Source organism: Strigops habroptila, chromosome 19, assembly GCF_004027225.2.
Source record: "Strigops habroptila isolate Jane chromosome 19, bStrHab1.2.pri, whole genome shotgun sequence".
Lineage (NCBI taxonomy): Eukaryota > Metazoa > Chordata > Aves > Psittaciformes > Psittacidae > Strigops > Strigops habroptila.
Window position 1 is genome coordinate 5,291,159 of NC_044295.2, and position 119,805 is coordinate 5,410,963.

The 119,805-nt window shown below is 48.8% G+C and overlaps 8 protein-coding genes and 1 long non-coding RNA gene across 34 annotated transcripts; 4 read left to right on the top strand and 5 right to left on the bottom strand.

Moving 5' to 3' along the window:
• Window positions 1–3,687: 3,687 nt before the first annotated feature.
• Window positions 3,688–15,121, bottom strand: LIMD2 (LIM domain containing 2). Of its 2 annotated transcripts, none has more exons than XM_030508947.1 (5): window positions 14,567–15,121; window positions 7,409–7,539; window positions 5,692–5,736; window positions 4,941–5,080; window positions 3,688–4,374 (listed from the first exon to the last, which is right to left on the bottom strand). In XM_030508947.1, the coding sequence occupies exons 2-5, from the start codon at window positions 7,448–7,450 to the stop codon at window positions 4,215–4,217; spliced, it is 387 nt and encodes a 128-aa protein (XP_030364807.1). In that variant the 5' UTR covers window positions 7,451–7,539; window positions 14,567–15,121; the 3' UTR covers window positions 3,688–4,214. The 2 variants fall into 2 exon arrangements, with proteins under 2 accessions (XP_030364807.1, XP_030364808.1); XM_030508948.2 differs by lacking the exon at window positions 14,567–15,121 and adding an exon at window positions 9,229–9,396 and having other exon boundaries at window positions 3,692–4,374.
• A 1,569-nt stretch (window positions 15,122–16,690) lies between these two features.
• Window positions 16,691–22,276, top strand: LOC115617903 (E3 ubiquitin-protein ligase RNF113A-like). The gene is made up of 10 exons (XM_030508946.1): window positions 16,691–16,843; window positions 17,001–17,077; window positions 17,194–17,298; window positions 18,653–18,760; window positions 18,979–19,088; window positions 19,290–19,396; window positions 19,578–19,667; window positions 20,860–20,953; window positions 21,556–21,662; window positions 22,138–22,276. The coding sequence occupies exons 1-10, from the start codon at window positions 16,744–16,746 to the stop codon at window positions 22,221–22,223; spliced, it is 984 nt and encodes a 327-aa protein (XP_030364806.1). The 5' UTR covers window positions 16,691–16,743; the 3' UTR covers window positions 22,224–22,276.
• Window positions 22,277–23,605: 1,329 nt separating this feature from the next.
• On the bottom strand, window positions 23,606–36,005 carry STRADA (STE20 related adaptor alpha). 14 transcript variants are annotated; one of them, XM_030508951.1, is made up of 12 exons: window positions 35,945–35,999; window positions 35,751–35,811; window positions 34,433–34,490; window positions 33,490–33,518; window positions 29,418–29,520; window positions 28,770–28,891; window positions 28,536–28,644; window positions 28,325–28,448; window positions 27,280–27,451; window positions 26,511–26,615; window positions 26,125–26,366; window positions 23,606–24,979 (listed from the first exon to the last, which is right to left on the bottom strand). In XM_030508951.1, exons 2-12 carry the CDS (start codon window positions 35,760–35,762, stop codon window positions 24,778–24,780), a joined length of 1,278 nt encoding a protein of 425 aa, XP_030364811.1. In that variant the 5' UTR covers window positions 35,763–35,811; window positions 35,945–35,999; the 3' UTR covers window positions 23,606–24,777. The 14 variants fall into 14 exon arrangements, with proteins under 14 accessions (XP_030364811.1, XP_030364809.1, XP_030364812.1 ...); XM_030508949.1 differs by having other exon boundaries at window positions 35,727–35,811; XM_030508952.1 differs by having other exon boundaries at window positions 35,974–35,991.
• Window positions 36,006–37,239: 1,234 nt separating this feature from the next.
• CCDC47 (coiled-coil domain containing 47) lies at window positions 37,240–48,349 on the bottom strand. 3 transcript variants are annotated; one of them, XM_030508967.1, is made up of 13 exons: window positions 47,595–47,614; window positions 46,205–46,470; window positions 45,971–46,078; window positions 45,632–45,806; window positions 45,211–45,332; window positions 44,538–44,603; window positions 43,787–43,888; window positions 42,837–42,947; window positions 42,087–42,172; window positions 40,593–40,651; window positions 39,434–39,543; window positions 39,092–39,259; window positions 37,240–38,797 (listed from the first exon to the last, which is right to left on the bottom strand). In XM_030508967.1, exons 2-13 carry the CDS (start codon window positions 46,463–46,465, stop codon window positions 38,717–38,719), a joined length of 1,449 nt encoding a protein of 482 aa, XP_030364827.1. In that variant the 5' UTR covers window positions 46,466–46,470; window positions 47,595–47,614; the 3' UTR covers window positions 37,240–38,716. The 3 variants fall into 3 exon arrangements, with proteins under 3 accessions (XP_030364827.1, XP_030364828.1, XP_030364829.1); XM_030508969.1 differs by lacking the exon at window positions 47,595–47,614 and adding an exon at window positions 48,078–48,349 and having other exon boundaries at window positions 38,464–38,797; XM_030508968.1 differs by lacking the exon at window positions 45,971–46,078 and having other exon boundaries at window positions 38,270–38,797; window positions 47,595–47,615.
• A 7-nt stretch (window positions 48,350–48,356) lies between these two features.
• Window positions 48,357–65,535, top strand: DDX42 (DEAD-box helicase 42). 3 transcript variants are annotated; one of them, XM_030508963.1, is made up of 18 exons: window positions 48,357–48,494; window positions 50,191–50,427; window positions 51,216–51,366; window positions 51,898–51,959; window positions 52,978–53,014; window positions 54,435–54,584; window positions 54,835–54,939; window positions 55,482–55,601; window positions 56,100–56,276; window positions 56,932–57,060; window positions 57,600–57,699; window positions 58,048–58,095; window positions 58,644–58,741; window positions 60,006–60,282; window positions 60,946–61,172; window positions 61,779–61,889; window positions 62,806–62,907; window positions 63,560–65,535. In XM_030508963.1, the coding sequence occupies exons 2-18, from the start codon at window positions 50,207–50,209 to the stop codon at window positions 64,250–64,252; spliced, it is 2,808 nt and encodes a 935-aa protein (XP_030364823.1). In that variant the 5' UTR covers window positions 48,357–48,494; window positions 50,191–50,206; the 3' UTR covers window positions 64,253–65,535. The 3 variants fall into 3 exon arrangements, with proteins under 3 accessions (XP_030364823.1, XP_030364825.1, XP_030364826.1); XM_030508965.1 differs by lacking the exons at window positions 48,357–48,494; window positions 50,191–50,427; window positions 51,216–51,366 and having other exon boundaries at window positions 51,896–51,959; window positions 52,603–53,014; window positions 63,560–65,525; XM_030508966.1 differs by lacking the exons at window positions 48,357–48,494; window positions 50,191–50,427; window positions 51,216–51,366; window positions 52,978–53,014 and having other exon boundaries at window positions 51,896–51,959; window positions 63,560–65,525.
• A 1,914-nt stretch (window positions 65,536–67,449) lies between these two features.
• LOC115617983 (parathyroid hormone/parathyroid hormone-related peptide receptor-like) lies at window positions 67,450–74,058 on the bottom strand. Its single transcript, XM_030509076.1, has 13 exons — window positions 73,981–74,058; window positions 72,884–72,989; window positions 72,110–72,220; window positions 71,868–71,992; window positions 71,591–71,685; window positions 71,093–71,279; window positions 70,555–70,708; window positions 70,337–70,397; window positions 69,753–69,819; window positions 69,358–69,456; window positions 68,931–69,068; window positions 68,797–68,838; window positions 67,450–68,468 (listed from the first exon to the last, which is right to left on the bottom strand). Exons 1-13 carry the CDS (start codon window positions 74,056–74,058, stop codon window positions 68,106–68,108), a joined length of 1,626 nt encoding a protein of 541 aa, XP_030364936.1. The 3' UTR covers window positions 67,450–68,105.
• A 3,334-nt stretch (window positions 74,059–77,392) lies between these two features.
• MYL4 (myosin light chain 4) lies at window positions 77,393–83,313 on the top strand. Of its 2 annotated transcripts, none has more exons than XM_030508970.1 (7): window positions 77,393–77,658; window positions 78,266–78,293; window positions 80,146–80,295; window positions 80,841–81,014; window positions 81,407–81,484; window positions 82,120–82,163; window positions 83,086–83,313. In XM_030508970.1, the coding sequence occupies exons 1-6, from the start codon at window positions 77,560–77,562 to the stop codon at window positions 82,146–82,148; spliced, it is 558 nt and encodes a 185-aa protein (XP_030364830.1). In that variant the 5' UTR covers window positions 77,393–77,559; the 3' UTR covers window positions 82,149–82,163; window positions 83,086–83,313. The 2 variants fall into 2 exon arrangements, with proteins under 2 accessions (XP_030364830.1, XP_030364831.1); XM_030508971.1 differs by lacking the exon at window positions 83,086–83,313 and adding an exon at window positions 82,370–82,514.
• Window positions 83,314–86,214: 2,901 nt separating this feature from the next.
• Window positions 86,215–116,053, top strand: CDC27 (cell division cycle 27). 7 transcript variants are annotated; one of them, XM_030508974.1, is made up of 19 exons: window positions 86,219–86,511; window positions 92,500–92,575; window positions 95,101–95,248; window positions 96,217–96,342; window positions 96,767–96,864; window positions 97,385–97,539; window positions 97,653–97,867; window positions 98,527–98,641; window positions 101,847–101,980; window positions 102,126–102,225; window positions 102,856–103,063; window positions 103,877–104,046; window positions 104,813–104,965; window positions 106,157–106,365; window positions 106,920–107,037; window positions 108,064–108,192; window positions 109,323–109,397; window positions 111,172–111,352; window positions 113,478–114,770. In XM_030508974.1, the coding sequence occupies exons 1-19, from the start codon at window positions 86,485–86,487 to the stop codon at window positions 113,558–113,560; spliced, it is 2,520 nt and encodes an 839-aa protein (XP_030364834.1). In that variant the 5' UTR covers window positions 86,219–86,484; the 3' UTR covers window positions 113,561–114,770. The 7 variants fall into 7 exon arrangements, with proteins under 7 accessions (XP_030364839.1, XP_030364837.1, XP_030364834.1 ...); XM_030508973.1 differs by having other exon boundaries at window positions 86,220–86,511; window positions 103,874–104,046; XM_030508975.1 differs by having other exon boundaries at window positions 86,275–86,511; window positions 101,865–101,980; window positions 103,874–104,046.
• LOC115617913 lies at window positions 111,330–113,520 on the bottom strand. Its single transcript, XR_003994700.2, has 2 exons — window positions 112,010–113,520; window positions 111,330–111,494 (listed from the first exon to the last, which is right to left on the bottom strand). It is a non-coding gene; the product is annotated as an uncharacterized LOC115617913 (long non-coding RNA).
• Window positions 116,054–119,805: the final 3,752 nt, after the last annotated feature.

Genomic DNA, 119,805 nt, shown 5'->3' on the forward strand with positions numbered 1-119,805 from the left:
GAGCTCCCTTCCAGCAGTGAAGCCTCCTGGATAGTCTTGCATTGAGTGTACTAAGGATGTGGGACAGGATGAGCTCTGCTGTCCCAGAGTAGGGCAAGAGAATGGGTAACCACATTTCCAAGTATTTTCAGGCTGCATTTCTTTTTTCCAGCAATACTATCTTAGGAAAGGACAGAAATAGTGCTGCTCTAAAATTCATCCACATCACTTGCTGAAATGCTCATTTTTCCCTTGTGCTGGTCCCAGTCTTGGTGTCACAGTCACTTCAGCAGTGGTTTGAATGCCACCGTGGACCCTCGAGATGCGGTCCCTTGGGCCCTAACCACAGCCTTCCCTCTGCTCCTTTCCCAGGCCATGGTAGAGCTCGTTGCTATGCCAGTTAAACACTGAAATGTTGGTGTAAAACATGCTCCAGTGAGAAGAAATGGGTTAGCAACCTGATGCAATAGAGCCCCCTGCATATGAAATGAGCAGATGCGTGGCGCTTGTGGGCTGGTCCAGAACAGATGAGAACCAGACAAGTGAACTTGTTGCAGACCAAAAATGTCTTGTGGAACCAGAAATAACCACCTCCTGCTGCTTCCTGCCACCCTCCTTGTGTGTTAGAACCTGACAATCCTGCCTTTGCTGAAGGAGGAACTTGGAGACTTGCAGTTGCCTTCACTTGAGGAGGTGCTTCCCAAAGCTGATGCCTTCATTCTCCTTTCCACTCAGTATGTTCAGTGCTTAACGTTTCCTTTATGAACACAAGATTCACACCTTAGGCTTGTATCATGGCATGTTTTCTCCTGGACTCCCCTCCTACTCACCCGCCTCTAAAGTAAGTAACTCTATAGTAATTCTGCTTTCCACAGATACCAAGTGTGTAGTCCTTACTTTAATCTTCACCATACCTGGCCATGGGTGGTGATTGAACAGGGGTTGGGAGAGGAAAACATCTGGAGGCTTGGGTTGAAGGTAGAAATGATCAGCCACAAAGCACTGACCAACACACAAAAGAAATGCAGCTTAAAAACCTCTTCTGCCTTTCTTTATTCCTGGTGATGTGTGTTCTATGCAGAGTGTGGCTCAGGGCAAGGTGACATGAGGTACGTTTCCTCTCTAAATCCACTCCTGAAGCAAATATAGTTTCAAATCTCTATAGAGGTTGGCTAATACGACACTACAGCGGCTCGAGGAGAGTGAAGTCTAAACTAGGAATAATATCTTCTGGATTTAATATTGCCTGGGTGGGGGTGTCTTGCATTATATCCAGGAAATGCTGGCACGGTGAGTTCTCATGTCACTTGTTCTTCTGCTGTTGATCTCTGCCTGGTGCTCTGTGTCTTGGCCAGAACTGGACATCTGGATGGTATGGATGTAGATGGATTCTTACTGATTTATTGTTTTCCAAAAGAGTTTTTATTACATGAATCTGTTGGCTTGAGTTTTTAGGCTCTGGAAAATGTCCTTTCCTGAGCTCAAAGGCAGGTTGGTAACAGAAGCCTCGTGTTTGTGTGGGAATGCAAAAGGTTATGGTGGTTATTCAGTGGCCATCAGTTGTATTGTCTATTCAGTGGCAAGATGAGGTCTGCTCTTTGGAGGTGCAGGCAGCAGAGGGCCTTTTTCTGTGCTTCACATTCAGGGTGGGTTGAGGAGTTTTCAATACCCCCGGAGCAGCCCTTGTGCTGCTGTTAAATCCACTCCTCTTGGGCTCTTGCTGCACCACCCTGGAGCCCAGAGACCTGCAGCATCCTCTGCTTTGCCTCCAGCTTTTGCTGCTTCTCTGCTGAGGATATTTTCCTGTGGAGCTGCTGCACTGCTTTTGCTGTGCTGGCGCAGCACAAAGAAGCCCCAGCAGGGACCAGGTCATGGCTTGAAAGGAAGCTTAAGACATAGAATCATAGAATGGGTTGGGTTGGAAGGAACCTTAAAGACCGTCTAGTTCTGCCCCCAGCACAAGAGGGACTTGGAGCTGTGGGAGCGAGGCCAGAGGAGGCAAGAGCAGCAGGCAGCCGAGGCGAGGGACGGGGAAGTGAGGCCAGCAAGGAACAGGAAGCGAAACCCAGGAGCCTGCTTTCATTTTCTAAGCCAACCTTCGGCAGGAGGAGGCCACAACCCGCCCGGCACCAAAGAGCAGCGGGTCCTGGTTCATCACAACAACGATGCTGTGATGGGCAGGAAGCAGCTTCTGTCACGGTGTCAAACTGCGCGTTGGTGTGAGGAGCCCACAGCAGCACCTGCACCATGGGGGCAGTTAAAGCACTTGGTGAGGCTGAAGCTCAGCAGAGCCTTGCCAGGATCTCTGTGTGTGTGTGTGCAGTCCTGCTGAGCTCACAGGCCTGGCCTTTGTCCACCACGAGGGACATGGGGCTCCTGGGGTCACCCAACACGTCTCTGAGATCGATGCCCACCCAGAGCCCCAGAGGACTTGTCACCTGGGTTAAGAGTCTCTCCATGTACCATCTCTTCCTCCTGGACTCCTGTGCACCACCCGTATCCATCTGGTTCCCTCTACCAACCCTTAGCTCCTGTTGTCATGGCTGTCTCTGGGTTCTCCCAGACAGGATGTGCTCAGTGGGTGCTGATGTTATCGGCAGGTGATGGAACAGGGGCTCTTGCTGTGATACCAAAGGCTGTTGCTCTGCTGTGTGGGCTCTGAAAAGCCTAATTCTTGTAGCATTTGAAAGATGTGGGGTTCCTGAATGCCTGCTCCTCCAAGCAAGGCTTACAGATCATGTGTGGAGGAAGGAGGTAAATACAGACCTGTTGGAGAGGGTCCAGAGGGATGGAGCACCTCTCCTGTGAGGGAAGAGCTGGGGTTGTTCAGCTGGAGAAGAGAAGACTCTGGGGAGACCTTATTGTGGCCTTTCAGTACTTAAAAGGGGACTGTAAGAGAGATGGGGAGAGGGTTTTTATCAGGGCCTGTTGTGACAGGACAAGGGGTGATGGGTTTAAACTAAAAGAGGGAGGATTCAGGACGTGAGAAAGAAATGTTTTACAATGAGGGAGGTAAAACCATGGCACAGGTTGTCCAGAGAGGTGGTGGATGCCCCATCCCTGGAGACATTCCAGGCCAGGCTGGATGTGGTTCTGGGCAACGTGGTCTGGTTGAAGATGTCCTTGCTCACTGCAGGGGGTTGAACTGGATGAGCTTTGAAGGTCCCTTCCAACCCAAACCATTCTGTGAATGATTGAGACCAGACTCACCTGCTTTCCCTGGGCTCCTGCATTACGGTCTCCAATGGCAGGTCCTGTTGGACTCATTAACTTGGCTGGACTGTTCTATCACAGCTCAGCAGATGGCCTTGATCCAAACCAGGGCTCATCTTGCACCAGTCAGCCCCGAGGGAATGGAGGCAGCGTGTGCTTGCAGAGGCCGGGCACATTGATATTGATATGGGGAGGGAGCCACAAAATGTGTGCAGGGCAAAGGGGGGATCTAATTCATGGGATGGAGAATTCCCTTTGGGAGTCATCTGGGCTCCATGCGGAAGCAGGGCAGGAATGCTGGTGTGGAGGTTGAAATCCAGAGTTCAGGCCCCAAAGGGCCGCTCTGCCTCAGTCCTCGCACTGCACACACGTAGCCAGGAATACCTGTTGATCCTGCATGGACAGAGGCTCTTTCCACAGTTCCTGGGCAGTAAGAGGCAGCCCTGACCACTATTCCCACCTCCCCAAACCCCCAGGAACACAGGACAGCACAGGGAAGGCTCAGAAACCTTGTATTACAAAAATAAGAGAGCGCCTGGCGCAGGACCTACCAAAGGCAGATAGAAAAAGGACAGACACTGTGAAACAGTCGCAGGGCAACATCCTTAAGGCTGAACATTCCCAGCTGAACTGAGCTGATGTAAACCAAGGACCCTCCTTATCCAGAGCCCCAGCAAGGCAGGATTGGTGTGGCAGGAGCTGGGAGCTCTGCTCTGACTTATAGGCTGGGTTAAGCCTCCCTCCCCAGATCATCTCTTTATCCATGGTGGCAAACCTGAAACGTGTGTGGAGTGCTGGGCATCGCGTCTGATCTCAGGAATTGGGGCTTGGAGGCTGTCCCCTGGTCACCTCTGCCCTTGTGGCCTGTAGAACCATCCTCCAGAGAGGGCTGTGCTGCCTCCCCCCCTCACCACCCACTGCCCTTGGCTCCCCTTTGCTTTACATCAGCTCAGTTAGCCCCCGGCTCAGCACCGTTCCGGGCTGTCTCTGCTGGGCTCCAGGGAAGGCTGAGCCGGCCCCGCTCACGCTGACTTGGTCCCACTCTCCACCTCCTTGTGCACCCACAGCTCCTTGTGCTGCTTGCGCCCGAAGCCCTCGTCGTAGTTGCCTTTACTCTTGAAGAGCTGCTGGAAGTGGGGCTTGCAGTAGAATTCCCCATGGAGAGCCGCGTAGCTGCCCAGGCTGGGGAAGGAGAACAGGGTTAGCTGGGCTCTGGGGAGGCTTTAGAGCAGCTCCAGCGCCTAAAGGGGCTACAGGAAACCTGGAGAGGGGCTTTGGACAAGGGCCTGGAGGGGCGGGACAAGGAGAATGGCTTTAACCTGCCAGAGGGGAGATTGAGATGAGCTCTGAGGCAGAAGCTCTTCCCTGTGAGGGTGCTGAGGCGCTGGCACAGGGTGCCCAGAGAAGCTGTGGCTGCCCCATCCCTGGCAGTGTTCAAGGCCAGGTTGGACACAGGGGCTTGGAGCAACCCGCTCTAGCGTGAGATGTCCCTGCCTGTGGATGAGCTTTAAAGTCACTTCCACCCCAAACCAGGCTGGGATTCTATGATCCAGCTGATACTTGGGACCAGTTGGGCACATAAGCCCTGGTTTTGCTGTGATGGATGTGCTGGGGGTCTTTAGCTGCCTGCAAGAGGAGGGGCTGTGGTGGGTGAGCTATTTGGGAAGGCTTCCCCCGTCCATGGGTACCACATTGCCATCCATCCACCTTGGGCACAGCGAGCACCACGGCTGCCGGTGCCGGCTCACCTGAGCTTGGTGTGGCAGTGCTTGCAGCAGAAGCAGGCGTTGTGGAAGACGAACTTGTCGGCCACCAGCCGCTCCATGGGGTAGACGGTTTTCTGGCAGGCAGTGCACATCTCCTTCACTTGTGCCTTCAGGCTGAAGGACTGCACAAGGGGAGAGCGAAGGGAGAGAGGATGAGGAAGGAATTTGGGGTATCCTGAGCCTGGCTTCCCCCACAGCCTCTTCCCTCATATCCACGCTGCCATTGGATGAAGCATTGGGTATGGTATTGGGCTGGTTCAGCCTGGAGAAGAGAAGGCTCCTGAAGGGGAGACCTTAGAGCAGCTCCAGTGCCTAAAGGGGCTCCAGGAAACCTGGAGAGGGGCTTTGGACAAGGGATGTAGGGACAGGCCAAGGGGAATGGCTTTAACCTGCCAGAGGGGAGACTGAGATGAGCTCTGAGGCAGAAGCTCTTCCCTGTGAGGGTGCTGAGGCGCTGGCACAGGGTTGCCCAGAGAAGCTGTGGCTGCCCCATCCCTGGCAGTGTTCAAGGCCAGGTTGGACACAGGGGCTTGGAGCAACCTGCTCTAGTGGAAGGTGTCCCTGCCCGTGGCAGGGGGTTGGAACTGGATGAGCTTTAAGGCCCCTTCCAACACAAACCTATGTGAGGCATCCCCATCTCCCCTCACCCTCCCTGTGCCGCACGACTGCTGAATGATAGGATGGGTTTTGGTCCTTCCCTCCTTGCCGTGAGGGATGTGGTAACTGCAGGTACCTTGGAGCGCTGCACCGTGCTGCCTCCTGAGCTGCTCTTTGCCTCCTAAGAAGGGAAGGAGAAGAGAAATCAGAATGAAAGCCTGGACTGACAAGCCCGGTGCTGAGCTGTGCTGAAGGAGGAGCACAGAGGATGGGAACAGGCAGCTGCAGGACCTTGGGGCACACCAGCAGCCTCGGCCTGGCTGTCACTGCATGTTGACTGTCTCTGAACTCACTTGCCAAGGCCATGACCTCCTCATGCACAACTGGGCTGCCCCTCGCTCTCATGGAGCTGTTGTGCTGGTTCCCCTCAGCAGATGTTTTATTTCTGTGCCCCGTTATCAGCCCATCACACACAACATCCTGCGCCACGGCTGAGATGGAAAAGCCTCTGGAGTCCCTGCAGGCTCCGCGTCCATCTGTGTCCATGGGGGATGCAGGAGGGATGGGGGGCACGGATGCAGTTGCTGCAGTGCTCCATGGCATTGTGCAGCTTGGTGGGGGCAGATGTTACTTGGAGCCTGCAGCTGCTGGAGGAGCAACAGGGCAGAGCTCCAAGTGCTGAGGTTCCCTCAGGGTCTCAGAGCAGGGCCTCAGCGCGTGTTCTCCCATCTGCAGCTGCAACAACTCACCCCAAATCACCTCCTGCTCCTGCCCTTCACTTTCCCCACAGTCCTGCACCCTCCCAAGCTGTTTGCACAAGCACTCACTGGGTCCCTGCCAGCCGTCTGCATGTATTGAACCTGCCTTTGCACTGGTGAGGATGCTCCCTTCTTCTTTCAAACAGGAGCAAAGGAGCAAACCCATTTCTAGCAAGGTGGACCAGCCAGGAACTGTTCTACCACATTCTGGCTCCCCCTCTGCACTGTTTGTTCCCAAGGCGATCCCAGAACATCACCCCACTGCCTCCTCGTCCTTCCTCTTGCTCTGCTTGGCTCCCAGGCTGATTTTCCCTCTTGCTTCGTCCTTCCCCATTGTTTCTCCTCTGTATTTTTGGGAATAGCTCGTGAGGAGCGCACAGGAAGCTCTCACTTCACTGGGCTGCCTCCTCTGACGTTTCCCAGCTGCTCTCATTGACTGAGGTCAGGGACGCTGATTTCCCTCTCCTTCCCTCAAGGAAGAATGAGCCAAAGTCAACAAGAGGGACATGGGCAGTGAGGAGGCTCAGGCCGTGTAAAACCAGTTGCATCCCTTGGCACTGGTAAAGCAACCGCAGGTGCTCTCCTGGGGTTAGGGTTTCATGTACTGCTTCCAGAGCTAAGGAAAGCGCTGCCTCTTTGGAGCTGGATACATCCGTTCCCAAGGCTACAGCAATCCACCGCTGCTCATCACTTCTCGGCAGCCTTCTGGCTCTGAGCAGGCAACGCTATCTACTTCATATCTGATCTATCCTCCCTCGGGAAGGGCCGTATCCTGTCCCAGCAGGACATGTTCTTGAGCCTTTATGTTTTTCCATCTCCAAGCCCGAGCAGCTTCGCATGCTCCTGATTGTGCTCGCGGAAAGCCATGGAAACACAAACAAACAGACAGCAGTGAGAGCGGGGTGAACAGCTCCGTACGGAGCAGAGCATTGGGATGTGCTCAGCAAACAGCACCTTCTGCTGGAACATTCCTGGCCCCAGTTCTGGTGGTTGAGAAGCAGCAACTGTGCCTTTGATCACCTCAAAACAGTTTCTATCCACAGCCCTCCCCAAGAACCAAACCCAGGGGAAAGACCCATACAAACCACTACATACAAGAGCTGGGGAGGGGCTGGCAGGTCCCGAGGCCTGGAACATGGTTCCTTCTCCTCCTCTGTCTGTTTAATCCTGAGGTCCGTGGGGCGATGTTCCCTGGGGAGGTGTCTGAGACCAACCTCTTGCAACACCTGGAAAGGAAATGTCAACAGGAGCAGGGCTGGTTTCATCACCCCAAACCCAGCCCTGCAAGAGCTGGTGCGCGATGGCGATGTGCTCAAAGCTTCCCCCATGGGGCCGGTGCAGCCTCTTGGGTCTGGGGGTTGCTGGAGGGAGCCAAAAATTTGAGGCACATCAGCCTGGATGGTGGGCAGGAGGTGCAGGTCTGGAACACTGCTCATGGGAAACTGGAAGGTGACCTGGGCACTGAGCTCAGTAGCTCTAGTCCTAGAATCATGGAATGGTTTGGGTTGGAAGGGACCTTCAAAGCTCATCCAGTCCAACCCCCCTGCAATGAGCAGGGATGTCTTTAACTAGGTCAGAACCGCATCCAGCCTGTCCTTGAATGTCTCCACCACCTCTCTGGGCAACCTGTGCTGGTGTTTTACCACCCTCATTGTAAAACATTTCTTCCCCACGGCCAGCCTGAATGTGCCTCTTTCAGTTTAAACCCACCGCCCTCCTCTAATCCCATACAAAGATATTGAATTAAGGCAGAAGGGGGCTGCTGGAAACACGAGCAGAAGGTGATGTGATGGCTTCTGCTCACATGTGGAAGGTGATTGGTCCTGGAGCAGTGTTAACACAGCACAGGAAAGATAAAAGGGAAACAAAACCCCAACCACCAGCATCGCAAATAACCCCTTTTGGTAATAACTGGTTGAAAAGGCACCTCAGGGGTTTTCCCCCGTTGCCCTCACCTTCAAAACACCCAGAAAAGATGAGGCTTGAGGAGCCTTGTTTTGCATGTGCGAGAGCTGGGGGGTTGAGCAAATGATGCTGAGGGAAGAACAGAGCAAGGAATGGGAAGGTGAAGGAATGATGAGGATGTGCTGGAGCTGCAAACCAGCACCTCCTGCTCCTGTTCTCTACTTCTGAACCCTCTCATCCTCACATCACCCCAATGTCCACAGTGCCAACCTCATGGTGACTTCTGCCAACATTCCCTGGGATTTGGGTGCTCTTTGGCTGCCTAAAGAGTCCCAACATCCACCAGCTGACACCAGGCTTGCACCCAGCAATGAGAGTCCTTTGCTCCAGGTGCTTTGCAGTGGTGCTGGGCTGGGGGCTGCACAAGCCTTGTCACAACCATCTCACAGCCTCAGCTGAGAGCACAGCTGCGGTTGGGTTGTTGTTTCCTGTGTGCTGCAGGGAGGTGGCAGACACAGCGTGTGCTGGGGCTCAGGGCAGAGCTGGCCCAGGAGCAGACCCCCCCATCCCATGGGACTCCTGCCTCCAGGCTCTGTCTGGTGCCAGCAGCCCAGCACCAGTCCCAAAGGGAGCTTGAAGCACCCAGAATACTTGGTGTCCCACCTCAAACGCTCTAATGTGGATGCACAACCCTCTCCTTTTGCCCCTGCCTTTGCCATGAGCGCTTCTTTAACCCAATTTCCCTTCCTCTTCCCTCGCAGCTCATCTTCCTCCCCTACCCCAGCCCCCTTCTTCCCCTCAGTCTCTCCATCAGCCCCTCTTCCCTTCCCCATCAGCACACACACCCCCAGGCTCCTTCCACCTATTTGTTCCTTTGTTTCTCTTGCCCCAGCCCCTGTTCCCTTCAACACCATCCCACTTTTCCTACCCCATGGCTTGGTGTTCTCCATCCAGCCCCATCCTCCAGGTCTCCTTTCTCTTAACACCCCTCTGCCCTTCTCTGCACATACCCTGTGTGCTCTCCCAGCCTTCGTTTCAAGTGAGAGGTCCCCTCCGTGTAGCTGCATGTGAGTAGAAGTTGCTAAATGTCCTTCCTGCCAAAGGGCATGAGGAAGGAGTAGAAATCTCAAGGGGGAAGGCTGTGCTGAAGCGATAAGGGGAAACAACAAGTTAGAAACCACACGAGGGTTTCTAGGAGGCTCTCAGCTGCTCTCATCGCTCTTCCAAGGAGGCATTAGTGTGCTCAGGGTGGGATTTGAGCCCAAGGCAGTCACCATAAGCCTCCATGAGCAGAGGAACCCCAGTGGCACAGGCTGTGCTTAAGGACGTGGTGCCACGTTGATGTTATGAAGCCTTCACAAGTGCCAGGGCAACCCTCAGGGATGCAGAGAGCACCTGTGGCAAAGGCAAAAAGCCAAGTCCAGGTCTCCATGGTGGAGGTTGGCACCGTAACTGCTACATCTGACTTCTCCAAACCTCTGTTCCTTGCAAGGCTCTTGGCCATCTACACAGCCTGGGGAGAGTAGGACTGAGTGTCCTCTCCTGGTCATGCAGCCAGCAACTCCAGGTATGTGCGAGATCCCCTTTGCCTTACACATTGTTCCTGCCCCTCCTGGGAGCATCTGGTGGCTTGTGCGGACCAAAAGACCCCTTTTTCCAAGGGGATCTGGGTTTGGTCCAGTGGAAGGAGGTTGGAGTGAGATGATCTTTAGATTGTCCCTTCCAACCCAACCCATTCTGTGATTCTATGATGATTCTATGACTCAGGACTTAGGGGTTGGAGCTTGTCTGGCATTGGCAGGGGATGTGTGCCCGCTGCCGTGTGAGAGCAGCTACAGCTATTAGCTGTAGCTATTAGCTGCACCCAGCGGGGGCAGATTGGGCTGAGGAAGGCAATATTCACCCCAGAAGCTGCTCAGACGCAGAGCTCCAGCCTGCTCCAGCCCCACGGCCCCTCGGAAAGCCGATGGGTTTCCGGCACAGGAAAGCAGCGTGACTGCAGAGGGAGAGAGGCCCCTTTCTGCCATCTGGTTCCCATTAGCAGCCCTGTGAAGTGTATGTTTACTGCTGGGATCACTGCACCATTGCAAGAGGCTTTCCCAAAGGCAAAGCACGGTGGGGGGATCTGGGCCCCTTCCTCCTCCATCCCAGGAGCACAGAGAGGCACTCGGAGAGGCTGTCGAGCTGTGGGTTAAGCTGATGGCTGTGGGGACTGATCATAGAATCCCAGCCTGGTTTGGGTTGAAGGGACCTTAAAGCTCACCCAGTTCCAACCCCTGCCACAGGCAGGGACACCTTCCACTAGAGCAGGTTCCTCCAAGCCCCTGTGTCCAACCTGGCCTTGAACACTGCCAGGGATGGAGCATTCACCACCTCTTTGGGCAGGATTATGTGCAGGATCAGTGAAGCCCACACATATGGGACAGCCACTGGCCCTCCAGCTCCATGGCCAGCTCAGCCCATGGTCTCTCTCAGCACAGCAAGGAGGAGCTGGAAGAGCTCCTGAGCCTGGGAGTCTCCCAGCTCACTGCCCCTGTTTCTGCAGCCTTGGGGCCTCATGGCCAATCCACACCATGGACAAAGCTTTGGTGTCAAATGGGCCAGCACCAGAACCAAGCAGAGCACCAGCAGGGAAGGAGCAGTGTAGCTACGGAAAGAGTCAGCAAGATGCAGTTTGAGGAGGGATGATGGAACAAGCCCTGTGGTCATGACTCCCACTTTAGCCATAGAAGACCTTAACTCAGCTTCAGATCTTGGCTTCTTGTGTGTTTTTGGGCTACCCACTTGATCTCGCCAGTATTTGGGAGCCAGGGCAGGTCCCTACTGGCTTGACCATGTTCATCAGGTTTCTGGAGAGCATCCCCACCAGATAGACCTGTCCCCACACCCCACGGCACAGAGATACCTTCCACCATCCTGCCCCACTGAGCCACTTTACATCCACGTTCTGTGCCTGTTGAAAAGCTGCCAGTGGGACAGCCAAAATGCTGAGGGATGCTGACAAGGAACAGTTGTGGGCAGGAGCAGGGCTGCCTTTGTCAGGGCAACAATGGAAGACCCACACAAGCAAAGAGGGAGCCTGAGGGAAGCCCCTGCTCACCCCCTCTGCTCTCCCACCTTTGTCCCTGCCGTCTCTTGCCTCTCCTGAGGCAAACAGTTCATGCTGCTTCCCTTCCCTTTTCAGGTTTTCCATAGTCTCTTCCATAAACCATGCTCTACCTGGAAACATCACCTTCTGGTTTCCTACACCAATGTATTTCCATTGACCATTATACTGGCATTATGTTCCTGTTCTTCTCCCACCATAATATTTGCCTCTTAAGGGGATTCATAAAGAGGAATCGCATTCTTTATCAGTCTTTTTTTTAGCAGGAGAAGCCAATTCCTTTTCATCTGTTCTCATAAGGTTCCTACAGCCACCTGCAGGTAGGTGAGCTGGTCTGGATGCACCACACTGAAGGAGGAGATATCAGACCTTTGTGTTATGGTCTGAATAGGTCTCTGGCACCCCTGAAAACATCTGGCCTGATGTGATCCTCCTTTGTCACCTCTGCCAGAGATCCTCGCTGGCCTGTCTTATCCAGTGCCCTCCACTTGCTGAGGTCCCTCCAGGCTCCAGCAGCTCCATGTTGCAGCTCCCCATGTGCCTGCTCTGGCACAACTCTTCTTCAGCCTTTTCTCCCACCTTCCAAAGGGATTGTTAACAAGCTCAGCCCTTAAATCTCCCCTTCGGGAAGGATCCAAGTGTCCTCCTTCTGTTTTGCTGCCTCTTTCTTTTCTCTGCCTAAACCAATCATTTCCTTGGGGCACTACACCAAGTGCTTGTCTTAAATCCAGATTCACAAGGCCCTGTTGTTTCAGAATTCAGTTATCACACACAAGGAAGATACTGAGCCAGCTTGACATGATCCATGTTAAAGCCTTTTATTTTGCTTCCCAACACCATGTCTTTGATTGCTCTTTCAAATCCTATTCCAGAAACTCACCATTAATTGCACTCCAATTAATGGACCTGTAATTGCCTACAATTCCCTCTTTTCCCAAACATAACCTGTGCATGTTCTGTTGGCTCATCTCCTCCCGTGGAATATCACCTTGAACCACCAGGCTTTGGACTGGCACTTCCCATATGGATTAGCTGTGAGAGCTTCTGCTGCTTCACCATCTGCAGCCACAGCAGGAGCAGGAGTGATTCCTGTCCCAGGCACCCCAAAACACAGCACAACCACATCCCATGGTCCCTGCGGAGCTGCTGTGTCCAAGTGTCCAAAAAAGCCACCAAAGTCATGTTCTAGGTTAAATCTCTCAGAAGATTGTTCTTTTTGAGCTGCTCTGCCTATTCTCAGCCTTCACCTCCAACCTCCCTTTTAGGATCCAAGATGCCATACAGCCCAGAATGGGATCTGGTGCTCTGCAAGGCCACGGGATTTCAGTGGAGCAGTAGGAAACACCAGCCCTGGAGGTTGCAGAGGCTCCTTGTGCCCAGGGCCTTGAGCTGGCCATTGGAAAGGTTTATGGGCACATCAGGAGTGAGGGATGTGTCTAAAGTGTGCTTCATATTCATTTCAATCATCCCTTCACCCAGATTTCATGTTTTCTACCCCAGAGCTCCTGCTGACAGCAAAGCAAGCTCTGCAACACCCCCAGATGGCACATAGGAATGACTCAAATGGAAAGCAAAAGGCAGCCACCTCTGGGGGAACATGGCAGCGGCCTGACAACGGGCAACATCCTCCCAAAGCTGAGGATGGGCAGAAAGGAAAAGAATAACTCCATCACTGTGTAGGACCAGGGGGTAGCTGTAGGTTCGCGGGACTGAAGGAAACCAGAAGAGGAGCTCCCTTCTCTAATGAGAAGTCTCTTGACCAAAAAAAGGTCAGGAACCTGGTTTTTGAGCTGTGTGAAGGAGAAGATGCACCCGGTCAGTTTGCAAAGCTCCTTCAGACAGACCCTTACTTCTTAACTGGGAATTGGCTTCTTGCAGGGCTCCCATTTAGACCGGAGCTGTTTCAGACTAAGCTTGATGGGTTGCACTGCAAGGATGTTGTAATCTATGTGAATAATGCTGCAGATGTGCTACTCCTGGCCTTAAAAGCACAACAGCTCGTCTGGGGCACCAGATGTCTTCCCTGTGCATCCCTCACACGATGTCTTTGGTGGACAAAGCCCATTGCCAAGGGATGATCCAGGCTGCTGAATTAGCATGTTCTGGCAGAACTGATGCTCCCTCCCCATGAACAAAAATCAACAGATAGGACCTACAAGGTGGCTGAGCTGGTTTCAAGTGATCCAGAAGGATTAGACAGATCAGACTGGCTCAAAACAGGGTAGTGACGGCAGCAGGCTGGGACTTGGGAGACCTGGGCTTGATTCCCAACTCTGCTGCTGGTGACAGAGGGTGTTCCCTTCCCCTCACTGATGAGAACGGAGCTGCTCTCCTTTGTGAGCCCTGCGAGAGCCCTGGCTCTTAAGGGTTGTGTCAGAGCTCAGGGTATTCGTGTTGTTATTAAACCTCACAGTCGTGCAACAGCCTCCCCAGGGAAGCAATGAAAGCCCTGGAGCTCTCTCTGGCAAGGTTGAAAGCCAGGGTGAGGCAGTAGGAGACTCAGCACTGAGAATGAGCAGGCAGTAGCGGAGGGGGATAAGGAAGTCAGGATCTAACAGGTTTTCTTCCATCTCTGCTCTTTCTGAGCAGCTTAGTTTTATAATGGATCTGTCCAGCCCCCCTCCAGCGTGTACTGCAGCACACAAAGAGTGGATTACAGCCCAAACGGGGAGCATGAGCCTCAAAACCCTGCACCCCCGATGCCCGTTGCAGCAGATCCAGCAACCACAAGGCCTCCACTTGCTCTTGCCACCCCAATAGGCTGGATGAAGCCTCTCACCCGCAGCTCACACAGGGCACGGGGTGCTCCCCCCCCCCCCCCAGCAGCATCGCTCCTGGAGCTCAGACAGCATCTCCTTGCCCCTGCCTGACCTCAGCGAGGCCACCCAGGGCCCACAACAGCCCCTCTTGTGTTCCCCCCACCCCAAATCCGCTTCCCTCGACCACCTCTGCCGAGCTCCCTCCCCAAGCCGAGAAGTTCCCGGTGCATCAGGGTGGGATGTGCAGGGGGTGAACCCCCATCTGCTGGGTGGCTCCTGGCCAGCGGTGCCGCTACCCAGGGCTCTCCCTGCCTTTGCATTCCTGCTCCCTCCTCTCCATCCCTTTCCCCCGACTCGGTCTCTCTTTCTCCCCCCTCAGAGCCGAGCCGGGGGTGGATGATCCCCTCGCTCCCCGCACCTCGGGGACCATCATTGTCTCCCGCCGCCTCCCAGCCCCGTTGTTCTCCGCGGGCGCAGCCTCACCATATGCGTGCGCTGCTCCCGGCGCTGCCGAGCGGGAGGGAGGGTTTCGCCCCGGCCGGGGGTGGCTCTGCCGGGCGCTGGGTCTGTCCTGGTGGGGCCGGGTGTCCCCACTGCCTTCCCCCCCGTTGCAGGGGCCGGGCTGTGGGAGCAGGAGCCGTTTCCTGCGAGCTCCCACGGCTCCTCGCCACCCCTTTTATCGCCGGGCTGCCGCCGTGATTGGCTCTCGGCGTCGAACCGTCTTCCAGCCGCTTGCTCCTTTGTGTGAAGCCAACCTCTAACCCCAAACCTTCCCCAGCCCCTCTCTGTCCCGATCCCTGCCCCCGGACTCCCGCAGCCTTCCCGACCCCGCTGCCAACACCACCGACCTCAAGAACCCTTCCTCCGTGTCCCTCCCTGCCAGCACCGTGTGTGCAATTACCCCCCGGTGTAATTAGCTCTTGCCCAGCATCTCCCCCCTTGTTCTACATGTACAGAAGGGTTTTGATCAACACTTGAGACATGGCCTTGTGCTCTCTCTGCATGGCGCTAACCCACTCCTGTGTATTCCTGCAGCATCCTGGAGGATCCACCCTCCCAACTCACCCCTCTCCAGCCTCAGCAAACTGTTTGCAGAGGAAGGATGCTATCAGGCAGCAGTAGGAAAGGGGGATCCCCATGCCCCCAGCTCCTCACCCCCCAGGGGGAAAAACAGAGGTTTTGGAAAGCTGGATTTACTGCACAGGGAGTGGGGCTGCATCAAGCAGTGCATAGATCTGCCACGGGTGGTTCTCATGGCGTGAGCAAAATCCCTGCCTGGATGGTAAAGGCAGCTCCTGGGCTTTGGGTCTTGGTGGCTGAGGTGTGGAGGGCTGGGATCTCCCCAGGAGCAGGGCGTAATGTGAGGAATAAATAGGTTAAAACCTGAGGGGGACTCGGAGGCTGTTTGGTACCAGCGAAGGGAGCAGCATGGCCATGGGCAGCAGAAAGGCAGAGGGACACTAGCTTGGAGGACTTCATCTTAACCTCCCAAACTCCTCCAGTGGGAGAGAAATGGAGGTAAAATGTGCAATGGAGAGATAGGAAGAGCTTTGATAGTGTTGATGCAAGAAGAAATAGTCTTGTCTGGGCTCTTTGGTGCATCGTGGCACCGCTGGGAAGAGCCAAACGCCACTGAAGATGGCCCCAGGTCTGAGCCCAGTGGCAGAGGAATTACAGACAAATTCCTTGTATATGGAATTTGTCTGTAATTCCCTGTGCAAAACTACGAGTAAGGAATTTATGGCAGCGTTTACTGGACAAGGAGACAGCGGGGATAGGATTTATCACCTCTGTCACTCCGCATTGCCCAAATAGCATCTGTGATGAAAAGGCTCGCTGCCACCCAGAGCAAATACAAGAGGAATTTGACTTGATAAAATTAGCTGTTGCCAAGCAGATCCATGCCTAGCGATGGGAATGGTCACACGTATCACGCAGCAGGAGACCAGCAGGGCTGCAAAAGCCAGTGGCCATCTGGGCACAGGGAAGAGCATCCAAGGCATCGCCACGGTGCCCTGAAATGAGGGCAGGCAGAGAGGGAAGCCTGCAGGAAGGAGTTAGCTGGGCTCTGGGGAGGCTTTAGAGCAGCTCCAGCGCCTAAAGGGCTCCAGGAAAGCTGGAGAGGGGCTTTGGACAAGGGCCTGTTGGGACAGGCCAAGGGGGAATGGCTTTAACCTGCCAGAGGGGAGACTGAGATGAGCTCTGAGGCAGAAGCTCTTCCCTGTGAGGGTGCTGAGGCGCTGGCACAGGGTGCCCAGAGAAGCTGTGGCTGCCCCATCCCTGGCAGTGTTCAAGGCCAGGTTGGACACAGGGGCTTGGAGCAACCTGCTCTAGTGGAAGGTGTCCCTGCCCGTGGCAGGGGGTTGGAGCTGGATGGCTGGAAGGTCCCAGGGGTGCCGGGAGCTCACCCCAGCACCCGCTTTGGGGTGCAGGATGGGTGGGTTCAGAGCTGGGGCTCCCGTTGCCACGGCGACGCCGGACATCCCCGGAGAAGGAGGAGAGTAACGGGGATGGGGCCGCGGCCCCCCCGGCCCCGCTCTGCTGCGGGACGCGGGACAGGAGCCGCGGGGCAGCGCTGCGGGAGCCCGGTCCTCCCGTCCCGCAGGGGGCGCTGCGCCGTGTGCGTGCCGTGCGCCCACGAAGCTGGTCGGCGGCGCAAGATGGCGGAGGAGGCCGCTGTGTGCAGCTTCGTGTTCAAGAAGCGGGGCCCGGCCGCGGGCAGGGGCCGGCGCAAGAGGCCCAGCAGCGACCAGGAGCGGGGTGAGCCCTGGCGGGGACCCCGGGAGGCGAAGCGGGGCCTGGCGCCACCCCGGAGTGCCGGTGTCCGGCGGGTGAAGGGAGTGAAGGGCTCTTCCCCCGGGCTCTGAGGCCGCCCGCAGCGCCCCGCGGGCAGGTTTGACCCCGGCTCTACCCGCAGAGAGCAGCGGCGAGGAGGGCAGCACGGTGGTGCGGAAGGAGCGGCGGCGGGAGCTCCCCAACCCCATGATCCAGAAGGTGAGGCAGCCACGGCAGGGCACTGCTCCATCCGAGTGCATCAGCCAGGCGGAGGCTCAGGCGAGGCGCTGCCGGAGCTTTCTGCCCTTCATCCCCGCTCTGTTCTTGCCCCTCAGACCAGGAGGGGCACGAAGGAGAGGCCGGAGTATGCGCTGAGCAGCAGCGACGAAGAGGATCCAGCAAAGGAGATCGGAGTCACTTATAAATCCACAAGATCGGCGGTAAGGATGTGGTTCTGGGGTGTGAGGGAGTGGGACTGGGAGATCCCACGCTTGATGTGGAGAATGTGCCTCCGCCAATGTGGGATCAGCCATTCCTTCTTTTCTACCTATAGATGCGCCTCCCTGTCCCTTCCCTCTTAATAGACAGGGGTTGGGTTTACTCTCCCAGTCCCCCCTGCATCCTCAGGAGGCCATGGAAGGTTGGCCTTTCTGTCTTAGAGGGGGGAATTAAAGCCCCAAGATGCCGCTGGACTTGCCCAACATGGCACAGGAGGGGGAGCTCTTGAATCAGGTTTCCCTCACTGCTGGGTTTGTGGGTTTAGACCATCTTCCTTCACAGAGGATTCAGGGTGACTTAGGGGGTGCACCCATCTTTATCCTTGTGACTAGTGGTGCAGTAAGAGCTACAGAGAGAGGGCATTGTTTCCTTGGGATTGATGGCTGTGGGTGTCCTGTTAACATCTGGAGTGCAATCAGCTCTGTAGGTTTGGGCATAGCTCAAATTGCTGTTCCCACTGGATTTTCCTCTTGATCCAGTGAAGTTTTGCCCATTAATATGAGCCTGGGCAGGAAATAAGCAGGATGAAAAGCAGGTATCAACACACATTCGTCTTCAGACCTATCTGCTTCTGTGCCTCTATGTAAAGTGGTAGTAATGTCCCCAGTCAAAGCTGCAGGGTCAGACCAAGATCTCCTTGTCACATTAGAGATGAATATGAATAAAACCTTGTGCTTTGCTGCCAAGGGGGGCAGTGTGTTGTCAGCCCTCCTTGCTGTAGGGCATGAGAAGGGAACAGGAGGAGGTAACAGCTTTGGGGCTCCAGGAGCTTTTGGCACCTCAGTTGGATTTGGTTTTAGTTGAGGGTGGCTGTAACTCTGCTTCAGTTTCTGTGCAGCTGTTCCTGAAGATAAAACCTGGGAATAGGTGTCTGGTCCATTAAGGAGGAATCTAAACCGGATTTAAAGTGTATTAAAGCTGAGTGTAAGCCACCCACAGCTGGGCTAAAAGGTCACAGGACATCCTGTGTATAGGTGGGGTGGTCTCATGATGGAAGTGTTGGACATCGGAGACCTGAGTTCAGCTTCCAGCTGAGGGTGAAGGAGTAAAGTAAGGCCAAGTGTTTCCTGACTCTGCTGGCTAAAACTTGGGAGCAGTGGGGAATTAGCACTGGCCTCTGCAAGCACAAGGCTGGATCCAGCTCACGTGGGATGCTCTCTCTAAGGGACTGTAGAAGCTGGTGGAAGGCAGAGCAGGCCATGCACAGTACCTCCTCTGTGACCAGGTAGCCAAGGAGCTCTCTGTCTTGTACAGGTTTTCTCTTCACTCTTGTCACAAGTTCTTCTTGCTTTGCAGAAACCTGTTGGCCCAGAAGACATGGGAGCCACAGCAGTGTATGAACTGGACACAGAGAAGGAGAAAGATGCCCAGGCCATCTTCGAGCGCAGCCAGAAAATCCAGGAGGTGAGTGAGCCTTCCTCTGTGAAGCGCTGGTGCTCTGCAGCAGGGGTACATCCCTCATTTCCTCTTCCTCTCTGGAAATATGAGAAGCCAAGAGTGCAAAGAATTTGCTATTAAGGATGGCAGGGCTGGGAAGGGAGATCTGGTGTCAGAGTGGTGAAAGCTAATCCATGTTATGAAGCTTTCCTGATCTTTAATCACCTTTCTTCTTGTTTTCTTAGGAGCTGAGAGGAAAGGAAGATGATAAAATTTACCGTGGTATTAACAACTACCAGAAATATGTGAAGCCCAAGGACACATCCATGGGAAATGCCTCTTCAGGAATGGTCAGGTAGGTTGGGGTGAGCCTCAAGAGGACTGGGACCACAGAGGGGCTCAGGCACCATCCCTAAAAGCACCCATGTGGGGCCTGAACTTCACCGTTACTGCCAGCTTCTCTCTAACGAGTTTGGTGTCTGGTTCTGACCAGGCCCCCAGGGGCCTTCTCCACTGCAGCTGCAGAGCCGGCCTGAGCCTTCTCCCACCCTTTCAGAAAAGGACCCATCCGAGCTCCAGAGCACTTGAGGGCCACGGTGCGATGGGACTATCAGCCCGACATCTGCAAGGACTACAAAGAGACTGGCTTCTGTGGCTTTGGAGGTGAGCAGATCCTACACGTGCTGCTCCAGGCCTGATCCAAGCAGTCCACTGGGATCTGATCCAAGCAACCAGGTGTCCCCTTCTGCTGGGCAGAGCTCAGGCTGTCCTGCAGGAGGTGTCCTGGTCCCCCTGCCCTGCACAGCCTGACTGCTCATCATTGCTCTTTCTTTGTGCTCCTCAGACAGCTGCAAGTTCCTCCACGACCGCTCAGACTACAAGCACGGTTGGCAGATCGAGCGGGAGCTGGACGAGGGCCGCTATGGAGTCAATGGTACAGCACCAGCCCCTGCTCACCCTGAGCTCACGAGGGAAGAGGTTCCCGGGTCCTGCCTTTCATCACACCCTGCGCGTGTTTTGGGGATGCTGGATCACTAAGAATTAGATCTTAGGCAGAAGCTCTTCCCTGTGAGGGTGCTGAGGCGCTGGCACAGGGTGCCCAGAGAAGCTGTGGCTGCCCCATCCCTGGCAGTGTTCAAGGCCAGGTTGGACACAGGGGCTTGGAGCAACCTGCTCTAGTGGAAGGTGTCCCTGCCTGTGGCAGGGGGTTGGAGCTGGAGGAGCTTTAAGGTCCCTTCCAACACAAACCAGTCTGGGATTCTATGAAATGGGTCCTTTGCTGTCTCAAACTGCATGGGCCATGGGTTGAATTAATATTAGACAGAAAGGATTCTTTATTCCAAAGCTGTGGAACTCCCTGCTGCAGGATAACCTTTAGTGCCAGTACCCAGGGACAGTGCTGAGCAAATCTGTTGCTTTCAGATAATCACTAAGTGCCACCGGAGAGAATTATTTCCTCTGGCTCTCTCTAAAAGGACAGTGCTGCTGTTGCATGGGTCCCAGCAGTGAGCGCTGGGGAGATGGGACCATCTCCTGCCCCTCCAGGTGCCCAGGAGGTGGGATGCTGTTGTTATTTCTTACAGGGAAACAGGAATGTTGGCTGTTTGCTGCCCTTCTTCCTGACTTCTCATGGGTTAGTGGTGGTCTTGGCAGTCCTGGGGCAATGGTTGGACTGGATGATCTTAAAGGTCCTTTTCCAACCTGGTTGATTCTATGATTCAGTGTCCATAGCTGTGGCCCAAAGCTCATAAACCACTGTGCAGTGGTGGGGGAAAGGGTGTTCTCTGCTCAGTTGGTGACAGAGTTTGGTGGCAGCTGCTTTGGAAGAAAATCTAAGTTAAAAAGGAGGAGGCTGGAGGATATTGCTCCTTATAGCAGTGAGTGGGTGAGGGAGAAAAGAATTTGCTCCTGTGAGATGAGCAACAAGCAAGCTGGCTCATTAGACCCAATTATATCTCAGTCCCACGTGTGTTACTGACATCAGCAGCACCCAGATGCCAGAGCTCCAGCACAGATTTAATCCCACCGGCTGCACTCTCCCTGCAGTTAATATTTCATGCCCCACGCATGGGCTGCTCTGGCTGCCTCTGCTCTTGCTCCAGTCTGGTTAACTCTGTCTTCTGCAGATGAGGAAAACTATGAGGTGAGCAGCGATGAGGAGGATATGCCTTTCAAATGCTTCATCTGCAGAAGTTCCTTCAAGAACCCCGTGGTCACCAAGTGAGTGGTGGGTTTGGCAGGAGGAGCAGTGTGTCTGCTGTCGAGCCACTTCATGAGTCATTCACTGTCGAGGCAAATACAAACAGTGGCACAGGCTGGTGGGTGGAACCTGCTGCTTGTCTGCCAGGGCTTTCTGTGGGTGGGAATCCTCTGGTAACCAGGAAGTCTGCAAGTGGAGCATCTCCTTGGAAGGGACCTCAAGCCTTTGTTGTCCAGGCACCAGATGCTTCCATCTTTCTCCTTTTGTTTTCCTGCCTTCATTCCTCCTGGACACAGTGGCACACTGCATTGTGTGAGCAGAGACACAGAAGCATGGGGAGGCTGAGAGCTTGTGAGGATGAGGAGCAGGCTGCACTGCCAGCCCTCTCCCATGCTGCTGGCTCTCTTGCTGGGTACCTGGTGTCTGGAGGAGCTCACTGGTGGTTCTGTGCCATCACATCAGTGGAACAGCACCACAACATCTTTCCTGGGGACCATGATGCAGCGGGAGCTCTACATGCAGCTGGTTTTGCATTCCCTGGGCTGTGTAGTCAATAATGTCTAACTCCTGGGCACAGTGATCGTCTGTGGTGACTTGCAGTGGCTTCTGTGTCTCCTCCCAGGTGCAGGCACTACTTCTGTGAGAGCTGTGCCCTCCAACACTACCGCAAATCCCAGCGCTGCTACGTGTGTGACAAGCAAACCAATGGAGTCTTCAACCCAGCAAAAGGTAACCCATGGGGGGAGAGTGGCAGCTTCCAGGGAAGCAGCCAGAGCAGCAGCACCAGCTTCTGGTGGATCATCTTGGGATTGGGCCTGGAGCTCCCAGCCCTTGGCTGCCAGCAGAGCTTGCCTGAGTGCCAGGGGATACTAAATCATGGTCTGGGTGGCTCCGTAGGTGCAAAATGAGCATCTGCACTTGCCCAGATGGGGAACCTGGGAAGCAGGACCCCTGGTGAGGGATGTGCTGTGAGAGCAGCAGCTCGCCTGGTCAGGCGTGCACCACTGGATGCTCAGACTGTAACCTCTGATGCTGGGGCTGCAGGAGCCAGTGGCAGCTCCCAGCTGAGCCGCTCTGTCTGTGAGTGGTTGTAGGAAGCTGGCCTGGTTCGTGTGGAGATGGGTGTTGCCAGGACCTGGGCACCCATCCTGGCATGGGACAGCCCCTGCTCCTGAGTCTCATCCTGCCCATTCGTGTTTTTCAGAGCTCATGGCAAAATTGGAAAAACACAAAGCAGAGGAGGAAGAGGAAGAGCAGCAGCATTCAGAGCATGGCGAGGATCCTCAATAGCAGAGCCCCCTGTTTTGTATCTACCTGAATAAAGCTTTCATGGGACACAAAAACCAGCTCACAGCAATTGCCTTGGGGCCAGCAGCAGGCAGTGCTTGTGTATCAAGCAGCAGGTAGCTACTCCAAGTGTCCTCACATCCTCACTGTGCTGGACTCCTGGCTTGCTGCTCTGTGAAGGTATGAAAAGGACCAGGTAAGGTGAGGGGCTGAGTACCACTGGCTGTGGTGGCCCAGGGGCAGGAGGTGGTAAAGGCAGCATCCAGTCTCTTTTTGACCCAGGTGCTGCTGGTTCACTCCTAACTTTGCACTGATCCTGCTTGTTTCCTGCTGCTGTTTAAGCATCAAACTCCTCTCAGTTAACTGAAGTCTGTAATCTTTGAGCATGGAGCAAGCTGAAAGCATGGAAAGGGATGAGAAAGAGCAGCTTGTTCATCCTTCACCCTAAAAATGCAAACCCAGGACAGCAGAGTGGAGTGCTGCAGTTATTTGGGATTGAAGACAGGCTGAGAGAGCTGGGCTGGGGCAGCCTGGAGAAGGCTCTGGGGAGACTTTGGAGCAGCTCCAGTGCCTAAAGGGGCTGCAGGAAACCTGGAGAGGGGCTTTGGACAAGGGCCTGTAGGGACAGGACAAGGGGGAATGGCTTTAACCTGCCAGAGGGGAGACTGAGATGAGCTCTGAGGCAGAAGCTCTTCCCTGTGAGGGTGCTGAGGCGCTGGCACAGGGTGCCCAGAGAAGCTGTGGCTGCCCCATCCCTGGCAGTGTTCAAGGCCAGGTTGGACACAGGGGCTTGGAGCAACCTGCTCTAGTGGAAGGTGTCCCTGCCCGTGGCAGGGGTTGGGACTGGATGAGGTTAAAGACCCTTCAAGCCAAATCAGGCTGGGATTCTGTGCTTTACTCCAGCTCAGTGTTTTCCTCTTGGTTCCTAAGAGCATTCAGGGGAGGCTTTGAACTCCACTGCGCAACACACCTCTTCAATCGTGAGCCATCTCTCCTCCCTGAGGAAAGCCCATGTCCCCCAGCCCATCACTCCTTCAGGCTGCAGGGTTTTATACGGAGCCATCATGTGCAGTTCAGTCCCTGACCAGGCTTGGGAGAGAGGGATAAGGATTTTCAGAAGCTATAATAAATCGGGAGCCAAAGCTGATCAGGGGGAGGAAGGAGGAGGGGCCTGGCCTGTCTCTTGTAACCTGCTCTTACAAATGCCCCAGCTCTGGGAGAATGAACTCAACTGTTAAGAGCAGCTTCTTGCTTTACTTGAAACACATTTCTGAACCGTGGAGGCAGTTGGAACTCCCTGGGTTGAGCTGTATGAAATGAAGGGCACAAGAAGAGCCTGTGCCATCATTTGTGATCCCCTCCATCATCTTCCAGAGACAGCAGACTTAAAAAACAACTTCAGAAATAGTTTATTTGTTTTGGCAAAAAACTAGAGTAACAAACTTTATCTGGGTTCAAGTACAGGTTATAAACACAAGAAGGACCCGTGGCCAGCACCACTGCTCCACCTCCAACACCCATGGTCCTTGGAAAGGTCAAACTAAAAGCCTTAACTACACCTCCAAAACCCAACTCCATGGAAGGGGAAGCGCTGCTGCAAGAGCAGGGCAGAGTCACACAGCCATGAATCAAGGGGAGCCACGCTTTTACCTGTCAGTCAGTCAGGGAGGGCAGAACAGCAATGGTAATGGAAGGCTGAAGAGAATTCTGTACATTATGTTCAAAGAGTTGTGAGCAGGAGAATTCTGCATGAAAATCAACTTAGTTTTCCTGTGTGCCAGGGTCAGTCACTGAGAACAAGCTGGTGCGAGTGGCTGGTGCTGTGAAACCAGCCCAGCTAACGGGAGGCTCAGCTGGATGTGCTGGGGGTTAAGAAAGCTGGTGCATTGTAAAGGGGTACACTTGGGCTGGTGACCCAGGCAGCCCTGGGAGGAGAGGCTGGAACACCCCGTCTGGCACTCAGAGTGCTTGGGATCAAGTAAGAGGAGCCTCAAAAGCGCACTCCAGAACTGGAAGAGAAGAATGCAGTGCTGCAGAGAACACCCAGTGCAGTGCCTGTGCCTGGACATCTTCCACCTCAAAGCAGGAACTAAATTTAAGAACATCATCCCTTTTTTTCCCCCCACTGTCAAAACTTACCCTGTGACAACTCTGAGGAGCTCTAAGAATGCCTCCAACTAAGAGCTGCCCACCTCCCTGTAACTCTAAGGCACCTTAAAGGAGAAAGAACCAAAGAGGGTAGGGACGTGCAGCCTTCAACTGTGATATGAGGAAGCCAGTGATTTTTAGAAACACATCAACAGAGACCATAACTACAGAGACCCACTCAACCCACTCGCGTGATCTACCAGTGCTCAGCTGTAACAACTGGAGCTCTGGGCACAGCACCATCCGGAGGACTCCACAGCTCCTTGGGGCTGATCCTTTTCCAGCTCGGGTCTGTCCATTTGTTTCCAGGCTACTTCGTAAGTAAACAGGCAGCTGAAGTTCCTTCCCAAGGACCTGTAAACTCTTCTGTGTGTAACATTCATCACCTTTTATGAGCACAACCAATAAATTACAATGTCCAGAAAGCTCCTCCAGAACCAGGCGTAGTCCCTGTTTCTCTAGAATTCCCAGTCATCCACATCCAGCTGCTCCAGGTTTGATACCAGCCCAAAAATGCCACTGGGATCCTGAGGCCTTGTTCCTTCCAAGTTGGTGATTGGGGTGACAGGGCGCAGAAGTTCGGGGAGTGCTTCGGAAGCGCGGCGCTTGATCTGCACACACAGGAGAGAACTGAGGTGCTGAGCTGCCTCCCCACGCTGCCACATCACACCCCAGCACCAACGTGGGTATAGGCAGAAGCAAGGCCCAGGTCACCTCAGTCTGGTCTCATTAAGGACCAAGGTTAGGACTGCCCTAACCCTCAGGGTGACAACTGTTCCGGTGTACAGGACAGGCAGGTTTACATCCTCTGGTCAGGTAAGGACTTTGAGAACAGCCCATCCACCTCCCAGGAGAATGGGAGGATCAAACTGCACTACAGTTACTCACCTAACTAATCTAATCCTTTCAGATCACAGGAAACTCAGCAACTCGACTTTACCCCCTTGCTCAGGTTCAGTGACAGCAAAACAACTACAGAAAAGGCACTGTTCTTTATCTGCCAGGTGAACAAGTTCCTTACCTGCTTGAAAAAGGGGTGGTTCAGCAGAGTGCCAGCGCTCGGCCTGTGGAAGGGAGTGAGGATCAAGTAAGTACACAAGAAAACATGTCAGTATTGAAAGTTAGGGAGTGGTAGTGGGAGAAGAGAGCAGGGTCCTTCCTGCCCTGCCTCTCTCACTTCTCAGCTATAGATGTTTCCCTTTTGTAACAAGCACTGTTTATGCTGACATGTTTCATGCCAGCACCTGCACAAGTTACTGACGTGCACACCCCAACATTTGGTCAAGTTTCTGAACAGGGAGGTGTGCTGGAGAGGTTTGTCATGGAGAAGGGCAGCTTCAGGCTCACTACAGATGAAAATACAGTCCTTGATCACCTCCCCTTGTCACCTCTGCTGGCTGAACAGCAGACATTGGCAGTGACAGAAACCAGCTAAACAGTCCCACAGGGACCAGAAATTCAAGTTGTTCAGTTTATTTTCCTGCCATCTAGCACCACTCTACCCCTCACAGCAGGCTGCGAAGTAGTTCTTCAGGTTCTCTTATAGAATCTTGAATCATGGGCACTTATAGAAAGTGCTCGAAGTATTAACACTGCTCTTGTTTTACATGCTTGGACTGCTCCTCTCAATGTACAGAGCACATCCTCACTCCATTCCACTTTGGGAATGAAAACCTCAAACCACCTCTGCTGGCTCTCATGGTTTAAGCAGCCCTGGAATAGCGCAGTCTGTGAAGCTGCTTTCCCCTGGCTTTACCTGAAGTCGGGGTTCCGCTGGAGGCACTGCTCTACGAAGTTATGGAAGCAGGTGGAGAAGGTCCGAAGATAAGGGTGCAGGGTTGGCTCTCCATTGGCTGCTCTCACGTTGCTGACAGCCATGTTCTCACCCATCCCATAATTAGCACTCGAACGGGAGGTCTTCATGGTCAGCTCATCAGCAGGAATTGTGGTGGTGTCGAGCAGGCAGGGAACAGTTCCATTCAGCTTCTCCAACAGCATCTGGAACAGCAGGGACAGAAACAACATCATATGCAGTAGGATTTCCCATTCAGACAACACCTGTGTGTCTTCACATCCCAGTGCAGCAAAGCAGTTCCATGTGCCAGGAAGAAGGATGAGAAAGGAACAGCTTTTAAACCTTACCTGAGTAGAAGGCATGTCTTTAAATGGTACATGGCCATTTGCCAGCTCACAGGCTGTTATCCCTATGCTGTAGATGTCAGATTTTGCATCGTACCCCTGGAGATTCTAGATGGAAAAGGAAAATTAGCCTTGTGTGATTGCACCGGCAATATCCATGATTCCATATGCAGAAGAGCAAACCCAGAGGCTTGGAGCAGGAACAGTACAACCCCCACCTAAGCTTGTTTATTGTGGTGGTGGGTTGGTGTTTGTTAAAACACAGTCAAAAGCAACATGTATTTAACTGAAATCACCTAGTAGCTGATGGGGATGGCATGTACCTAAGGGTAGCTGCCATCTAATGTAATACTTTGATGGGAAATTCCCACAGATAATGGGATTCCCATAGCTAGTGGGGAAAATCTGCAGAGGTACCTACAGGAAAACTCTGGTCAAATAGATCAGATAAAATTCTACCCACTCACCCTGTGCCCACCCCAAATCTGTTTCCTGTAGCCTCTCCCTTTTCCTTGTATTTGCACACCTTCCCCTGGAGGGAGAGGAAAGACAATGTTCTAACATGGGCTTCTCCTCAGCAATTGCCCCTTTTGACAGGAATACAGGTTTCCCCTTCCCAGGGTCACAGGTTTTAAAGTAAAAAGGGTGGAGCTCATCATGAGGAAAAGTAGCTTTTGTCACATCCCCCCCTCCAAACATGCCACAAGCACTCAGAAAATCACTCAGAAATACTATATATCACTAAAAAAGTAGTATTTTCTTTTAAACACACCTGCTGCAAGACTTCAGGGCTGAGCCAAGGCAGGACTTTGATGCTGTACTTGGGGAAGTCATGAACAACTTTGAGTCGCTGCCCATGGTTGATCATACTGAGATTACTGCGCAGGCCAGAGAGGTAAACCTTCCCATCCACAGAGATCAGGATATGGCTGGCTTTGACACTCCTGGAAAAGAGTAAAAGCAGTCAGCTTCTCTGGCTTCAGAGGAGTGATGTTCCTTACAGGAATATCGTCCTTCCTTTCTAGAAGACTTAGTGCAGAAGGGCACTGCAGAGGATTTAAGACAGGTGTAAGTAAGCTGGATTTCTTTTGCAGTACATACAATAGAAGTAGCAACCAGTAATAACCTACAACTTTCAGCATCTGAAACGTACAAAAGAGGGATGTATAAGAGGAGAACTATGCCGAGATAGTGATCTAGAAAGAGATTGTTGTAGTACTAAACAGAAATTCATCCTAGGTGAGCACCTAGGGAAAGGCTAAAAGCCTATTTCACTGCACCGCACAGGACAGTACACGGACTCCCAATGACCACCCTGAATGCTGCTCAAAACCACTTCTACAACCATTAACACGACTCTATTCACCCACTTTGGGACCTGCAGGATCCCAAAGAATGTTTTTGTGGTAAAGAGAAATGCAAGGCTAAAGGTTACAGACCCAGGACCTTCCACAGTAAGAGGGCAAATCCCCCCTACCACTGTGAGTCTCAATTTGGAGACTACCAGTAGCAGCCAAACAGAGCCTTAACAAGTCAAGCTGCAAAAAGGAGCTGCAGTGTGATTTTAGATACTCAGCTTATCATATATAACAAACTTATCTTTGGGATAAGCTTGTTCTACAGTGACACTTTCATGCAGTTTAGTAAGATCAAGGATGCAATTTCCCATATGACACTGACTTGCTCCAACAGCAAAGTGATACAGAACTTGGTAATGCATCCAGCATCTCTTCAACTACCCACTCTGCTCTAACAATGAGGAGTGCTTCTGAGAACTTCCAACAGAAGGAAAATGGATCCCCCCTATTTTTAAATACCTATGTACATAGCCCATATGGTGGATGTAGTCAAGTGCTTTCAATACGCCTTGGAGGATATATGCGATGGCCAGTTCACTCATCCCATCCATAAAATGGGTACAGATTAAATCTTTTGCAGAACCTAAAAAGAAACAAAACACCTCTTAATTGGTCAGAAAAAAGCCCCAAAGATATGATGATCAGACAAAGGTAGTCCCTCTTCACCTACCATAGGCCATGAAAGACGTCACCACCCACAGCTCATTGTCAGCTATGAAAGTTGCTTTGTATGGCACGATGTTAGGGTGGTTGAAGAGCTTGGAAACATGAAGTTCCCCCTAAAATGAACATATTTTAACTCCATTTAGTAAATGCAGAAATACAAATACAGCACTGATAAGCACTGCTCTTGCTGTCTGTCCTCTCCCAAACTTGCATTATGGTATTCGTGGATTCATGTTACCTGCAAGAATGTGACCATTTCATTTGTGCAGGCCTCCAAGTTCACTCTTCTGACTGTGACATACTCTCCTGTGGGTTTATACTTGGCCAGGTTCACAACCATCAAGTCTTCAAACCCTCTGCCTGAAAGAGAAGGCATTAAAGTTTCAGCAGTACTTCTGGAGCTGCATACTTCTGGAGAACTCCTCCAGTCCTTGACCCTTAAATAATCTTTACACTCATTTACTGGAACTATTTTTTGCCTTGTGAAAAAGAGTAACTGTTCCAAAAGATACTACCTTCCTTGGCATGTATCCCAGTGAGGGAAATTGTCCTAACCTGCAATATCACCCTGTCTTTCAAGTTCAGAACTGAGGTAGTAATGAAATGATTAGGCTACAGCCCTACCAAGGACAGGGACAAGTTTCAGGCTGCTTCTGCTGACTCTGTACTTTACATTCAGTGTCATTAACCCATCACTTGCCTCTTCCAGCTGAAAGCCTTTAGGATTGGCAGCTCATCTTTTATCAAAACGATTTTACAATCAAAGATGACAAGTATCTAATGTCAAAAAATAAGCAACTGATCAAGAAAAGGCCAAAAAATTTGCCGAAGTTCTGTTCTTTGTAAGCAGAGTTGTGATCCTCCAGCCCAGGAGTAGCAGTATTACCTATGATAGTGAGCAACTCGTAACAGCTGCTGTCTGGTTGGAAGTTGTTCATGGTGTCCCTTTTAGGGGAAGGAGCTATCGACTCGGAGCTCGCCTCATTTGTCTGGGGAAAGAAACCATGAAGTCGGGTCAAGAGGAGTGAAGATCACACGCTGGAAAAACCATCTGCTCCTTAGATTACCACACACTTCAAAATAGTAAGGTACTACTGAATACAGAAGGAAATTTAACAGCTGTTCAAATCATTGTAAGCAGTTATTTATCAATTGAAATCCAGGAGATGCCTCATTTCAGAAGATCCAGACATCTGTGTTTTAAAATATGTAACCATACAATTTCTTAAGGAACATTTGGATAAAGCCAATTATTACTCCCCAAGACTGCTTATAGTAACTACCTTTCTGCCATCAATTACAAGTTTCTGTGCCACCCTCCTGCTGCCTGAGCAAAGGCCAAAGGAAAGCTTGTTTACAGCACTGCTCTGCACCATGGCAGAGGATTCCTGGCTGCAGGAACAGGCTTCTGCTGTCCAGCTGCTCATCGGTGGTAAGAGCAGTGCAGGTGAAGCTGCTCAGCTGAACAGCAGAAGGGATGAACCAACTTAGCTCAAGATATGAAGATCACACATGAAGAGAGAAGCACCAAATGAAAGAGAAACCAACTTAACTGCGAAGCATTAGTGCTTACAGGAGAAAAGAACAAAAGAGAAGACCCCACACCACGTGGGGAAGCAGCCTCCAAGCTGCCACCTTTCCTCACTACAGCTGACATCAAGCTCCCTCCTGTATTTATATGCACATAAATCTTTCCAAGCAGGATTCTGCAGAAGACAAACTTCAGTGTTCTTGCAAGTTCCATGATCACTTCCAACTCCCTCAAATTTCCAAAGTCACAAGAAGAGCATCCTAATGGAGATCCAAATTTTTTCAGTGCCTAAAATCAGATACAGTTATCTCCAATTTCCAGCACATTAACTCCTCCTGACATTTGGAACTCCAGCTCATTTCTTCCACCTCATTCTTCTTCAACTGCAGATGCCCTTTATCAGACCTTTTCTCAAGGTACATGAAGCAGAAAAGGCTTGTGCATTTTCCTACAGTGACAGCAAATGCTCTTTTTTTCCATCACTGAAAGATGGAAACATCACAGCTGAAAAACAGGGAACTTGCTGTTCTACACTTGGTCGAGGGTAAATGGAGTGTGATGAGCACAGATATGAATTTGCCATAAACTACCTTTGTGTCCCCAAGTATACTTTGGGAGTAAACTAACAGTGACACCTCCCAAGTTCCACCTTTTCAACTGACATTGAACAGCAACATTTTACCCCTCTCTGCCTACCTTTAAAATGGGTATTTTTCAGTTAAGGGATTTGTGAACAGAGCTATTGTGTAACTTCAGCTCAAACAACTCCAGCACAGCAACTCAGTCCTGCTCCAGGGTAGCTAACCCCAGAGATCTCAGCAGTCCCAAATCCTTCATGCTAGCTCTAATGCTTCCCAAGTGCTGTTCCTTGGCTGAGAACAGGCAGCAGCAACTTTCCATTCAGGATTTCAAACTTGTGTTAAAGCAGCCTGTCAATTCTGATCTCAACTGTAGCATTCATTACTTCTTCCACACAGTCCTGTCAACAGCAAGATTGCCAGGAGAGACACACAGGCAGATGGAAACCTCTGAAGCAGAAAGGCACCACCAAAGAAATGAAAGCAGGAGGCTCTGCTAAGCAGCGTGATGGAGCAGTGACAGCTGGTGAAACACGCAGTGATATGTAAGTGGCTTCCTTTAGTAAAGTCCACTCCAGATAGAGCATAAGCCAACAAAACAGATGCAAAATAACTTAAATTTAATACTATTAATGGTGTAATTTCAGCAGTAATGGAAAAATACCATAAACTCCCTTTTTAAGTGCCTTCCAGTACATCAGAGGTCATCACTCACCTCTCTTCATGTTAGCAGTGACCAAGAACTGAGAGTTAATGCAAAAGGAGCTCTACCAGCAATTTATCAACATCATACAAGAGTTTAAAAACACACAAAACAAGTTAAACTGAAATGTCATTTATGAAATACTGCAAAAAAGCTCCTTGGTGGTTTCACACAGGACAACTTTTGGTGTATGGTCAAAAGCAAAAGCAGCTGCAAAATGAAGTCGCGAATGAGTAGCTCTATGGGCTGACATTCATTAAGGGCTTTCCAGCTTGTTGATCTGATTTTAATTTGAGATAGATTGAAGGAAATTGATCTTTGAAAGACAACTCTTGCCCTAAATGCCATAAGACAATCGATTAGCTGATGCCAGCAAGGATCTGCATTTGCCAAATGCCATTCATCTGAGTTAGGAACAGGGAACATTGGTTTTGTTCTGCTGCCTTCCTGTCCACCTCCCTCATTCCCTCACTCACTTCCAGCATAAGCAACAAAACTTTTCCTCCCACCCCTCTTCCCAAATGCTCTACCTTTTTCTACAGCCCTGCTGGAGAAAAACAAGCTTTTATTTAAAGTAAAAATCAAACTGAGAGTCAGCAATACCACTGCAAAAGTGTCCAAACCCCAAGTGAATACTTGAACAAAAGCAGAACAGATGCTAATCAAAATTTGCTTCCAGCCCAGCATATGTCTAATGCTCAGCAATTTGATACAAGGTGTGAATTTACTTGACTTTATACAAAACACTCCATATACATCTCACATTTTCTGCTTTCTTTGTGCCCGCAAATGACAGCCACTGGCACAAAAATCAATTGTAAGCAGCTTGAACTGACAGAATCGAATCCTACTTAATTTGTGTTTGTAATTAGCTTGCGCTAGAGCAACACCTGCACACAGAAGTGTTTCTATATGCTGTGGGGAGGTGGGAAATCATTTAGACAAATCCATTCCATCAGAAGTTGTGTTATTCCATGAGCATTGCTCACTATGAACCAGACTGCGTGTGATCAGGGCCTGCGGAACAAAAAGCATCCAGGTGAAGTTTCCACCTGCCCTTTTTGAACAAACATTCCATGTTTGCTGGTGATTTTAGTTTTTAAGAGGCAAAACTCTCTATGTGTGCATGGAATTGGCTCTGAAGACAAGCAGACAACAGGAGGTAAAGTCAACCTCAAACTTGTGTGGTGTTTGGTTTTGATGTCGGAGCCTGTGTTGTGGCTGCTCTACAGGGAACAGAAAGGAAATCGGGATCAGTGTGTTCAGAAGGGAACACTGGCTTTGAATGGCCAACAAACTTTCTTGGGCCTAGTTTTCAGAATCGTAAAATCATGGAATGGTTTGGGTTGGAAGGGACCTTAAAGCTCACCCAGTTCCAACCCCCTGCCACAGGCAGGGACACCTTCCACTAGAGCAGGTTGCTCCAAGCCCCTGTGTCCAACCTGGCCTTGAACACTGCCAGGGATGGGGCAGCCACAGCTTCTCTGGGAAAAGTCTGTGCCAGCGCCTCAGCACCCTCACAGGGAAGAGCTTCTGCCTCAGAGCTCATCTCAATCTCCCCTCTGGCAGGTTAAAGCCATTCCCCTTGGCCTGTCCCTACAGGCCCTTGTCCAAAGCCCCTCTCCAGGTTTCCTGTAGCCCCTTTAGGCGCTGGAGCTGCTCTAAGGTCTCCCCTTCAGGAGCCTTCTCTTCTCCAGGCTGCCCCAGCCCAGCTCTCTCAGCCTGGATCCAGAGCAGAGCTGCTCCAGCCCTCGCAGCAGCTCCGGGGCCTCCTCTGGCCTCGCTCCAACACAGAAGTCCCGTAAATTAACCTCTTCCTTTTATTCTAAAACAGAGATATAAGCATCTCTGAAGAATGAGATCTAAATAACTCAAACCCTCGGGGCGCTGAGGGGAAGGGAAACAATGACACCAATACAAATCCAAGACATAAAGTTTAAAGTTTTGACCTGTCACATATAGTTTGAAAACCACACACCAAAATCTCCACTCCAGGGTGAAACCTGTTTCCACACTTGTAGAGCTAAATATAGAGATGAAATATTTAACTAAGAGAAAAAGAAAAACAAAACATAAAATCAAACTTCCACAAGGAATAATCTCCATGCAATGAACCACAGCACCACAGCCTGCAAAAGTCACTTACTTTTCTCCGAGAGTCACCCGGAGGCTGCTCTGGAGTAAAGAAATTAATTGTTCACCATGTTGTGTTCAACAGATACCCATTCAAAATATAGCTGGAAAAGTGAGTAAATAACCCTGCATGATACTCCTTGATACCAAATATATACAGGGGTGGGTTGGACAGAGACATTTAATTCACACATAAGGTTGCAGCACTGAAACTAATCATAGAATAGAATCAACTAGCTTGGAAAAGACCTTGAGGAATCAAATTATAGTACAAGTATGGGAATTAAAGGGATTCCAGTAGTGCTACTGCTCATGCACCCAACATAAGTTGGTATATGAAGCGCTACTGTTCATATACCCAACATAAATGTGACAATTGTTTTCTCATACCTCTAAACACATTCAAAAATTACATATCTGCTTTGCTTAAATACAGAACTATCCAAACTTTATTTAAAGTAGTGAAAATTCTTCCACTCCACCTGGAAGCTCAAGATCCAGACACCCTTCCCATGCTCTGACCTCCTTCCATGTCATGAGTCGGGAATTCTGCAGCCTAGTGGGCAGTCTGGTTTGTTATGCACAAAGTAGAACAGGAACCTACCAGCTCCCTGTGGGCACACTGGGGAGTTGTTATCAGAATCCATTTTCACCCTGAAAACGATCATTAACCTTCCCAACCCCCAAATCTATCCTTTGCATAGGAAAAGGTTGTGTAGGTTATGCTAAGAAATGCAGACTGCAGGGTCTGACAACAGTGCTGCCACCCGCATGAGGCTGGATCTTGGACACTTCCATATTAACTTTACGTGCTTCCCCTGCTCAAATAACCACCTCTGGTGCTACAACAAGAGTTACTCATTATTCTACTGTTAAGATACATATTTACAATGAAATTAACAGACCTTGCAGCCAAAATACTACTAACAATGTCAGTTAATGCGAGGAAAACTTACCTCCAAACAGTTCAAACTCTCTTAAGCCCTCAACAATGAACTTTTCAGACACCCACCGCTGAAAGAAGAAAAGCCAAAGCAGTTCATTAGTTAATCCATATAGAAACAAGTTTCTTTTCCACCTCCCCAACAAAAAAAAGAGAATCACTACACTTTCAGGATTCTACTGTGGTCTCAAACCGACTAGCTGCAACATCAGAGTTCCAGCCTTACTTTAGACAAGGATATTCTCTTCTTGTGCCACTTCGATGGCATGCACCCAACAACTAACAACTACTGCTCTTCCTGACCAACATGCACTTACAACAACAGGTAACATCATTTATAATGTTCAAACAGGAACCTTTATACATGCACACACAGCAAAACCAATAAGCATGCTGCAACTCGCTTAAATAGCCACATAGAAGCTGGTTGGTTTCAACAGATGTAAAAAATGCTTCAATTATTTACAGTGAGGTGATGTCTTAGATGTTTTTTGGTTATATATCTTATTGACTGAATGCAAAATTAGAAGAGAAATATGTTAAAGTTGTTTTTCTGCAGAATTCATGCTTTAAATTGGCAGCAAGCATTAGGTCATGCAGAGGAATGTTTCTACCACTCTATTCAGCTCTGTGATTCAAAGGGAAATAGACATACATACAGACGTAACACGCTACAGAAGATGCAATTTTAGGCTTGCAGAGTGCTGACCATTTAGCATTAAATAAGCAATTGCAAACACTGCCATGTTAGAGGTTGTCTAACTGGTAAAATAACTGAAGAAATCCAGCTCATGCTGTTCAGTGCGAGGGAAGCCAGTCCTAGAAAGCACCAACAAGTCTTTACGTGACAATGACTCAAACCTTAGATCTAACACCACCATTTGAAGGCGTTAAGACCAGTTCTCTCACATGAAACTTCCTCGCTTAAAAACGCAGGATTAAACGCAGTTGTCGTGTTTAGTTAAGGGTTAAGTTTAGGCTAAAAACCAGAAGCTGTCGCTGGGGGACACGGAGAGGTGGTAACTTCTTATAGCAAGGCAGGAAGCAACCAGCATCACCGCACTTTCTCTTCATCACAACGCCCGTTACAAGCCCCTCGCACGGAATACAGAGGAGATCATGTATGAATCCCTCAGCACAGGGTTTTTAACCAGCACGCAGCTGCCCCACCGATACCGGGCACGTTTTAACGCCGTTTTAAGGTGCTTTCCAGGAGGGCGGCCCCGCCGCAGCCCCTCCGCACAAGCGCAAGGCTCTGTCCCGACACGCCGGCGCCAGAGGGAAGCTGGAAGATGTTCAACACTCACCCTAATCCGTTCGGGTTTACTTACAAGAAAAGACATGGAATCCGCGTTACTGTTACCACACGCAGCTCGGGAAAGGACGGGCAACCTGCGGGCACAACAGCGCGTCACCCCGAGCGCCGACCCTCACCCCCCCGCTTCCCGGCGGCCCCGCACCCCCGGCTAGGCCCAGCGGGGCGCGGACCGGGGCCCGCAGCGGGACACCCCCCCCGCCGCCTCACCCGCGCCTCAGGCTGCGGCCGCCGCTCACCGGCAGGAGACGCCGCGCGTGTGACGCCAGCACGCCGCCACGTGACGCGAGGCGCGGCGCGCGCGTGACGTCGCCTGCTGAGGCTCCCTGAGGCGGCGGGAAGGGGCCGGCGCCATGTTGGGTCGCTGAGAGAGCAGGCGGGGCTGAGCCCGCGGCGCTGCGGCTGCACCGGCTCCAGCACGGGCGGGGAGTGCTCCATGGCCGCCCGTCCTCTATGTTTGATAGCTTCGTTGATGATCTGGGTGAGGGCATCTTCAGTGAACTTGGCTGGGAGAGTTGATCTGCTGGAGGATAGAAAGGCTCTGCAGAGGGATCTGGACAGGCTGGATCCATGGGCTGCGGCCAGTGGGATGAGGTTCAACAAGGCAAAGTGCTGGGTCCTGCATTTGGGTCACAACAACCCCCTGCAACGCTCCAGGCTTGGGGCAGAGGCTGGAAACTGCTCCTGGGAAAGGACCTGGGGGTGCTGATTGACGGAGCTGAACATGAGCAGCTTGTGCCCAGGCAGCCAAGCAGCCACCAGCATCCTGGCCTGTATCAGCACCAGTGTGGCAGCAGGATCAGGGCAGTGACTGTCCCCCTGTGCTGGACACTGGTGAGGCTGCACCTCGAATCCTGTGTTCAGTTCTGGGCCCCTCACTACAAGAGGGGTAGTGAGGTGCTGCAGCAGGGCCAGAGAAGGGCAACAGAGCTGGTGCAGGGCCTGGAGCACAAGTGTGATGGGGAACGGCTGAGGGACCTGGGGGGTTTAGTTGGGAGAAGAGAAGGCTGAGGGGGGACCTGATCCCTCTCTGCAACTGCCTGACAGGAGGATGGAGCCAGGAGGGGGCTGGTCTCTGCTCCCAAGGAACAAGGGATGGGACAAGAGGAAACGGCCTCAAGCTGCCCCAGGGGAGGTTTAGATGGAGCTGAGGAACAATTCCTTACCCAAAGGGTGCTCAGGCATTGGAACAGGCTGCCCAGGGCAGGGCTGGAGTCACCGTCCCTGCAAGTGTTCACACCCCGTGCAGCCGAGGCCTCAGTGCCATGGGTTAGTGGTGGCCTTGGCAGTGCTGGGGAGCAGGTGGACTTGATGGTCTTGAAGGTCTTTTCCCACCTGGTTAATTCTATGATCTGGCCTGCACGGGCTCTGTGCCCTGCCCCAGCACCCACCACCCTCACAGGGAGCAGCTCCCAGGTGGACAGAACCACCAGCCAAGGAAAAATAGGGCTTTGAGATCCTGTGGGATGGAAGGAACACAGAGTCCAGCCAAGCAGAGCAGGCAGGAGTGTTTCAATTCTCTTTTTACTCTTCATTAGATTGTTCATTTGAATGTCTGTAGTACAAAATTAGCTGCCACAGCCCACAAACATGGGACTTCAGGAAAGCTGTCCACTTAAAGAGCACAAACCAGCATTACCTTTCCAAGACCTTTGTGGAACAATACTGTAGTCATCTTTAAAGCTAAATAGTGCTAAAATTTCACATCATCTACATTAGTTTTGGTTTTAAATAATTTTACCAACCATTATAAAATTAATGTATTTGCATGTATCAGGTTACAGACATTTGCATTTAAATCAGTGTGAAGCAGCCCATGCTGGAAGAAGTTGAAGCAATTGCTGTTTCAACAGCAGCTCATTCTTATTGCCTCTGAACCAAGTTTGCACAAAGTATTAAACAAGAAAATGCAAGATCCTGTTTCCCCACAAAACTGTTAAAAGTCTGTTACAAGCAACAATAAAACACCTTCTAGACAGGAAGCATTTATAAAATGCAGGGCTCTCAGCAAAGTGCTTGCACCGGGGCATTCACTTCATGCTCCCCATTTAGTTTCAAAACCTGAAGTGATTCATTTACCAGATGAAGAGGATTCACGTCCCCCCAGAACGGTTTTACTTGCTTGGGGCAATTGGCAGTTGCAGATAGTTCCCTGAATCTAGCTCTGGCTGAAGGGAAGTAGGCAGCAGCTGCTGAAATCAGAAGGTTTTGAGGCAAACTTGTACAGTTAAAAATACTCAAGGAAAGCTTGTTGAAGCTGCTAACTCACCACATGCTCCTGTAGAAACACCACGCTGACTGACACACTTCACATCGTACTCAGCTTGTGGCGTTCAAAGCCACAAATAGGAAACTCTTCACACAGCCCATTCCCTTCTCTCTAACCCAGCTGCTTTACACATCATGCCCACAGGTGATCTAATACTGTTTCAGTCCCTTGGTTGTAAAAAAGAAAAGAAAACAAAAAGCACTTCTGTTCTACTGGGCTGAAATCCCTGAAGAATCCATACTGTGTATGGAAGGCTCTAAGTTTTGTGCCTTTACAAGCTGGATGCAAATAAACGCACAGTAAATGTTTCTTGTGCAGTTTTCCTCCCCTAAAGTTCCCTCCCTCTCCCTTCCCTCCCAATAACTAAACCCAAAGTTTAAAACCAAAGCATGAGGATGGTACCAGCACATGTGGATGGTTTTACAGTCTTCTGGTTTTAAAGAACAAATGACAAAGAGCATTCAAGACTATTGCAATTTTTTTTCTTCAACAGACAAGTAGCAAATGTACCACCTGGAGTAAAACTGCCGAGCCAAAGATCTCTACATACACCTGCATGTTGCTGTAATACTTAAATAAGTAACACCAATGCAAGGAACATTTCTCTTAATGGCTACTAGTGTTCAAAGTGTAGGATTATGGAGTTAAATAGATCTTTGTACCCTGTGAATTCAAACTCCGCAGGTGGCACTGAGACATTGCTCACGATGGAGTCACATCGCTTTCACTTTGATTTGCTTCATCTTCATCTGCTTCTTCTCCAGCTTCTTCTGCTCACGCCGCAAAGCTGCTTCCTGCAGGCGAGGACAAAGAGATCTCAATGAACATCAGCAATCCAAGAGCAAGCTGATCAGTTCAGGAGAGCCAAACAGCACGTGGGTTCACACCTCTAACCATGTGAGCTGGCTCCTCACCCGGAGCCTTCGCATGTTTCCGAAAGCACCAGCACATACCCTGGAAGTTCTCTGCCTTTCCAGAAAGATCCTACAGGATCAAAGCTGGGTATTGCTGGTGTAACTACTGGCAGCCCTGGAGATACCCAGGATACATCTACCTGGAGCTTGTAACAACCTGAAAATCCATCTCACCTCCAGCCGCCGCTGCTTTTCAGGATCCTCTTCGTTCATGATTCGCTCCTTCTCTGCCCGTTTCTTCTCCTCTCGCCGGGACTGGGCAGCCTCCTGCCTTTGCACGTGAGTCAGTTTGAGGAAGTTCTCTTCCACACGAGCCCTGTTCTTGTCAGCTTTTTGTTTACCCTTTTCACAGAGAGAAGCAAATGCAGTTCATATGGATTTCCCCATGAGCAGGATGCAGTATCTCTGGTAGTCACATTAGAAATAGAAAGCTCCCCATCTTAAGATTAGGGATCCAATGGTAATAGTGGCAATTTCATACAATATTCAGAAGACAGGAAAATAGATACCACTTACTTCTCTGTTCAGACGGAACTTCTTTGCTTTGTCAATAGAGTAGATAACCATGCTCATCAGAGGCAGCAAAGACTCCATGTCCTTTGGGGAAGTGTTGCCTGAACCAGGCACTGAAATAAAGAGTTTCTTGTTAATTCAAAGAGATTGGCAGGATTTTTCTACTTGCTATAATGCTCTTTCCTTATTGCTCACACCATTCATGAAAGATGTTCTTATACTCCTCTTTAGGAAGGACAACAAGGCTGAGTGCTGGGTCCTGTGCTTGGGTCACAACAACCCTATGTAATACTCCAGGCTTTGGGAAGAGTTAATGGGGTTGGGTTAATGGGGGTTAATGGGGGTAAGGGCTGGGTTAATGGTTGGACTCTATCATAAAGGTCTTTTCCAACCTAAATGATTCTATGAAATAACTAAAAGAGTTTTTAGAGATCAAACTTAGATTCCTCACACAGTGACAGGCACATTTACCCCACGCAATCCTCCTTAGTTTTATTAGCACAGAATACAAAATAAGGATTGAATTCAGGCTCTGACATGAGCTTTGCTTTGAGTTATGGCCTTGAATTGTGCAGAGAACTATGGGCCTTCGAGAACAGACTCCCACCAGGCTGGTTTTATTTCAAACTAGGGGCCATCAAGTAGCTCTGTGCAAGCTCAAACTGCAAGGCACATGGCTTAAGAGCACTGATGACCTGATACAACCACCAGGGTGTTAGGAACAACTCCTTCCCCAAAGGGTGCTCAGGCATTGGAACAGGCTGCCCAGGGCAGGGCTGGAGTCACCGTCCCTGCAAGTGTTCACACCCCGTGTAGCCGAGGCCTCAGTGCCATGGGTTAGTGGTGGCCTTGGCAGTGCTGGGGAACGGTTGGACCTGATGATCTTAAAGGTCTTTTCCAACCTGGTTGATTCTGTGAATCTAAGATCAGTAATAGCAAGATTCCACTTATGTATCCTATTATGACAATGTGCTGCTCACTCCCCAGTGTTATCACTGCCTTCTGTTTACTGGTGAATCAATCAATGATCCTGTTACATGCACTGAAGTCACAGATCATGTATGTTGTCTTCCAGAGATGCCAGAACTGAGTGTGTGACTTGCACAGATAAAGCCCAGCACCCCCCAGGTACACATACACACTTGGACACCAGTTCTCTTACCATTAAATGTAAACAGAAGTGTCTTCTTGGTTTCGGGCAGTTTTGTAAGCTGCCCCTCCCTGGCAGAAAAGAAACAAGTGACAGAAATGAGTGAAGAAAAATAGGGGCATACAAAATACCTGCCACTGATAGGGAAAACCTTGTTAGGAACCAAGAGAAACTTGCAAACTACTTGTTGGAGCAAGTCCAGAGGAGGCCATGAGGATGCTCAGGGGCTGGAGCAGCTCCCGTATGGAGACAGGCTGAGAACATTGGCGCTGGAGAGGAGAAGCTGCGTGGAGACCTCAGAGCAGCCTCCAGCGTCTGAAGGGGGCTACAAGGGTGCTGGAGAGGGACCTTCATCAGGGACTGGAGTGATAGGACAAGGGGTGATTAGTTCAAACTGAAACAGGGGAAGTTCAGGTTAGAGATAAGGAAGAAGTTCTTCCCTGTGAGGGTGGTGACGTGCTGGCACAGGGTGCCAAAAGAAATGGTAAATGCTCCACCCCTGGCAGTGTTCAAGGCCAGGCTGGACAGAGCCTTGGGTGGCATAGTCTAGGGTGAGGTGTCCCTGCCCATTGCCCTGTTATTTATATTCCTACATATCTTCTATAAATAACAGTTAGGGAAAAAAATCCACGTTTTCTAAAGAATTGAAGCCTTCACTTCCCAAAACCCCACAGGATTCTAATCTAAGAAAAGTCAGAACTACGTTTCCAGAACCTTCAAAGCCCAGAAATTTCATACAAGGTACACGTAATGCTGTCTTGGAATTACATCAAAGCATGTTCCTTTTTTTTGGACTACAATTTCAAGTCTTTGATATGGATCATGTATTTATTTATATGCCTGTGAGGATAACACATCCTTACAAAAAACCTACATGGTAATTCAGGTGAGACAAATCACCCACCGCTTGGCAATACTGAAGCAGCAGCTAAATGCGCCCAGGACTAGGAGAAACAGAAGAGGTAACTGCATCTGTGTATGCCTGAAGCATAGCTCAGAATCAGCCTGAAGAGTGATGGATCCAGCAGCAGAACACTTAGCCACATCAGGCAGGGAAGGACAAGCAGCCTTGACGGTTTGGGTTTTTTACACTGCTTACACCTAACTTCTCAATGCATTCAAATAGCATCTGAGGTAATGTGTCAAGCTCTCCTCCTGCAGTGCTCTTTCTCGGCCCCTGTACTCCAACAGGCTGTGTACCTTTAGTGGGGTTACTCAGTTGTTTTCCTTGTGTACACTGGAGCTGCCAAGTGTTAGCTGGAATTTGGAGCTGCCTAAACTACAGCAGAACCAGCACACAAAAATCAATATTAAGGCAATACAGCACCTTTATCTTCTAAACTAGTGCAGCATTTGGAAGCATTGGGAGTGCTGTTTATTCACCTGTTTCACCTTTGCTCCCAATTGCTCTTTCTGTGCATTCCAGCAGGCTTCACAGTGCAAATAAGTTTGTCAGCCTCTATTTTGCTCAGTGCTACAGTAGCTACTGGGAGGAGAGATACGTACTCTTGCATAAGTTTTGGACCGGAGAACTGGTCCGAGAATTGGACGGACTCGATCTTGTCAGCATAGTGCGTGAGGAAATGTATCATCTAAAAGAGAAAGTGGGGTTAGTTCTTCCCAACAGCAATCCATCTGCAGCCTCCCTGCTCCAGATGGGTTTGCCAAAGTGTCTATATATCACTCAGAGAATTGCTGTGCTCAGCTTGCCACAATGACACTGAAATGTAAACTGTCATTTATTTATTTATAGCTTTTGCTACAATGGGCCCCAATGCATGGAATTAATGTGAGCAACCTAAATATTGGATATCTAACTCCTATTTGGGATTTTCCAGTCCATTTGGTAACAGGTCAGCTCTGAGGACCTGCAGACACACCATGAACACCCTCCTTCGAACGGGCTGTTGGAGCTGATTTCCAGGCTTTGAAAGGCAGATTTAAGTCTGCAGTTCAGATTAGGCTAACAGTTGCTATGTAAAATGGATAAAGAAGTGAGAATTACATCCCTCTTCCAGCCCTCAAGCTTCCTTAGGGTCTGGATTTCTCTACATCCCACTAGGGTCATTTGGCTCTCCTGTTGTGGTCTTTACAGGAGATTCCATGATTCTACAAAGATTGGAACTGTTCTGCACAGGCCATAAGTGCCAGGGCTTCCAAGGAAGGTTTGTACTAATTAAAGGGGCTGGAACTGCATGATCTTTAAGGTCCCTTCCAACCCAAACCATTCTATGACTCTAATTCATTCAGGCTTACCTTGGCGTCCATCATTCCCTCTGTGACCTCCCCCATCTCCGACAGGATGGCCAGTGAATCTGGAAGCCCATATTTTGCACCAGACTTGGGTTTATCACTGCAGAACTCGCTCTGTTTCAAAGAGAACAAGGGGGAAGAAATAAACACAGGCTTGTAAGTATCTTCTCAGACTGACCTGTTCCAGCACAGTGGGACAGGTCAGTGCCTAAAGAATATGCTAACTCTGTCACTCAGTCCTCCTGGGGACATTTCAAGCATGCAGCATCAATAGTCTTTAAGTTAGTATTTCTCTTCAATAGTCACTACTTTAAGGAAAAAAGTAAAACGATTTAACACTCAAACATTTTACTTCTGTGACATTTGCTTTTGTAAGACATTTTGCTTACCCTGTTCGATAACAAAACCCACTGGCATCCTACCAGCCACACTTTAGTGCTCTTACTTGAGTTATGAGGGAATAGATTAGCAAACCACTGCTTGTTATCACTGGATTCTTTGCAAGCTTCAGGGCTTGGACATATGGCAAGTTTTAATTTCAGATCACATAAAAAAGCACATGACTTGGCCCCAAACTTTCCACATCACCTATCACCAATTAAGTTTGCTTTTCAATCATTGAAAAGTCATTTGTGCAAATTAAATGAGGTGAAGTGACACTTGTGTGGATCCTGACAATATACTTCAGCCTCCTCCTAAATGAGCACCAGAAGGGACATGTAAGGTGCTTTCAATTGCCTCTTTTCCTGCAGTTCTGACAGCAGCTGGCGAGCACAGATGTCTGATGGCATTGCTTTCACCCATTACTTGAAAAAATCTTTTCCCCATACACTAAATCCAACAGGTCAGTCACAAGTTTTCAGCTGTTCCCAAGAAAACAAACACTCTACAGCTCAGAGGTTCTTATATCCTATTATTTATCGCATGCATATTCCCAACATGAACATACATACCAGGTCCTGCATTTCCTTCTGAAGTCGCACCAGCGCTTTTCTTGTCCCAACTGCAAACACGTAGGTGTCCATATCTTCATCATTCATGGTTACTTTTATTTGCTGTGGGACAGAATGTGATTATCCCTGAGCAGATTTATACCATGCACTCTGCCTTCAGACTACTGGCCAAATGGAGACCTACATCTTCTGTGACTTCAGCGTTTGACACTTTGATTCATGAGAGCAAAGACCAAGTGAGGCCATACACAGCTAAAGTTGCTGATTTAAAGCCTCTCAGTGTGTCTTACAATAAAGTAGCTTTTTAATCACACTGAGTGCTCATAGTGTTGTGTATAATGCTACAGTGTAATGACAGTGACTAGAACAGCAGAGTTTTAAGACTCATTTGCAGTGCAGATATCAACTGCTGTGAGCTACTGCCCACATCTAAATTAAGCATTTTTAATAGAGCTCAGTAAAAACAATTACAGATACACAGAAAAAGTATTCACAGTGCACACAGCCACTGCTCTGCCAAGTGTAACCTCTCTTGGTATTTACACAGTTAGAGATCACCCTCATCTTCTAGAGCAAGGGGCAAGGCAAAAAGTAACATTTCAGGATATAATATCCAGTTACTGAACTGGAAGATATGAAATTACCACAGAAAGATACCCAACAGGTCACTTTTGTGTCCCAAGAACAATCCAAAGCAGCAGCTCAGAGCCAAAGAATGCAGTGTGTCACAGGTAAAGGTTTGAGCACGTACCACTTGGTCAGAAGCTGGCCTCATCATGCGTGCAAGAACGTTCAGGAGGTCTTGTCTCTTGAGAAACTGAAAGCACAAGTTACAAACACAGAAGATAGCTGAATACACCTGGAGTGCAGCACTTCATCAGCTGGGGGCTCATGGAAAAACAGGACAGTTACAAATGGATGTTTTTCAGAGAATAATTTAGCTTTGAAGGGCCCTTTGCAAGTCACCTCTCCTGCTCAAAGGCAGGCCAATTGCGATGTTAGATACATTTCTCAAGTCAGGAGCTGAACCAGCACGTGGGGCTGTTCCATCCCAGGTGCAGGACTTTGTCTTTGTTGTACCTTCTCAGAATTCCTGTTGGGTCATTCCTCCAACACACTCAAGTCCCTCTAAATGGACTGGCTGGGCTCTGCAGCCTACAGTTCCCTCTGTTTATGCTATAGTTCTGGTTTCTATACTCCTGTAAGCACCCACTCTTACCTGCTTTGGTGGGCAGAATGCAGGCCTGTACGGCTCTTTAGCCTGACCAGTCTCCCCTTCACATGTGCTTATTCAGAACCCTGTATCTGAATGTGAGCCAAAGGGTAGAGCTGAGACTCCTCGTTGCTCACACTGGAATGGAAAAGCCTCTAGAGCCTAAAAACTGGTGACAGGTAAAGAGTACCACAAAGTCCCCCAGCCCTACCTTTAACTGGATGAGCATTCCTTCACAGCACACCCTTCCAGAGCACCACAAGTTATAGATGTGTTCATTTTCCTGATTTAGTTTCCCAGTGCTTGTCGCTTCTTTATTAGTGCCATCGTCCCCTGAAGAAAACAGTGTAAGAGAACTGCACTCTACAAATCGTTAAACAGCAAAGCTCCTCGGTAGGCTCAGAGCTCAGTTCTTGCTGCATTATCACCATGGTGTTCAGAATATACTACACCACCAGAACTCATTTCAGCACTGGGAGTGTGGTACATTATCTGTCTGCACACAGAGCTGTCACCAGTGCCATCATGCATCCGCACAGGAAACGATACTCTTCTCTACAGCCTACATGCCAGTCTAAACCCAGCTTTATTCAAAGAAACTAAAACCAGATCCTAGCCATTATGGAACTCACCAACAAGAGCAAAGTTACTTTCTAGCAGCTCCCTGTGAGTATTGAACCATGCATGAGCCAAACGGTTGTTTTTGTTCTTCCCAATGATGTAATTCATGATGTAAGCCAGAAGACCTGTTACCATCAGGATCTCCATATAGTAACTCTCCCAGCTGTTTTGAAGGTGAGCAGGAACCTATAGTAAGTGAATGGAGATGGCTTTTAAACACTGAATAAGCACATTCCTTATACACACTCTCTTACATGCCCATTTGTGCAGCAGTGACATTACTGGCATACTGCCTTAGCAAAATAAATGATGAAACACCAAACAGAAAGTGGATCAACATTTATACCTACGTTAACTATTGTTATTGGGTCTTTATTTTTGCTATGGGACGCATCTGGTTTTTCTTCATAGCCTTCAAACTCCTCATCATCATACGGTTCGCTCTCGGTATCACCTTCCTAAAGGACAAAATCACAACCAGCATGAAAATCCAAGGCCCAGTGACTGAAATCCAAAAAAGATAAAGTGAGAAAGAAAGGTGTAGAGATACTTTTAGGAAACAGAAGGAGGAGATGAGGCATTACCTGTGCGTCTGCATCATCAAAGTCTTCCTGATTCTCATCCTGACCTTCCAGCTCCACAGTGGCTTCTTCTTCATCATCTTCTGTAGTGATGATCCTCTGAGGAGACTCTGTGACTGCATCTTCGTTAACATCTTCAAATTCAGCAAAGTCATTATCATCATATTCCATAATGTCGTCTCCATCCTCAAACTCATTGTATTTTGCCACAGAAAAACGCCATGGGATGACCAGGAGAGCGACAAAAATATAGAAATTCTTCATTTTCACTGAAAAATAAATAAAAAGAAATCAAACACTGTAATAAATCCTTATTAATTCTACTACATCACACCTCCAGTAATGTCCAACTTCCCATCCATGACCATGCATCCCAGCATGACTTCTATTTAGAGACTGAGACCTTTTGTTTTAAGCTGTACCAAAAAACAGCAGCAGGAAGAGGACAGATACTGCACTGGTCCCCAAAACAACAGTAGACACTGGGGCTCCCCACACCAGTGCTCTCTCACCAGATCTGCCAGAAACCTGCACAGAGTTTCTCAGCTCATCTTTTTTTGCCCTCAGCTTCCTGGTTTTTCTGCTTGATCTCAAAACAGTCCTGATCTCCTACTGTGGGTACCATCACCAAGGTCCAAACCAGAGCCTGAAAATCAAAGAATCATGGAATGGTTTGTGCTGGAAGGGGCCTTAAAGCTCATCCAGTTCCAACACCTTCCACTAGAGCAGGTTGCTCCAAGCCCCTGTGTCCAACCTGGCCTTGAACACTGCCAGGGATGGGGCAGCCACAGCTTCTCTGGGCACCCTGTGCCAGCGCCTCAGCACCCTCACAGAGAAGAGCTTCTGCCTCAGAGCTCATCTCAATCTCCCCTCGGGCAGGTTAAAGCCATTCTCCTTGTCCCGTCCCTACAGGCCCTTGTCCAAAGTCCATCTTCAGGTTTCCTGTAGTCCCTTTAGGCACTGGAGCTGCTCTAAGGTCTCCCCTTCAGGAGCCTTCTCTTCTCCAGGCTGCCCCAGCCCAGCTCTCTCAGCCTGGCTCCAGAGCAGAGGGGCTGCAGTTCACAAAGAGCTGCGGAGGATCGGCTGTGTCAGACCTGCAGCAAGGCTCATTTCACTCCCTCCCGCAACCAGATCCGAGTGGGAACTTGAATGTTAATGAGATCGTTCTCTTCAAAAACCCCTTGAAATAGAAACGATTTGTTTCTAAGTCGGAGCAGCAGGGAACCCCCGCTCTGCATGACAAGGACACTTAAAATAAACGCCTTTGCCAAAGACTTCTAGCAAAAACCGGAGCAGAACACGTCCACACATTAACCAAGCTGGAAACCACCACGAGGCAGAGCCCAGGCGTTAGCACATTGGTTGGGTATGTCCCAATTTTACATGAATTTGAGCAGGAAAAACACTATTTCCGTACTCCAGAAGTTGCATTTGGAGGTTAAAGCCACCAGGACAACGGAGCCACCAGCCCAGGTGCTCCACATGAAGGATTTTGAGCCCATCTGCACGCACCCACCTCGGGAAGACCCTGCAGCTCCATAAAGCCTTGTGGAAAACAAACTTCCCCGGGAGTCAGCACCGTGACACCCCGAACCCGCCCCATGTCCCGGGCCCCAAGCACCACACGACAGCCCCTGACCACCCACCGACCCGAAGCGGGACCCCCATCGCCGGTCCCCTCCAGGGACACAAGCCAAGGTAAGCGAGGCCGGAGCCAGCACCCCGCCGCCCCCGGGCCCCACAGCCCCGCTCCGCCGCCTCCCGCCGCGGCGGGGCACCGCACAGGCGCCGCACGACCGGTGCCCTCACGGCCGGTAGCGAGGAGCGGAGGCTGCCGCGACCGGCCCGTCCCCGGCGGGACCCGCGGCCGCGTTACCTGAGTCACGCGGCGCCGCCGCCGCTCGGGCCCGTCCCTCGCCCTGCGCTCAGCGCCCGCAAGCGGCGCAGCCTGCGCGCTTTGCTCCCTGCGCGCACGGCGGGGTGCGGGCGCACACGCGCGGACGCGGCCGGGGACACCCTCAGCCCCGCGGCGGAGACGCGGACCGGTCCCGCAGCACCCCTTGCGCGGCCCCGGGGCTAGCTCCGCGCCGCGGCTCGGGGCGCGCCCGTCCTCGCCCGATTCCACCGCCCGCCTCCCGCGGCTTCCCCCGCTGCCACCGCGCATGTTCCGCCGGCGTGCGCGCTGAGCTCAGCGCGCCACGCACGTACGTACGTTGATACGTCGCGTCTCCCCCCCCTCCCCTCTTCCCCCCGCCCCGGTAACCGGGGAAGCGGCGGCTGCGGTGCCCGAAGGGTGAGTGGGGGCCGCGGGGCCGGGCCGGGCGGGGCGGCCGCTCCTTCCCCGCCGGACCCCCCCCCCGCGGCCGGGAGCGGGCGGGACCGCGGCCTAGTCCGGGCTCGGGCGGGCTCGGCCTGGCCCGCACAAAGGGCCCGCCCCCGTGCCGGGGCCCCGCGGGCGGGAAGGGCCGTGAGGGGCCGCGGCCAGGCCCGCGGTGTGAGGAGAGAGCCCCGCGGGGAGGGCGAGCGGCGGCCCCTGGGGCGCCGGGCCCCCGGCCCCTTCCCTGCTGTGCTTGGGGACGGGCGGTGTCGGTGCGGGGGGTCCCGTCTCCTCGGAGCAGCCGGGACGCGCTGCTGCGTGCCCGCAGAGCCGCGGGGTCTGCAGGAAGGGTCTGTACCTCGGAGCCGCGCTCGGCAGAGCCTGCGGTTCCTCCTTGTCCCGTAGGAGCCCGCTCCGGGGGCAAACAGAGCAAACTTTGTCCTTTGGCAGCTGTGTGACAGCGTGAAAGAGTCGTTCTTTCTGTTTTCTGGGGTGGTGGGAGGGGAAAACTCGATAACTACAGTGAGGAAGGGTGCTTAAAATCAGGTATTGGATCTAAAAAGCTTGCCTGACGTGCTGCCAGCACCTCTCATGCGGTTGTTGTACGTTTTGCTCTCTTACCTGCCACATCTGCAGGTGGGGAAGCCGTAAGTGTGTCAGTGCAAGTGGGAGAGCAGGACACCAGTGCAAGCTGCTGCCATGGAGAACTGAGCAGCAGCTTCCCCCGAGTCTTCTAGTGAGCTCTGCTCTGGACTTGGAGGTTTACTGGGCAAGTCATAAGCTGGTAAATGTTCTGCGCACGGAGGAGCAGCAGTGTTTCTTCTCGGGTTATTTGTTTCTCTTGCTGGTGGATTTTGATCTCATTGGAGGATTCTGGCTGAATGTGAGAATTTGTTTAATAAGACTCATAGCCTTTGGGCAATCTAATTATAATGCACTTGAAAGCTTTGCGTGTCGTACTCTCTGTGGCTGCCTTGAAGCGAGGGATGACTTGACCATGCAGGTGTGATGATTAAATTGCTTGGAATGGGAAGGGTACATCTTAGTCTATCAGTTCAGCCTTCTCTTCATCCAACGTAGAAAACTAAGTGCTGGGCAGGCAGGTAATGTGGAGTATTGAAAGTGTGGTTTCAAAAATGTAGGTTGGAGAACATATTTGTGGCTAAAGATGCTTTCCTGGGGAGGGGAAGGTGACTTTGGCAGGAACATGCCCTGCCTCAGAGCACTGGGCTGCTTTGGGCTCATTTTCTAGAGCTGTTGGGTTGCAGTAGTGTGGTGTTTAGGAAGCCATGAAACACTTGAGGACAGGACTGTATGGACATGCAAAATATGTCCTGAGCTGCTTTTTCATGTCTTGTCTCTCCTGATGTTCAAAGTCCTGGCCTTGGGTTTGTTTGTCTTAGGTTGCAAAACAGGGAAGACAGGCAACATCTTAAATATGCTGAAGTAATCACTGAGGGACACGATCTGTTTTGGAAGACGATTGTGGATACATTTATACCTACAAGAAAAAAACAAAGCCTAATGCTTTTTGGGAAATAGATCAAACTCATCAGTCACATTTCCACAAGTGGCTGTCATGCCTGAAGTAATCCAAGAAAAATGGTGACAATTAGATATAGAACTGCCTAAAGCAGAAGGAGAATTAAGTTGTCTTTTCTGGTTTTAACAGATACACTGGGGACATCATGAATTGGAATAAAGGTGGACCTGGTACTAAGAGAGGCTTTGGATTTGGTGGCTTTGCCATAACACCTGGGAAGAAGGAGGAGCCGAAGCTCTCTCAGCAGTCTCACAGTGCTTTTGGAACAGCCGGTTCTTCTGCTGCATTTGCAAAATCAGGACCTCCTCAGCTGCCTTCTTTCTACAAAATTGGGTCAAAGCGAGCAAATTTTGATGAGGAGAATGCGTAAGTGCCATCATTGCTGTGTTTATCCAGCTCTAGATTGTAGTGTTTGAAAGTTTCCAGAGTCAGGGAATGTCGCTGGGACATTTATGAGGTTTATGGTGTAACAGCACCCTGGTAGCTTTACAACAGCAATATCAAGAAAAGTTGAGCTGGTCACAGGCACAAACTCCCATCCCTGCTCTGCAGCAGACTTTTGGCATCACCTTGAGCCAATGACTTACCCTTTACATCATCTGTAAAATGAGAATAATAGCACATCCTTGCCTCTAAATAGATTTAGAAGACTCCATGATACTGCAGCAGCCCACAGAGAGCTCCTCTCTCTAAGAACATACCTCAGCTCAATCTTATTCACACTCTGGTATGTTCAGAATTGGGGCCAAGAGGGATAAATTTGGGTGTCTTTTGCACAGAGAAACATTCAACTCCACAACTCTTTACTGACCCTTCTGTTAACTGCATAAATGTGTTGAATAGGAGGGAGATCAGAAGAACCCGTATTCACCAGCCTGGGAGAGCCACTCAAGGAGATCAGTTTCATAATCTCTCATTGCCCTGCCACCACTTTTAGCCTCTAACATGAATAACTGTAAATAAAGCAAGCTCAACGCCTTTTGCTGTGTACATACTGACTGGTGTTATCCACCTCTGTGTAGGAAACTTGACTTGGAAACCATGAGAGGCAGGACAGTGCCATAGAATCATAGACTAGTTTGGGCTCAGACCTTCAAAGGCCACCTACTCTAACCCACCATGTGCTGACTGGGCCGTTGTTCATTTCTTTTCAGGTACTTTGAGGATGAAGAGGAAGATTCCAGCAATGTGGAATTGCCGTACATTCCCGCAGAGAATTCCCCCACTCGCCAGCAGTTTCATTCCAAATCAGCAGACTCTGACAGCGATGATGATCCTCTGGAGGCATTCATGGCTGAAGTGGAGGCAAGACCTGGCTCCTGAAATGTTTATTCATTTATGTGGCTGTACTTCTCCCCAGTCAGGAGCAGCAAATGTCACTCCTGCTTTTGGCAGCTGTGTTCAGGATGTCACTTACCTTTTGGTGCCATGTCAATTAGAGCACATCCAAACAATACAATGAAGAGCTTCATGTGTCTCTGACTAGGAAATGAAGGTTTTGTGCATTTTTCACTACCTGAATTGAAGGGGTTTGTATTTCTCATGAGCTGTTTCTAAGCTACAGTTCTGTTATTAGCTGGATTCTAGCACAGTGTTTTCAGGAGGAATGCAGAGAATGTATTTTTTCCACAACATTACCATGAAGTTACAAGTATAGAGATTTCAAAGGTATTAGTAGGCGGATTTATTCAGCATAATAGGATATGAAACAAGAGAAAGTTGAGTCCAATAAGCGTTGACTCTGTGGTATGATGGTCTGGTTATATAGGAACATTTTTCCCTTCCAAGTTTCATCATCTTGTCTTTTTAACATGTTGTCATTTTATGACCCGTTAGGATCAAGCTGCTCGAGACATGAAGAGACTCGAAGATAAAGACAAAGAAAAAAAGAATGCTAAGTAAGTTCTCTTTTATAATTGCCATGCCTGCCTGTGTCTTGTGTGGTGCTAAGAGAATTCCAATGCATTTTGTTGATGATGATTGTTCTGTAGCCAATACAACGTACTCCAAGTAACCAGCATTAACCAGCGCGTGATATCCCCCATGGGTAAAGTTCTGAGCAATAAAAATTGAATACCAGCAGGGAAGAATCCATAGTGGCATCCTACAGTAAAATATAACAACACTGAGAGTTCCCTCATGTGAGAAGCTTTTCTAGGCCACCCAAACTGGGGCAGCACATTGTACTGCTTCCAAAGCAGCCTGAAATAGTTTGTCTTCTTTCCACATCCTTGCAGTGATGAGGGTGGTTTGGTTTAAATTTGCATGTATGTGAACAAAGTAACTCCATGCTGCTGTACCTGTAGTACTGGAGATTCTTGCAAACTAGGCTTTAACACATTCCCTGTAAAGCTGAGGTACTAGGTAGCATGTGACAATTGGGATACTGAATTTGGACTTTAAAAACAGTTACATTTTGGAAGCTTATCTGTTTTGACCAAGGAAAGTAATGATGCTGTTGATTCTTGCTAGAAATGTCAGATACATTGGTAGAATTTGCATTGCATGGGGTTGATCAGATTATACATGGTCCTGAAACAGAACACCGGATCCAAATGACCACCTGGGGAAGTTCTGAACTGGATTTGCACTTCCTGGCTGATATTCCTCTTCAGTTATGGGACTTCCGTAGCATCAAGAGCTTAGACCAGGATGATCTTTGATGTGGCTTCTACTGGGAAGACGGAGTCCTAATCTTTCAGTCTCATTAATAGAAGTAAAAGAAGTCTTTGCAGGGTCGCTGTTATGGTTGGCACCAAATATGAAAACTCCATGGGTTGGGATTATAAATGTTACTGAGTTGTTAGTGTTGTGTCTTCCACGAAGTATGGAGCTCAGCACTTAGCACATGAAAGTATGGAGCTGAGTCTGTGGAACACTTGCAGGGAAGTTTTTTTTCTCCGCTTGTTTTTCCAGGGGTATTCGAGATGACATTGAAGAGGAAGATGACCAAGTGAGTTCCTATGCAGTCTTTCTATCTTCTTCTTTGTTGTTTTGTTTTCTTTTTCCCTTCCCTCCCCAAATATAGAACTACTAGGTACAACCAAAACTTCAGTGTCATGCGCAGTATCCGGACAATTCAGCAGGAAGCTGTAGTGCTTGCCCTGCTGACGCTACCCTTCCAGGCTTTTCACTAAAAAAAGAAGAATATTAGGAGCTGACTTCATTCTTTTTTTACTCTGTTTAAGAAGATTTTTCTTCAGTCAATTTGAACTTCAATTTCCTGTACAGGTTTTTCAGTATCTTGTCAAATTTGAGATTAGAATCCACTAACATGGAGCACCAGAGAGAGGCTGTTAAACTGTGGAGGCTATTTGCAGTGAAAGTTCATGTCTGTTAAGGGCAAGGATCAGGTTTTTTGCTCTTTATTCAGTTTGTTTTCCAGCTCTGATTGAGGATTATAAGCATCACTGTAACAGAAGTAATAAACAAAGAGGAAAGACTTCATTTAAAAATGTAATGATTAAGTTGTAATTTGCAGCTATTGTGTTACTCACACTAACACAGAGCGTGGAAGGGTTGTCTGGCCTCTGGCCCTTTGATTCCGATTTGGTGATTGCTAAAGTTTGAGCAAGGGTGACTTACACCTGCAGACAGCTGTTGTTCAGGTGTGTTGTAGGCATATCTCTGGGGCTGAGTGCTAACTGGCCATGCAAATTAAAAACCCAGATGAGTATATCAATATAGTAGTGATTGATCCTTGCTTTGAAAATCTGATCTTTAATATTTGCTTGGCAGTCAAATGAGTTATGTTTTCTCCCTGAGAATGTCTTGGTGTGCCAGTGAGATTCAGCAAGACACATGTTTGTGAGCTGTAAGGATGGTGTGGGACAATGGTGACAGTGACTTCTAACTTGGGCTGGTGTTGAAAGACTCTTCTTTCCCACTTGCTTTTGACTCTCTCAATGAAAAATAGATATGCTTTCATTTCTTAAAAGTCTAATTAGGGAAGTGGAGAAACTGTCTTTGGCATAGTAAAAGAAGTGAACATCATATGCTTAGTAACATTGTGTTCTCTGTTTTAAAACCTGTGGTGTTTGTACTATGTTCATGTGGAAAAAAGAGTAGATTCTTCTGTTGTTAAAGCATAACAAGTCTTTGTAGAAGGAGCTGTTAAGCAGACACATAAGAGAAGTTTGGTTTTTCAAAGCATTTTGTGGTCTAACTGTAGTTGTTTTCTTAATTTGTGATATTGTCCTTCTGGACATAACTGTTGGTATTTATTAGAAGAATCAGTTCTAGTGAACATGGGTTTGTTTCCTCAATGGTGGGTGTGAAAGCAAACAGCCATTTAGTGTATACATCACTTAAACAAATGTAGTAGTATTTCTGCATCCTATTGTATGTGATTTTACTGATATGTTTTGCTGCAGGAAGCTTATTTTCGCTACATGGCTGAAAACCCCACTGCTGGTGTGGTCCAAGAAGAGGAAGAGGATAACCTGGAGTATGATAGTGATGGGAATCCAATTGCACCATCCAAAAAAATCATTGATCCTCTTCCACCTATCGACCACTCAGAGGTAGGAAGGAAGTTTATTCCATTCTAGAAAGCAGGAGCTCAGAAGCAGATTGAAATATGCTTCCATCCCTCTCATAGTTCAGTGTCGTTCTACATAGGTCCTACTAAAGATCCTTGCAATGGCTTTGTGTTAAACAAATGTTCCTGCAGACAATTAAGAACTTTTGAGGAAAAGGGCATTTCCCCACCAAGACTAGGTGGAAAGAGAGAGAATCTTGGGTCCTCGACTAACTGAGTAATTACTCTTGCAGATTGAATACCCACCATTTGAGAAGAATTTCTATGATGAGCATGAGGAGATCACCAGTCTCACCCCACAGCAAGTGGTGGAGCTACGTCATAAGCTAAATCTCCGGGTAAGTTGGTCACGAAACTGTCCTCCTGGGACCTTTTAACTTCTTGTTTTGGGCTGTTTTAGTAGTTTTAATGAAGATTTTCCCAGGAAACTCCAGCCTCTCAAACAACTTCAGTGACTTTGATTTAAGGGAGCTTGATTTTCCTTAACAGTTCTTGAAAGTCTCTGGATTTGTCAGAGTGGGTACTGCAGTTTGCCAGTTGCGTGGTTACACTTGGACTAAAGAATTCCAGAGCTAGGAATGGAAACTGGGAATATTATGTGCCATTTGTGACACTTTCCATCATTTGTGGTGACTTTCCATGAAGGGAATTGTCTGGGGAAGGAGGTAGAGAGTATGTTAGTAGCTTATGTGGATTGACAATTTATCTATATTTTTGTACCTGGAAGTCCTATTTACACACATGTGGAATTTGCACCTACTTAAACTTACATCTATTCAAAAAGTAAAAAGCCATTTTCAGAGGCAGAGACACCTTTTCTTTTCCCCCTCACTTTTTGTTTCTCACTGTTCATGAACAATGCTGTGTTTCTGTTCCTCAGGTCTCCGGTGCTGCTCCTCCGAGGCCTGGCAGTAGTTTTGCTCATTTTGGGTTTGACGAGCAACTTATGCATCAAATTAGGAAATCTGAGTATACCCAGCCCACTCCTATACAATGTCAGGTGAGTGTTGTTGCTTCTCTAGCATCTAAAGAGAACTAATAACACAATGCAAAGGTCCCTGGTCCATATGAGGATGTATGCAGTTCTAGTTTCCTATATGAAGCTGTCATAAAGAATGATTTGTATTTTACTAAGCATGAACTGAGGACTTCAGCACTCAGAATACTTACAGAAAGAATAGGCTCAGAGAATTTGGCTTTAGCATTGTTACAGCTGGACAAGTTGTGTTTGTGTAGATGTAAATATAGCCTTGGGATGTTGTACTGTGCCCAAACACTGATTTCATACAGGACACTGACAGTGATAACATAAAAATTGCTTCCAGCCCTTAAAATAAATTAATTCAGTTATAAACTTGGTAATGAAACTGTAAGCATTGATGGGTGTTGCTGTGACTCCTCTGCGATGTGCTTTCCTCTTGTTATGTGAGTTTTCATGTCAGAGACAAGAATATGCTATGGTTGGCATGACATGGGTTTAGAATCTCCTTATTTTTAGGGTGTTCCAGTTGCACTAAGTGGCAGAGATATGATCGGGATAGCTAAGACTGGAAGTGGAAAAACAGCAGCCTTCATCTGGCCAATGTTGATTCATATCATGGATCAAAAGGAGCTTGAGCCGGGGGATGGTCCCATTGCAGTGATTGTCTGCCCGACCAGAGAGCTTTGCCAACAGGTAGGTGTGTAGTAAAGCATGTATGTGCCATACAGCCTAAATATGAAGAATACTGTGGATTCATTGCCACAAATTGTATGTGTAAAAGGATAGAGCCTGCAAGTTAAATTACAGCTGGATCACAGAATCACAGACTGGTTTGTGTTGGAAGAAACCTTAAAGCTCCTCCAGCTCCAACCCCCTGCCACGGGCAGGGATACCTTCCACTAGAGCAGGTTGCTCCAAGCCCCTGTGTCCAACCTGGCCTTGAACACTGCCAGGGATGGGGCAGCCACAGCTTCTCTGGGCACCCTATGCCAGCGCCTCAGCACCCTCGTAGGGCAGAGCTTTAGATCTCATCTCAGTCTCCCCTCTGTCAGGTTAAAGCCTCTCCCCTTGTCCTGTCCCTACAAGCCTACGTCCAAAGGCCCTCTCCAGGTTTCTTGTAGGCCCCCTTAGGCACTGGAGGAATGTTTTAAAGTCTCCCAAAGGATGCCTAAATACATTTCTCAAATTACTGGAAATTCTTGAAGTATTCAGCCCTCAGGATTTCTGAATAATTTCATTAAGCTATGAGGCTGCAAAGTGGATTTCAGGACCTGGGCTGTATTTCCAGGGTAGGTATGTTTTCTCAGATGTAACATGAACCGTGATGTGCTTTGTTTAAAATCCTCAGATCCACTCGGAATGTAAGCGCTTTGGTAAGGCGTATAACCTGCGCTCTGTAGCTGTCTACGGAGGAGGAAGCATGTGGGAGCAAGCCAAAGCCCTCCAGGAGGGGGCAGAGATAGTTGTCTGCACGCCAGTAAGTACCTGTATACACACAGGACCATTTTTTGTTGCTTAATTGAAGCTGAGATCGATTTTTTAATACCATTGGTGATGCAGAATTTGTTCTCTGATAACTGAAATTTAGGTTCTTCACAGGTTATCAGATGTTGAGAGCAAATACACTGGGATTATTCTCCCAAGAGAAGTTGAAAGAGATTAGGTATGATCTCCAGCAGAAGGCAGAGTAACAAGATCTTCTTGAATCAGCGTCAGTTGTACACGATACCAGGTTCTGATTGCTGAGCCTTAAATTCATGAAGAAGATTCACAGAATGTCATGAACTTGAGTGCCATCTTCCTGAATCAGTATAGAGCCTGTGAAGGGCTGAAACGCTGAATCAGAAGGGGCGTTGATGCTGAACCAGGGATTTGAATGAGCACAGTTGTCACCTGGCTTTGCTTCTTGCAGAAACTAGTTGTGAACTTGGACAAAACTGAGCAACTAATGGTTGGAGGAAAGGAAAGAGTTTGTTAAATATGCTTTAAAAACTTGTTTGTTTTGTTTTTTAATAGGGTCGTTTGATTGATCATGTGAAAAAGAAAGCTACAAACCTTCAAAGAGTCACTTACCTTGTGTTTGATGAAGCTGACAGAATGTTTGATATGGGGTTTGGTATGTAATGAACAAAGGTCACTGTTTTGGAAAGCAGCAGTGTCCAGTTCCCAGCTTAGTGGGACTGTTTGTTACCCCTGTACCTTCATATATATATATATATATATGATAATACATTAAGCAAATACTTTGTAGGTAAAACCCATATTTAAAGGTCTAATATCTGTTGCTATTAAGAGATCAGCAAAGTCCTGTTGATGTTGAAGTTCAAACCTCCTGATTTTTATCTTAGAGTTGCTGAATAACTTTTGAGCACTTCAAATTGCATGAATGAAGTTGCATTTTGAGTTATTCTACTAAATAATGAGCATACAATGTTGATCAGAGGGTTTTTCCTCTCCTTTCCAGAATATCAGGTCAGATCAATCGCAAGCCACGTACGTCCTGACAGACAGAGTAAGTATAAGCATGTCTCAAAGTAAACTCCTGAGAGTTGAAGGAGGCTGGTGGCTGCCAGTTAGGACTGGAACAGAGCTGGGCTTTCCTGTTCTAGACACAGCCACACAATGAGACTTTCTCAAAAGTCCACTGGTGTTATTCTCCGTGTGGGCTGTAGGGAGGGAGCACTTGTGAAACGTGGGCATCGAACCACATGGTTTGTCAGTCTGTAATCCCTCCACACACTTTACTCCGAGGAAAGATGATTAGCTGAATGAATGTTCGTATGCTTTGCGAGCCTGTGTTCTAAGCTGCCGTGAAAGCAAGTTCACAGCAGTGCCACATATTATCAACATCTTAATTCGAGTGCCATGAAATGTGTTTCCACTTTGAGGGATTCTAATAGTGGATAATTTTCATTAGAACTGGTAAAACAGACTGTAGCTTCAGATCACTGACATCTGGTACAGTCCTACGGGTCCTCATTGACAGGATCTGTGCAGTGTTGCTGCAATTCTGAAAGAAAGTTGTTTTTTTAAGGAGTTCAAATACTGTTTTTCTTTCAGCCCTCTTGTTCAGTGCCACTTTCCGTAAGAAGATTGAGAAATTGGCCCGGGATATTCTGATCGACCCCATTCGAGTTGTGCAGGGAGACATTGGAGAGGTAATTCCATGATACTTCTGAGACAAGCAGAGAAATGAAGCCTTCTCTTCCTGTTGGCTGAAATTGAAGTTAAGCTGCAGTAGTCATTATTTAAGACTAAATACTTTGTGCTTAACAAAAAACAGTAAAGTTTTGTGTTTGGTTTCTTATTGTATTGACCTTTCTGACTCTTGTAGTGATGGGAGGTTTCATCAAGGAGTGAAATATTAATGCAGGGATTGATTTTCTTCTATTAGGCTGGATCGATGGGTATATCCTTTTGTTTTGTCTCAAAAGTATAAAGAAAGCAATTGCAGCTTTTGCAGTGAAGGGTTTGGAACTCGGACTGTAAAGTCTTTCAGTTGGTTCACATGGGAATGTTGATTCTAGACTTGCTTGACAGTAGCAGCTGATCTATTAGCAGAAGAGGGATTTGGTAGTAAGTTGATCAAGTGGGCAGATGTATCCTTGCTGTGAAGAAACTTTGCTTATAATGTATGAAAACTATTGAGAAATTTCACAAGGTGACCTTCAGAACACTCTTCTTCTAACCATTTCTCTGCATGTTATTTTTTCTCAATCAGGAATGTGAGGTGTCCCTTCATTACCAACAAATTAATGGCTGTTCTTGAAGGCCCTTCCTTCTGGGAAACTGTTTTGCCAACATTTTGCTTAAGAAAAGCAGCAGCTTTCCCAGCTCAATCACAGGGTTTCTATTCCCTGATCTAAATTATCACTCTGAGTGCATCATTCTTGAAATAATTCATACTTAAATGCGTAAAAATGAAATCTTTCAGAGAAATGTGTGTTACTTGCAGTACAGAGTGTACAGGGAGTCTGGTTATACCTCCCCTCTTCCTGATCCCAGGGCAAGTCACAGCTCACAGGAGTACTTTCTCTGATGGCCACATGAGTAACTCTTACTGATGAGCATCCTCTCCATCTCAGACCTGCTCTTGCTTAGTCTATTTCAGATGTTAACAGCATCTGTCCCAAGAGCATCTGAATTGCAAGTACCCACCTTTACATCAGGAGGGTGCTAAACTGCATCATGTCAAAGACCACACTTTGCCTTTCTCAGGTTTAACCCCTGCCTTCTCTGAACTGTGAAAAAGAAGTGGTCAGCAGTTAGACAAGAGCTAAAATCTCTTGTAAAGAATTTTGTTCTCCTGTTTCTCCACTGTTTATTCTCACACCTAGTTGAAATTCCTCATTTCATTCTGCATTTGTTTGCCACGCTGTCCTTTCGGTCCTGCATTATTTCTTGTCTAATTTCCTCCCTTAGGCAAATGAAGATGTTACTCAAATTGTGGAGATTTTCCCCTCTGGCCCTAGCAAGTGGAACTGGCTGACTCGACGCCTCGTGGAGTTCACCTCTTCTGGCAGTGTTCTCCTGTTCGTCACCAAGAAGGCAAATGCAGAAGAGTTGGCCAATAACCTCAAGCAGGAGGATCATAATCTGGGGCTGCTTCATGGTGACATGGACCAGAGTGAGAGGAATAAAGTCATTTCAGAATTTAAGAAAAAGGGGATCCCAATACTGGTAGCTACTGATGTGGCAGGTAGGTGATGTGCTACAAAACAGCAGCTCCTACAAGTTGTGGATATTGGCAGTTGTGGATATTGGTCGTTTTGTGGAAAGCAGCAAGGTTGGCTTCTGCACATGCTGGGCACTGTGTTCCTGATGTTCTTCAGACGTACACAGTGTTAGCAGGGGGGTTTGTTTTTAAAGTCTTCTAATGATGTTTCTATTACAGTCTGACAGTTTTTAATATACGGAAGGAAAATAAGCTGTTTCTTAAGGAAGTAGTTGCTCTTTGTTAATCAGCTGACACATTATGCATGCTTAAGTGAAGAGGAGATGAACACACTTGAAGCCTTCTCTAGAAGAGCTTTTGTACCCAGATGTTTAGCTGACCAAAGAGTGAATTTCAGTGTCCTTTAATAAATCCCTCTCTCTTCATTGGAAAACCAGTCATATAAAGAGGTCTCTTCCATCCCTAACCCTGTGGACCTGGGGAATGGTGTAACTTATACTGCTGTTAGAGAAGATATTGCTACACTTAGGAGTTTTAGCCTGTGAAGAGTGTCTTATGTGGGGTGTGTTCCTGTGGAAACTCCTTTTGTGTGCTGGAGCAGAATGAAGTGATAAGCTGGTATGAATGGGATTGCTTTGAGTTAATTTGGGATCATCACACTTCCTGCTATGTTGCTTTTTCTTACAGCTCGTGGGTTAGATATTCCTTCCATTAAGACCGTCATCAACTACGACGTGGCTCGAGACATAGATACTCACACCCATAGGATCGGTCGTACTGGCAGAGCAGGCGAGAAGGGAGTTGCCTACACTCTGCTGACTCCCAAAGACAGTAACTTTGCTGGTGATCTTGTCAGGAACCTGGAAGGGGCTAATCAACATGTTTCCAAAGAACTGTTGGATCTAGCAATGCAGGTATGAACAAGCAAAGCCTCTTGAGTAGAGGAAGATTCCTTCCATGATTAGCACGAACTCAGGAGCTCAGGGACTTGCTTCTGGCTCCATCATGTGTTAGCAGTGACCTTTGGTGATCTATCCTGCTTTTAAGCAGGCTTTCTAGTGTTTTTAATGGCCTTTGAAAGACTCCATGAAGAAATGAAGATTTTGGAATGCAGTATGTAATCTATTTTGGGGTCAGGCACTGCCTATGAAATTAGGAGCTGTGATCTGGCTGATGGCAGCAGAGCACTCCAGCTCCAGTATCTCATTACAGTTGGATTTTCAATGTGGATTTATGGCAGGCATCTGGGAAATGCAGCTTAGTTGAAAGCTAAACTAGAACATAATTACAGGGACATTCACTCTGTGAAATGGTTGTTGCTTGATCATTGTACCTGCTTGGCAGGGCTGCCTGGCAGGCTCACTATATATAGGTATGACAGATAGCTGAAACAATTGTGCTCGTGCCACTGTCAGCTCTCGAAGTTCTTGTCTTTTGCTGCCTTGCGGAGCTGCAAGAGAGCAAAGGCATTTATGAAGCTTCTTATTCCCTGTGTTGAGATTTGTCTTTCTTTTGTATAGAATCCATGGTTCCGAAAATCACGTTTCAAAGGAGGAAAAGGCAAGAAGCTGAATATTGGTGGTGGGGGCTTAGGATACCGTGAACGTCCTGGTCTGGGATCAGAAAATTCTGTAAGTAGAGATGCTGAAGAAGTTGTTTACAGATTCTTGGAACTTTTAGACTTAGTATTGACTAATTTTTAATGTAAAAAAATCTTAGTACTGGAGTACAGCCTCTGCTTTCAAAGGTTTTCGTAGCTCAGAATCTTCCAGAGTTAGTATCAGAAACATCCCAAATGAAACTGTCCCTGTTGTGTTATTCTCTTGCCAAGAGCTGCCTTCTTTAGGGCCAGGGCAATCATTTGGTTGCATTTTGCTTTTGCGTGTACTGCAGGGAGCTGGGAAATGAGGTTTTACTGTAGCGTGGAGACCTCAGAGCAGCCTTCCAGTATCTGAAGGAGGCTTACAAGGATGCTGGAGAGGGACTCTTAGAATCATGGAATAGTTAGGGTTGGAAAGAACCTTAAGATCATCCAACCCACCACATCAGTTCCAACCCCCCTGCCATGGGCAGGGACACCTCACACTAAACCATGTCACCCAAGACTCTGTCCAGCCTGGCCTTGAACACTGCCAGGGATGGAGCATTCACAACTTCCTTGGGCAACCCATTCCAGTGCCTCACCACCCTCGCTGTAAAGAACTTCTTACTTATATCTAACCTGAACTTCCCCTGTTTAAGTTTGAACCCATCACCCTTTGTCCTATTGCATTGGAGTTGGAACTAGATGATCTTAAGGTCCTTTCCAACCCAAACCATTCTATGCTTCTCTGACTAGGAAGTCACTAAGACTTAATCCATCTTTACTTTTCATTGTCCTCAAGGTCATGGGGCAAACTGTTGAGCTGCTCAGTGCTCCCCAGAAGTTTGTCATCCTTAGTAGGCATATTTGCTGAGTGCAGAGCCAAGATAGGTTGAGAGGATGATTGAATTGAAAGTGTGTGTGTTGGATAAATCTCTCCAGTTGTCCTTTGTCTTTTTGCGTAGGACCGTGGAAACAACAACAGCGTGATGAGTAACTACGAGGCGTACAAGCCATCCACTGGGGCAATGGGAGACAGGCTTACGGCAATGAAAGCAGCTTTTCAGGTTGGTTCCAGCACTTGTACTCCAAGTTCAAACTCAAGAGGAAAGGACATAACATGGAAAAACTTTCCTACCGATGATTCAAGGCAACTCCATTATTTCTCCCCTGAAAATGCAGAAACTCTGTTGATTTCAGGGCAGTTCAGTTTGGCAGTTGTAGCTGTGGCTGCACCTCATCTGCTTGGAGCATGTGCTCAGCATTGCAGTCCAAAGTGGCAGCAGGAGTCTGCAGGCTGGACCGAATACATCTGCACAAAGTTAATTTGCAAACTTACTTTGTTTTCAATGGCCTCTTTGCTATCTTTCCCTTCTGCTCCTAGGCTTGATCCTATTTAGGTTGCTTAGCAGCAATAGTGTAATTGCAATCAAAAGAAACGGGGAACAGAGAAACTCTTTCTCTTCAGTGTAAAAATTAACCCCACAACATAGGAGTCCCCTTGTTTCTGTGGTTTGGTAGAAGATGCCTGTTACTATTTCTGTGTTTTTAAGCACAGCAGGAATGTAATCACTCCAAGACTGACTTTTTATAGGAACTCTTTCCTAGGGCTTCCCCAGAATTCGAGATGGGCTTGTGTGTGCATGATGACTATGTGGTTTGTGGTGCAGTACCAAGGCAAACATGCTCTCTTTTTTTCTCTCTCTCTCTTTCTGTCAGTCCCAGTATAAGAGCCACTTTGTTGCTGCAAGCTTAAATAATCAAAAGACTGGTAGCTCTGCTGCTGGGGCAAGTGGCTGGACCAGCGCCGGGAGCTTGAACTCGGTACCGACGAGTTCAGCACAGCAAAACGCCGCAAACCCCGAGAGCCCAATCGCAGCCACCGCAGCAGCAAAGGGTGTGCCAGGCTTCACCAGCTCGGGGAGTTTGAGCAGCGTTCCCACCTTTCCAAGCGTCGGAGTACAGGGCTTCAACAACACAAATGCCAGCACCAACAGTCGAGAAGGCGGCGGCGGCGGCACCGGCGTTGCCAGCGCGGGGGGCGGCATTGTCAGAGAACGATACAACGACAGCCGGCCCAGCCGGCACAACGAGGTCCCGCGCCGTGGAGAGGGGGGCGGTCGCTACAACGATGTGCAGCGCCACGGAGAAGGAGGCGGGCGCCACAGTGACGTTTACCGCCACGGAGAGGGCCGCCACGGCGACAACCATCGCCACGGGGAGAGCCGGCACTTCGCTGACGTGGGTGGTGGGAACCGCAATAACGGTGACAGCAGGAACAGCAGCGAAGGGAGGAACAACGAGAACAGGAATGGTGACAACAGGAAGGAAGCCAACAACCGAGACAACAAAACAGATGGGTTTGCTGTCCCAGAGCCCCCAAAGCGTAAGAAGAGCCGGTGGGACAGTTAAAAGCTGGTGTTGCCCAGCCTGGGGTCTCTGCAGGTGGTGTTGCCTTTTGCCAGAGGATTTTGGGGGGGTTTTGGTAACTGGTTGTTGAGCTGCTGGGGAAGGAGAAGGAAACCGTACAAACTACACTCCCTGTGCAAGTCTGGGCCGGTACATCTGTGGACAGCTTCACTCTAATGATGTGTATACACAATGCTTTAGTCAAAGAGAAATCATTTTGATAAAGCTCCCTGGGTTCTGCTTGTAAACATTCAGTGCTCAAGTGACTTTCTGCTGGATTTAAATGGATCTTCTTGACAAGAAAGAAGCTGTTTCACGTCCTTGGAACATTAAGAAACTGTTGTCGATAGAAATATAAAGTAGTCTTTTCTTAACCAGCATTCAGACTTAAAAAGTAACAGCTAGAGATGCTCAGGACCCACCTGGTAAACAGTGCTCTTAGCAGTGTGTTCAGTATGGTGAGTTCTTCCCCAGTCTCTTGTTTTCACATATTATCCCCGTATAATTTGGCCTCCAAGTTGCCCCTTACATCCCATCACCTAAGGATCCATCAATTTGCGTTGCTGAAGGTGGGATGAAGCAAGTGGATTTTTCTTTCCTTGTTTCATTATTTTTTAAGAAGCTGTTCAAAGGCTCCTTCTCCAGCCCAGCAAACCCCAAATTCACCTCTAGTGTAGGCTGGACTCCCTGGCTTGGCTGTGGTCAGTACATCAATCCCAATCCCATTGCCCTCTTCTCTCCTGCTAACCTTCATTTTGATGGAAGCCTGCATAGCAAACTTGCCTCTCTGCTGTGCCTATGCACCCTCTGTTCTGAGAGGGTTGAGTGCTTTCTTCGAATTAAAGACAAAAAAGGGAATAAACTACAGCCACACCACTCACAGGCTGGTGCCCCCCATGCAGCGTAGCTAAACGAAGAGGCTTCCCTCAGTAATTCAGGGACCTGCTGCTCAGAAGCCTTTAGGGAGACCCTGAGAAGCGATTGATGAAGTGGAACAGCTCAACTCTCGCCCCATATTGGACACATGTAGTTAAAACTGTAAAATCTTGCTTGACAGTTTTTAACTCGTTGTGTGTATCATCCCTTTTTTTAAACTCTTTGTTGGCACCATAAAGGTAAGGCAGAAATCTTTTGTTGAAACACGGCAGCACCCACCGCTGTCTTGTTTCTACTGAAAGAAGTATCAGAAACTGTCAGGTTTTGGTGACATTGTGATGTTTTCTTTATCAGCTGTGCATTTACTTTCTGCTTGCTCTAGTAAATGTTTTATTACTGGTTCAAAACTATTGAGCATGTGCTTTTTATTCTCCTCTGGCTGGTCTGGTGTTCGAGTGGTGTCTGGTGTTTGGATCTCCATCCACCCTGTCCCTTTCTTTCACCAGCAATGATGGATTGTGGTTGATAGAAGAATTCCTGTGGGTTTTTTGCAGTATCTTTGACCCCAAACTGTTTTGCCAACCCTATTTTAGCTTCAAAGCCTCCTGGGGAAGAGATTTTTTCCCTCCATTTTACAAGTGGGAAGGACATGTTCCTCATCCCAGGCTTTCTTGGGGTCATTAGAGAACTTGGCAGCAGTTTTGTGATCTGACCTGCATGGGCACTGCTCCCTTTGGGCCCCCTCACTAACTAGCTCTAATCTATTTCGGTTTTTTGAAACTGCTTCCACTTGAATTCTCTCATTATGGCCCAGGCAGAAACCTCATTGCACTGGTTTGAGCTCTGCATATTTAGTATTAAGACAAGTATGTTCCAGGGCAGATGGGGCAGGGGTTTAGATGTTGCATTCATACAATCACAGACTGGTTTGGGTTGAAGGGACCTTAAAGCTCACCAGCTCCAACTCCCTGCCACGGGCAGGGACACCTTCCACTGGAGCAGGTTGCTCCAAGCCCCTGTGTCCAACCTGGCCTTGAACACTGCCAGGGATGGGGCAGCCACAGCTTCTCTGGGAAAAGTCTGTGCCAGCGCCTCAGCACCCTCACAGGGAAGAGCTTCTGCCTCAGAGCTCATCTCAATCTCCCCTCTGGCAGGTTAAAGCCATTCCCCTTGGCCTGTCCCTACAGGCCCTTGTCCAAAGCCCCTCTCCAGGTTTCTAGGCCATTCCGCTTTCTTTATCACACTTCAGGCTTATCACTCTGCACAATTAAAGATTTGAGTTGCAAAACAAACCAGAAATAGCTCCATAGTTTCAAGCTTCCATCTGCTCCTGCCTTCCTGGGAACTCGCCGTGGACGTGGCATATCCTTGGGTTTCTCCCTTTCTTTTTGACACATCCCTCTGCTGTTCAATAGGATTCTTGAAATTCCTCACCCCTCTCTCAGCTACCAGAGGCCTCTTGAGACTTGGGTGAGTAAATATTGATCCCTGACCAAGAGCTATAAATGTCAGTTCACAGGTCCCTGTTAGATACATCAGGGGGTTGATTCTGTCTCCACGGAACACGGTGGCAGTGTGAGCAGCCTGCCTGGAAGGAGAACCTCTCCCTGCAGTGGCAGCCTGTGCTGCTTCTAAAGAGGCAAGAGCTGAGCAGATGATTACAAGAAGCTCAGGTTGGGTTGTAAAGTGCAGCCCTGGGATTCTGCTGCCATGGCTGTGCACCAGCCACCCCCTCTTGCCCCCCAGAGCAGGGCAAACGCTGCCACCAGCCAGCCCGGCCTCTGCCACCTCTGCTTGGGTGGGAGGTGGTGTGGATGTGCCTGACTGGAGCCTGGAGCCCTTCCCTTCCTGGCTGTGTGTCCCTCCAGGGCTTTCTAGTCCTTGTGTCTCCCTTTGCCTCGTAGCTTTCCACTGGAAGATATGTGAATGCACAAAATGATTCACATGTTCACTGTCTTTATCAGGAAATTGCTGCCTTGAGGGACTGTCTCTCTTTAGAGCAGGTAGGAAAAGAAACTCCCGGTGCTGCCACCAACACACTGTTTAATGTTAACAGGTATACACATGCCCTCTCCCAACAATGGGGAAATCCTCCCCTCCCCTGTGGTCTGGTGGAATTATCTGGGCTGGGCAGTGCAAGCTGCACTGGAATGTCTTTTCCCATCAGGTGAACTGCTGTTCCAGCAGCACAGTGCGGCAGAGAGGGCAGGAGGAGCTGGGGCAGCCGAGTCTGGCTGCTGCCACCATGGATGTGCTTCCAGCCCTTGGCACCCTCTGCTGCCCTCCAGCAACCACTGAGTCCCTGCTGGAGTTCAGGGGTGGGAACAAGCCACACAGACTGTGTCTTTATTCACTTTCAAGATCAGGGGGTTGAGCCTCTCGCATGCAGCAGCCCGTGTGTTCATGCATGATGGTGCTGGAAAGCCAGGGGGGGCCCAGCATTGCACTGTGCCCAACCCAGCTTGGCCTGGTGCCTGAGCCCATCGGTCCCAGTGGATGCTGGGATCCAGTGCAGCATCCTCATGCTCCCTGTTCCTGCTTTGCCACGGCTGCGAGCTGCACAAGGATGCAGGTAGGGGCAGGGTGAGCTGCAGGACAGCTCTGCAGGTGCCACACAGCACCAGCCCCAGGGCTGTACTGGGGAGTCAGACTGGGCTCATTGAACCAGCTTTATTCATGCTGGGGCTGAAGTCACCTTCCGGACTGTCGAGGTGTTTCCTGGGGATGAGTCAAGGCTTTGCATGCACAGACATCACGTACATCAATCACTGGCACGTGCAAGGAAATGAGGTTTTCAACTGGCTGCTCGTTCATAGGCCAGGTAGGTAGAAAGAGCACTTTGCACGCTGGCTGTGAGGGAAGGGAACTGTGTTGTTCCTTATCTCGGCTCTCCATGCAAGCATAAAAGTTGCCCAAAACGTGATGATCAGCATCTTTCCAGGCACAGCTGGATGTTCAGATGGGAGACACCCCATTCACTTCACAGCATCGTCTCCAGCTCTTTGTTGAGGTTGGGGTGACACCGATCCAGGTCTGTTGAGTCCCCTGTGTTTTCCCCACAAGGTTTCTGGCTCATCTCCTGGGTCATACAGGGCGCAAAGTTATCTGAGGCAAAGGAGCTGGGGATATAGCCCGGGAGGCTGGCACGGGCCGGCAGCAGCAGCCCCCGCTGCTGGGTGCTCCCTGATCCTCGCCCCACCAGGCTGGTGCTGAAGCTGGTGGTGGGGTGGGAGGTCAGCCCCCCAGAGCAGTAGCTCCCCGCTGCGCTGGTGGCACGTGCCTTCTGCTTGAAGTCCAGTGCCAGGCTCCTCCGAAAATGGGCTTTCTTGATCTCTGCCTGCACCTGAGGGAGAGAGCAGAGGTGGCTGCTGGTGCCAGGGACACCAAAACAGGCGGCCCCCCCTTCCCCAGGGCTTTCTCCCCTTCCAAATCACAGGCTGGTTCATGTTGGAGGCACCTTAAAGCTCATCCAGTTCCAACCCCCTGCCACGGGCAGGGACACCTTCCACTAGACCGGGTTGCTCCATTAGTGAGCCTAAGATCTAATCCTACTGAGAGGGATGGATCCAAGTTTTTTCCTCTACTTATCCCAGCCTGGCGGTTGCAGGTTGACTTTCCCAACCCCAAAGAGGCTGCACCAGGGAGCTCAGCTCCCCATGCTTCTAACTTACCTCCCCATTGCAAAAGCAGTAGATAAAAGCCACAAAGAAACCCTGCCAAAAGAGACAGAGGTGGGGTTTGAGCTGGGGCACTGCCCGTGTGCCTCCCCGCTCCTGAGGTGGGCGTTGCTCGGTGTTTGGAGTACCTGAGAGGAGTTAAAGAGCATCTCATAATGCATTTGGATCTGCCACAGGACCCCGGAGACTTCAGTGTAGGGCATGGCCATGAACACCACGTAATGGACTCCGAAAAGTGGCATCAGCACCAGCGTGGACTTCAGCAGCTTCCTGAGAGGGGAAATGCTCTGAGCCATCAGCCGGGAGGTGCCAGCCCAGCCTGCAGCCCCCTGGTAAGTGTCGTAGTGAAGCTGCCTCTGCAGCAGGGAGCAGGCAGAGCTTGAGCTCCTGAACCTGCTGTTCCAATCACACCAAGCTGCCAGAAGCACATTGCCCTGCACCCTCCCTCCTCCCGCAGCCCTTCCTGCACCTCTGCTCTTGCTTTACAACCCTCTGTGGAGCCAGCTCAGCTGAACAAATGAGCCAGGGCTGGGGCAGGGTTTGGTGTTCCAGCACTTGCCTGTACTGCTGCCGGGGGTCCAGCTTCCCCGTGTGCGTCTCCCAGAGCTTGGAGGCCAGAACCCGGACGATGTTGAGGAAGAGAAAGAAGTTCACCTGCCAACAACCACCCAACAACCACCCACTGCGGTTCCGTTGCCCACAGTGACCTTTGGTCTGCCCAAGCAGTCCCTTGGGGTGAGGACAGGCAGTTGTGGGTGAGCTTCAGGCAGGGACATGGGGGTGGTGCTGTGGTCAGGGTGGGGAGGGACCAGTGTCGCTGGATCCCTTTGCATCACCTCGTGCCAGAGGGGCTGCAGGCAGAACCTCAGGGACCACAAGCGAGCAGCTCTGGGTCTCTATCCATCCCCTTTCTCAAAAGGGATTGGGAGATTCAGCCATGGAATTCTTACCACAACAGCGGCCAAGATGGGGACCTGATAAATCCACTTCATATTCCCTGCACTGAGATCCCAGCACCTGGAGAGACCCATAAAGAAACATCCTGGAGGAACCTGAAATCACTAGAGAGGAACATTGCCAGCTGATGGCACAACCAACATCCCCGTCCTCCCTTCACTCCCTTTGTGGAGCCTGTGTAAGTCTTGACCCAACAGGAGCCACGCTACAAACATTCATAACCATCGTGGGGCTGCAAATCAGTTTTAGACCAGCATTAATGTTCTGAAGGTCTCCTTGGCCAACTCCTGCTGTACATGTGGTGGCCTTTCTCCTTTTAAAATGCTTATCTTCAGAACATGCCCCTTAGCGTTCATCTTTGTGCTGGTTATTGACCAATTTACGGTGTAAACCTGCATCCAGCTTCCTCCCAAATGTAGAACAAACCCACTATCACTCTGGATCAGTCAGTTTCATGAACAAGCCTCATAGGGTGTTCGCTCCTCTTGTTCTTCATGTTCAGTTCAGATATTCTGCTGACATTTGCAACCAGCCCTTCCCTGCCCAAAGGACCATTGGAGAAGATGGACCCACGTACTGCGTATCAGCCAGGGAGGCCCTGACGCTGGCCCAGATGGACACGAACACAGCAGGGAGACCTGGAGGGGCAGGAACCACGGTGAGGAGAAGGGATGAAGCATCACGTTTGCAGACCAAAGCAGGTCTCATGTGCATCCAACTGCCCTGACTTGGGCGTTCTGGGCCACTCTGATGCCACAGCTCCCAGCTGGTCTCAGCACTGGGGTCCATGCTTACCCCAGCCAATGATGATGAGAACCCACAGGTAGCTCTTGTTGGAGAGGAAGGCCATGAAGATGAGGCTATGCAGGTAGAGCCCTTCCACCAGGATCCAGTAGTGGTTGGTGGCCAGAAAATAGAGGAAGAGAGTCACCACCACCTTGCAGCCCACCTGTGGACACGTAGTCAGAGAAGTGCCCATATCAGGCTGTGCCCTGAAAGCAAAACCTGGTGGCTTTTACTCTCTGGCCAGCAAACCCCAGGCTGTGCCCCACGTGTGGCTCCTGCAGGGAGTTATGTCTCCCCTGGGATACTCCAGCATCAGACACAGCACAGCTGCTCTGGGTCTCCCATAGGAGAGGTGCTTCCCACACCAGGCCACACTGATGTCCTCTGCTTGCTGTGGCGCCACGGTGGGGAGAAGCTGGGCAGAGCTGCAGGTGACCTTCCATCCCCCCCCTGAGCAGCACAGCCCCGAGCCGGGAGCATCCCAACCACATCCCCTTGCACCAGGGCTCTTCCATCCCCTTTCCCCTGATCCTGCCTCCACACTTGCCAGGTGGCTCCGATGTCCCAGTGGAGGACCCGTTTCTGCCCTGAAGTCCTCCTCCCGCACCTTCTCCACCTCAGTGGCCAGCGTGCCCGAGTAGAGCACCATGTCCTTCACGAAGATGCTCACCGCCCGGCAGATGAAGGAGGTGAAGAGGTGGACGTGGATGTAGTTGCGTGTGCAGTGCAGGCGCCTATGGAGAAGGGATGTGGCATGAGCCCAGCCCCAGCTGCCCAACAAGCTCATTGCACATGGGCTCCTGGAAGAAGGTGACCTCCAAGGTGTCAGCCCTCCCGTGGGCACAGAAGTCAGACCTGGAGGGAAGTGGGGCATCCAGACCCTCAACAGCAGGGTGGAGCTGGTCATGCTGGGGGTGTTTTGGGCTTGTGCTAGGGTTTGGGGCTGGTTCCTGTTCCCCTGGGGGCTGCTCACTCATGTGTGTGCAGGTGACGGGGAGAGGAGGGTTCTCCCCCACATGGGGATGGGGTTTTGGCTTCTCCTTACTTGAAGTACGAGAGGATGCAGACAGCGACAATGAGGGAGGCCAGGGAGATGGAGTAGCCGATGGTGTACATCAGGTGCAGGCGGTCAAACACCTCCTGGAATCATAGAACCATAGAACAGTTTGGGTGGGAAGGGACCTTAAAGCTCCTCCAGCTCCAACCCCCTGCCATGGGCAGGGACACCTTCCACCAGAGCAGGTTGCTCCAAGCCCCTGTGTCCAACCTGGCCTTGAACACTGCCAAGCCCTATTCCCAGCACCTCTCACAAGCAAGGTCACCTTCTCACGGCTCCGGCTCTCGGACGAAAAGAGCAGAGCGCACTCGGTGTAGTTGGCCCAGGTCTTGTTCATGCTGAGAGCCATGGCCCAGGTCCCAGAGGAGCTGCAGTACCTGTAGGCACGACCTGGGAACAACAATGGGCATTGTAGCAGCAGAAGGACCCAGGGGAAGCACAGACACATACCTGCTGGTGGAGGATCACCAAGGGACGGTCTCTCCCTGCTCAGGTCCAAGCTCTTACCTTGATGGTTGAAGTCGTAGATGTAGTCGGGGCAGGGCACTGACACCTCCCGGCTGGGGGAGCCCTTTGGCCAGCAGATAATCCCATCCCACTCTGGAAGGCAGCTGGTGTCTGGTCAAAGAGCAAAGAGACATCTCACATCCCCAAACAGGGACATAGCGTTCCTCCAGCTTCCCCAAGGACCAGGGCAAGGAAAACACGCTGCCAGCATCACCCCTGGCCTGCATAGCAGGGGGGGCCAGAGAGGGGGACACGTCCCATCACATCCCACCTCTTCCCTCCACTGCTCCCATTTGTGGTGTGCATGGTGCAGCCAGTGCTGGCTCATCAGGATGATGATTTGACTTTAGACAAGGGCCTGTAGGGAAAAGGGGAATGGCTTTAACCTGCCAGAGGGGAGACTGAGATGAGCTCTGAGGCAGAAGCTCTTCCCTGTGAGGGTGCTGAGGCGCTGGCACAGGGTGCCCAGAGAAGCTGTGGCTGCCCCATCCCTGGCAGTGTTCAAGGCCAGGTTGGACACAGGGGCTTGGAGCAACCTGCTCTAGTGGAAGGTGTCCCTGCCCGTGGCAGGGGGTTGGAACCGAATGAGCTTTAAGGTTCCTCTAACCCAAACGAGGCTGGGATTCTGTGATTAGCACCTACTTGCACCCAGGATGCCAGGATCTCCACAAACCCACGTCCCTGGCCCCATCCCTCTCCCATCAGAGGGAAAAGCATTTCCCATAGCGGAGCCAGCTCTGCCGGGCTGACCCATGTGCGGGGGGGGGACACTACCTTTGATCTTCTCCAGTTGGGCTTTTATGTCTCTCTGACATCTCTCCTTAGCTTCCGCCAGCAGATAGATCTGCTCTTCTTTTGTGAGAACATCATCGGGGTCCACCTGCAAAGACAAACCTGCTGTGACAACACCTCTACAAGCCTCACCAGGGGCTCAAGGGATGCTACAGGAACTGCATCTCCTGACACAGGACCGATGCTTTGCTGATCTTTGCTGCTCTCACCCACAGACTCACAGCATCGAGCAGGACCATCCTTGGGGTAAGAAATGAGGCAAAGCTGGTGCAAGAGACAGGCAGGAAAGACAGAAGCACACATGGAAAATGAATGCGCTGGAAGGCAAAGCTGATGGAGCAGCCACGGCATGGCCATGCTCTCCCAACCCTCCCACGTCTGTGTGGCTTTAAGTAGACTCAAACGCTATGACGGGGAAGGGAGAAGCCTCCTGCTCTTGTTCTTCCCTCTTGCAAGGCTGAGGCCGACCATGAGCCCCCTTCACCCTGCCCATGGTCCACTGAGAAACACATGGACATGGGCGGTGTGTTGGGCTTCTGCCCCAGCTCCCTCTCGCCCGTCCCACTGGTGGGGCTGGATGCCCCCATTGCCCACATGGAGCCCTTCAGAGCCAGGGCTGCCAGCTTTGGAAGTGAAGAGGACTCGGGATGCAGGGGGTTCACATTGGCTTCTGGACTGTCCATGGCCAAATCCTGCCCAGGAGAAGAGACCTTGAGCCCCCATCCATGCTCTTCCCAAAGGCAGCATCTGGGTGGGTGGAATGGGAGGGCTGCTGGGGAGCACAGAGCAGGAATGGGGGTCCTGGGGGTCCATCAGCAGGAGCTGACTATAAATCACCTGCTCCTTCTGTTCCTCCGATGCCTCAGAGGCAGGGAACCCAGCCCTGGATGTGTCCAAGCAATGGGAAAACCATCCCGTTGTGGTGTCTCCATGGCTGTAGGAAGCTTTTGGCAGGAGCAGAGATGCTCTCCCCTCCCCTCCTGCCCAGCTCCTGCCCAGAGCAGGATGTGCAGCCAGGGCACGATGAGGTTTAAAGCCAGGAAAGGACTAGAGGAGCCCACAGGACCATGCAGACTTACCAGAGCCCACGCAGAGCTGAGGAGACAGCAGCAGAGGAGAACTGCTGTGATACCTCCCTTGGCGATGGATGTCTCCATGGCCCCACCGTGTCACTCGGATGGACCTCAGGGATGCTGAGCTGCAGGAGCACTGCCAGGCCCAGGCTGCGGGCAATGGAGGGGGCTGGAGTGGTCAGCAGGACAGAGCATCTTCTGGGACCACCTTCCCTGCTGCTGTCCCTGTCGAGGTGCAGGTCCCAGCAGCGCTATAGGGACCTATCTGCTCACAGGCTCACGGAGTGAAGGGGTTTATCCCCTCATCATGCTTGCTCCTATTCACTCTCCATCTCTCGCCTGCTTTAAGCAGCTCCCGGAGCGTGTGCAAACAATTCCCACTCAGATGGGGACGGCAGAGGTTTATTGGCTCAGCCCTAGGTGCTAAAATCCTCTTCATTCAAGGCAGATTCCTCTTCTCCCTTCAGAAACAACTCTCACTGCCTGGTGGCTCATTTCTCAGCTGTCACAGCATCCCCTCACTGCCTCCATGCTGCTCAGTCCCCTCCAGCACCAGGCTGGTCCCAAGGAGCTGGAGGACAGTGGGGAAAACCCCGAGGTAGGGGTGGGAGCGGGTGCAAGCATGTGAGCATCACCTTGGCACTGATGCTCCTGAGGTGGGATGTCTTTCAGGCAGACGCCAGCTTAACCCTTTTCTTTCTCTAGGGGCTGGGGTGTGCTTTGGGGATCAGTCCCGCTGCACACTAGGACAAACACCCTCCTGCCTTTGTGTGTTTGCTTTGCAGAAGGATCTCACTGCACAACTGCTTTTAACCTCCATGGGTGGGGCTAAATGGGCGCTGCAGGCAGGAGCAGGCAGACGGGCCGTCCTGACAGCAGAGTTCCCACCCTGATGGGTGTCTCACACAGCCCATGAATGACATGAGCCGAACAGGCAGGTCCTTGGGCACCAGGTCAGAGCTGGTCTCACTGCAGCTGACAACATCCCCATCAGAGCCGTCCCTTGTCACCCGCATCCCCTGGGGAAGGCCCCAGGGCTGTCCCCTGCCTTTCGGGATCATGCTGATGCCACCCTTCTGGGTGGCTTTTGGGATCATTTAGGGCCATGAGGATGATCATGACGGAGCGCCTCCCATATGAAAACAGGCTGAGAACACTGGGGCTGTTCAGCCTGGAGAAGAGAAGCTGCCTGGAGACCTCAGAGCAGCCTTCCAATATGGAACTTGATGAGCTTTAAAGTCCTTTCCACCCCAATCATTCTATGATTCTATGACCATGCTCCCACCATCCTGTCAGCTCAACCACCCTGTGTCCTCGCCCAGCCTGAGCATCCCTGGGGGAAATGTGGGCACAAGGTGAGTCCTTGTTCCCTGAGCAGGTCAGCATTAGTGGGATGAGGCTGAAACTCAAAAGCCCAGTGCCAAACCCTGCAAGCAGCAGGCTCCCAGCCCGGGGTAATCCATGGCCAGGGATTAGGGGCATCTTCGGCAGCTGCCTATCTCCCCGTCCCAGGTCAGCCACCACCCTGGACCACTGGTGGATGCTGACACCAGCCCTGCATCGCTCTGCTCATCGGGATGCTGCACAGGCACGAAGGGCAAGAGATGGGAGAAGCATCTAAATTGCAGGATTAATGTGTTCTGAAGACTCTTCTGAGTACTGATTCCTGACCCAGGAGCTACCAGGAGTGGGGCTGAGGGTAAGGTGAGGTTGTTCTGGCCTCGTGTGGATGTGGGATGGATGGATGCTGGCTGAGGGGGAGGCAGCAGCGCTCAGAGGCAATTTGATTCCCACTGCTGGCAAAACCTGACCCCGGATCCGAGTTTGCCGTTAGCAAAACATGTTGGGTTTTCTCTTGCTAAATGACTTGTGATATTATAGAGAGCTCTGGAAAGCAATCACTGCAAACAACTCCCACCCAGGCCCATCAGCCAGCCCCAAACCCATGCTAGCAACCCTCAGGTGATGGCAGACAACAGTTTGCTGCTGCTGCCTCCTCCTGAAAGACCCCCATGACCCGGCTGGCAACAGCTCGAGCAGTTCCCTTCACTCCCAGCCCTGCAGCAGCTCCAAAAGAGCAGGATTAGACCCAGCTGGTCATGCCAAGCCTGAGCCACTGCAATACGACATGACCTGAAACCAGCCTGACTCAACCACCTGAAAATACACATCTAAATGCACTTTTCTATATCTATCTATAAACTATACTTAAATACATACATATATAAAGTGTGTGTGTATATTTATATATATGTATATGTACAAATATAATGGCTCAGACTCCAGCCAGCACCAAGACCCCATAGCTCTCACACTAAGACCAGCAGCATCTCGTAGGATCCTGTTCCACCCAGTGGCTTGTGACGGTCCCTGCAGCCCAATTTAAGCCAACACTGGCTGGAGCAATGAGGCTGCAGGTTTAGATGTCTCGGTGTAACCCTCAAGCCCCATTTTCTGGGATGCTGAACCTCGATGACCTCTTCTGCCTCTTCTGCAGGTCTTCAAGCAGTTGGGAGAGGAGGGTGAGAGCAGGAGCATCTCCCACCAGCACCTGCCCAATGCCTGGAGAGGAGCTGAATGGAGATGCTACAGCCCTCTCTGCCCTGCAGGTTTTGGGGTGCATGGGATAACACAGCTACAGGTTGGGCAGAGAAGAGATCCAGAGCAGCCTGAGGAGAAGAAGTCGGGGTGTTGGTTGATGAGAAACTGAATGTGAGGCGTCAGTGTGCGCTCACAGCCCAGAAACCACCCGTGTGCTGGGCTGCATCAAAAGGAACGTGACCAGCAGGTTGGAACTAGATGATCTTAAGGTCCTTTCCAACCCAAACCATTCCATGATTCTATGGCTCTATGATTCTATGATGAGCAGCACACGGCTGTGAAAGGTCCTGAGCTGATGAATTAAATGCCTGGCTTTACCCTTCGTTTGCATTACCCTCCTTAGCTATCCTATGGAGGTGAGCACAGCTTCTCACCTGCAGCATGACCTATTCCAGGGCACAAGCTCAGCCCTGGGGAGCCATGGGGGTAAACCAGCCCCTGAGCACGAGGCCGGGGGATTGTGCAGAGAGGACTGAGCTCCTTTGAAGCAGCACTTCATAAACCCTGGTCTTACAAAGGGCTCTGCAGCGCCTGCCCTTGAGGCCTGCCTAAAACCAGACACACTTTTCCCATGGGGATCATGGCAGGTCCATCGGCCCCGTGTTGCTGTTTCCCTGCCAGGCACCCGGGGCGGCTCGAGTTTAGGTTTCCAGTGCTCATTTAGCAAGCAGCCCCCGTGCAGCCCACCCAGTGCAGGTGCTGGAGGGGGACATGTCCCCCCTTTTGTGGCTGGGGGGGGTGGCTGGTGGCTTGGCCGCGCCGGGAGCTGATGACAATGGGCAATTGTCAAGTTGGGGCCCCTCTCGTTTGAGTTTTCTTCCTTTTATAGTAAGTAGCAGTTGCTCCAGCAGCTGGCCTGCCCCTCCGGGGTGAGCACAGGGCTCGTATATAAGGGAAGGAGCAGACTTTGCCTTTCATCCCTCCGTTCAGTGGCTTCGCTGGGCAGCAGAACCCATCCCTGCACCTTTGCAGAGACCCAGCACGATGCCAATCAAGAAACCTGACCTGAAGAAGGAAGCAGCCAAAGCAGCTCCAGTCCTGGAGCCCCCCCGAGAACCTGCCTTTGATCCCAAGAGCGTGAAGGTGAGTGAGGGATGGAGACGTCACCGTCTCCCTTCGTGCCTGTCATCTGCCAGGCATGGGCAATGCGATGCACCAGGCTGAGAGCCAGGGCTGGGAGGGGAGAATGAGCACATTGCATTGGTGCAGCGGGCTGGGAGTGATGTGTTGGTTGATGCAGAGGGCTGGGAGTGATGTGTTGGTTGATGCAGAGGGCTGGGAGTGATGCTCTCCTGGCTGTGGGGATGTTTCAATCTTCCCCCCTCTGTCAGGGTCCCAGCAGCATTAAAGAACTTCTCTGCTACCCACTGCCTCCACCCTAAAGTATTTGCCTGCCTGTGTTGTCTCCTCCACCTGAGAGCATCTTTTAGCCAAATCACCACAATGGGAGCTTGGTTTTTCCATGATTCCTCAGGATATAATCATGTATTCAAGCCAGAGGTGGGGCAGGAGAGTTATTAAGAGCAGGCTCAGCATGGAGGGTGTTTAATCACTTGAACTAAGGATCAAGCCTGAAAATAGCATCCTTTCCACCTGACTGTGCAGAGGTTCAAATGCAGGGGAGAGCCCCTTTATTATCCCTGTCCATAACATAATGCTCATGCCTGGCTCTGTTCTCTTCTCCCGACAGATTGAGTTCACTGCTGAGCAGATTGAAGGTAAGCACAGACGTCACCTTTTCCCAAGGATGCCATTAGGAATGGGGAGTCCTTTTTCCAGGTAGTTTTTCACAGCAGACATAAGAGCCAAGGCATCAAGCCCCCAGCATCAGGATGGAAAGGAGATGGGGAAGAGCACTGCTAGGAAGGGAGGAGGCAGGAGATGGAGATGGGAGCAATGCTGGGAGCCAGCACAGGGATTTAGCTAGGACTGCAACGCAGGGCTGTTGGGAGCAATAAACGGACCCTGGCTCCTTGCTTGCACTGAGGGTGCCCCACTTAAAGGGGATAATCCCTGCTTCAGGCAGGGAAAAGGTGTTTTTCCATTCATGGTGAGAAATGCAGCCTGGTTCAAAGTCAGATCCGTGTGGGAGGAGCAGCCTCTGGCGATGCAGGGACTGAGCTGGGATTGGGATTTCTCATCTCTTCATGCCTCTGTTCAGACTAGGGGAGGGACAAGATGTGAGGGCAGATCCTGGTGTGGATACTGGGAGGAGGAGACACAGGATCCTGCAGGCTTGGCCTCAAACCAGCTTTTGAAAGGAGAGAAGAGGGCCAGTGGAAATGTGAGCAAGTTAAAATGTGAAAATATTTGGATTTAACCTGCAACGACGTCCCACAATACGTGATGTGCTCCCATGGCTCCAGGTAGTCAGGAGGGGACTGAGCAACCTCATAGTGGTGCCTCTTGACCAGGGACTCACAGTGGGTGATGTCCCTCCCTCGCTCCAGATGCCAGATGGAGGGATCTCATCTGCAGAGGTGGAGCCATCGTGAGGACAAGCTGGATAACAGCAGCACCCTGAGGTGCTGGGGGGGACCATGGACAGGACTACAGGGACACAGACATGGGGACATGGTCCATGGGATGGTGAGGCTCAGCAGAAGATATAAAGATGCCAAGCAGAAAAGGAGCAAATCCAAGGCAAGGAGCAATCCCTGGGCAAGGATTCCCACCAAACACAAGGGGATGCCTACCTGACCGTGATGTCTCCATCGCTCCATGGAAACTGCGATCATCTCATCCCACCCAACAGCAGGAGAAGGAACAGCTCCGCTTTGGATGAGCTATTGCTGGATGCCCTGAAGAAGATGAACCAGAACCTGGAATTCATTAGTGCCATGGACAAGAAACCCACAACTCTGAGTGCTGGAAAGGCTGATTACCTGCTTGGGCCACTCAACTGGACTCGCTGGCAAATCCAAAGCGTGAGGAGCATGTGCTTCAGGAAAACCACCATCTTTGCCACCCGCCAGCCTTGGGGTCCTTGGCTTGTCTTCAGAAGAGGAGGGCAAGGACTTGGGGAGTGTTTCCTGGAGGACTGGTTTCCCACATCAACACCAGTGAGGAGCCTGCTGTAGTGGAGGAGATATGGGTTGAAATGAGAGGCAGAGAGGCTGTGAGCAGTGCAGGTACAAGTTTGTCCATGTAGCCAACAGCGGGATTAAAGAACCCAGCAGCAGGTCAGGAAGCTGAAAAGCATCACACACAGAAGTAAAACTATCCTTAATTGTTCCTAGTTTAGGCCTCCTTCCTCCAGGTAAAATGTGACACTCAATGGCATGATAACCTATGGGAACAAGCTTGGGAATGAATCTCCCATGTCCTTCCCATGGCATGTAGTCTGCAAGGCTGGGATGGGCACGGTCACCCTTCCCCAAACATGACCAACACCACGCTGTGTCTGCCTGGCTGGGGCTGGGGGTGCAGCAGAGCGATGGGGTGTTGTGGGGACCATGGGGGTGCAGCAGGAGGGCACCCACCATGCATGCGTCCATCCTTTCCTTGCTTCAGTGGGGTGGGGAATGGGGCCAGCATGGAAAGGGACATCTGAGCTCTTCTCACCCACAGAGTTCAAAGAAGCCTTCAGCCTGTTTGACCGGACGCCCGCCGGGGCCATGCAGATCACCTACGCGCAGTGCGGGGACGTCCTGCGGGCGCTCGGCCACAACCCCACCAATGCAGAGGTCCTGAAGGTGCTGGGCAAGCCCAAAGCAGAAGGTGACAGCAAAGTGGGGCAGTGGGGACATGGTGGGACAAGTAATCCCTGTGCTCCCTGGCAGCAGTGAAGGACTATGTCCCCTGTAGGAAGAACCCTGTGAGATGAAGGAATTGGGAAGGAAACGATGCAGAGAGGCTTCATTCCTGTGTAATTCCTTCACTACCTCTCCCTGTACTATGAGTGACATAAGGGGTAGTAGTAAGGGAGTAGACATGAGGGAGCGGTCCTCACCCAGGCATGGTGGCAATGGATGCTTAGCAGACCATATCCTGAGCTGGTGCAAACCTGAGTGGTTCCAATGCAGTTGCATGGCCTTGGTGACAGAGGACCTGCTCATATGGGTGGTCTCTGTGCAGCCCCCAGATGTTAACACTTTATTCCTCATATGGATCTTCCAATCTCAAGTATAACACACTAATAGTCCTACCACCTTGTGGTGCTTCTCTCCTGTACTCAGATACAAGACCAGGAAGTTTAAGCCCTCAGAGACTGATTTCAGCCTAATGAGGTTAATCTCTGACCCCATCTTCTCCTTCTCTTCCAGAAATGAACACAAAGCTGCTGGACTTTGAGACCTTTCTCCCCATCCTGCAGCACTTCACCCGCAACAAGGAGCAGGGGACCTTTGAGGACTTTGTGGAAGGGCTGCGTGTCTTTGACAAGGAGGGCAATGGCATGGTGATGGGCGCGGAGTTGCGCCATGTGCTGGTCACACTGGGTAAGGGCTGGCCCTGGACTGGGGAGCAGGACACAGCCCACCCCTAAGCTCTTTCTGGGCAAATGGCTTGGGTTAGTTGAGTGGCCTCATGCATCAGAGAGGCCCTTTTTACTCTGCTACTCATAGGCTTTCATTAATGGCTCCTTATGCCACCGCTTCATGCATGATCCGGGTGACATGGAGAGTCCACAGCATCCTCAGTTATCAGACAATCACTGCAGTTTGGTCCTCTCTCCACAATCTCCCAGCAGCATTCCCCAGTCTGTAGTGACACACGGCTCCTTTTTAATCCCCTTTTCCCTCCTCTGGTGACTTTGGCTCTCTGGGAAAAGGACAGGAAGGTCCTGGGGGGCTGAGAACCCTTCCCTCACCTCTCCATCCTCACCTTCCAGGGGAGAAGATGACAGAAAGCGAGGTGGAGCAACTCATGGCAGGGCAAGAAGATGCCAATGGCTGTATCAACTATGAAGGTAGGAGCAAGAGATTCCCATCGAGATCATCTCAAACACGGTTGTCTTGGCTTAGGGTGCAAAATGTGTCCTCTGTGAGGACATTGGTGATCACTGAGAGGGAAGCATGGACCATCTTCCAAAGCTTCTCCAAGGAGAGCCATGAGAAATGTCAGCTGGGGTGGGAACAAGGTGGTTGTGTCAGGGATTTCCAGATGAAGACAGCATGTTTCCAAGGGTTTCAGGACTGGTTTATCCCCAGTTTTGGCCCTGGTTTGTTGTAAGCTATCAAAGCCAGCATCTTTCATAGTAGAGGCTGGCTGGGAACATTTGGAGACCAAGATTGCTCACAGCTCCAAGAGGGTGAAAATCTGGCATAAGGGGTGGTTAGCTGAACCCAGGACATCTGGGAACCCCTAAAATTGGAGAGCATTGAGGAAAACGGGGGACCCATTTCCCTTGGCGTAAGAAAACTGAGGATAATGGCTCTGGCTCATCTCCAAGAGGGGTTTGGGAAGGTGGGAACAGAAGGTGAAATCTCAGTCCCAGCACAGCACATCCCCTTTGCCCCTGGGGTGCCCCAGGCTCTGCCCGCCCCACCACAGCTCACAGTGTGCTTTGACCTCCCATGCTCTCACTCCTCCTTTTCTCCCCAGCTTTTGTCAAGCACATCATGTCTGGCTGAAAGAAGAAACTTCAGGTGAGTTCATGGGTGTCTCCTGCTGCTTACTCTGAGATTGGAAATCCTGCATCTAACAGCCAGGGGCAGAGGAATCAAAAGCCAAACCCCACAAGCAACCCTGCAGTGAGCTAATGCCCTCAGGACAATCCCAGCTCCGAAAGCACCAGAACCTGTGTTCATGGTAACGAACCTCATCTGTAACTTGTGCCACCTATCGAGAACAGCATCAACCCTGTGACTGTCAGTCGTGGCCTGGTTAATTGTGTTGATAAGAAAGAGGTTGCTGTGGTTTATGGTGATATGTTTTCTAACCCACCAGATGGGCATCAGTGGAAATAAGTCTTGAAAACTCTGCAGCAGTGAATGACTTGATGCTAAGAAAACACTAAACACTTAAGCAAGGGAATTTCTGAACTCAGAAATATCAACATTCCCATTCCCATTAGAAAGAAGATGGGAAATGTACCGCTGATGCTTGTTAAGCCTTTTGTGTTCCTCTAAGTCTTGCCTGAGGAAAACAAAGAAACAGGGTGAACTGTTTCTCTGCCCTCTGAAATCTAGGCAGTTTAAAAGGAAATCCAAATTCCTAAGAGCTAGTCCCAGCCTCCCCTCCAGATACTGCTGAATATACAAATTAAACACTTAAACACCTCTGTTTTCCTCTCTACAAACCTCTTTAAACATCAGAAGGTTAAAGCGGAGACAGAGAACTCTGAATGTTCAGCACCCTTTTTATCTTGGTTTGAATCCCTTTCTCTCCAGTTCCTGTTCATCAGCTCAGCAATACAGGTGCTTGGGTGGCAAACGCTGCCAGGAAGATTAATTCCACACAAACCCATTTGCATGTAACACTTTTTCACTGGTGTGGGATTACAGCTATTGACATTTACTCTTGTCTCAAGGATTCCTTGTGCTAAGCCCTCTCCTGCTTGTCTCCCAGCTCTCAGCAATGCTGGAACTCACCCAAGCACCACAAACCGCAAGATTCCTCCATCCGTGTCCCTTCCACCATGGATGTCACACATCTGCAGATGTGCCACCAGGAAGAGTTGGCCTCCACGTGTGTGTGCCTAAGCCTTGGTGTACAATGAGACCTCATTTAAACTTGGGTTTAAACCTTAAGTTATTCTGTTCAGACCTTTTTCTGTGACATTTGGCTCATTAAATTTCATTCCTTCTTCCCTCAAATGGTATCTGTGCTTTGGTTTTACTACTCATTGAAGTGGTAGATGGAAAAGACTCCTTGGTCTCCACCAGCTCCCTGAGACAGCAGGATGTTCCTGCAGAGAGGGGAAAAGGGCAGGTTTATGACCACTTGTTGTGAGGGAGGAGTGAGGGTCTTTGCTCGTCATCCCATCCTCATGTGGGACCAGGAGCTGGGCTGCGATCTGGCCACATCTTGCTGATGGAGCAAAGAGAGCAAGAGGGACAAGTTGCATCAAACTGTTCTTCTCCCCTGTTCTTGAGGCTCTTCACCTCCCGTCTGCCCTACACCCAGCCCTTTTTCAACCCTTTAGCCCATCTACCCTACAACATGCTGCCCCAAGAGCATTCCCTCCAGGTCCAGGTTGAACAGCACCATGGAGCAAAGAGGGACCTGCTTAGCCCTGCCACTGTCCCGGTCACAGGAGGGACCAGCGGGCACCTCTCCATCAACACACGGCCTGTCCCAGCCAGAAAAGGCCAGAGGCCCTTTAGAAACAAAACCAACCGAAACCACCCAGGAGACCATGAAAAGCATTCCTTTTTCTGTATCATCAACAGGTCCCAAAGTCTAAGTTTTGAAGGTTGGTTTCCAGGAAGTTGAGTCCTGATGAACCCGCGAGGGGGAAGGAAAATGGGGAAGCAACAGGTCCCACCTCATGGCACAGGACAGCAAGTCCCTGTGGTGTGGGAAGTGTCTTGCCTGGGATGGAGCCCAGCCAGGACGGGGCTCCAGGAAGGTTCCTTTCCAAGCAGACAGCCAGAAGCTGGCTGAGGCCTGTTGGATACAAGCTGGTGGCTCTGTCTCTGTTCCTACCTGCAAAGAACTCATTACAGCATCATTCCAAGCGGTGAATAATTCATGGCAGGTAACTCAGCAGCACACCTGGGAGCAGAAAACATCTTACTTTGATTTGTTTCCTATTCCAACGTCCTGGCTCCATGACTTTGACTAGAAATTGAAGGTGTTTTGCTCCGATGCGGTTGACTTCAGCTGCCACTTGCGTGTTTCTGTGCAGTGACTGAGTAACAGCTGCTTTCTATTCCCACTGTCCGATTCAAATGCTCCTAAAAAGCAACACGAGCTGTTTAGAGATGCAAGATTAGACTTTAGCTCCTGTCAGTGGTATTTCCACAGCTTCCATTAGGGAGAATCTGTGTATCTCACTTCTTTAATGTATTATCTCTGCTCCAATCTGGGAAAGGATCACTGTGACACGGTGAGAAAAGACACTGCTTGACTCCGGGGTCACGTTTGCCCTTGCCACCACTCTGGCATTGGCTCCTGCAGAGGAACGTGCTGTTGCAGAGGAAATCCATAGCAGACACTAGGGCCCTGGGAGCTGTGATATTCCTGCCCTGGCAAGCAAGAGGCTGCACTTTTGCTCCTCTATGCAGAGGACAAGCTTTGTCTTTGAGCATCCGGCTTCCATGCAGACAGGAATGACACTGTAAATGAAAACCAAAGAGACAGACTGAAAGAGAGCAGTGGCAAATGACAGAGACCACTAGAGAAAATGGTGAGAGCTGTGAAATCCACCCTCTGGATTTCACCCTTGGGGTAGCAGCCAGCCACACTTGACTTTGTGGACCTGTCTGTCTCTTTAGGGTAAAGCAGAGCTGATTTGTACTGAAGCAGGTTGGAATGGTGCACTTGAACAGGTACAGGACAGACCTCTCTATAGCTGCGTACCTCTGTATGTGCCTCTGTGTCCTGTCTCCTCCTCTGGAAAAGCCAAGGATCCCAAGGAGCAAGTGGTTTTAGTCCCACAGACATGTGGACACCAGTGCGTGAGTGACCCCACATGCAGACCTGCACTGCAGGACTGGAGGAGCCTTACGTCCCAAGATAACAGTCAGCACTCTGTCCTTTTATAGTTTGGATGCTTTACTTGACGACCAGGAGGCTCTGAGGAGGGGTTAAAGTAACCCCCCACTCTAAGGAGAGCCCATGGCTGTATCTCCTCAGGCTGTGATAAGACAGAGACTCATACCAAAGATGGTCTGGATGTCAGGAGGGTTAGCAGAGTGCCCTGTGAAGTGGAAGAGACAGATGGAGCCAGCTTTCATCCCGAGGAGATAGCAGCAGCGCACAGCAGGGCAGCAAGATCCGAATACAGATGATGAGCATGGTCTGTGCTCCTTGAAAGGCTCCCTGGCACCCCCAGACCCACGTAGACATGCATCTCCATCACCACCATCAGCATGTGAGGCCAAAGGCCTTTAGGGAAGGCAGACATTTCACTGTAGCATGGTGTTTGCACCCTTCGTGTTCAGCAGAATGAGTTGGGTCGACCTGATGGCAAAGCAGATACCCATCCCAGGCGGAAAACACTGCTCCATGACCCAGTTTATGATGTGTCTCAGGTCAGGGACTGAAGAAGGCTTTGCCTTTCCATGCCAACCTGCTCACACCCCAAAAGCAAACACCTGCAGATGTACTAAAGCAATAACCAACTTGTAAATATGCTATTCAGAAACACGGAGAAGGACGTGTAAAGAGAGCAGGGAAGCAGGCAAGGCAAGCCTCCCACTCCACACCAACTGCCCAACATAAGCATCACTCACACAGCTTTTCCCCCTACATAGAGATGCAGCCCCCAGCTCCCACGTGTGCTCTGCAGCACACCGGGATGCAGCCCAGCACACCGGTGGCAATGTGTATTTAATAAACTCAACTTTAGTTGTACCATCTTTACCCCATCCTTTTGGGAATGGAAGACAGCTCTGCGCCAGATGTGGCCCCTTGTACCCCTGGCTGTGCCCACGGGGGAGAGCTCGGCTATTTCCGTCCCCGCTCGGGCGGCTCCGGCAGCCGAACCGCTTCCGCCTGGCTGACGGAGTGGGGAGCTTTCCCAGCTGTTTTCCGTCGGCGTTCGGCTCTCTCCGCCTGAGGCTTCGGCTATTTCCGGCAGACGGTTCGGGTGTTTCCGCCGCCAGCTTCGGGCGGACTCGGCGCTTGGCCGGCCTCGTTCCTTCCCTCCCCGCCGCCTGCCCCGGTAACGGTCGCTGGGAGTTTAAATGAGCAGGGGCCGGGCCGCGCCGCGCCGCCGCCGGGACACGCACTGAGGCGGGGCCGGGGCCGCCCCGCTCCGGGCTCGGCGAGGAGGCGGCGGAGGAGGCCGGGCAGAGCAGGATGACGGTGCTGCAGGAACCCGTCCAGGTACCGACCCCTGGGCGGCTCGGGCTCGCCGCCGCGCTCAGGCCCCAGGGCCCGGCCCGGCCCGGCCTGGCGGGGGGAGCTGGACTTGCTGCGCCGCCCGATCCCCGGGGGAGGCCTCCCCGCCGCCGGGCCCTCTCCTGGGGCGGGAGGCCCCGCTCCGCTCGGGCCGCTCCCGGGGCGGGGGGCCTGCGGGCTCCGGGCGCCCCCTCCGCCGGTGGGAGCGGGCCCGGGCCGCGGGGCGCTCTCCGCCGCCAGCCCCTGCTCCGCCGCCCTGCGGGCTGGGCTGCGGGAGGGCTGCGGGGCTTCCTCGCTCCTCCGTGCGTCCCCTCCCCATCCCCTGCGCCTCCGGGACGAGCCGCCCTCGCCCTTTCGCCCCTGCCGGGCCCCCGCCCGAGGCAGCCGGCCTCACCCCCGGAGCTGCCGGTGTCCCGTGGCCTCGCCGCTGAGTCGGCTTCTAGATAAAGGCCCTTTGCGCTCCCCCGGTGGATCCCCTGGGAGACCTGTTGATACCTCTCTCCATCTCACTTACCTTTCTGCGTTTGCTGCTGTTTCGTTTCTAAATGCTCGCAGCGTGCTCGGCTCCGGACGTGTGATGCAAATGAAGGACGTTCCTTCTTCCCAAGGAGTTAGTTCCTTCAGATGGATGGGAGACCCGGGAGAGAAATCACGTAGATCTTGTTTTTCCTCCATATTTTAGTGTCACTGCAGTGACCCTGATGGGCTTCCTGCTCTTGTTCTCAGTCTTCCCATCCAAAAGGCATGATTCATTGAATTAAGAGTTGCTGCTGCTTTCCACCTTGCCTGTACACCCATTATTCTAACTATTCTGTCATCTCCATTAATCAGCCTTCTTTTTCTGTCCACATTCTTGTTACTTGGTTGGGTTTTAGCCTTTTAACGGGGTGGGTTTGTTTGTCATTATGGTAGGAACATCTTGCCATAAGTGTCTTGGTAGTACATGACTGTGTTCTGTAATGAACATAGTGACAATGCTTGCTTTTGGCTCTCCTCTCTCCTTTTAATGAAAAGGTAGGAGGGGAAGAAAGACTTCTCGTGTGGAAGACCACCCTGCTGACCTGATCCTTTCTGTGCAAGATGATGATGGTGCTCTTATAGACCAGGGGTTTGTGTCCTTGATGCCACTGTTCAGTTCATCCACTCTGAGAGCAAGGGTCAGTGTGGAGCTGGAAGTGCTTTTGGCTGCCTGGTCCCTCTTTGCAGTGGTTGTACTTATGCCGTTGCTGTTACCCTTGGAGCTGGACTGGCTGTTTTGTACCGGTTGAGTATTCTAGGAAAACATGGGATTACAATAGAGAAGGAAGCAAGAATGCATTGCAGAGTGAATGCCCGGAAACAATATTTAGTGTGTCCAGCACTGTGCTAATTAAACAAACCAAGTGGAAAATATTTGCCGTTCTGGGAGTTCCCTGATGGAAATGTGCAGTCTTGTGCTCGGTTTTTTTGATAGGTGAACACCTCTGTAATGTCATTCTCCATTCTTAAGCTCTCATCAGCTTGGCTGTTCTGATGAAGCTTTGCTACGTTGAATACATCTATTTAGATTCTGCCTGCTTTCAAATACCAAATAGTTCCTTTATCAGTGGTTCTACTGCTGTTAGCTTTGCTGCTATTCCTTGCTTACAGCAATGCTGGGGAGTTTAGGATTTGTTCTTTTTTGTGGCCTTGGTTGTATCCTTGCTTATAATGGTAAGGAAGCCGCCAGTGCACCATCCAGTACGAGGTTTGAGTTCTGCCTGGGTCTGCTGCGGTTCCTGTAGTCCATAGTGCCAATGGCTATGAGCAGCATTGTAGGTACTGGACAGCTGTACTGCAGGACCTTTCCCACCCAGCTCATGCTTGTTTTCTCACTGGTCTAACATGTCCAGTGAGTGGTCTCCATTTCGCTGTGCACATCTGGGTGAAGTTGAGCATGTTTCTGAATCCCCATTTTAGCTGGAATCCACGGACTTAGCTCTGTTTTCCTGATTTTTAAATGATCTGATTGGACAATTTGACACTAGTTCTCATTTTTGTCATTGCAGAGATTTTTTCCTGTCTATTTGTCTGTTCCTTCCCAGCCTTTCAGATGTCTGCAGGGCTTAGCATTCCAGGAACAAACTGTCATCTTTACAGTTGTCATAGGCAAAACACAATAAATAACCCAATCTGTGTGTGTGTGTGTTGCCTTGAAAGTATTGGACTTTGGTTCCATGAAATTAATGTCCCAAAAGGCATCCTGTTCCCTGATTTGATTTTTGCTAACTTCTTTTAATCCTTTAAGATGAACGAAAGTGCCAACAAGAAGAGTTGACACAGACAGCAGACCTCTACTGTTCTTCCTGATGTGGTCAGTTTAAAACTCTTCAGCTCAAAAGTAAAGCCTTGTATCCCATGTGCTGAGAAGCAGGCTGGATCCCTTCCAAGTATTTCTGAAAACAGCTTGGAAACAAAATGAACACTTTCCTTGGAATTTATCTGTTCAAGGTGATCATGTGCCGTGACCCACTTGAATGGTGCTTGAGCTCCAAGGCTGCTGTCATGGCTGAAAACACACAGTACCGCTGTCTGCTCGCTTAATGCATACCTGGTAAATGCAGCACAGCTTATCCCAGGAAAGTCTCCTTCCCTCTGCCCACCCTTAAATTGTGATAGAAGCTGCTTAGCATGCCAATAGGCTATGAAGCTTTCAAAATCACTTCCAAAGCTATAGAACTGTCGCAGGAGAACACCTATCTTTCAAGAGCTCTTTGGCTTATATATGAAATGACACATGGACAATGCACAGGACTTTCTGGGTGGAAGGTGCACCTGTCTGAATCTGCTTTTCTTGCTGTTCTCTTTGAGGATTCTTTGCTGCAGAGCTGTGGCTGGTATGGCAGTTTTGGAATTCTCCACTCTGCATTTTCAACTGAATGCATCTTTAAAATGAGTGACCAGGGCCTAGAGGTTGACCTGGTCTGCAAGCATGCTTAAACAGGACTGTGAAACTCTTCAAGCTTCCCTCCTGTCCATGTTTGTAGCCCTGAGAACAGAAATCACAACTGAAGTATCTCAATTTCTTTGCACACTCTTGAGGAGGCTTTGGGATTCTCCCAACAGGTTCCTTGTAAGGTTTGATAACTACCATAGGGAGGTAGGCTGTGTTTGGATTGTGTTTGTGCTTGTACTGTGGTGTCCTGCTCTGAAATCTTTTAGGATTAAGTAGTTTCTATTGCATAAATGCCCCTAAAGCTCTTTGCTTCTGACCACTCTTCTGATGCGGTTTAGCAGTTGTTATGTGCCACTAGTGCTGTGTAGATGCATTGAACTCCTGCTAGAACAAACTAAATTACTAAAGAGATTGATTAAAAGGTGCACAAGAAATCTTCTTTTTTAGTAGATTGAGACACAGTCATACCTTAGACATCTGTTCTCATAGAAAATGGTTACTGTGTAGGTATGGCTGATTCCCTGCCACCTTCCTTTCCTCTTCGCCCTCTTTTAGGAGAGTGTGTGCAAGGATCCTGCCTTCAGCGTTCATCTGCTGAAGGCACAAGCCTGACTCGCGCCTTTTGGGTAGCAAAATGACAATTGCTACAGGGATACTACCAGCTGACTTCTTGTTTCTTGCTTCCACTGGAACTCTGCTCAGCAGCAATTGTTAGTTGAGCCAGTATGTAGTGCAACTTTTATAATGTGGCTGCAAAATCACTTGTGTCCCTTCTTCGCCTTTGGCAAGATAGTTTCTGGCAACTTGCTCCTGTTTGAGAAGTCAAATGACACTGATTTCACCACGGCCACCACCCCCATGCCTTTGTTTTGTAAGCATGCAGAGTTAGAGCCCTGTAAAGACAGGACTTTTAACCTGAAGATGGCACAACTTGGATAGATTCAGCTAAATGTCACTCATGACTTGGTAAAGGGAGAGCTGCTGCTGAGAGCAAGAGAAAAAAGGAGACTTTAGGCTGCTCTAACTCGGGTATGGTCTGAAAGATTTTAACACTGTCCTTCTGTCTCATGCTTTTTGTGCCACACTGACCAGAACAATGTACAGCCTTGGAGCTTTTCAAGGTAAAAGGGAGTAATCGCTTCAGGCAGCCTCTGTGGCTGAAGTTATCTGAAGTGTGGAATACTGCCAGAGAGAAAGAATAAGGTGTTTGCATTGTAATAATCAAACTAAGAGAATTCACTTTCACACAAGCTTTAAAGTACCTGTTGACTTTTAAAGTATATTGTTGGGACCTACTGATAGAAGCAAATAGTGTCTCTGTTGAGATTTTGTGTATAATATTCTGTAGAGTAGTCGGAGCCTCTGGGGTGTAGTGTGCACGAAGACTGTGTAGGCTTCCCGTGAAGAGAACTCGCACATTTTTCACACCCTGTGTTTGTCAAGTTTGTGTTGGAAGAAGTAGCATATGGTACATGTAACTCTGTGATGTTTGAATTTTTTTCAGATGAAATTGGCACTTGCTTTTCCTACTGGGAATAGCATTGCAGGATGCTATTTCTTTAGCTCTGGAAGATCTATTTTCGTTTTGGAGCGTCTGATAGGTATCAGAAGCTAATTCTGTTTGTCTTCAGTTCTGATGAATATTGAAGTACTAAACCAAAGTGCCTTGAATTCCTGAGTTCAGGTCTTGCTTGGATTGATAATGACAAAACTGCTGCAAAATGGCTGTTTGCTCCTTATAGAAAACAACTTTGGAACCTGAGCAAGACTGATGGGTAGGGAGGAACCACAGTCCTGGTACCAGCCCTGCTCACCTCAGAACACAAACCGTGAGCAGCATCCACACTGCTACTTGTAATGGGTATATACTTGTAACGGATTCTTTACGGACTTTTATGCTTGTAATGGATTCTTTACAGGTAACAGAAGGCCTCTAATCTGATCTGAAGAAATGGGCAGAGTATTTGTTGTGAAACCTGCATATCCCTCCTGCTGGACAGCTCTTGCTTGTAGCTCGGGAATGGTGACAGCAGGGCAATTGTGACAGCAGCTTTAGTGGTGTACACAGTTTGTACTCCTGTGTGTACATTTGATTTGCCTTTCGCTGGAGTAGTGCCACGTTTTAGGTCTGCATAAATATTGACAGGTCTAGACTCTCCAGCTTGGTGTTCATGAGCAAAGATGATGGTACCCTTACTCAGGTAGCTGGTTTTGACCAAGGATGGATATAGGAGCAAAATGCAGAAGCAGGGTTGCCTTCACATATGCCTGTGTAAATCAATTTGTCCATCTCATTTGTGTTGCATTCTTCTGTGATCCTCATTAGTGGCACTAGAGAGGTGGCTGATGAGCAAAGAGCACACAAAAAGCGCTGGATCATGTTCATGTTGATTCTTAAGGGAATGCCGATATCCCTTCAAGGCCAACGCTGCATACCTAAATACTTAATCAACAGGCTTGTATCGACAGCCTCAGGCACTGACGTGATTTCAGTCCTGTTGGGCTTTGGTTTGGCATGTCTCAAGAGGAGATGGTTTAAATGGATTTCTGCATAATGCCATTAAAATGGGTTGGGCACCCCAGCTCTGTCCCACCCCTCTGCCCCTCCTTGGGCACAGCTAAGGGCAGAATGGAATAGTCTAGCAACCAGCTGGGGGGTGGGTTTTGTTCTTACCTGTGCTTTGTGGCCTTGTTTGGTGAGAGTTTGCAATAATTCCTGCTCAGTTATGCACCAGGCTAAAACTTGCAGTGAGTGAAAGCCCTCACTGTTATTTCGGTGCACGCTGGCTGAGGTTTATAGACAGTTGTGTGTAGCAACTAGTGAGCAACACTCTTAGATTAGTTCATGACTTCAGTGCTAAGTTTGGTGTTTTGATTTTCTTCTTTTTAAGTCTCTACCAATAGCCGAGACAACTAGAGCTTGGCCTGCAGGTTTGTCCTTCTCTGTTCTTATGCCTCAAAGTTCAGTTTTGAACTTTGCCTTTTTAACAGTAAGGGCTAATGAGTTTTTGCATTTGTAAAGCTTCTCGCTAAATCTAGATTCTTTTCTTGTCCTGCAGGCTGCTATATGGCAAGCACTTAACCACTACGCTTACCGAGATGCCGTGTTCCTTGCAGAGAGGTTATATGCAGAAGGTATGTACTTTGCAAATATGAAGTTTTCTCTCAGTTTTGATTTTAGGATTTTTGAGCTTCTGCTCCTACTTTATTTTACTCCTGTTGTGATAAGGAAGTTTAACTTGCTGCTTGGGGAAGGTAGAAGAATGCCTTGCAATTAGGTTGGAAAATGAGATAATGTAGCAGCAGCAGTGTTATTTTATAGTAGAATCTCCTTAAAAAAACATTAGAGTTGTGTGTCTGAGTACAGTGTTTACAGTGATCTGTTGTATGGTATCAAATGGGAGAGAGGGGTTTTAATAGCTTTTGCAGGTTGAACAGCCCCAATGTTCTCAGCCTGTCTCCATACAGGAGGTGCTCCAGCCCCTGAGCATCCTTGGGGCCTCCTCTGGACTTGCTCCAACAGCTCCATGTCCTTATGTTGAGGACCCCAGCACTGCACACAGTGCTGCAAGTGGGTCCTCACCAGGGCAGAGCAGACGGGCAGGATCTCCTCCTTCAGCCTGCTGTTCACACTGCTGGGGATGCAGCCCAGCACACGGGTGGTTTCTGGGCTACCCACGAAATCTGGGGTCTTCCATCTGGTGCTTAAATGAGAAATGTTGTGTAGAATATTAAAGCACCTTATGATCTAGGTGTGCATAAAGGAAATGATGCTTTAGGGATGATGTATCTCTCCTGAATGCAGCACACTGTGAAATGCAGGGAAATGCTGGATTGAAGGTAATTGCCAAGGGTGCAGAAATAAAGAGAATCCACTTTTTGCAGCAGCCAAGAGAAAAATGAATGACTTGATCCTGACGTTATCTTTGCGGAATAATACTCTGCAAGAGTACTTCAGAGTGCTTTTTTCAGTGACCAGCAGTGCTGTGAGAGAGCAGCATGCATGCTGGCACTCGGTTCAAGCAATTAACTGCTAACAAAACATCTGGCTTCTGCTTAAAATAAGTAGTTTTCCCACAGTAGAAGCTGCTGAACTTGAATACAGCGACTCCATATTGGCAGCAGAGATTTTACCCTGAGATGAACTTTCAAGTCCACCTGCAATTACTGCCCTTGTGGGGATGGCTGTGGCTTGGTATTTTCCCAGAACTTGGAAGTGCGTTAAATTAATGGATAAAAGAATTGATTTAACTTTAAATTTCAAAAATATCTTCTGGTGTTTTTAGGATAAGATTAATAAAATGTCTTCTCTTGAGGTCTGTCTCTGTGATGACACAGAATAGTCCATTTTCAGTGTAGCAAAACGTTGGAGCAGGTTGCCCAAAGAGGTTTTTGCACAATGTTCATACTGATCTTTCTGAAGAGTTCCATGTAGGTAGATGAACAAACATCAGAAGCGTTTCTGTTAATGCTGAATTCCATTTAATGGTAGCGTGTTCTGAAAAGTAGAAAGTAATGTCAGCTTCTTAATTGTTTGGAGGTTTAAGTTGCCTGCCTTTATAGAAAGCCTTTCTTTGAGTTAAAATACATCATTACACAAGTGATTTGACTGGAACACTTGGGGGAGGACAAAGAATAGAGTAGGATACCATGGCTGTACATAATCCATGAGTGTACCTGGATATCTCCTTCTTTGTACTTAAACCCCAGAAAACAGAGTTAAAATGGAGTGATGCAGGTATTTCACATAATCATAGCTTAATGCTCAACTTGACGTTGCAGCATGGTAATGCTCTCCATTGCCTCACAAAAGCACCTTCTTTGGCGTTTAAAGTTTCAGCTGAGAATTTCACAGCAAGGTTTTAAAGTTCCTTCAGGGCTTACCTCTCTGTCCTTTCTGTAATCACAAGTAAAATCAGCAAGTCTGACCTCAGCCTTAAATCCAGATGCCAAGACAAGCTCTTTGAAAGAATGTTCTCAGTGCGGTACATAATTCATCTCTGCAATGGAAGAAGTCTTGAAACAGACATCAAATCTAAATACTTCCAGTTTCTGCCATAGAGAAATGTTTCTGTCTTGATTACTCTTGTTCTCTGTTTAAATGGAGGTGACTTTTGCTGAAGCTTTACTACGTCAGAATTTAGAAACAACGGTTAAGTAGGCTTCTTAGGTTGAGAGAGATCTTCATTTTGAAAGTTCTTGTACATCCCAACAGCCATTGTTGTGCCAGTGTTTATGTACTACGTAAGCTAGTGCAGAGAGTTACTAGCAGGTGTGATAATACTCTGAGCCAGGTCTTGGTGTGGCCGATGGGTTGCTAAAGTAGCACTGTTCTGCTAGGAATGGCTGCTTTGCTTGACTTGCTGTTATTTTAACAGCAAGCTGGCTAATGGCTTATTTGGATGTGGTAGCCAGAAGGATCAAAGTTCTCTTACTACAAGAGTAGATGTTACAGTTGGTATGACCATACAAAAAAATGGCATATAGAAGTTTGTTGCATGGCCACGAATAAAGAAGTGCACTTCATGTAGTGATGAATTGCTCTAATATCAGTACTCTGTTTCTTGTGTCTTGTTCCTAGCTGGCTTTTATTCCCTGCCCCTAAATTCCTTGTATCAAAATAGGAAACAACTAACTGATAATACGAATTATGTTTTCAGTACATTCAGAAGAAGCGCTGTTTTTACTGGCAACGTGTTACTACCGCTCAGGAAAGGCCTATAAAGCATACAGGCTCCTAAAGGGACACAGCTGTACTACTCCGCAGTGTAAATACCTGCTTGCAAAATGTTGCGTTGACCTCAGCAAGTAAGTAAATCCTTCGTGTTCTGTCCAGGGTTACAAATGCGTGCGTTTGTTGTTTGGATTTCTCTTTGAAAGCTGTCATATTGCACAAGCTAGTAATTCATTGGCCTTTCAGCTCTAAAGGTTATAAGCTCAGTTCGTTTTGCTTTCAGATATGGACCTAATGAGCATTAGCCCATATCGCAGAAACCTCTAAAAGGTATTGAATAACTTACAAAGGAGTTCTCAAGCTGTGTAGGGGGAGAAAGCGTTGATTGCTGAGATGGCTCAAGGAGACCACTCTGGGAAGTGTTGGGTTTGGTTTTGTGTTTTTCTGATCCTTTGCTTATTAAGTGTTTCCAGTATGAATTTAATGGCTAGGCCACTTCCCTCAAGGAGTAAGCTCGTTCCTCTTACCCTATTACTGCTAATGGGTAGGTGAGGGAGAAGATGGCAGACAGACATCTGGTTTTAAAAACCCACAACAAACCCATCTTGAAGCCACGTCCGAGAATGCTGTATTCAACATCAAAATTAACCTTGACAGGGTCAGAGTAGTGGCAAGGTATCTTGCTGCTTTTCTGGAGTCATCTTTAGAGTAGCGAGGATGTCTTGAAAAGTACCTTCAGAAATGGAGTGTCCAGAAGACTTTCTGGCCTTCTGTTTAGTATTCTGCCTAAGATGACTCACTTCTGGAAAAGGCATGTTGTATTATGCATCTGGTTTTGGAGTGTTGTTGGGGTTTTGGGGTTTGTTTTGGTTTTCTTCCCTCCCAGTAGAGATGTTCGGCTTCAGAATACTGCACACCTCTGTGTTGCTTAGAGGAATCCACCAGTTACTTAAAATTCCTTTGCAGGAACTGGTTTCTATGTGGTTTGAATCTTGTGAACACTGACAATGGGTTCCTGTTTTTGTTTGCAGCAGGGTGAAAACACTGGACTACCAATCCTGTGAGCCTTGTAACCCCTCTAAACCTCTTGTTTTTTACAAAGGCTTGCAGAAGGAGAGCAGATCTTATCTGGTGGAGTGTTGAATAAACAGAAAAGCCATGATGACATTGTGATGGAGTTTGGTGACTCTGCATGCTTTACGCTCTCCTTACTGGGACATGTCTATTGGTAATGTTGCTTTTTTTTGTCTAATAAAGTGGGGAGTGTGGGGGGGGTGTGTGTGTGTTATATATAAATAAAGTATCATCCATAGATCTTTAAAATGGCTGGAAGGCGGGCAGTGGGCTTGCTGTTAGTAAACAAGACAAAAAGCCATTGCAAAGAACAGCATCCCCCTAAAATGGGACTTCTCAAGATCTACTAGTGCTTCTGTAACTTCTTTTGAGGACTCTGTTGTCTAAGTACCTTTCATCTGTGTCTGAATATGTCAAATAACTTCAAAAGAAGCCAGTATTGCTCTGTGGTTTGAAACAATGAGGAATGTTGCTGTGACTCTCAACGTGCTTTTGTTTTTCAACCCCTCTTCTAGAAAGCTATCTTGAACAAAACTACTGTTTCAGTTTCCCTATAAACTGTCACATTCTTCTTGCAGCAAGACAGACCGGCTTGCCAAAGGATCAGAATGTTACCAAAAGAGCCTTAGTTTAAATCCTTTCCTCTGGTCCCCTTTTGAGTCGCTATGTGAAATAGGTAAGTCAGCAGAACTGTGCTCCTAGTGAAGATGTTCTCTACATTTCTGGTTATGTCAAGCTTTCCAGTTTACCATTGCCATGTGGCAAGGTTTATTTTACTCCTTTTAGTCCTTGAACTAGTAAGAAGAATGCCAGCAGAATTCTCTGGGAGTGGTTTTGGGAGCAACAAGGCATTTAAAATACTTTGCCAGTGTTTAGAGCTTTTCTCTTGGTTTCTTCCGTTCTCACTACTTTGGATTTAACAATACCACATGTTTCCAACCTGCTGTTAATAGACCCTTAGAAACTGTGCTTCTGAGGATAACTTTAAATAGTAAGTCTATTTTTTTAATCAAACTGATTGTCCAGGGTTTTGTAGTGGAACAACACTTCTGATTTAGTGTAAGGGGTTTTAAAACAATGCAATAAGAAGACACCCCTTCTAAAATCCTTTGTCCCCTGTCCTCCTTGTTTCAGACTGAGTATTTGGGGTATGGACTCAGGAGTAACTCTGTTTAAATCTCTTTCCAATCTTACAGGTGAAAAACCAGACCCTGACCAAACATTTAAGTTAACATCTCTACAGAACTTTAGCAGCTGTCTGCCTAACACTTGCACAACATTGGTATCTAATCACAACATATCGCACAGGCAGCCTGAGACTGTCCTGATGGAAACGCCGCAGGACACAATTGTGAGTTTTGCTAAAGTCATTGTATTCAAAGTGGGGGCTTTTTCCAGCTTAACTGAAGAATGCTGAGTAGAAACTACACTCTGAGTATCTCACAGCTGCCTTCTGTTTTCCAGGAGTTGAACAGAATCAACCTAGAATCCTCCAATTCCAAATATTCCTCTTTGAACACGGATTCTTCTATGTCTTACATTGACTCAGCTGTAATTTCACCAGATGCTGTCCCTCTTGGGTCAGGAACTTCTATATTGTCTAAACAGGCTCAAAATAAACCAAAAACTGGGCGAAGTTTACTGGGAGGACCTGCAGCTTTGAGCCCATTAACTCCAAGGTAAGTCCTTGAGATAGTTTTTGTCTACAGCTGTGATATTGAAAAGTGTGTGGTGCTGCACAATGTACCCGAACACGCATGTTGATAACACATTGTAAAGCTGCAGAAGTGAAAACTAAACACCCTCAGTAACTGCTCTTGGTCCTGGTGTTCATCTCTTCTGTTTTCTAAACAAGCAGTTGGTGGTTTTGATTAGGAGAGAGGAACTGTTGATTCAGTATATTGCTTATTGTGATGTTCACATGGAAAAATCTTTAAAGGAATATGTTTCCTCGCTGGCATAAACTTCATGATGAAAAGCTATTCCTAAGAGCTTTCCTTGAAGAATAGCTCTGTTCTAAGGACATGTAAATCTATGCTCAGTCCTGTAGTTAAACAGCGTTATGTTACAAGCCATTAGTGCTTGGATGGTCTGTATGTATTGCATTATTACGTTGTTATGCAGACAGGCAAAGGAAGTTCTGTCTCTTGATTTCAGGAGTATTTTCTATGAAAGTGTATCTCAGATGAGGATAGCAAACTATTAGAGGGTTAACATCAATCAATGGAGTAGCTCTGAAATAAAGTTGATCATCTGGGTCTGTTTTAACCACAGGATCAGGCCAGCTCTTGTGCTCTGGCATCCAGACACTGACCCTTCCTCTTTGTTTTGTTCTCAGCTTTGGAATTTTGCCACTAGAAACCCCAAGCCCTGGAGATGGATCCTATTTACAAAACTACACGAACTCTTCCTCTGTTATTGATGTGCCATCCACAGGAGCACCTTCAAAGAAGGTATCTTGCGTTCTGGATTGCTGTTCTACAAGTTTGATGTTGCACTGTGCTTTAAAGAAGAATCCATAGTGCAGATAGAAAAACATTGCATGTAGCCTGAACTGTACCAACAGTGGGAAGAACCCAACTTACTCACTGCAAAATGAGTTTTGAGAGACAATTTGTCTGAGTGTTCAACTGATTGAAGCCTCCTTAAGTTGTGGAAATGTTTTGGGTTTATTAAGTGAGAATCTAATTTATGTGTAATGTGTCTACAAAGTATGTTTAAAAAAAACCCATCCTCTGCTCTTGCTAACAATTATTTAATACAGCAAAATAAAATGTAATTCACCAGCTTATGTATATCTTCATCAGGGCCTGTAGGGACAAGCCAAGGGGAATGGCTTTAACCTGCGAGAGGGAAGATTGAGATGAGCTCTTGGGCAGAAGCTCTTCCCTGTGAGGGTGCTGAGGTGCTGGCACAGACTTTTCCCAGAGAAGCTGTGGCTGCCCCATCCCTGGCAGTGTTCAAGGCCAGGTTGGACACAGGGGCTTGGAGCAACCTGCTCTAGTGGAACGTGTCCCTGCCCGGGGCAGGGGTTGGAGCTGGAGGAGCTTTAAGGTCCCTTCAACCCAAACCATTCTGGGATTCTATGCCCCCAAAAAATATTGCAAGGAAAGATGTCTGTAAGCATTTTCAGCTTATCGTGACACTTCCTTTGGCTCACAAACCAGATTTGTTTTCTCACCTTTTATAATGATAAGCAATAGTCTTCTATTAAAACAAGCTCTTTTTCCCCACACCCAAAATACACAAGCACGTGCAGGCTGCCTAGCTGGTGCTGCTAGAGACAGCCTGAGGAAGATGCTGTGTTATGTCTGCTGTCCACCTCCCATCAGAGAGGAATGTCCCAATGCTGATGATTCTAACCAATGAAGGCTTCAGAACTTCTCAGGCTGCAAGCTGGAGTCTGAAGACAGTCCAAAATTAGCATGAAAACTCCAAGTTTGTTTAATTAATGTATTTCCAGGGATGACTTCAAATCACCCAGAAAGCCTCAAGCGAGCTGAAGTTACTGGGGTTTTGCAAGCAGTTCTTGAGTTCTGGTTTACAGACCAGAGCAATCTGAACAGTGCTGTGGTCTCTGGAGGGCTGAGTGCTTCACTCATCTAACTCTTGTGTAGAAGACATGAAAAATTGTCTTTTTTACTCCCTGAGAAACAGCCGTAGTTGCCATAGTGATAAATGGGAGGTGACAGTTGAAGAACCATTTGTTCCTTTCTAAAAACAAAAAACCTGAGGATTTTTCTCTCTATTTTTAGTAAGTCTTGAAGTTGCGTGAGGGATGTTAGTGTGCAAGAGGTGGCCAACTGTTTCATGTGAAAACTGAGGGCAAGTAATAGTGTAGAATTCCTCAAAAAGTAGAACTTGGATTTCCGTGTTTCATGCTCAGGACACATCAGTTGGTGCTCCTCTTGCTGTGTCATTCTGTCAGTGAAATTTAGAAGCTGTTAAAAATTAGTTTCTTTTATGGGCCCAGTACTTAAAAGAAGAAAAACCACTAAGTAGCTAGCTTCCCATGCACACACCTTGTGCATGGGATGGGCTTCTGAAGCCTGTTACTGGGAACTCTGGAATCTTGTTGCATGAGCCACTGTGGTATCCTGTCTGTAGACATCTCATTACTGCAGCACTTTCTGTCACTTCTTAGTTGTGCTTTTGGGGTTTTTGCCTTTGTTGTGTTAGGGCTGGACTGTGCTAAACCAGTCTGCTAGAAGTGTTTCGTGTCTCTGATCCAGTTTCCATCCTGTAGTTGCTCAGGACCAACCAGTTTTCCCTAGTACAGTTGAAAACGCTGGCTTGTGGTGGATTGTGTGTGTGTAGGAAGGTAAATTTTCATAAGTCTGAAGAATGGAAGCAATTAGCGAAGTGCAGCTCTTCAGTGTAGCACTTGCCTGCATTTAATGTCAGTATGTACTACATGTATTACAAAGCTTTGCATCTCAAGTTGTATTTGCTGCTTTTTTGTTGCTTTGTAACGCACAACAGCACCAAGGTGTAAATGTCACTAATCCATGCATCTGCTCTCTGCCCAGATGCGTCTGTGCTACACAAAACACAACTATTTAACATGTCTTTTAATAAACAGCTTAGAATTCTGCTGCTTGCTTTGTCCAATGCAAATAATTACGTGGCCAATTTCACTTCTGCTCTTCAAGTGCCTCAGTTAGAAAAGGTTGAGTGTAGCTGTGGCTAGAATGTACATGACTTAACGGAGGCAGTTTCCTAGGAAACTCTTACGTAAATGAATGAAACATTAGGATGGATCCAAAGGCTTCCTATCTGAGTGGGCAAGCATGTTACTGGCTGCCTAAACTGGCCTCTGATAACAAAGAATCTGAGACGGGAAGGACAGAACGTTTCAAGTCGGATAATGCATAAACTGGTGTTGCTTGTGCCATCACCGATCTCACTTCTTGATTTCTGGTGTCTGAAAGAACAACTCTTCCAAACAGCCGTCCCAGAGTTGAATGTTAGTGTCCCTGGAGGAAGCAGAAAGCTTGGGTTTAAGCTTGCTTCAAAAGGCAGGGAGGGCAGGACCTGTTGGGGATCCTTTATAGGAAGTCTACACATCAGACAGTGATTTTCTGTCTGAACTTCCTCTTTAGGTCTCAGATTCACAGTCAAGGTGTCACAGCTCTAAGTTCCCACAGCTCAGCTGTGCCAGGCTAGACAGCAAAGTGCACATTTTAGCTCTCTGAAGCTGTGTGAAGATATAAGACAATGTTTTGGTGCTAAGTCATATCACATGCTTGTAACTTGTGGCAAATAAAAGGTACAAAAGAAGTGTGTGTGCACAGTGTTGTTCAACTGACATGCAGTAACTTGCTGCTCCATGTTAACTTTACTCTGAGTACCTGTAACTTTAAACATGACATCGTTTCATTCCCTTTTATTCTTCTACAAACAACATACAGTTTCTTGCCACTAGATGGAGATTTTGTGTCTTTCAACTGATGTGCGTAAAGTTGGTAAACTTACTGTTACTGATGTTTTAACATCATGAGAGATGCTTCTGATGGTTGCTCCTGGGGATGAGGGGGACTCCTAAGCCTTTACTGAAAGAATCTCTCTTTATCCTCCTTTGTGCAGTGTTTGATAAGCAGAATAGATTTGCTATAGCAGAAATTGAGCTTTCTTAGTGACATAATAACAAACCTGTAGAAACTTTGTGTTATGCAGACTGTGAGCAGGATAAGCCAAGCTGGAACCAAGTCTGTCTTCTCGCAGAGTGGAAATAGCCGGGAAGTCACTCCAATTCTTGTTGCACAAACCCAGAGCTCTGGCCCACAGACAAGGTAAGGGAAGAAAATAAGTCCTCTTGGTATCGGTTCTTACAGTTCTTGAGCATTTTTGTTTAAAACAAAAATAAAAGGTGGTTTTATGAATAATAGAGCCAAGAACTTAATTTTTTTTTTTTTCCCATGTGCTGCTTGTTTTCAGTACAACACCTCAGGTATTGAGCCCAACAATTGCTGCTCCACCAAATGCACTGCCTCGAAGAAGCTCTCGCCTCTTTACTAGTGATAGCTCTACTACAAAGGTAACCAACTTCATGTGTTTTGCAGACTTAGGAGTTTCTTATCCACGGTACTGTGCTGACTAATGCTTTCCCCATCTGTGTAGCAGCTGAAAAACAGATTTTACGATGAACAGAACTTGTATGAAGTATGTGGCTGTACAAAGCATGTCATGATGCCATAATCTGTTGGGTTTTAATCTGTCAAGTGCTCAACTAAAACAGTAGAAGGAAGAGTATCATAATAAAATACAAAGATACATGCTGGGCTGACAAATGCATTGGTGCTGCTAGCTGTCAGCCCACTGGAAAAGAGGTGGTGGTGTTCAGAGCCATTTATTGAAGAATTCATTTTGAACAGATACAAAGTTATTTTCATGTGCATTCTCTCCAAAGAATGGAGCAGAACAGCAAAGCACAGATACTCATGGTCTGCAGTTAGGTGATGTCAATGTTTGCTGTTGAAAAAGGAACCACTAAATAGTCAATGAAGTTATGAAGTGCCTGTATACTTCAGTTTAAGAGTCAAATGGCTGGACATGGTCGTTAAAGCTGCAGAGAGGCATACATGTAACTTTGCACAATTCAGTTTCAAGCTGAGTTTTCTGCATTTAAAAGACTTCTGTATGTAACTCTTGCTCTTCTTCCTTGCAGGAAAATAGCAAAAAGTTAAAAATGAAGTTTCCACCTAAGATTCCAAACAGAAAAACAAAAAGTAAAACAAATAAGGGAGGAATAACTCAACCAAACTTAAATGACAGTTTGGAAATTACCAAACTGGACTCTTCCATCATTTCAGAAGGGAAGATTTCCACTGTTGCACCACAGATCCAGGCTTTTACGCTACAGAAGGCAGCAGCAGGTCTGTTTGAGCACTATTGGACTGTATTAGAGTAAAACGTAGTGTATCTGTGTTTTAAGGTTGAATGAAGAGAAAAATGTTGCTCCAGTGTTTGCTGCTTTCTTATTTCGGTAGGCCTGCACAGCTATCACCTTTGTATGAAATTTGGTTGAATTCAATATCTTCTAGTTACAAAGAACAAGTGAAGAGGTATTAAAAGTGGCTAATTCTAAGCAGCTATATCTTGCAAGCTTGGATCCTTATTAATGATTAAAATGTTTTCGGGCAAGATCCTTGGAAACTGACTCAAAGGAGCTCTGAGTAACCCAGTCACTTTCTCTCAAAATCAGGTTTATAGAATCAATTCTCCCTTCATATTTCCCATTTGTTTAAACCAAGTCTTTGTTCAGATTGTCAGAAGATCGCAGACAAAGTGCTGAATTCCTCTCTTTTGGCTCATTAATATTTCCAGGCAGCGAGAAGATGTATCCAAGGATACCAGACATGTGGAAACTGTGTTCAGACCTAACAAAATGTTTGAATAGCTGCTCTAAATGCAAAACTCCACTTGCTCTGAACTCGAGCATTTCTGAGTATTCTGTTGATGGCTTAAGCAGTTGTTACTATCTGACTTCCCTTACAAAGGTTGCTGTTTAGAATATTATGCCTAAGTTGAGGATGTATAAGACTGTGTTTGGGAACTCCTGGAAGATTTCCCTAGGCAAAGTCAGGAGCAGTGCCTGCCCCAATGAAGAGCTGGTGGGATTATCAAGTAAATAAGTCTCAGTTGTCTTTTTTTTTCCACTTCTATTTATTGTGGTTTTCTCCTAGAAGGTTTGATGAGCCTTCTTCGTGACATGGGGAAGGGTTACTTAGCCTTGTGTTCATACAACTGCAAAGAAGCGATCAACATCTTAAGCCATTTACCATCCCACCACTACAACACTGGCTGGGTGCTGTGCCAGATTGGGAGAGCTTACTTCGAACTTGCAGAATATATGCAGGTAGGAACTTTTCCCTTTTGTTTTGCATAGCTTTCCACAACCCCTGCAGCCTTCCTGCAAAAGCTGTAGGAAGAGTACAGTTAAGATGATCTTAAAGGTCTTTTCCAACCCAGTTGATTCTATGATTCTATATTGTGCTGCTTAATAGTTTATTTTGAAAACTAAAGCTGTGGACCATAATGACTTCCTAAAGCTGGGCTTCTTCCTTTGTTGTGCTTCAAGTGTTGTAACGTGGAGCTGAAGTTTATGAAATGGGTATCTACGTCAGAAAGACTTCATTAAGCAACTCTTGATAAGGAGTGTAGCTGTCTCACATGGAAGTAAAGCAGCTGTATGTGTTGTCACATGCCCCCATCCCTCTGTCACCCATGTTCACCACGTGCTGCCTTTTCCCTTGTAATTATTACACACGATGTCTGGAGGGCTGGAGCACTCTATGAATGCAGTACCTGTCGTCTGTCAGAAACCCTCATGATCATAACTGGACCATAAGAGTATGCTACACTCTTTGTGGGTACCTTTTTTGCCCTGCTTGTGATAAAAACAGCAACATAAGCTGAGTCAGCATAGGGAGGGCTGGCTGCGTTTCTGCTGGGGTATAGTCGCTTCCTTCGCTTGAAGGGGAAGTCACAGGACTTATAGCTCTGTGCAGTAACTTGCAAAGCAAAGAGGAGACTCAGTCTGGACATACGAGGCTTGTAACCTTGACCTATGTGCTCTGCTTTGGTGGGTGGGCTTTTGGTTTAAGTTTAATTTCTGTTCTTAGGCTGAGAGAATATTTTCAGAAGTAAGAAGGATTGAAAACTACAGAGTCGAAGGCATGGAGATCTACTCAACTACGCTGTGGCATCTGCAGAAGGATGTTGCTCTTTCAGTTCTCTCCAAGGATTTGACAGACATGGATAAAAACTCACCAGAGGTATTAAATGCTGTGGTCTTGAATGAGAGTAACTGTATGTGGCAAAATCAATGATTCAGAACAAAGCTCTGATCTAGCTCAGGTGTATTCTCCTGTGAAAACTGCATGGCCAAACTGGAGAGGAAGGTGGCAGGTTTGTCTGTTGAACTGATGATGCCTGAAATGGCTTCTTTGAATTCCAGCTTCCGTGGAACAGGTTGAAACCTTTTATCTGTTAATGATTATTGAAATTTGCATTGGCACCATTCATCCAGGAAGATCATGGGTTAGTCACCCTTCCTGCTGCCAGCATGCAAAGATAAGGAATATCTCTTTCCTGTACCACCTTTTAATTGTGGTATTTAACTCACTGGTACTTAAAACGTGATGTTGCACATTTTTTATGCCAAAGTCCATTAACCTGTGGAGTGTACAGTAACATAAAGTCATGAGTATGGTAATATAAAGTCATGATCTACAAAAACCAGGCATCTTTTAATAGGTGCCACAGTAAAGTAATAGATATGTGTGTCTGTAAATGTGTTCTTAACAGAATTGAGAGAACTAGGTTATAGTGGGAGCTTTTCTTTGCTGTTGGAGGAGAGAATCCTCTTCATGTTGTCTTGTCTAATAGTGGAAGAATTTAAGAGTGGACATCTCTCCAATGTCTGGAGAGATGAAAATGCAGATTCTAATGCAAGGAGTGGAGAACAGTTCAGTAGTGATGCTTTGGGAAGGCAAAGGGCGCCTGGGCTGTGGAGCTTTACCTCAGTGCCAGTTGCTGAGCAAGGGGAGAAGGGGAGGTTGCTGCTAAAATCATGGCTCTGCAGATTTCCAGATTAGTCAGGTGGAGTGAAAGCAAATTTACCATCTCCCCTTGGTTATTTTTACACATCTCGGATGTTTTATTTCTAACCTTTCCAACAGCTTCAACAGCTTTAGTCATTAGTCATCAAAGGATCTAATTGGCACCAACGTGCTGGGTGTCCTCATTCTCATTTTCTCTATTTCAGCTTGTCTAGCTCTAAGGTGTATTTAGGCCTCTCAGCCTCTTAGCAATGAGACTTAACTGTTGTTTTACTATTATGTTTTAATCTAGGAGGAAGTTAGTTATAATCACGTAAAGCAGCATGGAAACAAATCTGTTCAGTTCAAACATAGTCACTGTGGGTTGTAAAAAGTGTGCTAATTTTGCAATGCTGTTTTTACTAGGCATGGTGTGCTGCAGGAAACTGTTTCAGCTTGCAACGAGAGCATGACATTGCAATCAAGTTCTTCCAGAGAGCCATTCAAGTTGATCCAAACTATGCTTATGCCTACACCCTGTTGGGGCATGAATTTGTGTTAACAGAAGAACTAGACAAAGCATTAGCTTGTTTTAGAAATGCAATCAGAGTCAACCCTAGACACTATAATGCATGGTAAGTTTGGTTTCACCTCCCTCTTATTGCATGTGAGGCAGAGTTCCTCTTGGAGAAATACCTTCTGGATGCTAAAGGAGGTTTTCTTGTTTCCACAAATCTTGGCTATATTACCCCAGCTATTTTGTTCTGTGCAGCACTTCTCATAATTCTACTTGATTGTTCCTCACTTGTAGCTGGAGAGAGGAGAGATCTGTCCCTTTACGCCTTAGGATACAATTAGTTTCTTCCAGCTTTTTCTGTGTATGTGTAAAGCACTGAAAGTTAGATCTGCTGGTGTAAGTCACTTAGTCTTGAGAAACTTGTGTGCTTTTTATTTTGTAGCTGTTCAGCCTGTCTTCCTGTGTATCAAATACCAATTACTCAAACTACCCAACTGAACCAAAAACCCCAAGATAATTTTAGATGTAGCTTTTTCCCCCACAAGAAATCATTTCCCACCCTGGATAGGGTTGGCAAATCTATAGAGCATTTCTGCCAGGTCAGATTCACTGGCAAAGCCTGGTTTGATTTGAATACAGCCTTACTGAACAGAGTTGTTTTTCTGCTTGCAGGTATGGGTTGGGGATGATTTATTACAAACAGGAAAAATTCAGTCTAGCAGAAATGCATTTCCAGAAAGCACTTGATATCAATCCTCAGAGCTCAGTCTTACTGTGTCACATTGGAGTAGTAAGTAGATTGCACTTAACTCTCTCCTTGTGTTTTCGTCTGTTTCTGTACTTTGTTTGAGTAAAGTCATTCTGAATGTTTTTAGCATAAAAAAACCCAACAGGTTCAGAGTTCCTGTGGGAGGATCTTAAGTGCCAAATGAATGAATAACCACAGGATTCATGTGTCAGAAGAGAGACACTCCTCTCTTCAAACTCCTTTTAGCCGGTAATGAAATTATGCTATCAGGTCATGTTTGTGAGTCTGCCAAAATAGTAGTGATACGAAAGTCAGGACGGTGTGTAAATATTAATGTGAACAAGAGTATTTATAGGGGTGTTTTATACCCAATACGTAAGAAATTAAATGGTTTGCACTTGGACCAGCATTTCCAGTTCTATAAAATGCTAAAGCACCCATCTCTCCTTTCCCAGTGCAGTATTTTTGTCCTGGTTGTGCGTCCACACTGCACTCATCACTTTGTAGATGTGACAACTTACTCCTTAGGCCACTTTATGCCAAGTGAAGTTTAAATAGCAGGCAGCTACTCCAGCCCCATCAGTGCAATTACATTTACAGGGCTGCTTGAGAAGTTGGTCATTTATCCATCTGCTGGTGCAGTCCTTAGGAAGCAGTGGCCTCACCCTCACGAGTGCTCACTTAGGAAGTTGGGAAGAAGTTCTCAGATAGTTGTGATGGTGACTTAAGGCTGTGTGTGATGGATGGTTCCCTGCTGGCATTCATTTGCCAAATAATACAGGGACAGTGCCTGCTTCTCACTTATAGGCATTGAGAAAGGCATTGAGTCCACTCCTGGCCAGAGGTTCAGTGATTTCTGTGAACCATTGGGTGGGGAGAAGGTTTTGAGGTGGAGATGAGGTGAGGTGAAGTTTTCCTGTAAGAAAACTCATTAAGACTTGGTCTAGGATTGGACAAATATTTGTTAAAGCAGCAGATTGTAAGTACATGTAGTCCAATGGATTTGTTCTTGTTTGGCAGATGAGCTGTTATTTTCCCTTCTAAACTTGTTCTCCCTTTGTGTAACAGGTCCAGCATGCACTGAAAAAGTCTGAGAAGGCTTTGGATACATTAAACAAAGCTATTAACATTGACCCCAAGAACCCACTATGCAAATTCCATAGAGCTTCTGTATTATTTGCAAATGAGAAATACAAGGTAAGATTTGGTCCCTGTCGACAACTTTAAGGTATCTATAAATCACTGTAGTGAGGAATGGGGATGCACTGGAAGCTAAATGCTTACAGATTAACATGAGGGCTTGCAGGAAGAGCCTGGGACATCAGCATGCCTTCCAGAGGCTAATGTGAAGCATTTGCTTTGACACCTGCCCCCTTCACCAAGGGAACTTGTTGACCAGGGCGAAGTGGTGTGTTAGGAAATAAAACGTTTGGACTCTCTTCATTATCAGGCTGAGACTCGTAAGACTAAAGTTACACTGTTCACATAAGCTACATAAAACTTAATGAAATATTTGGGGGATTAGCACTAAGAGACTTCTGATAGTGTGATAAATTTGGCCAGTGTTAGGTAAGGAAATGTAGGTTTACGCTTCTTTCTGTAGCAAGCCCTGACTTGAAGTTGTCTTTACATGAATAAGTTCTAGAGGGTTGAATGCAACTTTTTATAACTAAAACCATTGTTCATTTCTAACTGCAGATTGAATAGGTTCAACTTTTTAGGTTGAATTTCTTGATAATGCCAGATTACTGCCACAGCAGCAGAAATTGCTCCAGTATCAACAGTTAGCTTAAAGTAGAAGTTTCACTAAATGTTTTGGATTTCAAATGCCTCATATAAACACAGTCATCACTTGTTAAAGGCTACAGATACATAGCTAAACCCAGAACCTTTCAAAAGCACAGGCTTGAGAGCATCCAGCACAGAATATATCAATATTTCTACTTTTTCAGAAGCTCAGGACATTAAAGGAAGTGCCCACTGCAAATACAGCATCAGCTTCTTCTACCCTGTTGTACCTTGTTGGAGGCATCAGGGGCCTTTGATATCAGAACTGTTGGTTGTGTTGTAGGAGATCAAAGCCCAATAAACCTGCTCTATTTCTGTAATAACAGGACTATAGTATGCTACAATCTTTAAATGAGAACCTAATGTAAAGGGAAGTTTAGATGCTTCTCATGAGGTTGTGCTGGTTTTGATGGAATACACTGTGTGTAAATGCCAAGATGATTTTTTCCACGCTGGTGCGAAGTCACAAGTTAGTGATGTTGTAACTGGCTGCAGACTGGTAGCTTGTACTTACTAAGCTCTTTTTTCTTCCTTTTCAGTCTGCTTTACAAGAACTTGAAGAACTGAAACAGATCGTTCCCAAAGAGTCTCTTGTTTACTTTTTAATAGGAAAGGTAAGTAAAACTTAACTGGGATCACAAGCGTGTTGGTTTCCTTTGTTGCAGAAATGTGTGCCTAATGAGAAAACATGATGCCTGTCCCTAAGCTGCTTCCATGTGGAGCAGTGTTCTAAAAATTCCCAAAGCTTTAAATAAGGCTGACTGCTCACAGCTTTATTATGTAGCAGCTTTTAAATGCAGAAGACAGTTATTACTGGAGCAGCCTTCAGCTCTATTTTAAACAAAACAACCAACCCAAGCCAGTGTCATTCTTTGCCTGCTTTGATTTCACCACTGTCAACTTGAAAGAGAATAAAGTTTAAAAAGCAAGAATTGATCCTGATAAAGGGACTTCATACAGTGGTTATACACACAGCCAGAATCTCCCTCTGAAAGTGGGACTTTATCAGGACTTGGTTCAGTACAGTAGCAATGATGTGATCAGTGGAAATCCTTAGAACGTTGAGGGACAGTCCATCCATCAGTCAGCAGTGCTGCTTATGAGTGTGTGTAGCTGTTGAGATATTCAATCCCATTCCAATGTGTTGCATCAGAAGTGCTGAACAAGGAGGTATTGTGGCACACTCCAAAGTCTCCACCAAGAGCCTCAGTGTCCTTTTCAGCTGACAGCCTCCCCAAAGAGCTGTAGAAGGTTATCTGTTTGGCAGGCAGAAGAGTCTCTGGTGAAGCTAATGGAGTAGGCTAGCACAGGAAAAGATATTACCAGCTTGTCAGTGTGTTTGCATTCCAACCTTCTTTGTGTTTAATGCCAGAGAAAAGTAATCTAGGAATAGAAATCCTCCTTCCTCACCGTCTTCTCTGCTAATACGCTTTAAATACGTTCTGCAACTTTCTTCTGTGGGGTGTCTGCTCACTAGGAAGCAACACTACAAACTTGCCTCTAGCACAGGTCTGGGGAACTCTTCATCAGCAAGATGGAGAGGTAAAAGGATTTGTGCTGAAATTTGTGGACTGGTAACTGTCCAGGAGTAGCCGGACCTCTACATTGCCATGACAGTTGCCATGTCTTGACAAATTTAAGTGCTTTCACTGTTAAAATGCTTACCACAGATAAATTACTTGCTCATCTGTCCTTTATGATAAGGAGAGCTTCAGGGCAAGTTACAGTAAGATGTGGGCTGGATTCTGCAGTGCAGGGTTGTCTTGAAGAGCTGCTGTTCAGTTTAGCAGGACAAGTGAGGAGCCACTTCATGTCCAGTTGTTTTCTCCACCTGCCAATGGCAGTTAAAACATCACCTGAGGATGTAAGAATGGCTGTGCCGAGTCAAATCATGGGTCCTGCCTTTGCCAGTGCTCAATGAGAGCTGTAGGGGAGGGTGTAGCACTCATGTGCACATGGTGATGCTTCCACAGGTCATTCTCTGGGCCTCTGACATCTATAGAAGCCTGAGACTTTGGACTTTTCCTGAGCCACAAGTAGATTTGGGGGCTACAATGACTCAAGAAACATAAAGCATGGTGAGGGAGCAAGACAAGACACGTGCAGCTTTTACCCCACCTTGCTGCAGCTTCATTTCTATTTCAAGATCCACCTCTTTATGGTTTTGAATGTCAGCTGCTAGTTTAATTTTGAGGCTTAAATAGAAACACTTGCTCACTCTTTCTACACATATTTGCTATTTCCCTTGGGACTTGTGTGATAAATCTTTCATCTCTACTCTCTATTGGTTTTTATAAAGCATCAGTTACTTGTGGCTTGTTCTGTTGGTTGTCTAAAACTTCAAGTAGCAGCTTCATGTAAATGTAGCCTTTTATGCTTTTATTTTAGGTTTATAAGAAACTGGGTCAAACACATTTGGCCCTAATGAATTTCTCATGGGCAATGGACTTAGATCCCAAAGGAGCCAATAACCAGATTAAAGAGGCCATTGATAAACGTTACCTTCCAGATGATGAGGAACCAATAACTCAAGAAGAGCAAATCAGTGAATGTTACCCCTATGAATCAGGTTTGTATTTCCAACCCTTTCTCATTCAAGGAGGTATTTCAGGCTTTGTAGAATCCCAGGTTTAATAGGTGAAACACACTGCTCAACCCTGCTGCTTGGCAGGAAGTCCAGAGGCTCTTCACTCGGAATTCATTCATTCTTCCTACAGTAAGCATGAAATAAAGGATCTTTAGAATTTGTAGATGGAGTAGGACAGAGATAATGCCTATAGTAAATTCATGGTTGGCTAATAGTATCCTAGGAGAGCAAGATGTTCACAGAGCTGCAAATCTTCCCTTGTAGAAGCTTCAAATCATTTGAAGGTGACTGAATGGCAACTGAAATTGTCTATAGAGACTTCGTCCAAAATTAAACTGGATGTCGGGTAAAAACATTTGGCTTTCTAAACATGAAAGGAAGCTTTTGACAAAAGTCATGGAAGTGGCTTCATTTGAATAGAGAGAAAATAAAACACAAAAAATTGTCCTAGTCAGGAATAATCCATGCAAAGGAGTGGCCTGGGTTTTTCTTCTCTAACTTTTTATTATGAGCTTAGATGCCATGAAGCAGGGGTAGCTCTGTGAAATGGGGATAGTAGTAACTATTGACCTCTTTGATGCAGACTGAAGTAGTGGTAGAAAATAAATACTAATAAGCAATTTAATACCGGAAACTTACCCTGCACTTCCTGAAGTGTCAGGAGTGTTTTCTCTCCCTGCTGTTGTAGTTGGGCTACTTAGAACGCTGCTCGCTGGGGCTGAACATGTTTCTGGCCAGGAGGTGGAGACAGAGTACTTGAGCTGCCGAGGGACCTAAACCAGGACTGAAAACACCCAAACACACAAAAACCAAAACAAGCAAAACGCACCAACTTCATGTGCCCAATAAGCAAAGTAAAACAGGATAGGGCTGTTTGTAAGCACTTCAGTTTCCCTGTGTGGGAAACTGCTGAGGCGCTGGCACAGGATGCCCAGAGAAGCTGTGGCTGCCCCATCCCTGGCAGTGTTCAAGGCCAGGTTGGACACAGGGGCTTGGAGCAACCTGCTCTAGTGGAAGGTGTCCCTGCCCGTGGCAGGGGATGGAACTGGATGAGCTTTAAGGTCCCTTCAACCCAAACCAGGCTGGGATCTTATTCTGTAAATTGCAGAAGAGTTTCACAGACTGAGCTGAATAACTCTTTTAGGTTACTTGAGATTGTCTCATGTATATTAAGGTAATAGTGGGGATGGGGAGGCTTGTTTTTGATATATTGGCTGGTGTGAGCCAGTTTGTGCGTGGGGCTGGCTGTGTCCATGGTACAGAAACCTGTGAAGCATTTGCATTAAAGCCATAAAAGGCACCTGTGTTTCTCCATGAAACAGCTTCATATTTGGGAATTTACAGTGAGTATGCTAAAGTGTACCATGGGAGGTAGAGTCAAGTCACATTCCTGTGTGTGAAGAACAACCATCACCAGATATTTACCTTTGTTCTCATTTTAACAAGGATAGAAGTTAACTGTTTAAGGGTAGCCTCTCTGTGTGTACACATTTCTCTTGCACACGGTGCGCTACATGCTGTCTTCATTCCAGTAGGAATCTAGTTTTCCTGGAAGCTCTAGGCTAGTCCTTATCTGAGCTGAGGGAGCAGAGTAATCCATCAGCATCAGGAAGGTCTGTTTGCACTTCCTCAGAGCCATTCTCTTCCCTCATGCCATATTTTCTATTAGGGAAGCAGGGAGCAAGGAGCTGCTGAACACCACTAATGAAACATCATTTGCTTGTAAATCGAGTGGTCCCAATGCAGAGAGTAACTCATAGGAGGGGTTTGGGCAACTGGTGTGTTTGGAAGGAGTGGGGAGGGTTAAGTTGCTCCTGAGGCTATTTTGGAGCCCTCCATTCCAATCCCTCCCTACCTCAGGGCTGGAGGTTTCGGGTTTTGTTAATATGGACTTTGTGTTAATTCCTTTCAAACTGCATTTAGACTTTGTCATGCTCTCAGGGGTCAAGGTGTGAAAAGGAGAAGGGGAAAAGCCACATGGCTTTAAAGGATTTGGAGGGGAAGCCCAACCCATTGCTGCTGTGCCTGTGACATGCTGGAGTCGATCCTGAGGGAATCTCTGAGTGCAGCAGCCCAGTAATGTTTGACTGTTTCTTTCTCATTCAAGCTGGCACAGACGAATCCCAAGAGAGCAGCATGACGGATGCCGATGACACACAGCTCCATGCAGTTGAAAGTGATGAATTTTAACCTCCAAAAGCCAGTATCTGAGCTTGAGTGTGTGACTGGTACTGTTGTGTTCTCCCCTTCCTTCGCATCCTGGGTCTTCACATCACTGAGCCAGCATTGTCATTATTCTCCCAACACCACGAGTACACCTCTCGGACTTCAGCTGTACACAGAGTTAATGGCAGTGCAATATTCAGCTGCTACTGAGTCTGACTTGTTGGCTCTTACTCATGTATGAAAGTGACTGAGGAGGAAATGCTATTTTTGGACTCCCCTTTGCTGGAAAAATATCATGGAAGAAAGACTTATGGTTTGCTGTACCGAAGCCAGTAGATGCGGGGATAGTACTAATGAAGCAGTGTCTTGTTCTTTTTCCAGAGCTGTGTCTTAGTTTGGTTCTTTCTTGGTAAGCAGAGTGCTGAACCTCATTTCCAAGGACAGTGTTGACAAATGCAGGCGGTTAAAAGACTTTTGAATATTGTAACTTAAATGCCAGGGGATGTAAATAACCTTAAAGCTGCGGTGGCTCCAGAGAGCAAACACAAAGCACGTGCTCAGGAGCGTGTCCCACCACGTGAAACATCCCGTGTCCCTGCTTAGAGTGGAAACGTAGCGGGAGGATCCCAATGGAGAATCAAAGCTTTGATGAAATGCTTTTGTGTTCTAACCAAGAGTTTAATTTATTCACCTCGGTTCTGAAAAGTCAGGGTTTACTTTTCTACTTCCAAGCAACCAGTCAGCACCGTCTTGTTCATTTTCCGTAGATTCCTTCACTTGTTCTTCTCCTTTTAAGAATAAAACTTAATAAAGGGCAAAATCAAGAGAGCAACATCGATCCACCTAATGAGAAACATCCACCCCTTAACCCAGCGTGATGGTGTGTTTCTGAGCAGACTGGGAAACCCATGGAAGCCTTAAGAAGATCAGAACCTTCGTCAACCCCATCAACTCATTGTTGAAGATGAGCATCATTTAAAAACCATTTTGGGAAGTGTGGTCCAAGCAAAATGTGCAATTTTCTGTCTTTCTCCTTTCTTTTTAAGCTGTTCTTTCAGATCTCGCTCCAAAACCACTGTCCTCTTGGCCAGAGGCTGCTTCACCGAGTCCAAAATGATCTTTCTCCGCAGCAACAATCGGTGCCCTTTATGCAGTGATGATGCAGAACGTGTATGATATGAGCAGTTTTAAAGAGCAACTTATGCCTAATAAATTGGGAATGATACAAATTTCATAGCAACATCTTGGTTGTGGTCGGTCTTTATTTAATGGATTGATTTTTAGGGGTCTTTTACCTTTAGAACTCTATTTTCTGGCCTTGCCTTGCACGAGGCATCTCTTTCTGTCACCTCCTTTTCGGTCATGAGCCACATGGACACTTTATGGTTTGGAAAATAAGCCTCAAGTGCTGAGCAAAAGTAGAATTCTCTGATTTCTTTTTTGAAGGAGGAGGATAAGCAGTTTAAAAAAGAGGCTTAAACCCCACTAATAGCATGAAAAGGAATTCCTAAACCCTGAGGAATGATATTAAAGGAGCTTTGTGCCTCTGCCACATATTTCTGATCAGGCTGGGGCTGGAAGCTTGATGAACTGACTGGAAAATCATGACAAGCTGCAATGGATTTTTGTGGCCATAGATCTTCACTTTCCTGCTGTGTCCTCCCTGAGGAAGACTCGGGGCGTGGATGGCCCAAGAGCATCCCGTGTCTCTCCTGCTGTGGTTTTCCCACCCACCCCCAGCGCATCCGCTGCACCTTCAGTGTCAGCTCTGGAGGCAGCGCTGGGCTGAGGTCACCAATTCCCACCTTCATTGGCTTCCTTTTGCTCCCCAACATCCTTTCGAACCAAAAGCTGGGAATCAGCAGGTGCTGCTCTCGACTCTTTCCCATAACAACCACTTGTTTAAATGGAGACCAGAGATGCGGGGAATGAGGTGGCTTTTTCCCTTTTTCTCTTTGGTTCTCTACAAATTGTCACCAATTCTAGTAAAATTTTTCAGCACCCTCAAAAAAGCTCCAAATTCCATTGGGATGGTAAAAGGAAATGGGTGCTACCTGGTAGATGTGCTACGGGAATATATCCCTTGCTTTAGACGTACATCAGACCTTAAAGGGGTTTTTTCTTCACCCTGGAGTAACATTGAGCCCATGCTCCGATTTTCCCTTCTCAACAGATACACAGAACTGGGCTTCACTCACTAGAGCTTTGCTCTCTGAAGAGGGGCAGGGAGGAGGAGGAAGAGGAGAAGGAGCACGAAGGCAGCCAGGTCGGAGCAAGTGTGTTCACTGGAAAGAATTAGGGAACTGTCATTTTCTTAGGACACAACAATGCAGAAATGCGGAATGTGGGTGTGGAGTGTCCTGTTTCCACTGGAACAATGTCAGTTGTCTCCCCCTCCCCCTTTTTTTTTTGCTTTTCTTGAATTTTTATTTCAAAAATTGTACAGTCTTAGGAAAAAAACCAAAAGTTTTTTTGTTCATATATTTGCGACTCATTAAAGGATGTGGAAAATCCAAATAAACTACTTTTAAAAGCAGGTTATCCCCCAGTGCTTTGGGATTCAGCCTTCTGGAAGTGGACAGAGCTGGGAAGAGGTTTCAGGACAATCCCTGGGGGATGTGGGGCTGGTTTGTGTCCTGTGGTAGCTGATGATGACAGAATCATCATGGTGTGGTTTGCGTTGGAAGGGACCTTAAAGCTCATCCAGCTCCAACCCCCTGCCACGGGCAGGGACACCTTCCACTAGAGCAGGTTGCTCCAAGCCCCTGTGTCCAACCTGGCCTTGAACACTGCCAGGGATGGGGCAGCCACAGCTCCTCTGGGCACCCTGTGCCAGCGCCTCAGCACCCTCACAGGGAAGAGCTTCTGCCTCAGAGCTCATCTCAGTCTCCCCTCTGGCAGGTTAAAGCCATTCCCCTTGGCCTGTCCCTACAGGCCCTTGTCCAAAGCCCCCTCCAGAGGCTGAGTGAAATAGTCCAGACCAGGAGAGCAGGTCCCAGATGAGAACGGGTCAGAGCATCACACAAGATTGTGGTGGCAGAACCCCCAACAGATGGACCAGAAACACATCCAGAACCACAGAGGAGATGTTCGAGTACCAGCGAATGCTGAAGCCATCAGTGTCTAGTTGGAGAGGGGACAGTTCCCCCACTGTGCCTGCTCCCCCATTTCTCATCAGTCTCACATCTCTCTTGCAGCTGCCACAGCAGCTCCTCAGCCTCCTTCACCCTGATCCATCCCATTTCCATCTACATGGGCTGTTCTGGGCCTGGCTTTGCTCCATGACTCTGCCCAGCTGGATGGGAGGACACAGCGGCTGGAGAGGGATTCACTGTCCAGGTCTGGTGCTGTGACCTGCAGGCAGGGACTGGGTCCCCTCCTGTCCCTGCTTACCTGGCTGCCACCGTTGTGGGGTTTCAGAGCAAGGAGCATATCCCAGCGGTTATAGAGGAGCTGAACCCAAAGTGACCAAGAAATCAGGTGCTCCATGAACACTGGTTTGAAAAGCAGAGGTGAAAATAGCAGAGGGAGTCATATTCTGCATGTTAATATGATTTTAAACCCCCCTCCTCTGAGGATATGCCTGCACCCCCAGAGCGTGAGCAGCAGGTTGAGGGAGGGGATTCTCCCTCTCTGCTGTGCTCTGAGGAGACCCCCCTGCAGCCCTGATCCAGCTCTGGGGCAACAGCACCAGAGGGACGTGGAGCTGCTGGAGCGAGGCCAGAGGAGGCCCCGGAGCTGCTGCGAGGGCTGGAGCAGCTCTGCTCTGGAGCCAGGCTGAGAGAGCTGGGCTGGGGCAGCCTGGAGAAGAGAAGGCTCCTGAAGGGGAGACCTTAGAGCAGCTCCAGGGCCTAAAGGGGCTCCAGGAAACCTGGAGAGGGGCTTTGGACAAGGGCCTGTAGGGACAGGACAAGGGGAATGGCTTGAACCTGCCAGAGGGGAGATTGAGATGAGCTCTGAGGCAGAAGCTCTTCCCTGTGAGGGTGCTGAGGCGCTGGCACAGGGTGCCCAGAGAAGCTGTGGCTGCCCCATCCCTGGCAGTGTTCAAGGCCAGGTTGGACACAGGGGCTTGGAGCAACCTGCTCTAGTGGAAGGTGTCCCTGCCCGTGGCAGGGGGTTGGAACTGGATGAGCTTTAAGGTCCTTTCCAACACAAACCAGTCTGATTCTGTGATGGTGTCAATATGGGAAGTATCAGAAACACCTCTGACATCAGAAAAGAACTCCACTTTCAAAGGTCAGTCCCATCAAAAACACTCCAGAAAACTAGAAGGAGCCACAGGTTCCTTTCTGACAACCTTTACATTCAGACATTTTATCAGTGAAAAATCTCCTGTTCCAGTTCATATCCACACATGTGTGGAACAAGAGAAGTTCTTTGCTGCCAGGACATTTGGAAAGGGAACTTAGGATGACAAGAGGATGTTTGCTTCTTTCTGCCTCTCTTGGTTTCTTGTGTGTCTCAACAGATTTGGTGGAAGCACTTTCTGGCAGGGGTTCCTCCCAGCCTCACTGCACCCACTTTGTTAAGCTGTATTCTGGATTTTCCTGGATAACTGGGAATAACAGCCTGGTTGCTACCACCGTACCAAAACCACCTCCCTTAGCAAGGAGAGGCGGAGGATGGTGTCTGCGTGGGGGCCAGGGGATGTGGCTGCTCTGCGTAGGGTGTCCACGAACTTTAATGTAGATCTAGAGCAGTTTGGCTGCTCCAATTGCGTGGGATCAGAAGCTCCCCCTGTGTCCTCCCTCCAGCAGAAGGGGTGGTGGAAAATCCATACCTGCTGGAGAGGAAAGGGCTGCCTGTATCCAGTAGCATGTGCGTGGTAATCCTCTGGCAGAGGAGGAATCTCCTTCCTCCCCATGCCAATGAGTGACCAATGTTCAGCTGATCCCATGGAAGTCTCTGTGTGTAGCAGTGTCTCTCCCTCCATCAGCACCATCCGGTGAATGGAGCCACCTGGACAAGGAAATCAAAGCTAAAACCCAACCCAGGTCATCCCTGGAGCCAGAAATGATCCATCCCACGGAACTCACCTTTGCTGGGATGTTGGGGATGTTTTATGATGGTACAAACCATCCTGGGGATTCCTGGGCACTGAGGATCAGGCACTGGGCACAGGATGTCACCTGTGACGCTGTGTCTGGAGCATCTCAAACATCCTCTCCATGGCTCTGCTGTCCCAAAGGGAAACAGTGGCTCTTGTCACAGCAAAGGACCATCAGTGACAGGTGAAGGAGCTGGACTCATTCTCAGCCAGCAGGACGTGGACTTGTGCCTTGTATTGGAATTAAACCCAGCCCATCACTGGAATAACCTAAAAGACAGGGAAACAAAGGCACAGTTGAAGTGATGCCCAAGCAGCAGCAGTGAAGGGTCTTCCCTGCCTGGGTAAGAGGGTGACGCTGAAGGTGACCCCGACTTCAGTTGGGGCTCTTGAGGGACCGGTGGGTGGCCCATGAGAGCCCTGGGGCCAGCCCTGGCATGGCCATGGGCTGGGGCACACGGGGCAGCGGTGCTGGCCCCCCGGCAGCCCCAGTGTCACCCGTGGGGCCCAGGCCTGCGTCGCCCGTGGGGCAGAGGCCCAGTGTCACCTGTGGGACAGGGGCCCGGTGTCACCCATGGCACAGCGGCCCGGTGTCACCCGTGGCACAAGGGGCCCGGTGTCAGCCGTGGCTCCGGTACCCGCGGGACGGGCGCCCTGGGCCCCGCTCACAAGTGGCCTGTGGCCCACAGGACACCCCGCGGCCCCCGCGGGTCACGATCCGGTGCCACCGCGGGCCGGCCGCGCCCCGCCGCCCGCCGGACACCCGCGCTGCCCCCCTCATCCCCCCCTGAGGCGAGGCCGCCGCCGCCCCCCGCCCGCCGGTACCGCGGCCCGGGCGGACCCGCGGCTGCCCCGGGAGGCGGCCCAGCGCCCGGGGCCTCCCGGCGGGCCGGGCCGGGCCGGGGGGGGTCAGTGCGGGGCCCGCGGGGCGCGGGGCGGGGGGCGCGGGGGGTGCCGGGGGGGTGCGGGGGGTGCCGGGCAGGGGGCGAGCCGCGGCACCGCATCAATCACCGCCCGCCCCGCCCGTCCCGCGCTGATGGACGCGGCGCTGGCCAATGGGGAGGGCCCATGCCCCGCGCGCAGCCAATGGGAGCGGGGGAGGGCGGAAGGTCCCCACTTCAAGGCTGGTTGAGCGGCGCAGGTAGGTGCGGGTGAGGTGCTGCCGGTGCGGGGCGGCCCTGGGGGGGGGCCCGGTTGCGGGGCGGGGTGACCGGGGGAGGGG

Coding starts and splice junctions, on each gene's coding strand:
- LIMD2 (XM_030508947.1), bottom strand. CDS start 7,450: ATGTTCCAGGCCTCGGGACCTGCCAGCCCCTCCCCAGCTCTT. Junction 5,737..7,408: donor CCAGCCCCTCCCCAGCTCTT/GTATGTAGTGGT, acceptor TTCCCTTCTTAG/GAGGCAAAGAGCAGCTCAGG. Junction 4,375..4,940: donor CACTGCCACACCAAGCTCAG/GTGAGCCGGCAC, acceptor CTCCTTCCCCAG/CCTGGGCAGCTACGCGGCTC.
- LOC115617903 (XM_030508946.1), top strand. CDS start 16,744: ATGGCGGAGGAGGCCGCTGTGTGCAGCTTCGTGTTCAAGAAGCGGGGC. Junction 17,078..17,193: donor CCAACCCCATGATCCAGAAG/GTGAGGCAGCCA, acceptor CTTGCCCCTCAG/ACCAGGAGGGGCACGAAGGA. Junction 19,089..19,289: donor GCCTCTTCAGGAATGGTCAG/GTAGGTTGGGGT, acceptor CCACCCTTTCAG/AAAAGGACCCATCCGAGCTC.
- STRADA (XM_030508949.1), bottom strand. CDS start 35,762: ATGTCTTTTCTTGTAAGTAAACCCGAACGGATTAGG. Junction 28,645..28,769: donor AAATGGTCACATTCTTGCAG/GTAACATGAATC, acceptor TGTTCATTTTAG/GGGGAACTTCATGTTTCCAA. Junction 26,367..26,510: donor AAGACATGCCTTCTACTCAG/GTAAGGTTTAAA, acceptor CTGCTGTTCCAG/ATGCTGTTGGAGAAGCTGAA.
- CCDC47 (XM_030508967.1), bottom strand. CDS start 46,465: ATGAAGAATTTCTATATTTTTGTCGCTCTCCTGGTCATCCCATGGCGT. Junction 45,333..45,631: donor AAGTAACTTTGCTCTTGTTG/GTGAGTTCCATA, acceptor TGTTTTCTTCAG/GGGACGATGGCACTAATAAA. Junction 44,604..45,210: donor GAATGCTCATCCAGTTAAAG/GTAGGGCTGGGG, acceptor TTGTGCTTTCAG/TTTCTCAAGAGACAAGACCT.
- DDX42 (XM_030508963.1), top strand. CDS start 50,207: ATGAATTGGAATAAAGGTGGACCTGGTACTAAGAGAGGCTTTGGATTT. Junction 51,367..51,897: donor CATTCATGGCTGAAGTGGAG/GCAAGACCTGGC, acceptor ATGACCCGTTAG/GATCAAGCTGCTCGAGACAT. Junction 61,173..61,778: donor TGTTGGATCTAGCAATGCAG/GTATGAACAAGC, acceptor TCTTTTGTATAG/AATCCATGGTTCCGAAAATC.
- LOC115617983 (XM_030509076.1), bottom strand. CDS start 74,058: ATGGAGACATCCATCGCCAAGGGAGGTATCACAGCAGTTCTCCTCTGC. Junction 72,990..73,980: donor TCAGCTCTGCGTGGGCTCTG/GTAAGTCTGCAT, acceptor TTGTCTTTGCAG/GTGGACCCCGATGATGTTCT. Junction 68,839..68,930: donor TGCTCTTTAACTCCTCTCAG/GTACTCCAAACA, acceptor CTCTTTTGGCAG/GGTTTCTTTGTGGCTTTTAT.
- MYL4 (XM_030508970.1), top strand. CDS start 77,560: ATGCCAATCAAGAAACCTGACCTGAAGAAGGAAGCAGCCAAAGCAGCT. Junction 78,294..80,145: donor CACTGCTGAGCAGATTGAAG/GTAAGCACAGAC, acceptor TCTCACCCACAG/AGTTCAAAGAAGCCTTCAGC. Junction 81,485..82,119: donor TGGCTGTATCAACTATGAAG/GTAGGAGCAAGA, acceptor TTTTCTCCCCAG/CTTTTGTCAAGCACATCATG.
- CDC27 (XM_030508972.2), top strand. CDS start 88,963: ATGAACACTTTCCTTGGAATTTATCTGTTCAAG. Junction 97,540..97,652: donor AAACGCCGCAGGACACAATT/GTGAGTTTTGCT, acceptor TCTGTTTTCCAG/GAGTTGAACAGAATCAACCT. Junction 98,642..101,846: donor CAGGAGCACCTTCAAAGAAG/GTATCTTGCGTT, acceptor ACAAACCTGTAG/AAACTTTGTGTTATGCAGAC.